Source organism: Spermophilus citellus (assembly GCF_964194105.1).
Source record: "Spermophilus citellus genome assembly, chromosome: 6".
Classification (NCBI taxonomy): domain Eukaryota; kingdom Metazoa; phylum Chordata; class Mammalia; order Rodentia; family Sciuridae; genus Spermophilus; species Spermophilus citellus.
The window spans coordinates 133,297,137-133,408,111 of NC_138187.1; the positions used below are offsets into that span (position 1 = coordinate 133,297,137).

At 48.9% G+C, this 110,975-nt stretch overlaps 4 protein-coding genes and 1 long non-coding RNA gene across 11 annotated transcripts; 4 read left to right on the plus strand and 1 right to left on the minus strand.

The window, feature by feature from the left end:
* The first annotated feature begins 7,813 nt into the window (after nt 1–7,813).
* CHI3L1 (chitinase 3 like 1) lies at nt 7,814–15,390 on the plus strand. Its single transcript, XM_081299824.1, has 10 exons — nt 7,814–7,864; nt 8,126–8,155; nt 9,054–9,255; nt 9,950–10,006; nt 10,638–10,788; nt 11,546–11,667; nt 12,760–12,883; nt 13,397–13,576; nt 14,351–14,467; nt 14,677–15,390. Exons 1-10 carry the CDS (start codon nt 7,840–7,842, stop codon nt 14,815–14,817), a joined length of 1,149 nt encoding a protein of 382 aa, XP_081155950.1. The 5' UTR covers nt 7,814–7,839; the 3' UTR covers nt 14,818–15,390.
* A 3,285-nt stretch (nt 15,391–18,675) lies between these two features.
* Nucleotides 18,676–26,474, plus strand: MYBPH (myosin binding protein H). Of its 2 annotated transcripts, none has more exons than XM_081298457.1 (11): nt 18,676–18,985; nt 19,081–19,215; nt 19,854–20,021; nt 22,355–22,443; nt 22,818–23,013; nt 23,188–23,327; nt 23,873–24,032; nt 24,968–25,104; nt 25,232–25,418; nt 25,669–25,718; nt 26,279–26,474. In XM_081298457.1, exons 1-10 carry the CDS (start codon nt 18,766–18,768, stop codon nt 25,683–25,685), a joined length of 1,449 nt encoding a protein of 482 aa, XP_081154583.1. In that variant the 5' UTR covers nt 18,676–18,765; the 3' UTR covers nt 25,686–25,718; nt 26,279–26,474. The 2 variants fall into 2 exon arrangements, with proteins under 2 accessions (XP_081154583.1, XP_081154582.1); XM_081298456.1 differs by having other exon boundaries at nt 18,677–18,985; nt 26,201–26,474.
* Nucleotides 26,475–26,780: 306 nt separating this feature from the next.
* ADORA1 (adenosine A1 receptor) lies at nt 26,781–105,592 on the minus strand. 6 transcript variants are annotated; one of them, XM_081298461.1, is made up of 5 exons: nt 105,192–105,590; nt 60,983–61,126; nt 58,323–58,565; nt 57,595–57,992; nt 26,784–28,848 (listed from the first exon to the last, which is right to left on the minus strand). In XM_081298461.1, exons 4-5 carry the CDS (start codon nt 57,933–57,935, stop codon nt 28,209–28,211), a joined length of 981 nt encoding a protein of 326 aa, XP_081154587.1. In that variant the 5' UTR covers nt 57,936–57,992; nt 58,323–58,565; nt 60,983–61,126; nt 105,192–105,590; the 3' UTR covers nt 26,784–28,208. The 6 variants fall into 6 exon arrangements, with proteins under 6 accessions (XP_081154588.1, XP_081154589.1, XP_081154587.1 ...); XM_081298459.1 differs by having other exon boundaries at nt 58,323–60,132; XM_081298462.1 differs by lacking the exon at nt 58,323–58,565 and having other exon boundaries at nt 26,781–28,848; nt 105,192–105,592.
* Nucleotides 35,220–39,558, plus strand: LOC308651433. Its single transcript, XR_014022552.1, has 3 exons — nt 35,220–35,788; nt 35,948–36,033; nt 37,997–39,558. It is a non-coding gene; the product is annotated as an uncharacterized lncRNA (long non-coding RNA).
* MYOG (myogenin) lies at nt 103,730–106,521 on the plus strand. Its single transcript, XM_081298464.1, has 3 exons — nt 103,730–104,300; nt 105,047–105,128; nt 105,632–106,521. Exons 1-3 carry the CDS (start codon nt 103,755–103,757, stop codon nt 105,751–105,753), a joined length of 750 nt encoding a protein of 249 aa, XP_081154590.1. The 5' UTR covers nt 103,730–103,754; the 3' UTR covers nt 105,754–106,521.
* Nucleotides 106,522–110,975: the final 4,454 nt, after the last annotated feature.

The following is a 110,975-nucleotide window of genomic DNA, read 5'->3' on the forward strand; positions in this document are numbered from 1 at the left end:
ATATATAAAAGAAGAAATTATAATTTTTGCTGACATATTAAGTCCATGTGATCTTTAGTATTATTAAAAATGTGTCTCTTATATAAGATATTGATTATGATAATTAATTTAGCTATATAGTTTATTTTGAAATTTAAAAATGTCTAATAAATTAGTGTTAGGTTATCTGATCAGCAAAAATAGTAAGTGAAATTTAGGCAATTCAAAATAATTGAGCTTTTCATGACAAAATAAAGAGTTGTATAAACTAGAACTTGGTGCTGACATCGGCAGGAGATAAAATCAAGAAGGCATAAATAGACTTGTTTTTAAACCAAAATTATTAAATCAGTTTAATTTTTCCAAACAGTCATCTCAGTTACAAATATATAAATATTTCTTCTTATACAATTACACATTAATTGAGATGTTTGCTTCTTTGTTTTTAAATACTGGGGTTTGAACGCAGGGAGTCCTTGACCACTAAGCTACATCCCCAGCCCTTTTAAACACTTTTTTGTTTACCTTTATTTTATTTTTATGTGGTGCTGATGATCGAACCCAGTGCCTCACACATGTGAGGCAAGCAGTCCACCACTGAGCTACAGCCCCAGCCCCACATTTTTTATTTTGAGACAGGGTCTGCTTAAGATGCTGAGACTGGACTTGCGATCCTCCTGCCTCAGCCTCCCAAGTCATCAAGAGTCACTTCCACACCTGGCCCAAAACTCTGAAATTGTTTAGCAATCCTGTTTTGCTCTTATCATGTAACCTAGTCACCAAGTTCATTAATTAAATCTGCAGTCAAAAGCCTTATCCTTTCCCAACTCCAAATTATAGTTTTAGCAAGAAAAATAATTTTTATGTTTAAATCAAAAGATTTAAAGGATGAAAATGGAAAAAAAAGTTTTAGAAATTTAATTTTTTTTTTTACATTTGTGTAAGTACTTAAACGATAATACCACATTTGGAAAAAAAGCCATTTGGAACAATAGGAGTATATTCTATTATATTTTTTAAAATTTTGTAATATGATTCATTACTGCATTCTGTCTGGCATATTTTTATATTTTAACAAAAATTATTTTTTAGAAAAAGTTAATCTTTTATTAATTATTGCTGTTTATTGCTATATGTTTCAAAAATATTATTTATAAATATTTCTTTTTTCTTACCTTTTAATATTTATGTATATGCATATCTTATATCATCTTACATCTCAAGTTTTACCTTGCCCAAACTCAGGCCCCATATTCAGAATAGTAGGACTTTAAAGATGCTTTTTTGCAGCAATCGACAGATGTTTTATTTTATTTTATGTTGTAGTGCTGGGGGTCAGGGCCTCATGCATGCTGGGTAAGCCTCTACCACTGAGCCATACCCCCAGCTGCAACAGATTGTTTAGATGGCCATGGGTAACACGGAGATTTATTCTTTTACCTTATAAAAGGAGAGAGATTTAAAAATAACCAGCTATATTTGACATTCTTCAAATGATTGATTAGCTCAACACAATTATAAATGCCATCATATTTATGAAGAAACATTCAGCTTTACCAAGTATTTATAAGCAAAATGTATTAACTTAAATATCTCAATGATTCTATTGAAAAATAGTCATACTCACATTTCACTTTGAAAAGAAACGTTTTACGTTCATGTGCAAAGACTGACACAATAATTTTCAAGATGTTCATTCATTTAAATTTTGTCTCTAGGCTTAAAAAACAGTTGGTTGGATTCTGACTGGGAGACAATGAAGGCCCTGGAGATTTATTAGTGTCCTCTTTCCCTCACACAAATTGACTGCAAATTATACCTTAGTAAAAGACTCCACTCTCCTCCATTCTTGTTGATTAACTAGAACCATTTAATCTCATTATACACAGATGACATTTCTTTTTGCCTTGCATCGACTCCAAGCTAAAGATCAGGAATGCAGTCTTCTGGAAGAAATAACAACAGAACATCAACAAAGAGCTGAATCTGGTGTCTTAACTATAGTATACCAAGATATGAACCCCGGGTCCGGGTTGCCCTGTGAGCTGACCGTGGACCTTAGATTGAACCTTACGCAAGAATACCTTACGCAAGACCAAGTGACTGAGTCAGAATCTCTAGAGTGGTTTAGTCTGGACTCTGAGAACAAAATTCAGCAAACTGTGGCTCTTAGGACAAATCCAATTGGCTGTCAGGTTTTTTGAAATGAAAATTAATTGGAACGAAATCATGTTCTTTGGGTCATTATTATCTACGACTGCTTTCCTGCTACAAGGACAGAGTTGAACAGGAGACTGATTAAAAAGCATACAACTTTGTAGGAGTGGAATACCTTACGCAAGACCAACAAAATAAAAATTAACATCTTAGGACTAAATGTATGAAATAAATGGATTTCATTGTGATTCACATCTTATTTCAATTAACATATCTATTCAAACTGGAATAAAATTTTCAAAAAATTTTAACAATATCTTATTTAACCCAATTTATCTACAAGATTAATATTTCAATTAAATATATTAGTCAGATATTTTACCTCTTTTATTTTATTTCTTTAAATCCAGTGTTTATTTATTAAAATTTTTTTGTAGTTGTGTATGACAGCATGGCTTTATTTATTTGGTTATTTTAAATGTGGTGCTAAGGATCAAACCCAGTGCCTCACACATGCTAGGCCAGCACTCTGCCACTGAGCTACAGCCCCAGCCCTCTAGTGTTTATTTTTATACTTATAGCACATTGAAATGCCCTTTAAATGTCATTTTGTCCCAAGGGAACTTTCAAATTTCAGAATTAAAAAGAAAATCCATGAGATCTTAATATAACTTATAAGTTAATATATCATCAGGATAAGAACATTAAAAACAATTGTGCCCATTATAATAACTCACATGGATGGGTCTTATTTACAAACCGATGACAACCAAGCATAAAAGGAAAGTACCTTCACAAGTTTCTTTATTTTTTATGCCCAAATACATGGTTCTATAAATTCTAAAGGGAAAATGTAACTATATAAGCTGGTGTAATTTATCCACCTCTAGATGGAACCAATGACTGTGATCACATAAGTTATTTATATAGAAACTGTCATTTTTACTACCAGAATATAATTAGATATTGACTGTGCCAAAAATTCCACATAATTAAATATGTGTTAAAGAAAAAAAAAATATCCAGTGACACTTACTAAAGCACAAGTAGGCAGACATTATTCAGGACCATGACAATGGGTATGGGGACCACAGCAGCAGGGTCTTGCAGTGGGGGCGGGGGAGTGGGCTCTGCTCTGAATAGAGCATGATCAAGAGGGGATTTATAGCCAAGGATCAGGTCTGTGGAGGAAAATGACTTCAGGAAATGGCAGGAGAAAGGGGGATTCTGACTTGTCAGGGTGATCAGATGTTACCTGGGGGTTAGTGGAGAAGGAGAACCCTGGTTAGGTGTTGAAGATGGGGTGGAGGGTTCTTGCTAACTGACTTGGCAGGGCTTTTTGCTAAAACTGGATTTTACAAGGAAATACAGAAGGGAGGAGGTTCAGAAGCCTAACTACAGTTTGGTTAAGCAAAGAATCTTCTGTCATAGGATAAGCTCAAGGTTAAAAAAGAAAGGCCACACTTTACATGTCAAAAGAACACCTATGAAATTTGAGAAGACACTGGTGTAGCTGTATGACTTATGAAATTCCAGTCTTATGGGTTACAGACAATTTCACTTCTTGTCAGTCCAGGAATATTAATGAACATGGAGATCTTAGAGAAAATAGTGCTGATAAGGACTTCCCATGATTATTTCACACATAAAATTCCCAACTAGGCCCAGAGATGCATACCTGTAATCCCAGCTACCCTGGAGGCTGAGGTAGGAGGCCTCCAATAAGTTGGAGGCCAGCCTGGGCATGTTAGCAAGACCCTCTCTCAAAATTTAAAAAATATTGAGAGATATTAAGAAAAATATTTAAATAATATTAAGAAATATTGAGAAATGGTTGGGGGATATAGCTTAATGGTAGAGTGCCACTGGGTTCAATAGCCAGTACTACAAAATAATAATTATTATTATAATTCCCAATCATAAGGGCTTTCCAGACAGAAGTTCACTGTAATGCTTTTTTAAAGTCTTTTTTTAAACTATATATTTTTTAAATTGTTGATGGACCTTTATTTTATTCATTTATTTTTATGTGGTGCTGAGAATCGAACCCAGTGCCTCACACATGTGAGGCAAGCATTCTACCACTGAGCCACAGCCACAGCCCCATTGTAAAGCTTTAACTAGCATTTGACTCTGGTTTTGCTAACCATATTAAAAGAAAATATTTACATATGAATGGACAATACATTTATGCCAATTGAAATAAATCTTGGCCAAACAAACGAAAATATCAATTGGATAGAACTGAGTCAGAAAATTGTTAGGCAACTTACATGGTCAAATCCATGAATCAAAGACAAGAATTTGCCCACAGGGAAGAGGGATTAGTAAAAGCAAAACCTGGCACTTTGGTCTCTTTCACTCATGACTAAGAACCACTGCAGGGAGGAGGTGGGACAACCCGAAACTGGAGAAAACCCAAAAATAACAGGTTAGGCTGTTAGGTGGAGTATGGACTCCAAAATCACAAGCCTTGACTATTTCTTATAAGTATGGAGTCATTGACAAAAACAGTTTTATCCTGATTTTTGCCACGCTGGCTGACTATAAGGAATACATAAGAAGGCTACAGATTTCCGCCACGAGTAAGGTAACCTTGGTCATCATTTTTTTCCTTTAAGTATTTGCTGTTCTGTTTTTGATGAGCCTGTCTTCAGGAAATGTCACTCCCCTTCACCCTTCCTAAATCATTGTTTTCTCATCCAAATATTTCTGCCTCTGAGTCTGTGACAGCATCTACTCTGGGCCAACACCAAGATGGAGCTGAGGATTTAGAAATGAATTTCAATTCCTACTTGGCAGCTACTCCCCACTTGGAAGGAGAGAACTCTATGCAGAAAAGAGACCTCCCTGCTCAGGTATTTGGGGGAGCATTAACTCTACCTGTTTGCAATGACACCCCTTGCAAGAGGAAGAGAGCCTCAAAATGATTATGCCTGGGAAGCCATGTCAGGGGTCCCGGGAACATGTCCTGTGAGGGGTGGTAATGTTCACCTACAAGTTCCTTCCTGATCCTGCATCAAGCACCGTGCCCCATGCTTGGCGTCTCAACCTCTCTTGAATTCTTCCATGACAGTCTCTTCCTGCCCAAGATTTTTTCTATTCCTCCTGCCACACACACACACACACAAAAAAAATGGGGTGGGGGTATGATTAGAGCTGGGCTGGGCTGGGTATTAGTGAGCGAGGCAGGAAGCATCTGACAACCCCAGGGGAGACCACCCACTCCGGAGGAGTGGCCAAGCTTCAGTCTGAAGGATGAGGAGGATAAACTGGCTGAAGAAGGACAGGTCCTGGGGGCATCTCCAGGGCTGCCCGCATTAGTGCAGGTGTCCCCCACAGGGCACTGTCTGCGGTGCAAGATCTTCTCAATGATATCTGCAGAGCAAACAGCCTTGGAGATGGAAACAGTATCTCCCTCTGGAGTTATTTCCTGTCTACAATAATAAAGATAATATCTCTTTCCAAAGTCAAGGTGAGGCAGGCTTCCTGCTCGCTGTAGATCAAAGTTCCTTAAACTATGGGTTCCTCTGCTGTCACAGAACCGCTGCAAGCACAGCATCCTCCCAGCTGCTCCAGTGTCACGCTCGTGGGACTTGGGGGCCAAGGGCAAGTAGCCCAAACATGAAGTTCATCTGCTTGCTCTGCCAAAGGATTAAAAAGTCCTTTGTCCCTGGAGTAGAATCTGTCAGCATTCATAAAACTGTGGCTGCCTATTTCATTAATTTGCAAGAAGCATAAAATCTCAGGCCCTTCATAGTTATGCACAGGCAAGTTGATGGTATACACAAAGGCCCTGTGGTGGGAGAAAGAAGAAAAAGCACACGGCTAGAGAAGGAGCCATGCTTGGAGGAGTACAGGGGTGAGGGGAGCATGGCTTGAGATGAGGTAGCAGGTGATATACTATGGGACCCTTGGCCTGTCCTGCTGAGGCAGGCCAAGGAGTGTCTGGACCCTTGGTTGTGACAATGCTATTTCCATGGAGAATTGTGAAATTAACAAACTGAGCCCGAAGGCTCACAGGACAACAGGCGTGAAATGAAACATATGAGATGATTTTTAACAAAAGCAGAGAGTAATGGTAGGAGATGCTCTTTTCACATCCTATCCTCTGTGGGGGAAATGTCTGCCTGCCCAGTCTGCTGTATACTATCTCCATCAGAGATGCAAGGAAGTCCCCCCGTCCGTGCTTCCAAAAGAACAGGGAAAACTTCTCATGGTCTGTCATTGCTGTCAATCATCAGTACAAAAGAAGCCAGTCACCTTAAAGGAAGAGGTGGTGACTTTTTAGTACTCACCAAGTACCATGCAGAACATCCACTGCTAATGGACTCGTCTTACAGCAAATGGGAGGGGCTGTTGGAGTTGCCAAGGAAGAGAAACCAGAGGCAGGGATGGGGAGAGGCCTCTCCCTGGGAGGCTGCGGGGCCAAGTGGATGGCATTTGACAATTACCTAAAGGTATGGTAAAAATAGAGGGACTTGGTTGGGAAGCTCTTGGACCCATTCTGTTCTGAACTTTTCTCCACTGGCTGCCTATTAACTAAGTGCTAGCCTGCAAAGAGTGCAGTTGTCTTGCATCTTTGACCAAAAAAACAGGGGCTGAACCATGCAGAGCCTCACTAAGCAGTGAGTGTTGTGGTTGTGTTCTGTTTTGTTCTGGGTAGCTCGGGTGTGGAAATCAGGCCCTGGGGCATGCTAACACAGCATCTGACTACCCAGCTACACTTGTTCTTTTGCTGAAAGTGATGGGAAGTCACTGAAGGATTTAGAGAGGAGCCGCCTCACTGGGCTGGAATTTCAAAAGCATCACTGAGAGAGGAGCAGAGATTATTGATTCTCTGAGAGTCTCTGAGCCGCTGCTCCTGGGGGACATCACGAGTGGCCCACAGTTACTCCCGTGCTTACCCCATAGTACTTCCCGCAGGCTTACAAAGGCCCTTGGCAGACATCACTGTTGGCATTTCAGAAAGGGGAAAAAAAAAACTAGTGTCAGGGCTCAGAGCATTCTCAGAAATGTCTCTCTTCTCTCCTGGCTCCCCCATTCAACAAACAGCATATAAATTGCTTAAAAGGAAGAGGTGGGGGACCCCCTCCCCACCTACTCTCAAGACTTTCTGGCCTTGGCCTAGACTTGGGTCAGCTGTGGGTACAGCCAGGAGACAGAAAGTTTGAGGGGGGAGGTCAGGCAAGATGATAATACAACCTTGTTCTGCTGCCGAGGCTCACACAATGCAGTTGTGCCCTGTTTCAACCTGGCCAAGGGCCTGGTCAGAGGTAGAAGCTGCCAGAAGAGCCCGGAAACTGTTGGAAAGAAGCGAGTTGTGGCAGGATAACAGGAAGAAGGCTTTGGAAAGGCAGCTGAGTCACACCCTGGGAACCCCCAGTCATCTCCAGGGTGGCTCTTCTGTTGGCAGATGCATCTTGAAGAACTGGTGCAAAGTTTTCAAAAGTCCGCAGTTTCTCAATCTTCCTCTAGTGGCCAGCAGGCTCCCCCACCCCCACTCAGGAGTCTGATGCTTCCGTCATTGATACAAGCTTAGTTCCTGTAAAGGGGATGGTTTGGGGGTGTGGGGAGTAGAGTGGGACCAGTATAAATAGGAAGTGTGAATCCTGGGGAAGAGGCTCTGTCTGGGCAGCTGGGCACCAGGAGCTGCTGAGCACTGGGAAGCGGCCACCCCTGTCCTACTCTGCTGCAGCCAGGATGGGTCTGAGGGTGGTTCAGACAGGTCTCTGGTCCAGCCAAGGGGGATTGGATCAAGTGGGGATTGTGGGTTTTCGGGTGGGAGGGCCCAGACACCCCACAGAGCCATTGCACAGGGTCCCAGCCTCCTGTCTGGGGTAGGGGAGACCAGCAGGGACAAAGCAGAGCAGGCTGGGGGCGGGGATTGAGGGTGGAGGCTCATGGTAGGGCCTTGGTTGTCTGGGGAGGGGGCAGGAGGAAGGTTCAGATGCACTTGCAGGGAGTCTGACCCTGAATTTCCCTTCAGGCTTTGCGGTCCTGGTGCTGCTGCAGTGCTGTAAGTACCCCGCCCCCACCCCACCCCTACCTTGTGTCCTAGCATTTGGTGAAAGTGTAGCACCCATGAGAAGGAGGTCTTGGGCCAGAGAACATTCTTGCAGTTTCTTCAGTGACCCTAAAGGCTTAGAACTATTTGCATTTGTTAAACCAAGGGGCTGGGGTTATGGATATGTACTATTTACTCTTCAATAGATTTGAACTTTTTCAAAACAACAAACTTTAAAAAGCTCACATTCAGTGACTAGGAGACAGAGGGACCCACCACTGTCAGGGGCCCAGGGACCACGTGGACAAGCGATGCCCACTGTCTTCCATAACCAAAATGCCAGAAAGGACATCATTTGCTGTAGGGGGAATTAGAATGAGAGGATATTGTGATATAGTACACCAGTTTGGGGACCGCCCTTCTGGGTGGGTTACAATTAGGGCCACTTCCATCTGGACAGAGAGAAGAGACAGTCAGAGCCCCTTTGGGATTAAAGACCTCATGGAGGGTCCTGGCAGGAAGGCCAGGGTGTCTTCTGACACTGGCTGTCTTGAGCCGGGTCCCTGCCCTCCCTCAAAGCCACTGCTTCCAGAAAGCCTGGACCTGCACTGCACAGGAGGCCCATTTCACTTTGACCTCCACGTGGCCTGTTTCTGCCTGCAGTGTGGTCTTATGCTGCACTTGACCTGTTCCAAGTGCCTTCAGAACGGGCCTCATTTTTATCACATAGGGAACCCCCCAGAGGCAGGGGCGTGCACCAGCTCTTTTATGTCAGAATTTTCATTCTGCTCAGGATTCTGGCCCATTCCCCCCACCCATTCCCACGCCCCACTGGTGCACAACTCTGAGCTCAACGGGAGTGACTCTGGCTAAATCCCAGCCCAGGTCCCACCCTAGATTTCTCCTTCAGGCTTTGCATACAAACTGGTCTGCTACTACACGAACTGGTCCCAGTACCGGGAAGGTGACGGGAGCTGCTTCCCAGATGCCATTGGCCCCTCCCTCTGCACCCACATCATCTACAGCTTTGCCAACATAAGCAACAATGAGATTGACATCTTTGAATGGAACGACGAGACACTCTATGGCATGTTGAACGCACTCAAAATCAGGTTGGCCAGGACGGGAGGAAGATGGGGGAGTAGCTGGGCTGGCTCCAGGGTAGGGCTACTTGCTCAAGAGAATGGTGAAGGCCCCCAGGACCACCTCCGGATGGAGAGCCGAGGTCCTCAGCTTCAGTGGGTGGAGGTGTGAAGGTGGGGTTGGGCAGTGTTTGGGTGATGACAGGCAGACTGTAGCTCCCCTGGGAAAGGGGCCTTCTCTCTCCCCTAGGTGCCTATCCAGGGAGCTTGGAAAGTGCTTGTGACCCTACTTGGCCATTCTCTGGCTTCTCCACCAGGGGCAACGAGAAGGGACAGCATTATCTCAGAGTAATGGCCACCAAGTCTATGACCTCTAGCCTATAATCCCAGCATCTTGGGAGGCAGAGGCAGGAGGATCACAAGTTCAAAGCCGGCCTCAGCAATTTAGCAAGGCCCTAAGCAACTCAGTGAGACCCTGTCTCTAAACAATGTTTTTAAATAGGACTGGGGATGTGGATCAGTGATTAAATGCCCCTGGGCTCAATCCCTGGTACCAAAAAACAAAACATAAAAGAATGTTGAGTCTCAGAGGCAGGAGGTCATCAGGGGCCCAGTGCAGCCCCTCATTCAAAGATAGAGCTCCACTACAGCCACCGAGACACAGAGGTCCTCAGTGTCACCAAGATTTCATTCCACCCCATCATCCCTCCTCTTTGCCCGACAGGAACCCCAAACTGAAGACCCTTCTGTCTGTTGGAGGATGGAACTTTGGCTCTCAAAGGTAGGACCTACTACTGGAGCATGAGGAAGGGATGGGAGTGGCTCTCTCCACCCACTATGGGTGGGGGATACAGTGGCCCCAGGCTGGTAAGGCAGAGAGGCCTAAATCGTTGTCAGGGACCTGCCTCATGTACAGCCAAGAAACCAGACCCCAGAGAGGGAGAGGGACTTACCAGAAGTCACACAGCAAGTTCACAGCATACCTCCTGGGTTCCCTACCCATCCTCTTTTTATTACCTTTCTGACCTGAAAGCTAAGAACTTCTGGGGGCTATTGCCACGAGGGCTGGAAGGAACCTAATGCTCACAGGGTCAGGTACCCTTTTCCACCACTGACACATGTGACCCTCATGACAGCACCAGGAGGTATTATACTGATCCCATTTTATAGATGGGGAAACTGAGACTTGGGCTGTGCCCTGTCTGAAATGGCTGGTGAGCAAGTGGCTTGGAAACCAGGGGCGCCTGGCTCTTTCTAATGCTGGAGGTGCACACTGTCCCTGCCAGGCCCTCCTAGGGCTGCGTCAGTCCAGGCTCCCTGCTCCCCGGACCCCAGGATCGCCAGTAGAAACCGGGAGCACTTGACCTATTCATGCTGAGAACACGCGGTGGGGGGGGTGAATTTCGTCCTAGATTTTCGGAAATAGCCTCTAACGTGCAGAAGCGCCACACTTTCATCAAGTCAGTGCCGCCATTTCTGCGGGAGCATGGCTTTGATGGGCTGGACATAGCCTGGCTGTCCCCCGGACGAAGAAACAAGCAGCTTCACACCACCCTAATCAAGGTCCTGGTCAGGTTGGACGGGGGTGGGGGGGTGGGGGGGCAGGTGTCAGGGGTGGAGCGGGTTAGAAGCCGTCTGCCACAGAGGACCTCCTGAGGACAGGCAGGGGGACTTCAGCCTCCTGGCTAGGATCCAAGGCCCCTGAGCCCTGGAACTCTTAGAGAACAAGGAAGACACTTTGTAACCCCAGTTGGGAGGTGGGCATGGGGTCCTAAGAGGCAGAAGGCCATGACTGAGCAGGGTCCCCACCCCCTCACTCCACTGTCAGTGAACATGGAGCATCCATTGTCCACGGTTCAGTCCCAAACGGATGCCCCCCGCTACCCAGCATTCACTGCAGCCAGGGGCACTCAGCTCCACCTGGGGCAGCCCAAGCATCTCCAGTTCCCAGGGGCAGAGCGATGGTCCACACCACCTGATCCTAGGATCTCACAGACCCGGTAAAACAAAGCACAGGCTGAAAGGCAAACACGTCTGCCAACCACATCACCCACTGTTCTGATGGTCCCCCCAGGACAGGCAGTGATGGAGTGTTGTTGGGTGGGCATGGGGTTTGAGGATGAGATTGGTCCAGTTTTTTAGAAAAAAGATGCGTGGCCCTGAGAATGGGACCCTGACGGGCCTCTGAGCCCTGAGCAGAGAGGTGGTCCCAGCAGATAGGGAAGGTCCATGAGGTGCCGAGAGAGCCTGGCCTCCCTCCACAAGTCTCCCCCTCCTGCCGCCTGGGTCTCTTTCACTCACCCACCCATCTCCCATCCAGGAGTTGAAGGCCGAATTTGCAAAGGAAGCCCAGTCCGGAGCACAAGAGCTCCTGCTCAGCGCAGCTGTGTCCCCAGGGAAGATTGACATTGACAGCGGCTATGACATCGCCCAGATATCCCAGTGAGTCCCCTGCCCAGACAGCCCCCAGAGGCCTCTGCCCACACCACTCCTTCCTCTACCCTAGAATTCAATGAAGACCCAGGAGACCAGGCTTCTAGACCCAGTTCCTCCCAAATCTGGATATGTGCACTTGAGCCTTCCCACCCTGTGCTTCAGTGTCCCCATCTGTCAAATGGAGCATGAGTTCTGACCTTCTTTTTTTCACTTGGCATGTTGCTGACCAGTTGAGAGCATTTCTCTAGGTGTATTTGGGAAAGGCAATAGGAAAAAATATACAAAGCCACCAACCATTACAGAGTATTTTCCCGTGGCCAGCAGAGCAGGATGCTGGGCCTGGGGGAGGAGGCCCTGCAGCAGTAATACCCTGTGTTTCTAGAATGCTGGGAGTCTCCAGGTACCCCCGTGCCTGCGCACACAGGCGGCCCCCTTTCCTGTTGCCGCCCCTCCATCCTGTCCGAATAGGAAGCCACGCGTGATCTCTCCCCAGAGCCCAGGTAGGATAGTGGCCAACCCAGCAGGAAAGAAAAGTGACTCTCCAGTCACTTTTAGAATCTCCCTTAGAATCTTACAAGTGTAGAGTCGGTGTCTCAAGTGATCACTTGGTGGGAAAGAGGTGGCTTTCAACAATTTGTCCCAAATTTCTGAAGCTCATATTCTTGTCATCCACTTACAGTTCCCTCACCAGCGTGCCTGCAGGGGACTTCCTCCTCCCTCCAGGGCTCCTTGGGTGGGGCCATCCTTTGTCCCCACTCTTTCTTTCCCCACTGGGCTCTTTCCCTGCTTCACCCAGATGAGCCTGGCAGGAGAGCAGAGGCTGGGGTGAGATAGAGGCCAGCCACGTGCTGGGGGCGGTGGGTAACAGAGAGGACTGTTCTGGCCCTGAGTATACTCCTGGGACCCTGAGCTCACACCTTGGCATGGCCCAGGGGAGATGGGCCAGCAGCCAGGACAGCGGTCACCAGGAACTCCTGGGCTTTGGGTTAATGGTCTGTCAACTGCCTGCTTCCCCTGATCACATCCTGCTGGGGCTTTGGAGGTGAGGCCAAGAGCTTTTCTAATTTCCCACCTCACCCTCCATCCCCTTCCTTCTAGACACCTGGATTTCATTAGCACCCTGACCTACGATTTCCATGGAGCCTGGCGCGGGTCCACAGGACATCACAGCCCCCTGTTTCGAGGCGAGAAGGATACCCATTCTTACAGATACAGCAACACTGTGGGTACCCAGAAGGAGGGAGGGAGGGGGGGTCACAAAGTCCTGCCACCTGCCAGGGCTCACCTCTCCAATCTTCAGTAGAATCCCACAAGGCAGGGGTTGTAAGACCCATTTTATAGATGAGAACACTGAGGCCCAAATCCTTCATCCTCATGGCTGTGGGGTGGACTGAGTGAAGGCAGGGGCAGAATAAGAGAGGCTAGAGGCTAGGAAGTGGGTGTCTGTCTTCAAGTTGCCATTTGCTAGCTGTGCAGTCTGAGCCAGGCACCTGATTTCTGCATCTGTCAAATAATAATGATCCCTTCCTATGTGTAAAGGGAGCTTTTCAAGAATGCAACTTTAAAATTCGTTTTAAACTGACATGATCAGTTCCCAGGGGAATGGGGAATCCCAGACACACCGTGCCACGGCAACCTTGCCTGTCGCAGTGCAGTGTTCATTGTAACCCTTTCAGATCCCGGCGCCACCAGCCCAGCTAACTGCTCCTCCTGTCCCCGCTCTATCCCCACCCAGGACTATTCTGTGGGGTACATGCTGAGGAAGGCCCCAGCCGATAAGCTGGTGATGAGCATTCCCATATTCGGGAGGAGTTTCACTCTGTCCTCTTCCGAGACGGGCGTTGGAGCCCCCATCTCAGGGCCGGGAATACCAGGCCGATTCACCAAGGAAGAAGGGTTCCTCGCCTACTATGAGGTAATAGAATTGGGGGAGAAGCTAAGATTGTCCCAGCGCTATCTACAGCCATGGGGGAGGGGGTCCTTCCACCCCACCCCCACTTTTTCTCTCGTTTGGGAATAAAATCAGATCCAGCTGACCTCACATCCCTGAGGAGGAGGAAGAGAGAAGTCAGGCCCATTGCTACCAAAAGTCTCCAGCAGGCGTGGGTCTGCACCACCAACCCCTGGAACATTCCTTTGGCTACAGAGCTGGGGTCTTCCTTCCAGCCCAGCAAAGTGCAATGGCTAAGAGGCAGGGTCTCCAGTCTAGCCTCTGATGTTCTTGTGGCCAGGGGCCAGCACTCGGTGTCCACCCACGCCTTCTCCATCCCTGTTTCAGATGGAGAAGGCAAGCGGTGGCACATGCCTATAATACCAGCTACTTGAGAGGCTGAGGCAGGAGGATGGCAAGTTCAAGGCCAGCCTGAGCAATGGGCACAAACTTGTCTCAAAATAAAATAAAAAGAGATGGGGATGTGGCCCAGTGCTAGGGCACCCTTGGGTTCAATCTCCAAAAAATAAAAAGATGGAGGAGCCAATCAGAATCTCTTAAAGCCCTCAGGCTATGGCAGCTGAACTGGGGGTATATTTGCATCTGTTTTACATAAATTTGCATGAAGCCTACAGCTTGCAAAGCCCCTGAGAATGAGGCTGCAAGATGAAATGAGGGGCTGACAGAGACTTGGGGAGTGACTTCTTCTGGTGTCCTGCAAAGTCTCCCTGTTCTACCCATGTCCTATTCTCTGCTCAGATCTGTGAATTCCTCCACGGAGCCACGGTCCATAGAATTCCCAGCCAGCTGGTTCCCTACGCCACCAAGGGCAACCAGTGGGTGGGATACGATGACCAGGAGAGCGTCAGAAGCAAGGTAAGTTCACCAGGCCACCCCCCCAGGACAAAGAGGGAGGGGGGGAACCTGCTCCAAGCAGCCAGAGTCAGCCTCCTGCCCTGAGGTCTGGACTGCTGGTGGGGGTCAGCCTCAGGTACCTGGGTCCCCTCCTCTGGAAATAGCATTTCCCCCATAGGCACTCTGCCCTGGAGAACCCAACCCTTCCCCCTCTGGACCTCCCTCCCCAGGTGCAGTACCTGAAACAGAAGCAACTGGCAGGTGCCGTGGTGTGGGCCCTGGATTTGGATGACTTCCGGGGCTCCTTCTGTGGCCAGAATCTACCCTTCCCTCTCATCAATGCCATCAAGGATGCACTCTCAGCCACTTAGCCCTGTCTTTCTGTATACTGTGGGGTCCAAGGACGCCCCACACCCTCTGACTCCAGCTGGCCGGGAGCCTGAGCACCTGCACTGCTGATCTCCCATCTGAGCCTCCGTCTTCTTCCCCACAGCCTGCGCCAAGGGCAACACCAGAGATGGGGCTGTGGGGTCAGTGAGGGTCTAGGGACCAGCACAGTGTAAGACCCAGTATCAGTTCATACCTGCTGATGAATAAAACTGCTCATAGACCCCAAGCCTGGCACAGGGGAATTCTTCAACTTGTTTACCCCCGACCCTCCTAATGAAAGGACACCATTTTGGCAAGCTCTAGCACCAAGTAGCCAAACATCCTAAGAGTCAGTTACTATACTAATTATATCCTCTGCAAAGCCCAATTTGAAACCTTCATTTAGGAACATAATCCATAATCGTATCTCCTATGCCATTTCCCTTTCCTAATTCCACAGCTGCTCAGTAAAGTACAAGAGCTTAGCGGTGCATCGCACTTGCTTGGTCTGTCTTGATGGCACCCTGGACCATCGCGCTCATCTCCCCCTATCTTTTCTGGATTCCTCTCCCTGAGGCTTGGGAGCCCTGAGTTCGCAGAGATGAAGCTACCACGTCCTCACCACCAGGATGCAGGAAACCCCAGCGGAAGGTAGCTTCCTTAGATTCTCCTGCCTTGGACTTCACCCAAGTGTGGCTGATGGCTTTTCAGATACGAAAGCCATTGCCATCCAGACTTCCAAATTAAGTTTCTGTTGAAAGAAACCATTTCTATTTCCTGAAGACTAGCAGACACCAGGAAGGAATGCTTTTAATCCCAGCTTTTCATCTCTCCTGGCTCCCAGAAAGGTGGTAGGAGCCCATCATAGGATGGGGTTGGAGAGCCCTGAACCCTAGACCCTCAGCGCCAGAAGGAAACACACGTGTCCTCTCATGTACCTTCCCTGCCTTCCAGGGCAGGAGCCTCTCTCTGCAGGGCTTTGAAGGATGGCCTTTAGCCTCTGACATTCTCAGTGATCTGCATGTCAGTAACCCAGGGGCACTGCTGTGCTGAAAGCCATGTCTGTCCAAAGGATGACCTTGTCTGTAGCCCAGGGTCCTTGCAGTCCCTCCTCTTACACTCATTCCTTGACCTCTGCCTAGCTGGTCTGGGGCCGTGGTGCCAGGGCGGGCTGAGGGAATCAGATACCCAGAAGAGCAGCCAGTTTCCCATGCTTTACGAGGGGGAGATGCCCTCACCAGCCTTCTGTGAATTTCCAGGGCCCTGGAATGACTTTATCCAAAGAGAGTCCAGATACATCCTCCAAAACTAAAGAGAATTTATTCATGGATTTCCTCATGTTCGGATTATCTGTGACTTGGGATAATCACGAGTTGGTCTGATGGTTTGTGACTCTGATTTCAGGTGTAGGGAAGAAAATACTTATCTGTGGCCCTGAAATCCGAACCAAGCAGAGCAGGGCAGATGCAGCTGATTCCAAGGTCACAGCTCTGCTAAAGGCAAAGAACTTGGCCAGAGCCTTAGGGGGTACCTAGCATTTCAGGGCTGGCCAGTGGCCAAGCATTCCCTCAAACCTGCCACTGCTTGCCCTGTCACACAAGGGTATTTGAAACCCCAGGGCTGAGGGGCTCTCTGGGCAGCCACACAGCAGCCCCAAGGGCAACCCTCCCCCCAGCTTGGGACGGCTCGGCAGGGCTGACTCAGGGTCCTGTAGGGTTAGTCACATTCGCTTATAGCTGCACAGTCAGAGGCCAAGGATGGAGATCGGGTCTCCAGGGCCTGCTCCCTGCCCAGAAGGACACTGAATCAACTGGCAGAGGACATGAGCACCCAGACAGGGCTGCATCCAAGGCACCCTGGGTTCTCCACTGCCACTCCCCACAAGGACAGCCAGGGCTGAGAGGGGGCCACACTCTAATGACCCCCTGTTCTGAGGAAGGGGTACAGTCTGCATGTTGATGAGGGCCCTCAATAAATAACATGCTTGCTTATTTTTAAATTGTGGCATACATCATACATAGTAAACAGTGTATAAATGTATTTGTTTAATTTAGAGTCACTATGCATGAAAACTATGAAAACTCCCGTAACCACTACCAAGGGCAGGAAATGAAACCTTGATGGCACCCCAGGACCTTTCCAATCACATGCAACCCTGACCCACTACCTGGACTTCCATGCTAACTGTGTTCTGCTTTCCTGCACGCTTTACCACCTATGGATGCACCTTGAAGAAGTAGCTTGGTGTGGCCTGTGTTTGGATTTAGTGCATGTGAGATGGCCCCATTTCTGTGTGCCTGGCTCCCTTCCTCACCATTAGGTCTGTGAGAGCAGCCATGGTGTTGTATGAGACTGAAGTTTGTTCATTTTATTCTGGATTTTGCTTTTGAATTGTATAAATGCTCTCCAGTGGTTTATCTGTCCCACTGCTGAAGGACAGCTGCCCCCCCCCACACCCCAGATTTGGGCTAGTACAAGTAATACTGCTGTGAACATTCTCATCCGGGCCTCCCGGGTGAGCGTTTCCAGGAGTGGAACATCAGGGTCACTAAGCAGGTGCTTTGTCCATATCTCCAGGTTCTGTGTCACTCTTCCCAAAGTTGCTCCCAACTATCCCACCAGCAGCAATGGAAGTCACTATTTCCCGCTCCTGCACAGGGCATTTAAATTATTACCAACATTTTATTCAGTGAGTGACTAGGAATTGGGCCATACCTTCATCATTTCCCACACTGAGCAGGTCCATTCTCACGTCCTGTTCTGAGAGGCTGGAAGTTTCGGAGATGCCCTCCAGCAGGGTCCCTTTGAGTCTGCCCACAACTTCATCCCACACCCAACTTGGTCATGGAAAACGGAAGCTCCAGGCAGGGAGGGAAAGCGGATCGGTATCAACCTCCCAGCAGAGACAGGAACTAAAGGGCTTAGTCTCTGCTACAGTTTGAATGCCTCCTCCAAACTCACATTGAGGTTCAACCGCCATTGTCACAGTATAAGTGGAGGGGTCTTTATGAGAGGTGGGGAGATCAGGCCACCAGGGCACTGCCCTCACCCATGGATTAATGTCATTATTGTGGGAGCAGGTTAGTTATCTCAAAATGAGTCCCTGATAAAAAGGATGGGTTCAGCCAAGTTCCTCTCGCTGTCTCGCTTGCCCACCTGCCCCGTGATAACAGCACAAAGCCCCTCACCGATGAGGGTGCCATGCTCTTGGACTTCCCAGCCTACAGAACTGTGAGCAGATAAACATCTATCCATAATTTACCCCTCTGTGATATTCTGTTAGAGCACAAGAAAACACACAGGGACAGTCCTTCTTCCTGGAGTCCCAATGCTGGAGGACCTTCTCCGGCCAGCTCCGTCTTGGGCATCTCAACTCCCTGCCTAGGTAGGGCCCTGACCTCACATAGCACAAGGGAGAGTTCCCAGGGCAGAGAGGACCCCAGGGGCAAAGTCAGGAGTGAGTGCTCACCAGGGAAGCTGGAGCAGGCTGTCTGGGCCCCAGACCCCGGTCTGAAAAGACCTGCGTCCAAGTGGCCTCGCGGAAGCCAGACTCCCAGAGCTGACCGGGCTTCCTTCTCTAAACGGCAGCTGTCTCCCGTTGCCCCAAACCTGGGCACTGGTCCTAATGGTGTCCCAGCTCACCTATCTGTGCCTGCTCCTAGCCAAGCACTAGCACCCTGACTGTGAGGTCCAAACAGGGTGACGGCAAGGTAGTGCACTCCTCAAGGGGCCCCGTGGTTCCTCCCCCAGAGCTATTCCTGGCCTGGGCACCTCCCCACCCCACCCCCACCCCCTGCCTGACCTGACCCCACAGCTGGGAATCGTTGGCTGGGGGTGGGGCAGTCCCTGTCTATATAAGCCTGGTCCTAGGTGTCCCAGACATCCTGGAGGCTCAGACCCTCCCATTGCTGACCCCTGCACGCCCCAGCCTCACCCTCTACAGCCCAACAATGACAGGAGAGGCCACCTCCGAGGCCACTGCCTCTGGTCCAGAGGAGACGGCATCTGAGTCTGTCAGTGTGCCCATCACAGAGCCTTCTGGAGAAGTGGCAGCATCGGAGTCCAAAGGAGAAGAACAGGCTGAGGAGCCCCAGGAGCCCCAGGACCCTGCTTCTCAGGCACAGGCCCCCACAGCTTCCACGGTCACTAAGCCTGCACCCCCAAGCGAAGGTGATCCAAGGCCGGGCAGGTGGAGGAGGGCAGCAGGCGTGCCAGGGGGGCCTTATGGTCATGAACCTCTTCATCTCATCCTGGCTTCTCTTCAGATGTCCCCAGTGCACCGCTGCTGCTGACCGTGGAGGATGTGAGCAGCAGCTCCGTGACTGTGAGCTGGGAGCCCCCGGAGAAGCTGGGGAGGCTGGGGCTCCAGGGCTACGTGGTGGAGATCTGCAGAGAGGGAAGTAAGTGCTCAGCCCAGCGGACGCCCCACGTGAGTGGCCAGGAGGGCAGCAGGGACACCTCTAGTCCCAGTCTGGGGGCATGGGAGGGAGGAGGACAGGTAGTAGTTTCCTTAACCCCGCCCCCACTTCTAGCTGCACCGGGGCCCTCTGAAGGCAGGGGGATGGCAGGGACCTCAGGAGCCTCACCTTTCAGCTCCAAAGAGCCTCTGAATAACAGAACAGAGCACTACTCTGGGGAGGAGAGAGGTGCCGTGCAGAGAGGGAGGTGGTGAGGAGAAACAGAGAATGGGGAGCGTTGGGCTCCATTCCTGCTGCCTCCGTTCCCCTCTACATCAGTCACCCTCATCTGGGCCTCTACTTCTGCCCCCACCTTGCTGTGTGACTTTGCAAAGGTGTCTACCCCTCACTGGGCTTCAGCAACCCCATCTCTGGTCACCATTCCAGTGGTCTAACCCTCCCCCCCCTCCGTGTTTTTGATGCCACACTGGACATGAAAAATTCAGGAAAGTGGAGCAACTGGAAAATGAGCCCAGAGAGGGAGGTCGACGTCCCCAGACCACCATTGAGAAGGGACGCCCTATTGAAAAGGGTGGCCCTGACCATGTCCCAAGACCTCACATGTTCTCGGTTCCTCGCAGCCTCAGAGTGGGTCCCTGTGAATGCCCGGCCCATGATGGTGACCCAGCAGATCTTGCGGAACCTGGCTCTAGGGGACAAGTTCTTCCTGCGTGTGGCCGCAGTGAGCTCCGCGGGGGCTGGTCCACCTGCAGTGCTGGACCAGCCTGTCCACATCCAGGAGATCATAGGTAAACCTCACCTCTTGCTCCCCAGCCTGATCTAATGGAGGAAATGAAGCCACGGGCAGTGAGATCCACGAAGCCCTCTCCCCACCCCACACTCACATGCACAAGCCACGTGCTCCTGCCATCTTGACTTGAGAAAATGCCGGGCTTCTTAGCTTCCAGGGGTCTCTGGGGGTGTCAAAGAAGTCACTTCCCTGAGTAGTCCAGCCCCAAAGCTTTGGGGAGAAGTTTCCTGATGTCCAGAAAGGAAAGCTCAGGTCCCTGGGTCACCTGTCTCAGAGTCCCAGTGCTAAGATCCATCTGATTTCCTGCTAGCCAATCTTAATCCCTCCAGTGGCCATGGAGGCTCAATTTCTGCCCATTACCTAAGCCTGGGTTCCAGATCTCCCCCAAAGGTTCTGGAACAGAGAGAAAGCCTGCTGCCCCTGTTCTCCCAGAGCCCTAGTGGGAAGGGGAAGGGGGTCCGCAAAAGGCCTGTGAGGGCTTCTCCATCCCCAAGGGGCAGTGCCTCACTAGGGACCTGAAGGCCAGCTGCTGTCCCCATTGCTAATATTTCTATTTGCAGGGTGCATTAGCCCAATCCTACCCTCACTACCCTCCCAGAGCCGATCAGGTTTCAGTCTGTTAATGGCAATGAGTCATTTGGTCTGATCTTGGGTCCCTGGGGACAGAGCAGGGCCCCAGGGTGGAGAAACAGGCAGGCAAACAGGTGGCCTGAGGCCTTCTCCGTCTTCCTTCTAGTTCTTCCAATGGTTCCTGGTGGAGGCTGGGAGCAGAACTCCACCCTTCTAGACCAGGCATTCAGAAGGAAAGGGTATCAAGGCCACAGGAGGGGTCAAGTTTGGATTCAAAGAAATAGAACCAGACTGTCATGGTTCACATATCCAAGCCAAGCAGATCCCAAGGGACCTAGGGACAATCTAGAGGTCACCCAACTGTTCAATGGTGCTCCCAGATACTGATGGCCACAGGAGGCCATTCATGCCTCACCAAGCTACAGGGGACATTCCCAGCCTTTGAGTCTGGATGAGATGGGCAGCTGCATGATAGCTGTGTTGACTCTAGCCCCAAGGTGTCAGGAAGTCCTCCTGTCTGGGGGAGTCCCGACCTTCCCCCTGGGCCCCAAGGAGGTCAGACTCAGAGGCCTCTGAGGCCTGGTGTCTCAGGAGCCAGCCAGACTCAGCCAGACTCAGACCTGCTTCTCCATTAAAATTCCACTGGCGGGAGAGGAGGGAATTTCCTGGAGAGAAAAGGAGGAGAAGAAGGCCACAAACAAGTAGGGGACAGCCAGGCTTCTTATGGGAGAGCATGCTGGGGTGGGGACCCTGTCCAGGATCCTCAGCTGCTCAGCTGTCCTTCCTTGGCCACCTGGAGCTGCCAAGCATTCCTGACCTCCTGCAGCTGCCCCTAGAGCATTCCTCGCCTGCTGCTCCCAAGCCAAATGCCCGCTCAGCTAATCCTTGGAGACACAGTGTTCCTTCTGGCTGTCTCCTCCTTCTCTGCCACCCTTCATGCCACCGACCAACTGCTGCCACCTGTTTGCTGCTGAGGAGCCTCCGTCCCAGGCCCAGCACATGCACCCCCACCCCCACCCCAGGGACAAGGTTGTGGCAACTTCCCCTGGAATGCCCAGTGATTCCCTTGGTTGCACCTGATTAGAGGAAGGTTGGGAAGGTAGTTACAAGCCATAGCGGGGCAGAGGCAGGACTTCAGGAAGGACTTTCCAACCATGAGGTTTGAAGACTGGGAGGGGCCACAGAGAGAGAAGGGGTTTACTTGCTCTGGCCTAATTTGAGCAGAGAAAGACCCTAGTCCCCCGGGTTGGGTTGAGAGGCCGAGGACTGAGCAAGGAAAGTTTCATAAGGGCTTCTCTGAAAGTCCTAGGGTGTTGGGGGTGCGGGGTGCGGGTGTGCAGGAAGAAGTACTGCCTTCTGTCCTGGGAGTACAGTCTGACAGGTGCAGCGCCTGCTTCCCTCTAGGGGGAGCCAGAGAGCCAGCAGGGCCCATCTGGAGATTTCAAATGCTTGGGCTGCAGGGCAAATCCCAGCCTGGCAGGGTCAAGGTGCCAAGAGAGTGCCTGGGATGCCTACCACTTCACACCATGGAGGCCCTGACCTCTCTGGAACCTCCCGGCTTTCAGCTCCCCAAGGGCCTTATAGGATTTGAGCCCCACGATCTCACGAGTAAGAGCTTTGCCTCTCCCACAAGGAAGCAGCCAGAACATACCCAGGAGCACTGCTGCCTGTCCAGAACCAGCTGTCCCCTACCCCTGTGTCAGAAGCCCCCATTCAGCTATCCCTCTGCTGTGCTAAGTCTAGACTCTTGCTTTCATGTAGAGCCCCCCAAGATCCGTGTCCCCCGCCACCTTCGGCAGACTTACATCCGCCAGGTGGGAGAGTCGATCAACCTTCAAATCCCTTTCCAGGTGGGTATGCCTCTACCTAGAGGGAGAGTCTGGGTGGAAACCAGAGTCCCAGCCAGGTCCACAGCAGAAGCCCAGGAAAAATCAGGATTCCCCCAAGGGCTCTGCCTGGGATTCACCAAGAAGGCCTCGTCCTTCCTTGATCACATCATGACTCAGTTGTGACCCCCAGCCTGGGGACTGGCAGGTGGGTCCCCAGTGCAGCTGGACACCTGGAGGACAAGGCTGGGGCAGCACCTATGGCTCCAGCCCCTGCTGCCCCTCCTGGGAAGGACCATGGGGCAGGCTTCCAAGGACACAGCTCCAGACACCCCAGAGCTGGAGGGAGTGGGGGGCCAGCCTGACCTGCACTCACCCTGCGGGCTCCTTCTCATCAGGGGAAGCCCAAGCCTCAGGCCTCATGGACACACAACGGCCAAGCCTTGGACAGCAAGCGGGTAAACATGCGCAGCGGGGACCAGGATTCCATCCTCTTCATCCGCTCCGCCCAGCGCTCTGACTCAGGCCGCTATGAACTCACTGTGAGGCTGGAAGGTCTGGAGGCCAAGGCAGTCATCGACATCCTGGTGATTGGTAAGGGGCCAGGGGAGACAGGACTGGTCCTCAGGGACGTAGAAACATCCCCCTGTGGAGCTGATGGCTGATGGGGAGCAGGCTGAGGAAGCATGGAAGGAACCAAATCTCGGGTGTGGGGTCTCTGTGGCAGGCTCAGCCTCATGCTCACTCCCCTCCTCTGTGGTCCTGCAGAGAAGCCTGGGCCCCCCAGCAGCATCAAGCTACTGGACGTGTGGGGTTGCAATGCTGCCCTTGAGTGGACACCACCCCAGGACACGGGCAACACAGAGCTCCTGGGCTACACGGTGCAGAAGGCAGACAAAAAGACGGGGGTGAGGCCTGCTGGGACAGAGTGGGGCGGGGAGGAAGTGCCTAAGGTGGCTGCAAAGACCCATCCCACCAAGAGTCTCAGGATCAGTTTCAGTGCAGTGACTGTTGACTCCCTATGTGACCCTTGGCAAGACTCTTCCCCATTAAGACTGCAAGGAGGGCTGGCCCGGGCTGTCGGAGGCCTTTCAAACTCTGGAGCTGTGTTTCTGGAATCTTCATGGGCATATTAGTTACCTAGGAATCTTGCTAAGATGCAGATTCCGATTCAGTAGATCCTGGCTGGGACTGAATCCTGAAGTCCCCAGGTGATAATGAGGTTGCAATCACATCCAGAATAGAAAGGCTCTAGAATTCTCTGAGGTCCCAGAGAGCTCACTTGAGTGACCCAGGTGCCCCTTCTCCCACTTCAAAGTCCTTTGGGGCCCAAAGCTGGATGGTTTCACCTCCCAGGGTTGGAGACATAGAATGAACCCTTCTGGGAAGGCAGCCACCGGGAGGGAGAGGACTAAGGTGAGGGGTGAGTGTGACGGGGCCGGAGTCCCCACAGCAATGGTTCACAGTGTTGGAGCGCTACCACCCAACCACCTGCACCATCTCCCACCTCATCGTTGGCAACTCGTACTACTTCCGGGTCTTCTCAGAAAACCTGTGTGGCCTCAGCGACTCAGCCACCTCCACCAAGGAGCTCGCCCACATCCGGAAGGCAGGTAGGTTTGGCTCAGGCCTGAAACCAAGCCAGGGCCAGCAGCTCCTGCCCTGGACTCTTTCCCTGTCTCTCTCTACCTCTACCTCCGCGTCCCTGCATCCCTCCCTCTGGACTTCTCCTGGGTGCCTGTTTCCTGGAACATTCTCTGTCCTCCTTTGACTCCACCGCTGTGTGTGAGTGTGTGCATGAGTGTGTGAGCACACACAGAGTGGCTATAAAGTAAGGGATGTGGCTGATGGGCTTTAACAAACACATCAGAGCAAACCCATGCAAATGAGCAGTGCCCCTTGGGAGGCTGTGTACTTACTCTAAAGATGTGTGTGGCTGCGAATGTCACAGCAGCCATTAGGTCTCATGCACAGAGTCCCAAGGGACCTACCCTGAAGGGCAATATGTACGTGATTTGTAGACTCCAGCGAGTTCGTAAAAGCAGCAAACTCACCGCCCAACGAGAACGTCACACAGATGGACGAGATCACTACAGCATCTCCACAGGGCGCCTGGCCCTCTTGGGTCAAATGCTAAATCCCAGGCTCTTCTCCCTGTCACCCTCTATGTCCAAGGCCTTTTCCCCACCCAGGGTGTGTGTGGGCTCCAGAAGGCACAGTCTTTTTGACACCAGCCTGACCTGCCCAAAATTAGGAGAAAGTTTCTGTTTTAAAAAGGAAAACTAATGAGGTCTCCAAAGACAGGAATGAAACACGGTAACTCCATGTCACTGGTCTCCGCCTTCCGCTGAGATCTACTCTGTGTTGCTGCCCACTCTTCTCTCTGCTTACCACCCCAACCCACCCGACTCCCTCTTGGCTTTCCTTGGCTTCTTTGACTTTTCCTCTCTAAGCTCCCACAAAAAAGCAAGACTTCTCAAAAATTCTGGATAAAGTCAACCTTATGTATTCTCAAATTCTGTAACCTCAAATTTTCCCTTGAACCCAGATATTGCTACCAAACCTAAAGGGTTCATTGAGCGAGACTTCTCGGAAGCCCCCTCATTCACTCAGCCCCTGGCTGACCACACCTCCACCCCCGGCTACAGCACTCAGCTCTTCTGCAGCGTCAGAGCATCGCCCAAGGTGAGGGGCCCGGGGCTGGTGGGACAGGGGCCAGTGTAGGGTTGGGAGATCCCAGCATCTCCCCAGGGGCCTGAGAATGGCCCTTTGAGAGCATCCTTCCCAGCTCTCCTCTGATTATGCCACCCAGCCCAAGATCATCTGGATGAAAAACCAAATGAACATCCAGGGGGACCCCAAATACCGTGCCCTCTCTGAGCAAGGCGTCTGCACCCTGGAGATCCGGAAACCCAGCCCCTTTGATTCCGGGGTCTACACCTGCAAGGCCATCAACGTGCTGGGGGAGGCATCCGTGGATTGCCGGCTGGAAGTCAAAGGTAAGGGTTTGCTCTCTGGGGACCACACCATGGATGGGACAATAGGAGACATTCCCTCTTTGAAGTTGGATTGGATGCTACTGAGAGCTGAAGATTAAAGCAGGAGAGAAGGGGGTAGTGAGGATCAGATCAGGCCTTCTGAATGACCTTCCAAGGGGGAAGATGGCCCAGTGGGGGAGAGCACGTGACCTTGAACCTCGATGTTCCCTCCTCTCCTCCCCTAAGCTCTAACCTGCAGGATCTCTTCCAGCCTCAGCCACACACTGAAGAGCAATGGAGGAGGCTGGTGTGAGGAGACAGGTAAAGGACTGGACCCACTCCCTCTGCTACCTCTGGGGACAGGGGGTGGGGACAAGAGGGAAGGCAGAAGTCAGCTCTGGGAACAAATCTGCAGTCCCAGGAAGCTCTGGTGCCTGCCCAGAGATGTTCATCAGTGGTGCAGGGCCCTGTGATGCTGTGAGGCCCGCAAGGGGGTGATGCCGGTGGTGTGCTAGACAGGGGTCTAACCCTGGCTCCAAGCGACAAGCAGGGGCAGTCTCTTAGGGCTTGTCTCCTCAACATGAAAGTGGGAACAACAGCCCCCGCACTCTTTCCCCTGGTGTGTCTAAGGCTCTGGATAAGTAAGGAAATATCTAGAACTGTGATGGGCAGAGTTCAGCCCTGGGGCAGGAGGTGGAGGAAGCCTAGGAAGGGACAAGGGGCTGCTTCCCCACCACCCTCTGTAGCTCTGCAGCCCAGCTCTGCCTCCTGCCACCAGGGCTCAGAAGCATGTTCTCTGCCAGGTCCTGCAGGCCTGAGGGGTCCGTCCCCCAGGTCCAAAATCTAGCTCAGCAGATACCAAATGACCTGCATTTCCATAGCAACAACTGATGGAACCGCCCCTACCTGATGACCTCCTGTCCCCGGAGGCTGGAGTTCAGAACTCAGGAGAGGGCCTGGCAGGCCCCAGGTCAGACATTCCCTGGGCACCAGGGAGCCCGGAAGGAACAGAGATTGGAACACCCTGCAGAGTTGTACCCTGAGCAAGAAGCACTCAAATAAAGGCGTGTGATGTTACAGTTTGTGGCCTCTGTGGCAGTGAGCGTCACCACGAAGGGGAGGCACTGTGTCCCCATGTGTGGGTGGATCCACCACCCTGAGGAAGGAGCCAGCAGGAAGGGTCTCAAAATGTCCCAGGGCATTTTCTGGACATGGGAATGGTCGGATCTTGTTTTGTGACTCAGGGCTTGCTATCCCAAGTATGTAACTATAGAAACAGACACACCTTCTCTGGAACCCTGCTTGCTCCGATACCTGCACAGCCCCCACATCCCCTCTCCCAGCTTCTCCTCCATCCCCCACCGCTGTGTCTTTATTGGGAAGTCTGTCTTGTTTCCCCCAGGACAGTGGTGGGTGGTGCCAGCAGTGTGTTCTCCATGAGGGTTCACAGTTTTTTATTAGTCACATCAGCCTCGCTTGGGAGCCAGGGACACCCTACCTTCGACAGAGGAAGGGTCTGGAGTCTATATTCACACTTAGAACCTGTCCACTTGACAACCACCTCTCCTCCCCGACCCACCCTCCACCCAGGGGCTCCAGGCTCGGCAGGGGGTGAATCAGTCCTCCTTCCCCAGACCCCTAAAGGCCTGGACTCTATCTGCAACCCAGCTTCCAAAGTCCCTGAAAAACTGAGTTGAACACCAGGGATATTTCAATGCCAGCAAGGCCCTCCCTGGAGGCCTCTCAGGACAGTGGTCCTCTCTGGCCTGTTCCAGCCTGCCACACCCCACCCCAGGAGTGCCCACAGTCAGCCCTGGGTCCCCCCAGATGCTTCTCACATCCTCCCTAGGCAGGCATAACGCTCCTAAGAGCGGTGTCTCTGGGGTTATTCTCTTTATTGGGCCCAGAAGCAGCAGAGATGGTGTCACCTAGGAGGATCCAGACCTATCATTAAGGACTGTTGGAGTTTGGCCACCAATGATGGGAAGTTACAATATCCAGGCTCCTTGGAAGCTTGGGGCAAGACAGAGGGCTCGGTGCTGCCACCTGGTGGCTGCCCACGGCTGCCACTTACCACACCACCCTCAGGGGCTCAGAGGCCCCATTGAGGGGCCAAAAGGACGGCCAGTGGGGAGTAAACAAATGTGGGAAATGACTTCTGGACCCCTCCTCTGCCTCTTCCAAGTATAATCCTGGGTTTCCCAGGACAAAGAGAACAGGCACCCCGGTGCCCAGCATGTCAGGCACAGAATCCTAGGAGGCAGAGATTAAGGCTCCTGGATTCCTGCTCCTGGCCACCCTCTCCTACAGTACAGGACAGAAAGCAGGGCAGGACCCCCCCCCCCCTTCTCTGCTTGTCTCCATCCCAGAGGGGATTCTCTCCTATCCTCAAGCTTGGTCCCAGGACATGCCACCAACCCTCTACACCAGTAGACTCCTCTGCTTCACTGAAGGAGCCAGAGCTTCCTCTCCCAGCCCCCAATGGCTCCTCCACAGTTGGCCCCTAGGACCTGCTCAGCTAGACGCCTCATGGGCTATCAGGCAGGGGGCGCTCAAGACACTTTTCTCTGGCCTCAGGGCACAGGATCCTTCCCCTGGGCTGCCCTCCCAAATCTCCACCAGGACCCCGAGGTGCAGGGCGGCTAACTCCCTGTGGAGGGGCCCCCTGCTCCATGGGCATCTCTTCAGACCCTCCCCACTGCCACAGCCCACAGCCCAGCTGGGGAAGCTCAGGAAGACCAGTGGGACAGCAGGGAGGTGAGGGCTGGTGGGACCCCACTGGGTATGGGTTGGTGGGAGCAGAAGGCAGAGCTAGGCATCGGCCTTGTCTTCAGGGAGGTCCTCGTCAGTGGGGGGCTCCGACTGGCAGCGGAAATGGTCGTTCCAGATCTTCAGGAAGGTGACCCGGAACTTCTGGATGCGGAAGGCATAGACGATGGGGTTCATGGCTGAGTTGCCGTGAGTAAGGAAGATGGCGACGTAGATGAGGATGCTGGGCTTGTGGCAGCTGGGGCAGAAGAGGGTGATGCAGTTCAGGATGTGCAGGGGCAGCCAGCTGAGGGCAAAGAGAAAGAGGATGAGGGCCAGCGACTTGGCGATCTTCAGCTCCTTCCCATAGTACTTCTGAGGGTCGCCGGAGGAGGCTGACACTTTCTTGCTGAGTTGCTTGCGGATCAGGTAGAAGACCTCCAGGTAGATGAGGACCATGAGGAGCAGCGGAGGCAGCACCCAGACGAAGAAGTTGAAGTAGACCATGTACTCCATGCTAATGACCTTCTCAAACTCGCACTTGATCACGGGCTCCCCCACACTGCCGTTGGCCACCCAGGCCCGCTCCACCTCCTGCAGGTTGTTCCAGCCGAACAAGGGTGTCAGGCCAACCACCAGGGAGAGAAGCCAGCAGCCAGCAATGGCCACTGCTGCCCTCCGTGGGGTCACCACCGTCTTGTACCTGTGAGAAAAGAGGGAAGGGTATGAGGAACTGCTTCCTAGTGGCCATGAAGATCCCTCTGAGACTCACCCAGCCCCTGGGGGGGGGGGGATCCTACAGAAGGGTCCAGAGAAAGTGGAAAGGGATGGATCTTTTGCCCAAGGGCGGAGTCTTCGGTATCTAAAATTCAGGGCAAAGTTGGCAACGCACTGGCTTGTTTCTCCTGCAGAAGGAGGGAATTCTGGTTAATGATCAAAAAAATAACTCTCTTTTAGGAGTTCTAAGGGAATGACCCAATAAACAGGACCACTACAGATCATGATAGGAGCCTTAAAGGATACGAACAGGGTGATGACAAGGGATAGTGCTTTCCAACCTTTCTCACCTCATGACACACAGAGCATGAAAACATCAGGATGATATGTGGAGACATGGTCCAGAGGTGATGGCCTGTCCCCAACCCAATACTGAGGATAGGGTTTGAATATCTTGGGGGCTCCCCACTTGCCTCTAAACCATCCCAACCAGCAGCCAGTCATCGTATCATCTGCCCACAAACTGGCCTTGGAACAAGTGCCAAGGGCTGGGGCCCGCCCAGCTCTGTGCCGAGGCTGCCCGAGCAGCAGCAGCTTGCCCAGTTGTTATTTTCCAGTGCAGCATCTGAGAGGGATGGAGTGCCCTCCTAAGCACGTAAACAGCTCCTGAAATCTGGGGCAGGAGGGGGACCTCTGATTGTTTCTTTCCTGACCTGTGCCTATGGAATCTGCAGCTCTTGCCTTCTCAGGACGATTGCCCCCTCACCCTGGGCAACGATTCTTCTAGACCTCTTACTATGTGCTAAAGCCCACCTGCTCTGTGCAGGCTATGGAAATGGGAAGGGGGACCATTAGGAGAGCAGGAGAAGCCAGATGCCTCCTCCCTGTCCCATCTAGAAAACAAACACTAAAAGGGACTATTGGGACCTCATCTGATCTCTGCAGCAATCCAGTGGAGAAACTGAGGACCCTAGATGACTCCAACAGCTTTACAGCACTGCCCCTTCCCTACTCTGTGATCCTAGGATCCTTGTGTCCCCAAACCATTCAGGGGTCTTGGCTGATCAGTTCAATTGTGCCTAACTCTCTTGCAGTAAGGGAATCCCATTCCCTCCTCCTTGAACCCTCAGCAGAATGGCAAGGCCTATGGCAGATGCTGGATCAGAAGTCTCAAATGTGTGGGCTTCTAGTCCACCCAAGTCTGCAGTGTGCTACCTCAATTCCTCCTTTGTACAATAAGTCCTACTTCAGAGGGAGGGGATGGAATGAGATACTCTATGTGCAAATGTCTGTAAACATCTTGCCAATATCCTTAGCCTGAGTTCTTACCCCTCCAAGCTCCTAGGCAAACACGCACATGAAAAACTCCAGTGTCTCTAGATGCTCAGCAAGCCCAGCCTGAGGACTGCAAAACATCCTACTCAGGCCTGGCTCCCGATGATCTCACTGTCCCCTGCATGTCCTCTCAGGGGCAGTGAAAGAAGTTCTAAGCATGAGTCTCTGAGCAAAGATCAAAGGAACAGGGATCATTCTGTGGGAAAAATTGTCTTGTCTGTCCCCCCGGGTAGATGTAGGGCCACATCCCCAGGGTGAGCCTTTGCAAGAGTGAGGCCAGAGGTGCTGTCCCGTTTACATCTATGGTTTACATCACGTTTATTGTTTATGCAGCCCTTTAACAATCACGGCTCAGGTGAGCCCAGGAACCAGCCTGCCACGAGCCCAGCAGATAATGGATCCCGTGGAACAGATTAAAAGCTCCACTCACCCGAGGCTCCTGACTCTAAGCCCAGTTCTCCTCCGGGGTCCAGGCTGATTGTGGGTCATTTTGATCCATAAGATGGACAGATTCAGAATATTCCTTGCCTAAGAGGTTTAAAATGAGAACCACTGGACCCTGTTGAAGGTAGATACCACCGAGAGACAGAGGGTGGGCCCAGTGACCTCAATGATGATCTACTGAAAGAGGGGAGGAGTACATGGACAGTGTCCCAGATTAGGGGAGGGAAGTGACCACTTCTGGCTGGAGAGGTGCACCCCCATCCCCCACCCTCCCCGACTGCTCAGAGCCCCTGGGGTTAAAGCTTTCCTGGGGCTCCTCCAGAACCAGGTCCCAGCCGACCCTGTGCACAGGGTATCAGTTCTCATCTGTTTTTCTTGCTATTTTCTCCTTGGTGGGAAAGGCTGAGCCCAGGACCTTGGCTTCAGTGGGGCAGGTTCTCACGGGGGCTGCCTCCCAGGATCGGGGGAGACACTCACCTCTCCTTACATGTGGGAAAGGGAAGCAGAAGCATCCATGAGATGGGGGTATGTGGAAGTGACTCCAATTCTTGGGGATATCCCTTCCCAGTGAGGCCCAAGTCTTCCCCATCCCAGGTACTGTGCTAGGAACCAACCAGAGAGAGGGCCACCCCAGGAGGGCTCAATCTCAGACCATAGAGACAGGAAAACACCAAGTGGGCCAATCCTCAGGCCAGCAGGGCAGACAGCTCCTTAAAGCTATGACAGAAAGATACAGGCGTCTTCCTCAAGATGCAGAGTCCCACCATTACAAAATGTCCCTTTAGGGTAAGGACTTGCCTTCTCCAGGCATATTTTTAAAAAGCAAGATGACACCATAGGAAATTAGTGAGTATCTTCTTATTGATGAGGGTAACATGAAAAGTTGGGTCCCTGGAACAATAGGGTTGCAAAGACCCCAATAGGAAAAGGATCACTGAGGAAGGAAGTGGAAGGAAGCTTAGAGTTGAAACTCTCCATGATGAGATCTGTAGATCTGTGTTTTAATGGGACAGGGCAGAAGTCACTGCTTCTTCCCTGGGCTCTGGCCAGGCTGCCATGAGAGGAGGGAGATTCTGAGGCTAAGTGATGGGAATGGGGGGTGCTGAAAGGCAATAGTTAGCTGATAGGTATCAATAACATGCCGATGACAGAGAACGTTCCTTGCTGCCTTCCATATGCTGGGCGGGGACCATGTAGACACGATTTCACAGATTCTTCAGCACAGCCCAGAACAGCAGCTGAGACTCAGAGGGATGGGGAAGTGTGTCCAAGGCTGCTCCGTCGGGAAGAAGCAGAGATGGGATTTCTAAGACTGAGGCGTGTCCATGTCCAAAACCCATACTGAGCCAGCTTTGCCTCTCTGGAAGATGGAAGATGAGGGAGGTGTGCACTGTGGAGGGAGCCATGGTGAGGGTGGGAAGGCTAACCTGGCCTGCTCCAGGGAACCTCCCGGACCAAGTAGTTCTGAGGATGCCACCATACCCTGCTCTGGAGCCTCCTCCTCCCCAAAGCCATCAGGCACACTTCCTGCCCAGGTGTTCAGCCACCTGTTCTATTCCCACTGGGGCAACCAGGCAGTTTGGGCTCTCTCTCCCCTTCAATCATTAAACCGATACTCCTTAAACACCTTTCAGGCCCAGGAACTCGGCGCTAGGGTTTGGGAATACAGAAGAGAACAGGTTCTCATAAAAGTACCATTCTGAAGGCAGAGAGACAGACAATAGACATGCAAACAGACGCACCAGAACATTCCAGAATGAAAAGATCTATCAAGTGGCTCCGCAAGGCACTGAGAGAGGGAGTGACAGGCAGAGTGTGCTGCCAACTTGGGCTGGGTGAGCCAGCCCTCCTCGCTGAGGAGAAGACAAGAGCCGAGAGCTAAAGGATCACCAGTGAGCAGCCGGGCAGAGCCTTCCAGACGTTCCCGCCAGGTAAAGGTGCTGAGGAAGGAGGAGAGGGCTGGTGGGGACAAGGCCCAGGGGTAGGGGCAAGAGAGAGGCTGTCTCAGCCAGAGACCTGGGCAGGGATGGTCACTGAGGGCCACAGAAAAGGTTCTGAGTGGAGGAGAAAGCTGTTTTCAGCAAAGGAGGGATATAATCTAATTTCTGCTTTAAAAACATAACTCAAGGTGCCACATGGAGAATGTGTGTAGCAGGGAATGAGAGGAAGCAAGAAAGCCAACGCAGGCCATTTTAGCCTCCCAGGCAGGAGACGAGGGCCAGGAGCCCCAGCGGGCACAACGGACAGCAGGGAGAAGGGTGTGGCTTCAGAACATATTTGGGATCGGAGAAATAAGACTTGCTTTGAGTGTGAACGCCTAGGAGAGGAAAGAACCAAGTCGTCTGGGATTTTTATCCTGACCACTAAGCAAGTCTCCCTACCCTCGTCCCCTTGTGTGGAACCCCATTCCTCTCCCGGGGGGACACACACTGTCCACACAGACACTCCTGCGTGTGCCTATAGGGGACACTCTCCCCGCTCAGGACCTTGGCACCTCCTGCTCATCTCCTAGGGTGTCTGGGAGGCTAGTTCTCCCCTCATTCAGGTCTCAGCACAGATGCCACCTCCTCAGAGTTCCCAAACCACCCTGTAAAACTGGTCCCCATCACCCCGTGGCTTTATGCCATGTTTAATTTTCCTGATAGAGATGATCTCACTTTCTGGCTCGCTATATGTGTATTGATGCATTTGTATCTGTTTCTCTCCAATAGAGTGTAAAAGCTCAATTAGGATAGAGCTTTTATTTTGCATAATCAACTCAGCATCCCAGTAGCTATTTGTTGAATGAATAAATACTTGTAAAAATGGATTAATGAATGCAAACATCCCTTTATTCAGAAATGATTGACTGAGGTGCTGCCACGTGATACAGCTCAGAGAGTCAGAGATAAGGACTAAATGATAGCTGCTCAATTGGAGATGGTCAGCTAGACGGGCATGGTCTTGACCCTGGAGGCAATTACAGTGTGCTGGATGAGGACGCTAGTTCCCCACTGAGTTGGGAGCTGCAGGGGATCTCATGCTGAACCAAATAACTCCTGGTCCCCTGCTTAGGTCCTGTGACCTACGGCTGCAATGATGAGGACCTCTGATGAGAGATGTATACAAGTGCCACCAGTCTAGCAGCCAGCCACCAACATGTTACAGCAGCTGTGAGCCCCAGCATATTGAGAGACCAGCAGAGGGGCTCCCCAGTCTTCCAGGCTGCAGCCCAGAAAAGCCACATCTCTGTGTCCTGCTAGATCCCAGCAGCAATGAGACCGCCCCAGCTCCTCATTGGTCCTTTGCCTCATGAATAGTCCCCTTTCATGAATGAGATTACTTCTATTTGGAGGCCCAACTGTGCACAGAGGGATGGCCTCTCCCTGTCTGTAGCCTCAGAGGAGGGCTCTTCCTGGACACCACTGGGGACTGATTTTTAGGCTGACTCTGAGAACATGAGCAATAAGCTTCCTTAGAACAGGAAAAGCTCACAGGACATCAGATGAAGAATGTACCACAGGACCCAGGCTGGTGAAGAGGTATTTGACTGGGAAACGAGGAGGGTGCCGTGGAAAAGGGTGGGCTTGGAGGCCTTAATGAGTGGAGCCACTGTGTCGCTACTTGAACAAAACTGGAACACGCTGGTCCTGAAGCTGTCTGCCCTCGGCTTTCCTTCCTAGCTCTGCCCTGCACTATATCACGGAAGGGCTGACCCCTGCAGGTGCACTTCCCAAGCCCCTGAGTCAGCTGAGTCCGTGGGAAACACTGAAGCACTAGAGGAACAGGGAGGGACCTCTCATTGACTTGATCTCCCACCAGAAGGGCCCACCATGGGTCCAGGCTCCAGGAACAACACGCCTCCTTTTGTCCTTCAGCCCAGGGGCAGATTCCTGTTGGGGTCAGGCTCTGCATTACCTCCCTGCCCAAACAGGTGTCTCAGCTGCTCCATCCCCTGCAACCAGTTCCTGGCATCAAAGTTGTGAACACCTAAAATGATTTCTGTGTTCCTTGTTTGACCCTGGAAGTTCAGGAGTGAAGTCCCAGCAGGAAGAATTGAGCCCAGGTGTCCCAAAGACCTCCCTGCCAGACCTGTGGGTGAGCTGTGAGCAAGGTGACCAGCCCCTTCTTTGCAGAGGAGAAAAATGGTACAGTGGGTGTGTGAAGGAGACAGTAGGTTAACGTGCCCCATCGGCTGCTGAGACCAGGGCTGGGGTGATAGCCCCTGTTTGCTACCATCTGCTCCTCACCCAGGTCCTGGGCATGGCAGAGGGTCTTGATCTTCCTGCAGTCCTGCAGTCGGGATAGTCAGAGGCCAGAGCCTCCATCTTCCCTTCCCTCGCCCTTGGCTGAGAGGAAGCGGTTTTGGTCCCCCTCCTTCCTGCCTCTCTTCTTATCAAGGATCTAGCCACTTGAAACTGGAAACTTGGATCTCAAGGCCAGGGAAGTAAGGCTTTCAGACTATTAAACTACTTCCTGCAGAGAAATTTTTCCTCCCAAAGGAGAACAGGAAACCAGATACAATCAAAGGCGCTCGGCACACTCCAGGGGCCAAATGTTTAATAGTAACGTTGCCCAGGGGAGTCTGGCTCAGGGGCCCAGGGCCGGGGGCAGGATGTCTGGGGCCTAAGAACCCTGCTCACTCCTGACCCTGTGACGTCACCCGTCATCTTGAACATCGGTGTCCACTGATCCCCCAAAGAGGGGTCAGGCCAACATGGCCAGGGCAAGCCCACAGGGCCACAAAGAGGAGGGGTGCATTCTGAGCCACTTGAAAGAGCTGAATAAACTGATTAGGTCATTAGTGTAATGGGCCTTGGAAAGAGCTCCTGGTCACTTGCTGAGGGCACACAACCCCACAGCCTGGTGGGAAATAGAATTAAGTTTATGTACATGATGCCAAAATGGCCTGTTTTCTGAGGAACCTCCTGTGTCCTCCCTCCTTCCCATTCAGAGCCCCTCTCTGGGTGCTGAGAGTACAAAGAAGAAACACAGCCCCGGCCCTAAAGGAACTCCGGGTCTGTGGGGGAGGCCCAGCCTGACATGCGAGTGACATATGAGGTGACACATGTTTCCAGCAGCCACCAGTAAACCCCAGACGCCAAGCTCACACAGCAAGTCCTGAGTTCTGCCGCAAAACCTTGGGGTGAAGCACCTCTCCTCTCCAGGTGTGCCCTGCCACTCCACAAAAACAGGTTTGGGCTTGCTGAGTGGTTCTGATTCAGAGGAGGCCACCAGGGACAGGGTGTAGGGAAAGGGACCTCAAAGGGGAAGGCACATTTTCCAGGTATAATAGCCTATGACCCCCTTCCTTTCCCCTGGTCTAGAACATACCAGAATGTTCCAGGACGACACCGTCAAGAGAGAAGCCTAGGTGATGCTGAGATGCAACCACCTCCTTCCCCAAGGCCAGGTACAGTCCCCACATCCTGGTGGGGGTGGTCCTTGAAGAGGAGGGTGTCTGACCTGCACAGTAAATTCAAGAATTGGACCCAGACTTCAGCACTGCAGGCCTCCAGCTCTCAGGATGTGGCTGGGAAGGAGAAAGAATCAAGGCCAAATGGCTTCACCTGCCACGGGGACCTGTTTCTGACTCATCTAGTGGGCAAAAAAAAAAAAAAAAAAAAAAAAAAAACATCTCACCTGCACACGGACTTAGTGACCTGTGAGCAGCTGGTGCTGCGAGGTCTCTCTAGGATGACCATGCTGGTGAGAAGGGCAAAATTCCTTTTCCAGCACAGTGGAAAGGCCTGTCACCGTGGGGGAGGGAGTGGGCCGGGTCATTTGGCTTCCCGGAGGCCTCTCTGGCTTTGGCTGAGTACAGTCTCTTCCAAGAGGCAGCAAAGAATCCTGGAGCCCAGTTGGCACATGGGGAGACCAGGGCAGGAAGGAACTAAAGAGGCAGAATTCTCCCAGCTCACAGAGCAGAGGGGGCCCATTGCTGCCAAAGTTAGGACACCCAAATGAGGGCAATCCTACCGTGGGATACCTCAATGTGGCAGGAGTCAGGAGTCAGGATACTTTCTTTTTTCTTTCTTTTTTTTTTTTTTTTGGTACTGGGGACTGAATCCAGGGCCACTTAACCACTGAGCCACATCCCCAGCCCTTTTTTTTTTTAATGTTTTATTTTGAGACAGGGTCTCACTAAGTTGCTTGGGGCATTGCTAAAGCGCTGAGGCTGGCTTTGAACTTGCCATCTCCCTGCCTCAGCCTCCCAAGCTGCTGGGATTACAGATGTGCACCATCGAGCCCAGCTGGGAGACACTTTCTGATCCACACGCTGCCTTGGGCGAGACCCTTCCCATCTGGGGGCATCTGCCTGGGCTTTGTCCATCTGCAGGATGAGGGATCGGATAGAACACGTTCCTGGTTCTGGCAGGTCACGTTTCCCTATTCTGGGATGTGTGGGCCCTCCTCCAGGCAGGGCTGAGCTCAGCACAGGCAGAGGGAGGATCACAGAGAAACTCCCCTCACCTCTGTGCAGCTTGGGGCTGCTCCCCAGGAGGCAGGTGCTCCTCCAGGGATCCCATGCTCTCTGGAATGCGTGCCCCACATGAGGAAGATGGGGAGCAAGATGGAAAGAAAAAAGAACTGGACATCTGTTGAGTGAACAAAGGAAAAGACGAACGAATGAATGAAGTGTGCTGTGGAGGAAGCTTCAAGTCCACACCAAGGCTCCCCCCATGAACAGCTGTGGCCTTGGTCCTGGAATGAGTCTCCCTGCCTGGGCTTTGTCCAGGGCACACTGGGAAAAGAAGAGGGGGAGGGGCATTGTTAGTTTATCCAGGGGCTCGGCAAATAGCGCCAGGGACCCAGGTTATTACAACAGAAAGGCGCCTCCGATTCTCTGAAACACTGTCAGCTCTTAAAGAGACACCAAACGGGTTACAGGACATAGATAAACAAAAATGACTTGTGCTGCACTTTGGAAAGCCAGTTTCAGGGCTTTTGTTTCTGTTTTGCAGCCGGGTCTCCCACTCAGCTGGCTATGACTTCAGTCAGTGCCCTGATCTGTCTTACTAAAGTCCAGGGTGGCAGTGGGTGGAGGTTTGAGAACTTACTCAGCACAGCACTGGGACCCCCGGCCCCCACCATGGGCTCCCAAAGAAGCTGCACCTTCTGGGAATCTCTCTTGTGCAGTGGCCAGCATGGAGGATGGAGGTGGGGGGCAGACTCAGGGGAAGCCAGGTCCTTCCCCCACCTCCACACTGAGCATCTGGAGGCCCTTTCCCACCACTGGACTGTAACTCACCCACTCCCACCAGTCAGTCCAGCCGGGGTGGAGGCCCTGGGAGGAAGGGCTGCTCTACTGTGAGGAGGCAACTTCTCTTACAGGACTTGTTTCTTTCTCTGTTCTCACTGCCCTGGGCTGTCAGGCTCCCTAAAGCTCACAGCATCTAGCCCTCTGTTCTGGAAAAAAATTGACAGATGGCAGGATGTGGGAGGAGGACAGAAAGGACAGAGAGAGCTCTCCACCTTGGAAATCATTCCAAAGAAAGAATCCACACCCATCCTCGGATCTCCAATCCAGACCTTGTACTTCTACATTGGAAAGTCCTTCGCAGAGTCTAAATCCAGTCCCTTCTGCTGCATCTGAACCCAAGGAGAGACCAGTCCTGGGACATGGAAAAAGTGCAGTCTTATTCTCCCAGCCTCTGGACGTTCTCCCCAACTTGCCGCCAGGTCAGTGGGGTTCAAAACTCAAATAATAGCAGTTGGGGGCTGGGGGCATAGTCCATATGAGAACCCTTGCCTAGCATGGGCAAAGCCCTGGGTTCCACCCCTAACACTGCAAACAAACCAACAGCCCCTGAACCCTGGTCCCCAGCAATTTCTGATTGTTTTGTCCTTGTGAAGTCCTCCCGATACTTTCTCTACCTTGTGTCCCAGCACATGCATACTTGCCCAGCCCCACAAGGAACAGGCATTTACAGGAAGCCCAGGCTAGGCCCAATCCAGAAACCGGCCCTTCCCAGCCAGCAGCCACCCAGGGCGAGCACACGGAAGCATGCAGTAGTGGCCTTGGGCCCCACCAGCCCACTGCATCTTCTCAAGCCCCGCCCCCAGCTCCAGGGGTGGAGGGGCCCAGATGCACAGATGTAGCAACAGGTGGGGGGAGACGCCCAGGCTCACCCAGGTGGATGCAGGCAAGGCTCAGGACCCCCTTCCCAGGGCAGCCGGCAGCAGGAGATGGCACAGTAGAGCCCTGGACTGTGGTGGGGACCGACTCCTTCCTCCTCCCTACATCGGACAATCAGAAAAAAAAATGCTGTTTCCCTCCCTGAGGGCACAACTGCCAATACCTCAGGACAAGGACAAAGCCCAGTTCAGTGTCATCTTCTTAGCACTCCCACGGAGCCTGGCACACAGTAAGCACCCGAAACAACCATATAAAATGTTCAATCAGGATCAAAGAGGCAGAAAAAGGGGAGGAGAAAAAAAAAGAAAAAGCACCATGAATCAAAATCAGTTACAAACATGGCAGACAAGCCAACTATATCAACAATCCCTTTCCATGTGCATAAGGTAGGAGGGAGGGCAAGGGGAAGCCGGTCTGAGGCTTCTCCTTCATCTGAACAATATCCCTCTCATCAGGTAGAGGAGCCCCAGCCCAGCCCTCACAGATGAGGGACCTGCTATAGAATTCTAGAGAGTTCCATTTGAGATCCTGCCCTTTTGTCCAGCCCCAGTATCTCAAGCCATTTTTATCTGACAGTTCTAGCAAGAATCTAACCACACTTCTTCCTGCTGCAGGACCAACCCCACTCCTCATTGCCAGGCTGGGTGGTTCCACAGGGAGCAGCCTACCTCTTTCTTCTCCTCCTCGTCCTTCTCCTCCTCCTTTCCTTTCTCAGAGGTGCCCTGTCATTTGAACTGAGAGAATGGAGCCGCGTGGTAGCTGCTGGCGGCATCCCAGAGCAGGGGCCTGGCAGGGCAATTTCTCTAAGGGCTGATCAATAAATTCATTTTCAGGCACTTCTTCCACTTCTGCAAGGCCCCATAAATCACACCCACCTGCCTCGACCCTGGATGGGGGAATCTCACATTATGATGTGCGTGGGGGAGGAGGAAGCTTATTAAATCAGAGCTTTTTTTTTTCCATCCACCATTCACGAAAACTTCAAAGTGTCGTGCTCAGAGCTGGAAAAAGAAAACGCGGACAGCCAGCAGTAATGGGCCTTGGGGGACTCAAGCAGGACACGCGCCACAGCCACGGGAGGAGGGCGGACACGTGAACAGTGGCAGCAGGGGACACAGGCCGAGGCTACCCTCCCCAGCGGATGCAAACTCCACAATCTGGGCCATTTGGAAGGCCCCAGCTTTCAAGTCGCACAAAGACCTGACCTTCCACGCTTCTCCCACTCTCCCCGTCCGTCCTATGTGGCTGGCACCCACGGTCTCCAACATGGCACACTGGTGGGCCAGGGAGGCATGGCTCAAGGCAACAAAATACTGCCACCGGCTTTTGACTGGCAGAGATGGTCTGGGAGTGACTCACACTGACGTGTCTGCAAATCACATCGCCTCTAAGAATCTCAGTTTCCTCAGCTGTAGGGCTGCTCTGGGCCCCACCCACCTCCCAGTGATTCCACGGGTACCACTGGCCGTGGCTCTTACACAATCTCCCCTCCACTCTTCACCACCATCCTCAGACAAAGGTTTCCATCTCCTCTGCACAGAGGTACCTGGGGCCTTGCCCAAGGGCAGGCACCTAGGGGCTGGAGTTGAAGCCCAGCAACTGCAGCCCAGGCCAACCTCCTGTTATGTTTTTAGCTTGTTTGTCTCATGACCTTTATTTTTAGTTTTATTGACAATGATTGTATATGGCTATGGGGTATTAAGTGATTTTTTTTTTAAAGAACCAGGGATTGAACTCAGGGGCGCTCGACCACTGAGCCACATCCCCAGCCCTATTTTGTATTTTATTTAGAGACAGAGCCTCTCAGAGTTGCTTAGCGCCTCACTTTTGCTGAGGCTGGCTTTGAACTTGGGATCCTCCTGCCTCAGCCTCCCAAGCTGCTGGGATTATGCCACAGCATCCATCGAGTGATCTTTGATATATGAATGCATTCTGCAACAAGCAAGTCTCTACATTTGAAGCTGTTCAAGTGAATCCTAAAGCAGGGGCTTTGTGTTCATGCATTGATGTTCCCAAGGGGCTGTGAGGAAGCTGAGGGTCCACTCCCCAGTGTCCTTTACGGCCTGAGTTTCCCAAACTCTAGTGTCTATATGAATCACCTTGGGTCCTTTAAAAATTCAGATTATGAGTCAACAAGCCTAGGAAGGGGTGGGACTGGGATTCTGCAATTCCAACAAGCTCCCAGGAAATGCCAAGGCTGCTCGTCCTTGACCACACACACAGAGTAGCCAGATCCAGTGGCACACAGCCCAATATCTGCACAAAAGTAGCTCTCTCCACCCTTGTTTGGGGAGGAGGGTGAAGGAGGAAGCCCAGAAAAACAAAGGCATTGTCCCGGATTGTGCAGGAAACAGGAACACAACAGAGTCCCGTAACGTCCATCACACATCCATCCATGTGATCTACTGCCCCTAATGGAGAAACACCTCCCTGGAGCCCCCGTCCAGCGCTGGCTACTGAACCAGGGTCACTCAGGTGAATTTGGGGTCACACAAAATGACCATGCAGACACGGGATACCTTTTTCTGGGCATCAGGATGGCTTTCCTGGCTCCCGGCCTCAAGCTCCCACAAAGGTGAGGGTGGGTAGGAGAAAAACGAGAGGCCGGCGAGAGAGAGGGGGCACCTTCTGAGGCTCGGCTTTTATTTCCGGGGGGAGCTAATCCATGGAACATTCTATCCAAAAAAGGGCAAAAGGGTAGGATTACAAGAAACAGGTGGGTGTAATTCAACGCCATCTGGTGACACCCACTCCCAGGGCTGCACCTTTCCTATCCGAGCGGAGGTCAAGTCCACTTGCGTGGCAATGGGTGCAATACCAGTCCAGGACCTCCTTTCTCAGGACTTAAAGGTGTGTGCATAGCTCCTGTTCAGGGCAACCCCCTGACACCTCCCCGTATGGGGAGAGAGAGTCTGGGAGCTGGGCAGCAGAAGAGAGAGGGCCAAGAGGCTGCCCCGCAGCTCTACAGTGCATATCTCAGTACCACTGGCAAAGCACTACCAAACCATGCTCCTGCTGGAGGCCCCATCACCTGGCAAGGTGAGGAGGGCAGGTTGTGTTCTCCCCATTTCACAGGCGGGAGAATTGAGGCCCAAGGCTGTGGCTTGTCTGGTTGTGTTTGAGCTAAGACTGAGCCCAGTCTCCTTCCTGTAGACATGGTCTCCCTGAGACCCACGCTGCACCATCCCAAGACCCTGCTGGGCTGCCCCTTCAGCCCACCCCCACCACTCAGCTCCGTGGGCCTCGTGGGATTATTTCTGCTGTGTGAGGCTAGCAACACCTCCTGATTTAGCTTCTCCTACACCTGTGACTGAGGCAGCTGTGTAAATGAGCACACGCAGGCTCTAGGGCTAGAAAGAAAGTAGGCAGGGCCTAAAAGAAACCAGGCAGCAGGCCAGGCCAGACTTCTCAGAAATCTCAGCCTTCTTTAGGTGCACCAATTTCTCTTACTATCTGCAAGATTTTGTATTATCTTCCTTTTGGCCTAGAAGATCCCTAAGGACAGGGGCTATGGTTCTCCACAATCTGGAAAGCCCTGCGGACAGTGGCCTAGCACAAATAGCATCCACCTGGTTATGTGGCAGGGACACATTCAAATCTCAGTTTGGCTACTTACTAGTTGGGTAATGACTTTGAAATTACCTTATATCCCTGGTTCTCTATGGTTATATTTGTAATGGGGTGTTGACACCACCAGGCTTGCAGGACTAAGTAAAATTAGATATGCTACCAAAGAGGTCACCCAACGCTGCAGCTGACATCAAGGAGCTATTCAACACACTAGTACTCCCTCTTCCGCAAGACCATAAGGCTTCCTTCCTCGAGACCCGCTGGTGCCAGCCTCAGGGCCCCCAGAGTTGCTGGAAGCAGCAACCTGCTTGAAGGGAGCAGTTACTGGAAGGGAGGTGTCCACCTGATATTTCGGAGGCAGGTGCCCCAGGCACTGTACCCAGAACAGTGGCAGAGCACACTGTTATCTATTCCTAGGGCTTTCTGCACCTCCTGGCCCTACCAAAGTCACTTCCCCAAGGCCAGCCTACCAATGGCAGGCTTGGCGTACTGGATCAGGAACTCTCAAAGCCACACTGTCCACCCCAACCACAAGAGAGACAGACACACACTTGCACGCCACCACCCAGCCATCCCCCTCCCTCCCACTGAACAGCAGGAAGAGGAAGGAACAAGCTCCGTGGTACTGGAGGGAGATGATGGGTTACACATCTGTTCTCACACACGTTTCTCTCCATGATCCCATGAAGCAGATGTCTTCAGTTCCATTGGGCAGATGTGGAAACTGAGGATCCAAAAGAATGATTGAGTGATGGCAGAGCCAGGATCAGGGGACGAGCTCAGCCAGCCCGAATCCACAGCCTATGTGTTGCCCCCGCCCCCAGATGCACTGTGCCTCCCTCCCTCTGTCAGACCCTGTGTGTCCCCATCATTGGATTCTTGCCAGCATCCACCCAGAGAAGTCAGCCTGTTTACTGATGAGGATGCAGGTCCAGAGAAGGTGAGGCGGCCAGTCCCAGGACCAGATTCAGGCCTCCTGGTTCCCAGCTGCAAGTCTCCCTGTATCAAGGAGAGAAGTGACCCTCCCCAGTTTGGGTGGGGGCTCCCTGTCTGTGATTCTCCTCACAGGGGTTTCTCTTGATCATTTTTCTTGGGGTCTTGACTGTGGGCTGAGAGCAGACCCAGCCACACGGCGACAGGACGTTCAGGGCCTAGGGAAGTTCCCCTCCCTGCAGGGTGGACTTCTTCCTCACACCCAGCCCCTACACGGAGGTCCCGGGGCTGCAGGGTCCTTGACAGCATAGTGCCAGCCTGCTCTGGCCACCACGGTGGCGCCCTCCCCACCCCAGCAGTCTCCTGCTCCTGTGTGCAGGTTGCCGGGGCAGGACTGCCCTTCTGTAGGTCCCATGCTCACTGGTCATGATGGCTCCTCTCCCTGCAGCTGGGAGCCGTCCACAGCTGCCGCAGGTGGTAAGCAGCGTGGCACGCGAAGGAAGAGCTTTCTCCTCAAACACCGGCTCCCCTGCCAAGCAGGCAGCGCCATCTGCTTCCGGACCCTCCCCTCCTATCTTCCCAGAACAGCTCCTCTTTCTTTCAGGTCTCTCCTCCACTCACATGTCCCCAGTCCTGTGGCCCACATCAGCTCCTGCTGTCCCCTCAGTGCCAGGCCATCAGGCCAGCCCATGGGCAGTGCCTGGGCTGCAGACCGGATTCATACCCCCCACCCCACCCCCAAACACACACACCCCCAGAGCCAGTGCTGAACAGGGAGGCCATTCACCCTTCCTTCCTGTTCCCAGACAACTCTTAGTGGCAGGGATTGGAATTATGCCTATTGTATAAACACAGATCCAAGACCCAAGGAGGTAAGTGATTTACCCAAGGTCGCCCAGCAGGTGTTGAAGTCAAGGCTCAAATACAGGTCCTTTCATTCAGTCACGCAGTTATTCATTCACCAATTCTGGTCACACTTAGCAGCGTTACCGTTAGCGAGTTGTTAAACCTCCCTGGGCCTCAGATTTATGTGTGGAAACGGGGATATGTTATACTATTCATATAAAATACTTCTAGTGCCTCTTCATAAAATTGTGCAAGGACTGAAACAAGACCATTCATGCAAGTGTTCTGCATGGGCCCAGCAAGTCCTGGGTGCTGAAAGCCACCCTATATCACTCAGGGATTCACTGAATACCAAACGCACTAAGCAACGGACTGGATTCGGAGATGAATAGCTCACATGGCTCACAGGTCAGCTCAGTTTGAGAGAGGCATGTTTTTTTGTTCGTTTTGTTTTGTTTCTGGTACTGGAGATGGAACCCAGGTGTGCTCTAACCCTGAGCTATATCCCCAGCCCTTTTATTTTACGCTGGGACAGGATCTTGCTAAATCGCCCAGGCTGAGTTTAAACTTGCGATCCTCCTGCCTCAGCCTCTCGAGAGTAGCTGGGATTACAGGCGTGCACCACTGTCCCTGGCAGGAAGAGCTGTGTTAAAGAGGAGCACAGGGACGAGTGGGAACTTCAAGACAAACAAGGAGGGCTTCCTAGAGGAGGTGCTGTCCAAGCTGAGGGCCGCATGTTCAAGAAGGAGGAGGAATTAGACTTTTCTCATTCTTCTCAACTCCAAGGCCTGGATAGGCTAAGAAGTGGCTGGCCAGGGGACAGAGAAGTGAGCCTGGATCACAGGTAGAAGGACTGGCCTGTGTGCCTGCTGTGGCCTCCTGCTAGCACCTGTCAGTCTCCCCTGGGCCCTTGAGGACAGGACCGGAGTCATCAGAAGTACTCATGGACTTGGACACGTAAACTGTGTCTCTGTGTCAGGGAGGAGGGTGAGCGCTGGGTGGGACACAAGCAAATTGGCTTGGCAGAGACTCTTGTCGGGACCCTGGAAATGAGGGAGCAAGTTACTGGGTGGGCAGAGAAGTGGGTGAGCAGACTGAACAGGCGGCCTAGAAGCCTAGAGTTACTCTTTGACATAAAACCAACAGCAGTAGCCCCCTGCACATGCACGTGTGCACTCTCACATACGCTCACGTGAGCCTGTGTGAACACACACCTGGGAGTAGACAGAGGTGGGGGTGATGGTGGGGCTTCATACCTGCATACCCCTTGCTCCCAGACTGTGGTCAGCCCCGGGGGCCGACAGTGCCCTGCACCCTGTCTGCCTTGCTGTATCACAGTCCCTAATGTGGGGGTGGGGCACTGTTGTTCATAGGGGACCATTGGCAGGTGTGTCTGTGAAGCACAGCCAGTCCCCAAACACACTGAATGATTTCCTGCCCAAGACAAGTTAGAGCTGCCAGACCCAAGGGAGTCCTTGCTTCAGCAACCTCAAAGGCCCGCACCCATAGAAGCTGCCCAGGACGAGTTCCTGGGGGCACGAGGGCACCAGGGAGGGCAGAGGACCCTCACCACCCTTTGCCTCATACAAACAGTCATCATGGGATGACAGGGGACGGGGAAGCTGAGCTGGGGACCAGGAGGCCAGGATCCCCACCCTCTAGCTGGCTGGGTAAGCCTGGGGAGCCCTTTGCCTTCTGTGCTCCAACCTCTAACTCGTAAGGACGTGTTCACCGAGTGGCCCTTCGTCACCTGCCCTTGCCGTGTGTGGGCAAATGTGAAGACCCAACTGATTTTCCAACCTGGCCCCATTCTTCCCCTCTACTACCTCCCTCCTCCAGATGAGCCTCTTCTCCTTCCTGCATTAATTAAGACACTTACTAAGTGCCAGCCAGGCATGTGTTAACTGCTGGCCCTGGTGAGCAGGACAGTGGGACGGACCCCACCCAGCCTTCTAGTGCACGCAACCTTGTTTTGACACTGACCTGAACCCAGGGGGATCACAACAGTCACATAACGTTGAGTCACAGAACATCAAATGGTAAATAAAAAAGAAGCTTTGCATTATTTAACAATAGTAATGGCCCCTGTACTGAGCGCCTACTATGTACTAGCCCCTGGACATCATCATCGCTAAGCTTCACAGCAGGCCAAGGAAAGGAAGTATTAAGAAACCTATTTTACGGAAGAGGAAATGGAAGCACACAAGTGCTAAGTAACTTATCCGAGAGAGAACACAGCTCTAAGTGCCTGAAGTAGGATTTTGCTGCAGGTCTGTCTGTCTGGAGAGACTGCTCTTACTCCTCATGTCACTTAGACACCCTTGTAAGACACGGGGAGGGAGATGCTTTTTCTGGAAGGGAGATCATTAAAAATATCTGAGTACAGGAGTTTTCTTAAACAGACCTTCCTCTTTCCTGTCCCCAGGAGGATCTCTGGGGAGCTACTGGTCCTGCCTGCCAGAGCCCTGGGTTCCATGGGGACAGAGAAAGGGCTGGGAAGCCGCTCTTGGCCAGGGGCGGGGAGCTGAGAACTGGAAGCCAGGAGGCGGTGAGAGCAGGCGGTGCCCACGCCACTGCTGCCAACTGCACTGCAAAGCTCTCTGCTCCACAAGGCAAAGGAGGTGGTTTCTGTGTGAAAGGGCTGCTACAAGGAGGCCGGAGTGACAGGGACACAGTGTGTCCCCAGGCCAGGCTTGGGGTCCCCATGCTGCCTGCCATGCCATTGGGATGGATTAGGGCTGGTATTCCAGCTGCCTGCTTAGTGCCAGACCACCCTCTCTGCTGCACTAGCAGAAACTGGGCCACTCAGTGTCCCATGGCAGCTATGAGGGGACCTTGATTGCTGAGAGGGACAACCACTATACAGGGGTCAACACAACCCCCGATGCAGACCATCGGGTGGGCTCCAGGGACAGGAAGAAATGAGGCACACTGTCCAGGACTGGGCTACTGAGGATGAGTGGAGGCTTGGGGTAGGGAGTGGGCCCTTGCTGTCCCAGAAGCCACTGTCTCCCAGGCTGAATGGAGCCCCTCAGAGGGCAGGACCCCCAACTCTGCAGTCTCCTTTGTTTGGTGGAGCCCAGAGTCACACATCCTGACCTCTGCCACCCCAGTCTAAGGAAGCCAATGGCCTCCTGAGAAGTGAGGGGGAGGAGAGCAGATGGAATAGCTGGAGGTGCCCAGGAAGGTTGCTGGAGGTTTGAAGGACACTGTCCTTGAGACCATGTGAGGCAGGAGGGGTCCATCTGCCCGACCCCGCAGGAGAAGGGAGAAGACCACCAGTGACCCTGCTGTCACCTCACCTCCATTGTGAAACTCACAGGTTCCAAATCTCTCAATTTCTTCTTCCTTCCCCATCTCCAGAAGTGGCACCGTCCTCCACCAGGGGCCGTCCCACTAACCAGAGAGTCACCTGTGAGTCCTTCCCTGCTCCGCACAGCCAGTGCATTCATTCCCAGCTGGCTCTCACTCTACCACATATGAAACCTTGCCTGTCCTCTTGATCTCCACTGCCTGTGTCACTTGCCGCTCCCCCCCACCCCACCACCCGGCTGTCCCAGTCCCAACCCGCCTCCCTCTGGCCTCCGCTGTGGTCAGTCCTCACACATGGGCAGGCTGATCTTCTCATGCAAATGCGGTGAATTACCCTGATTGATTTTTTTCATATGTGAAGTCATTCTTGCATACGCAGAAAAGCCATTTTAGCGGTGATATATTATCCTTTTTATATCACTTGATTTGATTTGCTAATATTTTGTTAAGGAATTTTGGCCTTTTTAAAATGTAATTTGAATTATGACATTCCCTGCTTAAACCACTCAGAGGCTTCAGTACACTCAGAATAAAATCCAAACTCTTGACCATGAACCACATGGACTACAAGGCCCTACCTGAGCCCTGCGCCCTTGTGGGTCCCTCCGGATGTCAACACAGGGTTTTGGAGACACCAGCAAAGAACTGACACAGAGAATACCAAGATGGTTTTCTCCCTCAAATTCTTCCCAAATGATAATTGTGCCTACCTGCTTGTTGACAGGTCTATTTACTGTCTCTTAACTAGTCTCTAAATTCCATGAATGCAGGGACCGAAGTCAACTTCTAGACCATGATAAGATACCTAATGGCAGCAGGAATCTGGTACATCTGAACTGACAAAGGACGAGCCTCCTACCCTCTCCACGCCTGCATCTGCATAGTTGAACATGGCCAGTGATAAACACACAGCCACATGGCTGAGTCTCACTTCCAACTCACCGCTGTGAGCTTCAGGTGGGCCCTTCATGCTGTGCCCAATTAGAGTAGACTTCCCAAGACTAGTCACTCCCCACTTCCTACAGAATTATTTCACACTTGCTCCTCTCCCCAATACCTCCTTCGGCACCCTCCCTCTCAGCTGATGACCTTGCTTCCCTCTTCACTGAGGAAGCCAAAACAGAAGAGAACTTCACCTCCAGCATCTGCACCTCGACTTATGCACACAGAAGAGCCTCTGGGGTCCATCCAAGGCCAACCCCACCATGTACACCTTAGCTCCCCACCCTGCTAGGTTACACGTCGCTCTAGAAATTCTCTATCATTAGTGTTCCACTGTCCTCTGAATATTTCAGCCACCCCAAACATATGAAACACTCTTCTATCTTAAACACACACACACACACACACACACACACACACACACACACACAGCAAAATGCTTGCTCCCCACTGGTCCTGACTGCCACTGCCTGATACTTGGCTCTCTGCAACGAAGTTCCTTGAAAAAGTCACATCTAACCAGTGGCCTTCAATCTATTCCTCTTCCCTTCTGAACCTTCTCCAATCAGACTGTGTGGCCCTCACACTGCATTGACATTGACATTGCCCCTTATCTAGATCACCCATGGCCTGGCCTCCCTCGGTGGTACCTCTGAGTTCTCATCTCACTTCCCTGTTGGTGGCATTGGAAATAGCTGAGTTCTCACCCCATTTTGATGTGCTTTCTACACTTGTCTTCCGGGACCACACTTGGCTCTGGGGTTTGCTCCTACATCTGGGGTTCATCTTCAATGTGTTGGAGCATCTTCTTCCTGCCAACTTCTCAATGCCTGGTCCTTGGTCCTCTTCTTTATCTGTACTGTGTCTCTTTGCGGATCTCACCCAGCCTTGTGAATTTCAACCCCAGCTACATGCTAGTGGCTCTTACATTTATATCCCCCAGCCCAGGCCTCTCTCCTGAATTCTCTCTTCCTATATCCCACTGTCTGCTCAACACACCACTGAGGGATCTGTGAGACTCCAAGTGCAACATAGCTAAGTCTGAACTCCTTTGCTTGCTTCCCAAACCTGCACCATCTGCAGCCTTTCTCATCTTGGATGATGCCAACTCCATCCTCCCAGTTGCCTCGGATTGAAAGTGGTCACGTTGACTCTTCTTTCTCATATTCAGTCTATAGGTTCGTTCCCACATCCAAGCCAGAAGCAAAGTCTTTGGCTCTTTCTTCAAAATAGATCCAGCATTTAAACAAATCATAGTGCATGCATTCATATGCTGAATTCTAGCAGGAGTGGGGTGGGGAAGCCTGCTGTTTCACATAACAGGGATGAGTCTCAGCCCTAAATTTGGGCTTCAGGAGCCAGACACAGAAGGGTACCTGCTGCTCAATTCCATTTATAAATGTTCATAACAGGCAAAATCAATCTATGGGAATAAATGTCAGAATAGTGCCTACCCTTTGGAGAGCGCTGACTGAAAGGGGCACAAGGGACCCTTTCAGGTATAGAATATATTGTAAGTATTAATCCAGTGGTGGCTATATAAGTGTATCCATATAACAAAAAATTCATTGAGCTACACACTTAAGATGTATGTACATTTACATTACTGCATGAAAATCTCACTTCAATAAAAAGGTAAAATTTAAAAATGCACATCCAGAATTATCCACTTGCCACCACCTCCTCTGCCATGGTTCAGATTCAAGCCCCCATTGTCTGTAATGGCTGTAATGGCTCCTCGCTGGTCTCCTGCTTGCACCTCTGCCCTGAGCATGTTCTTGGGACAGCAGCAATCCTTTAAAACCTAGGGCAGACCCTGCCCCTTCTCTGCTCTAAGCCTTGCCATGGCTTCTATTTCCCTCCTAATAAAAGCCCACGTCCTTCCAGAGGCCTCCAGGTCATATGGGACCAACCAATGGCTCATTATCTTCAGCCACTCCCCTCTTTTATCACCCCATTCCAGAGGCACAGGACTCCATGCTGGTCACCAAACACTTCAAGTACATTCCTACCCTAGGGCCTTTGTTCTAGTTATCTCTCCCGCCAGGCACATTCTCCTGATCCGCATGGCCTATGCTCTCACCTTCCAGGTTTTGCTCAAATGGCACCTTCTCCATGGAACCTCCCTGACCACCCTATTTAAAGTGGCAACCCTCTCTCCCCCCTGGCCTTGCACTCCCAATCCCATTTTCCCTGCTCTTCTTGCCTGTTTCAATACCCCAACCTTCTAGCATTCTACATCATTTAAGCATTGTGTTTATTATCTGGCACCTGTCCCCCAGCCCGTGACAATGCAGGCTCCAAGAGGATCTGTTTTGTTAAGGAATGACTCCCAAGGATCCATACCAATGCCCAGCACATATGTGGCACTTGAAAAAATACTTTTCGAATGAATGAACAAATAGATCTGTCTACAATAGGTCTTGGGTGGGGATACGCAAAGATCAGTTGCCCTCTTTTCCCAAAAGGCAGAGAAATTCTGGAAGCAGGTAGCAGGAAGACAGTCCCAAGAGCCTCTCCCTTGTGACTTGGGCTTCAGAGAGTGAATATGGATTGGGGTTCAGCACTGCAACCTGCCAGGTACCAGTCTCCTACGTCCCCTACTCCTACCACAGGCGGGCCAGGAAGGTCTCCTTGGCCACCTTGGTCTGCAGACATCCATAATCTCTATAGTGGCTAAGAGCTCACAGAGGTTGTGACTGAACCAGGCTGTGAATCTCCCTTACCAGGCCATGCCAGGCACATGAAATAGATAAATGGGCGTCACTAGTCCCCAGCCCCATAACTCTTTTCCTACTATAGAAAAGTTGTCAGGGCATGGGGCAAGACAGAGAAGGTGCCTCACCTCTTCTCCTTCAGGGTTAGGGAAGACCATCTCCTTGCCCACCTTCAAATCAGTGTCTCTAAGAAGACATGAGCGCCAAGGCCCACCTTCCCGCCTCCTATTCCTCTCCCCTTCTCCACCCCAATTCTCCAACCTTTCAACTGGCAACCTCTCCTGGGCTTGAGTTAACAAGGCCAAGGTTGAAGGAGTGATTCATGCAGCCCAAGGAGAGGTGGTGTGTGCTTCAACCTCCTTTGTCTCTGCTCCATACATCTGTGCCCCTGCCAAATGGGCCAACCAAGAACTGGCCCTCCAGTCTGGAGGCTGCTCTCCTCAAGAAGAGGCCAAGGCCTCAGGGAACAGAGAGCAGGCAATAAGGGCCAGATCTTGGACCTGCTCTGCCCTGTCCTCCCCAGCCCCGAAGGGCAGCTGGGGTGAAGAACATCAAGTGCCCCTCAGGGATTTGCAGTGTGGAGGGTGTGGGCAAGGAATTGGGGTGATGGGGTGAAAGGAACTGGGAAATAGTCTCAGAAGAACATCCTCAGAGAGACTGTGCTGTGTACCAGGAGGCACAACCCACCATGCTTGACCTTGACTCTGACCCCACAAACAATGGAAATCATCAAAGTGTTTTTGGTAATAATAATAATAATAATAATAATAATAATAATAATCAACGATAACAATCTAAGTAGCCACCAATTTAAGAATGAATAAATACAATATTCAAATATTCATTTGTTCCAGAAATGTTTGTAGTTTCTGCACCAGGCATGGGGGATACATGGGTATGTAAGCAGACTTGGCCTTGGCTCTTTGGGCCTTATGAAGCCCAGAAACTCCCTGGGCCATGAGTAACATGGAAGGAGTAAACCATGGAAGGAATAAACCCAATCCCAGCATCTAACAGAAAATGAATCTGGTCAGAGAGAGGTGAGGGAAGGATTCCCTAGAGAGGAGCTATTTCAGACGAGATCTAAAAGATGAGTAATCATACAATCCAGTGTTTTATCATCATAAAGTCCTTAAAAATAATTTTAATTGACACAAGGAAATGGCAAGTGAATAAAAAGGGATATAAAACCATTTTTTAATGTTTTTATTTTTGAAACAGGGTCTCACTGAGTTGTTTAGGGCCTTGCTAAGTTGCTGAAGCTGGCTTTCAACTCATAGTCCTATTGCCTCAGCCTCCCAAGCTGCTGGGATTACAGGCATGTGCCACCACACCTGGCTTATAAAACCATTTTTAGATAGATTCTGTCAATACGTAAAAGTAATGTATCTATATCTACATTCATGTGTGTGGAAAATTTTCTGGAACATCAAAATGTTAACAGTAGTTCTCTGTAGGTGGCAGATTGCTGGTGATTTTATCATCCTTGTTCTTTCCTATATTTCTCATTATCCACACGGATTGCTTTCATGCTCAGAAACAAACATCAAATGTCAGGGTGCAGCCCTTATGGGTCCACATTATGACCCATGGGTAGAAGGGGGTTTCCAGGGCGTCTTGGCCATTCCTCTGCTTCCAAGCAGCTGACACCTGGCCAGGTTGCCCCTTAGGCTCTCAGAGACTTTCCATAAGCCATCTGATGCGTGGGAGAAGGGATCCAGATGATTCCATAGCACCTGTGCTCCTAGGCATAACCCACCTGAAGGATACCCCAATTCAAAGAAAGAAATGGCCTTTTAAATCACAAAGTGAACAGTTATAATGGTGGTGGCACAAGCCTATAACATAATCCCAGCTACTTGAGAGACTGAGGCAGGATGGTAAGTTCAATGCCAGCCTGAGCAACTTAGGGAGACCCTGTCTCAAAATTAAAAAATAAAAAGGACTGAGAGTGTAGCTCAGTAGTAAAACTCCCATGGGTTCAATCCCAAGTGCTGCCATCATCATCATCATCATCATCATCATCACCACCACAAAGTGACTTCCCTCCATCACATTCTCCTAAGGCTGATTTGCAGACCTCACTCATTTTTCTTTCTGTACCTCCAGCAGCTTGTGATTTCTCTTCCTGCTCTAGCCTCTTACATCACAGGTAGGAGGACAAGAGTCTGGATTGGGAAGAGGCAAGAGCTCCCACTCTCCCTGGGGAGCGGTTTCCTCGTCAGTCTGCAAGTGTGAGGGGTTGGGCTCCAGGGCTTTCTCCCCCGTTGTTTCATCTCAGACACTCTAGGCCTATGACTAATACATCCTTAGACAGAGGATCTAGAGACAGTCTATCTCTCCTGGAAGCAGATGGAGACCTCAGGGCAACTGTTCTGGGACCCAGAGGCCACAGATACCTGCTGGGGTGCAATGGCATATGAGGCACTTTAGTTGCCAAGAAATTCCGGGCTAAATTGGTGCCTAAGAGCAAACACTCCCTCATCTACCAGATCTCTTTCCTTGCCCAAGCTCAGCCCAGCAAGCCCAGCCTCCCTGTTGGGAAGGCTTCCAGCTGTGGACAGAAGCAGGGTTGCCAGGGGTTCAACTGCCCACTGGAGTGAAGGAGAAGGAGAGGAGGTGCTGAATGTGGGCTGAGCAGAGCGCAGAGACCTTGGGCAAAAGTCAGTGGGAAAAAATCACCCTACAGACAGCTTGGGGGAAGCTCATCCATAAATCCTTCAGCTTCTGGGGCTGATGCAAGATCATTGGGGCTGAAGGTTAAAGGCATCTGTAGATAGGCCTGGGTTCAAGCCTGCCTCTGCTCCTCTGCTGTTTGTCTGGGCAAACCGCTGAACCTCCAGAGCCTCAGACCTCAGTTCATCTACAGGATTGTCTGTTGAATGGGGATAACAATAAACTCCACTCCTGAGAGACAACAAACATCAAATGAGATAGAACATATAAAGACAGCATTATGCCTCATTAGGAGCTGCAAACACAATAAAAAGCCCTCCCAGGATCCCAAGCAGCACTGGCAAGAATCAGGATAAGGAAGAACCCACAAAGAGTCAAAAGGAGCTTAGTGACCTTGAATCCAATCCCTTCATTTAACATATGGCAGGAAAGAGGCTGAATAATTTGTCCAAGGTTGCACATCTAGCTGGTAACAGCAAGGTTCAAACTCAAGTCTGACTGAGTCCCAAACAGCCATCATCCCTTCACTTTACTCCAACCCATCTAGTCATGGGCAGCCTTTGCTAGGGTCTCTTTCTCACTGAGAGGGCTTTGGTCAGGGAGGTCCCTGGAGTAGGCACCACATTGCCACAGAACGCTACCAAGAAATCTCTAGGTGAGAAAATAATGAATGATGAAGATTCCCTAGAAGTAGGAGTGAGGGGAATAAAGTATCGATTACCAAACATGTGGAGGCACTATACAAATAACATGTAAAGCACATGCAAATGACCACAGGTTATTGATGATTCAACAACTCAAACTTTTTTTTTGTATTTGTAAATGGAGCTCACACTACATGATGTGAATCTCTCTTCTCCCCTGGCTTTCTGCCAAGTGGAAGAAAATAAGATTTGTGGCTGACTGACCAACCCATGCCCTGCTCTGGAAGAACCCACCGACTCCTGCACCCAGATGATCCAGACATGCCCACCTGTGCCTGGCAGGATTATTTCTTAGTGCCCAAGGCCACATCTACTTTTGACTGACATGTCAGGGCAGGGAGAGGATGCCTGGGGATCTCTGGTTGAGAGGGGTCTCACAGACCTGGCAGCTTACTGACTCCAGCTGCCCAGAGGGGAGCAGAGCACACTGTATGTCCTACACAACACCTGGGCAGTGTCAGGCAAAGACTCGAGTAGGCCAACACCACTGCCAGGAGCTCTGCTTGCTCTCCATGGGATAGGGCACTCCCAGGCGCTGCTGGTGAACAGCAGTGGAAGAGCCACGCTGAGCTGGGGAGGGGGGGCAGCTGTGGTCAGGCCCTGAGATAGAATGGGGGGCAGACCTAATCCACAGCAAGACAGCTACAGGTTAGATACCTGAGAGGCTTGCTTGAGGCTCACTGAATGTGTTCTGGAAACAGACAATTCAACCGGCATTTATGAAATGTCTGCCAGGGGCTAGACACTGAGCTGGGTGGACATTCTGGACAATTCATAGAAGCAGACGAGATGTGGTCACTGCCAGGGTCACTGCCCTAGAGACACCAGTGATTCACCAGGGGAGAAGAAAGAGGTATAGATATAAGGTAACAGCACTTTCACACCTCCTTGGAAGTGTGTGTGTGTGTGTGTGTGTGTGTGTGTGTGTGTGTGTGTTGCTTCATAAGAGTACGAGAATTTGGGGTGGGGAGACAGGGCTTTCCTATCCAGTCCCACTTTGAGCCACCTATTCATAATGATAATAAAACTACTAACATAAACCTTCCATTTACGGCTTGCATATAATATGTCAGGCATAGTACTAAGGGTTTGCTTGTTTGGTTTTGCTTTTGCTTTGCAGTGTTGTGATCAAACCCTGGGCCTTGAGCCTGCTGGACAAACATACTACCACTAAGCTACATCCCCAGTCCTGAGTGATTTATATGTATGAGTTCATATTATTCCCATAATGTAGCAGTAGGTACTATTATTAATGTCCCCTCTTGTAGATGAGGAAATTAAAGTTTAAAGAGGTTAAATTAGTGACTTTCTCAAGGTCACAGAGGCAGACATTTATATCAAGGATTCAAGCCCAGACCTGTGTTAGATTCTATGCATATCCATGCCTCAGCACTCAGAAGACAGCCCTGCAAGACCCCAAGCTCTAAAGCAATAGCAGCTATCCCCTAAAAGAACACAGCCATCCCCAGGCCCAGCCCCACAGGGCAAGCAGGGCACATTCTACAGTCCGTGACATCTGTCACATCAGGACAGGGCCTTTGATCTGCCTTGGCACCCACGCAGCAGACAGAATTGAGGAATGGCCTTTCTACATCTGCAAACATTTCCTAATGCACCACACTTAGTTATAACAGTCGGGCTGCAAGGGTCAGCCCATCTAACGTCCAGCGTCATCTGGACAGGCCCCTCAGAGACTGAACTCATGGGGCTTTGGGGCTGCATTCCTGTCTCCCCTGAGCAGCAGTCTTTACCCCACCTTCCTGGAAAAAACTGATGATGGTGAGGGAGGTAGAGAGGGCAGAGAGATTGGTATCATGGTGCTGGGCATGGAGGCAGGAGGGCAGGAGGGCAAGACAATTGGATCAAGTCCCCAGCCTGCTTCCCCTTTCCCAAGTCCTGCCCTACCTCCCTTATAGGACCATGGTGAGAACAGGGGGGCGGGGGGGAGGGTGGAAAGTGGCACAAAAAGAGGCTTGGAAAAGTTAAACATGTACAATGTGACCAGAGGGAGCACGGTGAGTGCCCAAGCCTGCCCAGGCAAGTTGCCAAGTGAGACCAGAGGCCCCATGTCCCAGATATGAGCGTCTAGGAAGCTATGCTGGGGACAGCAGGTGCCGGAGATGGCCAGAGTTTCCCATTAGAAAAGGAATCTATTGGTAACAAGAATGTAAAGAGGGGGCAAGCACACAAGGGTGCCCCAGCAAGGCCAGTTTCTGGCAGTGTACCCAGGCACTTGCTGGCACTTGGTGGCCCAGGCACTGCCTGGTGACGAGATTATGGTCTGGCAGGCCTGGGTAGGGAGACCCAATGTAGATTGGACACCCACACTGAGGACTGCTACCATCAGGTTCCCCACTCTGCAGCCTGGAAGCAGCACAAGGGCCTCTGCTGTAACCAACAGAGAGAGAGAGAGAGAGAGAGAGAGAGAGAGAGAGAGAGAGAGAGTTTTGCAGCAGAACAGGAGGAACATTAGAAGCAAGCGCTGGCATTTTCCCCTCCTCCTGCCAGCAATAGAGATCCCATTAGTGGGAGTTGGACAGAGGTAATCAGACTGCTGGGTTCAGCAGGACAGCCCCAGAGGGTGGAGCCGGCTGGCACACAGACACCTGGAGAATGTGAAAGCTGAAGAATGCCTTCAGGGAGACAGCCTGGGTCTGGTTGGAGAAGCGGCAACACAGGTGGCCCTAGAGTGCCCCCCTCACACATCCTCACCCCACCTTAGCTTTGGGCTTTCCTCTTCCTTTTCTCCAGGACTGGTGTAATTCAACTAGTACCCCCAACCCCAGCACTCACTGCTGCCCTGTCTTGGTGTACCCTCCAAATCCTCCATCTCCATTTCAAGTCTGACAGGCAGCCTTGGGTTCCCTGGCTGCAGCATCTTCCATACTGGGGTCCTGGGCACTACCAGGTTAATAACTCTCCAGCCATCCAACCCCTTCCTGCTTCTCCAACCACAGCTCAGCCTAACACCACAGCACAGAACACGCAAAGGCAGAGTGAGGGCTGGGGTGCAATAACCCAGAGAATACCTGCCTTGCTTGGGATCTTATGTTCTACCTTTCATCCTCTCTAGATGGCCCTCAAGCCAGGCAGATGGGGTGCTGCTGCCAGTACCTTTCACGCTGTGAACTCACCGGAGAGGGATCTTGACACGGAGGTAACGGTCCACAGCAATTGCTAGCAGAGCCAGGATGGAACTCTGGGTGAGGATGAGGACAGGACAGGCCACCATGAGGCAGGTGTGGAAGTAAGTCTGTGGCCCAATGTTGATGAGGATGGCCAGTGGGATAACCAAGGCACCCACTGCCACATCAGCCACCGCCAGCGACACGATGAAGCAGAAGGTGGCATCCCGCAACGCCTGGTTCACCTTCACTGCCCAGATCACCAGCACATTCCCAGGCACAGAGACAAGGGCGATGAGCACCTCGATTCCGATGTAGGCGGCCTGGAAGGCCGAGATGGAGTGCGACATGGCTGGCACAGGCTGGGCACATCAGCAGACAGGCACCACGGGGCACGAGGCAGGCACCTGTAATTAGGAAGCCTGGGGTGGGGAGGCCCGCCTAGAGGAGGGGAGCCAGGCAGCCCCGCAACTCCCACTGGCCCGCAGAGATGCGCCCTACTTGGCACATCCAGTGCCTGTCCGGGCTGGCCAATGTACCCAGGCCCTTTTATGCCTAGCCTTTGTCCCCTCCCTTTATCATCCCCAGAGGTTCTATTCAGCAACTTAAAATAGCAGCGCTCTCTCAGCCACTGGCTTTTGTATCAGGTGTGAGAGCTCCTAGCACACGCACTCCGCCCGGGTCCCCCTGCCCGCTCTGCCCACCCCTGTCCACAGAACAGGATGCGGGGAGCTCACCATCCTGCCTGCTGGCCGGCAGGGGGTCCCAGAGGCGGTGCCCAAAGTTCCCGGCACGCCGTGCCGCCTAGAGTTCCGGGGCCGCGCCAGGCAGGGCTGGGCTCTGGGCACCGCGCGGCAGCTCATCGTCCTCCGGCTCCCGCCGCAGCACTCCCAGCCCGGCCTTTCAAGCAATCACATGGTGCGGCAGAGGCTGGCCCCAGGCGCTTTTAAAGAGGTAGTGCCCCTGTTTCGCACCTGGGACTGGGGTGGCAGGCGTGGGGCTGAGGGACTGAGGCCAGGACCGTGCCCGAGCGCAGGCTCCCCACTTCCTAGCGCGCACGCACATCTGCCTGCGGCCACCCACCTGAGATATTGCCAGTGCCCTTCTTAGCAGTCTCCTGGTCCTGCTCCAGCTCTGCCGGGAACCCGTGCCCACCGCCTGCCCCAAGGGGGCATTCCAGGCGCTTCATTCAACCCTCTCCTGAACGCTCACTTGGAAGCCTCAGGGACGAACTGAAGCACAGACTTACCCAAGGTCACACCAGAGCTGACAGAGCTCCCGCCCACCTGAACTCTGCTGTCCAAGTGTCCCCACACCTCGACGCCTTCAGCAGCCACTCGCTCCAGGAATACCCGGAGAATCCAGGGCTGGCCTGTTAGGTCCAGGGGGATGGGAGCGAGGGGGGACTCGATTGGGGCGCCGGCGCCTCCTTCGCCCCCGGCGCGGGAGCTGAGTGACAATCGGGCTCCGCACACCGGAGGGGGCGGGGGCGGCGGCGGCACCCGCGGGCCCCTCCCTCCGTCTCCTCCCCCACCCCCTCCTCTAAACAAAGGATGTGATTCTATGTGAGAAAAGCTGGGAAAACCTGAGTTTTTCGAAGGGTCTGATATGGGAACGCAGTCTCGGGACCGGACCGAAAGACCACTCGCTTCTTTCTCAATGCGACCCGCTGGGAGCCCTAGTCCGGTCTCCAGAGACCCCTCCATCCCTCCCAACACAACATCTCACCTGCAGGGCTCCAGAATGCCCCTCCACCCCACCCCCCACCCGGCCATGGGTTGGCAGCCCGGGCACCCTCCCCTAATCCTCAAACTGCTCTCCCAGTTAGACCAGTCTCTGCTTATTCTTAGGAACTCACATCCTCCTGCACACATTACTCCGCAGACTCTGTACTGAGTCACTAAATTCCTTTCTCATCCATCTTTCAGAGCCTATTAGCAATTACCATTTTGCAGATGAGGATGCTGAGGCTCAGGAAAGTGACCTGGCTTTCCAAGAGCATCCCTGCCCGGGTCACCCCTCCCCCCAACCATGCTGCATTTCTTTCCTCCTCTTCCCTCTTCAGAGCACAACACCTAAACCATAAGATATCTAGTGCAGTCCCCTCTTATTTACAGATAAAGAAGCAGGCTCAGGAATGGAGGGGACTTCCAAAAGGTCACAAGCAAATCCTAAGATGACCAGTTTAAAAAAAAAAAAAAAACAGGCTCCTGGTTCCCCACTCTGTGCTTTCCCCAGTCCCTGCCACCTCCTGCCAGCCCCAGTTTAGGTAGCCCATTGGTGCTGACTAATACCTACCCAGGCAAACCCTCGCTCATCATGGGGCCTTGCAAAGATTCAAACCTCCAAAATCCTTGTTTGTGCACATTAATAAGGGACCCTAAGAGGGTGGGAGTACAGCTAGAGGTCCCCAGTGCCACACTGCCCCAATGTGGGACCTCAGGATGCCAAGAGAGGCAATCTGACCAGATGAGGGTGAGCCAACTGTTTCTGCTGGTGGTTGTGGTGGATCGCAGTGAGGACCTGGGTGGGCTGAGACCTGAGGGTCTGGGAGGAGGGAGCAAACATAATTGAATCTTCCTTGGAGGCAGAAGAAGCCCAATGTGGAAAAGACAACTTTCACTTCAGCCTTCAGGGGGAGCAAGGAATCTGTGCCTTAGATAACAAAACTGCAGTATTCCCCAGAGTCTGGCTGGAGAAGGCTCCCCTCCAGATTCCCTCACACTGCTAACCCAGCCAGCCCACCCCTACCACTACCCAGAAGCACAGGCTTCTGCACCTTCCCTTGACTCAAGTCCTCTGTGACTCAAGGCTTGCTCCTAAATTTTCATTTAGTTTCTGAACGGTCACTCATCTTGCCTTCGGAAAAACCTAGGAGGGCCCAGCTTAGAGCAGGGGTGGGTGATAGGGGTCACTCTTCTTAACTCGCAGCAGCATCTTCAGCTCTGAAGGGGACCCAAGCCCTGTGGACACACATACACACACCCACCCCCAGTTCTCACCCTGGATTGTCAATGTGTAGTAGAAGCATTTGCGTCATACCTGTAGGTGACTCCTCTGTTCCCTACTTCTGGGAAAATAAGCCCCAAACTGCCTCTCTTCCCTCCCTGCCTCCTCCCCCGCAGTGTTCCCAGGCCAGGCCTTCTGCAGGGTCAGACTAGCCTGTGTGAGAACAGAGCTGACAAGACAGGGACCCTCTCAGAGGGCAGCTATGGGAAGAGCACGTAGCTGGAAGTGGGTGGGTCAGAGCTGAACACAGCTTTCTCCATTTAGTGTAGTGGAAAGAGCACTCACTTGACTGCGAGTCACAGGGCTGAAAGCTGGCTTCTAGGCCCTGCTTTGCCACTCACTGTGTGGCCTCTTGGGTCATTTTCCCTCTCCCGGTCTGTTTACTCACCATTCCAGCAACGTCTCTCATCCTCTCCTGCCCCAATGGCTGGAAAATCCATTCCAAGCTGGGAGGGCCAGGCTAAGATGGAGACTGGGTCTTTCCCCCTGGAAACCTCCCAAGTCCTGGTTCTTTATGGGGCAGACATCAGGGCTGCAGAGGAAGTTTGTGGGGAAAGAAAAGGAGGGGAAGAGAGGAGGTCAGAGTCTGCCAGGGGCAGAGGACACTGTGGGAAGGGAGAGGTGGGACGGTGGAGCCAAAGTGACTGGCACTGATGCTGAGCCCCAAACTCTCTGTCCCAGGACCCTCCAACTAGATAACCATCCCCACACCGGGGTCCACCTGTGCCCACAGCCGTGTGACCCTCCATGCTTTACCCTGCCTCCTGCAGCCGAGCCTTGGTTTCCTCCTCTGTACAATCAGTGCAGGAATACCACCTCACAGGAGGGCTGTGAGACTTAACCCATGGACTTGGCGGGGAGGGTATGTAGCACAGACATTTAATCTAAAAGGCAGGTAGACACCAGGACTCCCGGAGGGGGCAGGGGGGAAAGGGAAAGCCAGTGAAAAATTCAAAATTATGAAATCTGCTCGGTACAGTCAGTGGCACTAAAGTTGAGGGCGCATCTCAAAGGTGCCAGGTTTAAGTGCCCTGAAGGACTCCTAATGAAAGGCTTTTATTATGCATATGACTCTGGAGGCAGGAGAAGGCCACAGTAAGCATAGCCCACCCCCTTTACCTCTGGGTCCTATTTCTTTCCTTCCAAAGGCCCATCCTGGCTTTCTCAGGCTCCTCACACCAACAGCCTCACCACTGTGCACCTGGTGCGTGGGGAAGACACTTGGGGGGGGGGCAACCCTGCTGAGCAGCCCTGTATTGCCTGCTTCCTCCCCACATGGAACTAGACAGCCCGAGTCAGGAAGGACCTCTCCTGGAGGCTGAAGTCATCCCTGCACACCCCAGGACTCCAGCAAGGGGGCTTAGCTGAGCTCTTGAGGGGACTACCAGCAAATGGAAGAGATTTGAAGAATTTCCTGTGGGGCTGGGGATGTGACTCCCTGGGAGAGCACTTGCCTAGCGCGCATGTTGCCTTGGGCTCCATCCCCAGCACCCAAAGAAAAAGAAATTCTCCATCTCTTTCCAGAAGCAGGCAGGAAATATTTTAGACTCCATCTCCCTTCTCAGCCTTGTTCTGGGCAGTGCAGGAGGAGAACTATTAGGCAAGAGCAGGCATTTAGGACAAAAAGATTCTGGAGGACGATGGCGCGGTGGCCCATGCCACCTGTAATCCCAGCAGGGGGCTGAGGCAGGAGGATCTCCAGTTCAAAGCCAGCCTGGGCAAAAGCAAGGCGCTAAGCAACTCAGTGAGACCCTGTCTGTAAATAAAATACAAAGTAGGGCTGGGGATGTGGTTGAGTGCCCCTGAGTTCAATTCCCTATAACCTCCTCCAAAAAAAACTTCTGGATGGCAAGGAAGCCTGGGGCCCTTCCTCCCAAGGGCTGTCACCTGTCTGTCCCTGCCTTGACTTCCTAAGCTCCCCCACCACCCTTGGCACTCTTTTCCCACTATCCTCTGCCTCCCCCAGACTTGCTGTGTAGGTTTCTGGGCCTCATCCCCTTTCTTCCCTCCCTCCAGTTGCCTTCTCCCAGGTCGGGGCTCTTACAGGGACATCCTGAGTCTGTGGGAAGGAGCAGAATGCAGAATGTCAACACAGGTTAAGTGTTCCTATATTTGTTTAAGTGTTTGTGGGGGGTGGGGCAGGAGGAGGACATGGGATATGGGGGCCATTTAGTCCAGGTCCCTCCAGACAGCACAACTCTTCCTAAATCCTCAAACAAGGGTGTTCCTTTCATTTCTTTTTCATCATAATTGGCCCCAGAACCATTTATTCGTGCATTGATTAATTCATTCTATTCAGCAATAAATATTGCTGACTTGGTTATTAAGCCACTTTTGTATACCACAGTGGGCTGAGCACTGGACATATAGAGAAAACAAAGCCACACTATATTTCACTACATAATCATTGCAGGTTTTATGTCGGGTTTTTTTGTTTGTTTGTTTTTGTTTGCAAAAAAAGGTAGGATGTAACCATTATCTGAAGCTTTTTTCAAAGCAAAATGGTGCCTGTATTACTTAAAAATCATTTATTACTAAACTGTCTTTGGCATAAAACTAAGATGCACAGAATACTCATGGAAAGACATCAAAACTGAATAGTCCTTATCAATGCACGTTATTTTTTCATGACAGCTTAGCAAACATTTCTCTGGGTTGAAAAAAAATAACACATTAGTTGTCATCCATTTCTGCATTATAGTCAAAATATTACACTTGACAAAATTCACTACAGTGTTGAGAAATATGGACTTAGAAAATATAATCTTCCCAGCCCAAAGATTCTGCACCGGTTTAATTATCTGATGTGCTGTCCTCAATGCCACTCACTTAAGGTGTGTTTACCCTTGGGACTGCAGTACCCTAAACAGACTACCCAAGGTGGCTTTGGGAAGAACACCGACAATGCTCTGAGAATTCTTGGCTATCAGTGTCAGAGGAGGCAAATGGACCTCCCAATGCCACTGGTGAATACATTGTTGCTCTCCTTATCTTTTAAGGTAGAATTGAACCATGTGACCATTATGTCACCAAAGGTTATAAATCAATTTTTTGGATAGAAAAAACAGGGTGCAACTATTACGAGGTGGTAACAGTTATGCTATGAATTACAGTAGCCTCCCCTCTTGACCTCCAGAAAGAGTTCACGATCAAGAATGAGACCTAGGCATCAAGGACCCCAAGGGCTCAGGGAGCCACCCCTGCTTGGGGCAGAGCAGCTCTGCTCTATTTCACAAATGGATTTCTGATGTAAGACTTTGTATGAACATGGATTTTATTAGCTCTGGGATTGAGAAGACTTGAGGGCTGGGATGTGGCTCAGTGGTAGGTAGATTATTTGCTTAGCATGTATGAGGCCCTGGGGGTGGGGGAAGAAAAAAAAACCTTGAAAATCTGAGCTTTATCCCAACTCCTCCATGTACTTCTGAGATCCAGACAGGGAATAAACTTGTCCAAACTCATCTGTGAATCAGGCAGAGCCAAGGTCTGGGGAGGGGTCAGGAGGTGAGGTGGGCTATGCTCTGGGCCCTGGTCCTGCCTTGGGAATTCCTCAGGGAATTGATCAAGCAGCAGTTCTTTAAATTCAGAGCTGGGTTAAGCTAGGGTCCTTGGCTTCCATAAGTCTAACAGGGGAGGGGGGCCAGAATGCAAACACCCCAGGGAGCCACCGCAGGTGGGCACACACTTACCTAAAAATAAAGTCCCCTCCCAGGTGCACAGGAGTTTGGTGTTTATAAAGAAACCCTCCAGACAGCATCCCAGAATGCTCCCCCCACACACTGGGAAGTGATGAAGCCCGTGTTAAATATCCATAATCATACATGAGGAAGCCGAGGCTGAGAGAGGTTCAAGGGGAGGCGTGTGGCAAAGCTAAAACTGGAACCCAGGACACTGGAGGCCTGCCCCATATGTGAAGGTGTGTGTCAGGCTCAGTAAGTAGTTGGGATAGCTGAGCCAATTGGTCCGAAAGGGCTTCTGGGAGGAAGAGAATCTCAAGCAGAGCACCCATTCATTCATTCAGCTGGTATTGACTGAGGATCTACTACCAAGATGGGAGTTTCCTGAGGTGCTCCCCAAGAACTCAAAGTCAGTGGTTGGAGGGCAGGGTTGATGTCCAGTCTTGCTCAGTCAGCCAGAGCTTGGTGTTCTGTGTGTGTTCTAGGCTCCTCAAGCAAGGGAGAGAGCACGCTGAGCTGGCCCAGGCTGGAAGAAAACAGCACCTAGCCTGGGCCCGAGGAAGGGTAGGATGCTGGTTTTGTGGAGGAAGGATGGGAGGCATAGAGAGGGCTTTGTGGGCAGACAGAAAGAACACCTAGCGTAAGCGAGGGAGGTAGGAAACTGCCTGCTATATTTTGGGCAAGACCAGGGGACTGGCTGGGACACCAGCCTGAGTCTGGGCAGCATAGTGACAGCGAGGGGCCACATTGATGGAGGCCCTAAGGGGAGGCTGAGAGGACTACAACGGGCAATGAACCCAATTAAAGCTCCAAAGACAACTCACCCCACTCCGGGAGCCTCAGTTCTCTTATCCATGAAAGAGAAATGACAATCACCTGTTTGACTTGTCTGAAAGTGCATTTTAGAATATGAATCACTAGACAAACATCATGGTCTACTCTGTGGGTATTCCGAAGCCTTTGAGGGTTTTCAGCAGTGACTGAAGGATCTGAAAGATGCCAGTTTAGAAAGAGCATCCCAGGACCCTGCAGAGGGAACCAGCGGAGGGGAGGATGGAGGCAGCCTTGGTCAAAGGTGGTAAAAAGCTGAGGAGGGGGAAAGGGTGTGTTTGTGGGGAAAGGGTGATATGAAGGGGTAACAGTTGCATTTGGTGACAAGAAGGGAACAGAGAACTCAAAGAACCTTCAGGGGAGGGACAGGCATCTGAGTGCCTCTGAACGCTGTAATGGGTGGGAAAGGTTGGGTTTAGAGGAGATCTGAGCATGCTCACAGCCCAGGAGGGAAGGAAGCGGCAGCAACAAGAGATGAATCAGAGGGAAGAGGCTGGGAGCAGACACCCCCAGCCAGCGTCAGGGACAGAAGCAGTTACTGACAGCTGGCTGGACAAGAGGCTCTGGAAGTGCCTGGCTTTCCCCATCCCCAGACCTCCCCTCACCCCCACTGAGTCTTGAGGGGAGGCCCCCAGGCCTTGTGCCCAAGCCCCGTCTCTACCCAACACACAGCCAGCAGCAATTTGCCAGTCTCTCTGCATGTCCATTCAGGACAGCCTTCTGTCCACCAGCTCTTCTGAAGGCCATGGCCAGGCCCCTGTCCTGACCCCGTCCACAAGGCACCAGCCATGGAGTGTAGCTTCTGAGCCCCATCTCTAGCCAGTGTGTTGCTTCTGTTCAATCCACCTGCCACCCGCCAGCACCTGGGCAACCACAGGGCTCCACCATGTGATGAACACATCGGAGTTCACAACACCCTGCACAGCCCTCCTCAGCCGGGCTAGCACGGACACCCCACTTCCTGGACTCCTCAGACACCAGCCTCTGAGAGCACAAGGGCAAGTGAGCCTCCACCTCCCCTTCCCTCACTGGGCAGAAGGGAAACAGAGGCAGGGGAATGATTTCTGTTGGAGGTCAGGCAGACTGGCATGCAGACTCCCGGCACCTCCCTCCTTCCTGTGCACCCATCAAGAGGTGCCTTTGCCCCTCACGAAAGAGAAATGTCCCCACCACTTTCTGCATGTTCCAGGAGAGAAGGCCCTCGGGGCTGGGTGGAAAAAGGAAGAAAAGCAGGACAGAAGTTCATAGCAGCATTATTTATAATAGCCTAAAAGTAGAAGCAACCCAAATGCTCATCAACTACAGTTACCAGAATAAATTCAGGACACCCAGTTAAAATTTTTTAACAGCTTTATTGAGATATCATTTACATATCATAAAGTTCACCCATTTAAAGCTTATAGTCCAATGGTTTTGAGTACTCTGTTTACAGAGTTACGCAACCAGCACCATAATTTTAGAACATTTCATCACCTCCCTCCCCCACCAAAAAAAAAAAAAAACTTGTACCCATTAGCAGTCACTTCCCAACCCTCCCCACACCCAGCCCTAGGCAAGCACTAATCTACTTTCTGTCTCCACGGATTTGCCAGATCAGGACACTTCACATCAATGGAGTCATCCAATATATAGTCCTTCATGACTGGCTTCTGCTTAGCGCAATGTGGAAACTTGGTCTGAGTTGGTCCATGTGTCAGCACTTCATTTCCTTTTTATGGCTAAATAATATTCCCCCCCCCATGGACATACCACATTTTGTTTATCCATTCTTTAGTTGATGGACATTTGGGTTGTTTCCACTTTGGGGCTATTATATGTAATGCTGCTATGAACAATTCCAAATGAATTTTTGTGCAAACATATTTTCATTTTGGGGGTAGATGTAGACAGAAGGGGTAGATATAGACAGAAGGAAAGGGAGAATGGGGGTCTGGCCCCTTCTCCCCTCTCACCTTTATTCTCCTGTACTTTTACAGTGCCTCGTTGAAAGCTATTTTGATATCCTTTAATCGATTAAAAGAGAGGCTCAGAGGGAGGCCCCAGACCACTGGATACTAAAACTGAGACAGGAGCTCAGGGCTCTCAATTCCCAGTTCAGTGTTCTTTTGCTGCACCAGGAGCCCTCTTTAGAGAGTCTGCAGTCCACTCAATGGAAGGTATCCAAAGGGAACCTGATCAAGTGAACAGTTACCTCACTCCTCTAACCCTAATTAGGTGCTTGTGTCCCAGGATGTGAGGGCTGAGATGGAAGGGCCGGAGAGTGATAGAGGGAGAGGGAGAGAGAGGAGAGGGAGAGAGAGAGAGAGAGAGAGAGAGAGAGAGGGAGAGGGAGAATTTTTTTTAATATTTATTTTTTTTTAGTTTTCGGCAGACACAACATCTTTGTTGGTATGTGGTGCTGAGGATCGAACCCGGGCCGCACGCATGCCAGGCGAGCGCGCTACCGCTTGAGCCACATCCCCAGCCCAAAGGAACAGTTTTTTACTTGCTGGGTAGAAGGCCACTGGCATGGGGCAGCCGCTCTCCTCAGTCAGCAGCTGGGGACCCAGGGAGCCTGTCAGCCTCTCTCTCACACATTTCTACAGCAAATCCTCCCCCTAAGGCCGGAGCAGCAAAGATGGAAGCCAGGTGTGTGGAAACACTAGGCATTCGACCATAACATTGAGTCCAAACGGGTCACACGGCCTTGACCACGAGTCTGGTGCAGCTCATTCCCTCAACTCCAGTCTTCTCTGACCCCATGTTCCTGATCTAAAGCGGGACTCTAAATGCGAGTCCAGAGCTGTTCCCTTCAGATCTGCCTGGACCCCTCTGCCCTGCAGCCAGGCCCTGTTACCAGAGAGCACTGGACCTTTGCAAGAAATGTGCACCAAGCCTTTTTCCTGAGGTCAAGGTGAAGAGGTGGCGCGTGGACTGGCTCTCAGTGCCCTCTGTGGGCCCACCCCAGGGTCCCCAAGGTGAAGGCCAGGAGAGCAAACAGCTGCTTGCCAAAAAGCCGCTTACTCCATCTGGCCGGTCAGGGGCCCTGGGAGACACGGACTTCAGTGCTTTTCCATTTCTACCACCATGGCTGGCCAGAAAGTTGGACGATTGGATCCAGGACTTAAAATAGTTCCTTGATACACCGTAGAGTTCCAGAACACGGACGGGAATGGAGTAGGCAGAGTGATCTCCTCCCAGGGCCCAAGACCCAATCCAACAACACTTAACTGAGCTCATTTGCCTTCACGGTCTCGTTGGTGGAGTGAGTGCAACTGTTTTCCCATTTCCCAGAGGAGGACGCTGAGGCGGAGGGAGGGAAGGAGAGAGGGAGCTTGAGGACCTGCTGAGCGCAGAGCCAGGGGCCGCCCACAGCCGCGCAGCCCGGCGCCGCTGCCTGGGTCGCGGGGTCCCCCTGCTGGCCGGCCGGCAGCAGCACCGCTCGGAGGCCGCTCCCAGGCGAGGAGAGGAGCGAGTTTCACCTGGCAGCTGGGGCTGGGCAGAAGGGCTGCCCGGGGGCCCGTCCTCCCAGGCTCTCCCAACTCCCCCCAGAGCTGGAAGACCTGCCGGGCGGGCGCCGAGGACCCCCCAGCGAGCCTCCCCGCCCCAGTGGACACTGTGTCCTGGCGCCCAGCCCGGGGCCCGGGGTTCAGAGCGCGGGCTGGGCCAGGCAAACCTCCTCAACCTGCCCAAAGGGACCGGAGCCCTCCATCCGGAGAAGGCGCCAGGGAAAAGGACGCTGTGCTTCCTCGGCTTCCCACCCGGCCCCTCGTGCTGCGCTTAGCTCTGGAGCCCAGAGAGGGTGGTGGAGTCGCCCAGCTCCCTGCGGCTCCTCGGTCCGGTCAGACAGGAGCTTGGTCCCCAGAGCCAAGCGAATGTGGCAGGAAATCTCATTTCTTTCCCTTTTAGTGCGCAAGTTTGAGGACTGCTCAACAAAGTCTCGGTTTTCTCATCGGTAGAAGGCAACTATTTCCCCGGTGGGCCATCAGGGGGACTGGGGATACATTATAAGATCAGTCGCACTGCGTGCTTGGTAGCCAGCACTCGTTCCGAGGTCACTACTGGTTTCATACTCCTTTGACCTTTCTTATGCTAATGATTTTCAGCAGGCAGGTGGGAGTTCTGGGTAGAAAAGTGTGGGGTGTGGCCTGCCGGTGATTGTGAGTTCCCAACCTGGTCACCTCCTGGTTCTCCAACTCCCCGTCTGCAAGGGGAGGGGTGGCAGCTGCTTGCTTCCCCTGCTCATGCCCTGACCCAGCCAAAGGCCTGGCACAGCTGCTGGAGTGGCCCAAATGCCTTGGGTTTAGGGCTAGGTAGAGGACAGCTGGGGATGGGGGAGGAGGGTGAAGGGGTAGAAAAGGGGCACCCTTCTCTCTCATAATGTCCACTTACTCCACAGCTCCTAAGCCTTTCAGAGCAGGCTGGGACCTCTGACCACAGCTGTGGGGAGGGAGGAGTTGCCACTCTATCCGGGCCTTGTCCTCTGCCCTCTAAGGCTGCTGCCCCCAGGGCTGGACCCACCATCCCCCACCCCTTCCTCCTGCCCCCTCCTCCGCCCACATGCTGCCCAGCTGTCACTGCCCCTGAGCTGGGCACTCGGCCCGCCCACAGCACTCATGAATCGCCAGCATTCACACTCTGACCCCAGAGCCTTCACCTGTTCCCCTCGGTCTGAGCGTGGTCTGTGTGGCCCCATCTGTTGTCCTCCGTCCAGGACTCAGGGCGAGAGACTGCACTTCAAAACCCCCAACTTCCACCTGCCAGGAGTGGGCGGGGAGGTCTGGCTCAGAGGCAGGGTCTAATTTGGGGGGTCCTTATCTCCTTTCTCCTCATCCCGGCCCCACCAGCCTGTCCCAAACAGCCTACATTCCAGCATGAAAAAAGCAAAAACCCAGTTCTAAAAGGACCTTTGCATATTTATCAGCACTTCTGATTTCATGTCATTTATTCATGGCCAGCTCCTAGCCAGGGACTGCTGGGCATGCAGGAGCAAACAGAAACACAGCGGTGGGCACTTAAAAATTAATTCTTTGTTATACAAGTAATATGTGAATACACTTTCTTGATGAAGTAATAAAACCATTCATTGTAATTCAGGCTCCAAATCTCTAAGATCAGTCCCCCAAATCCAGACCCTTTCTCCTAAACACAGAGTTATCAGTTTGGTGTGTATTTTTTCAGGAGTTTTGTATGATACATAATATAAGCCTATATTTTATATGGCATTATTAGTGTTATATGGACTTGAGTTTTGAGGGTGTGTGTGTGTGTGTGTGTGTGTGTGTGTGTGTGAATTGTAAGCTACAAATATTCTGCAACCAAATGCATTATAAAAAGTCTTACTTATCCAAGTCAGGACATATAGCTCTGCAATCTCTCGTTAGGCTACCTCAAGCCATGCAGCTGTGGCACATGCCTATAATCCCAGGGACTCAGGAGGCTGAGGCAGGAGGATCACAAGTTCAAGGCCTACCTGAGAAACTTCAAAAAACCCTGTCTCAAGATAAAAAATAAAAAGGACTGGGGATATAGCTCAGTGATAAAGCACCCCTGGGTTCAATCCCCAATACAAAACAATAAAGAAAGAAAAAGAATATCAGATTCCTATGGTGAACACCTCATGGTTTATTTACCCATGTCCCTAATGATAGATAATCACATTGTTTCTCATTTTCTCCCATCAAAAACAATGTGTCCCTGTCACAAGTTTGTGTCTTTTCCAACCTAAGTCCTACCTGGTCCCACCTAGTCTTGTGTTCTTACCCCTTGTGAACAAAGAAATGTAGCATTTACATGTTTTGAGAGTATAAAAATAGCAAAAATGTCCTTAGGAGCATTTTATTATTTTTAGCAATGCTTAGCTGTTTTTTTAGCTAATTTTTAGGAATTAAGCTTTTTTTCCCCCAAAATCCTGGTGTCCAATAAGATGATTTCTGTCTCCACATAGGGGGAAATTACTGCTCTTGGCAAGAGAGCTACAGCCAAGAAGGTAGTGAAGTTCTCCTCTCTTAGGAGAAAGTGAACAGAAGGAGTGAGAAAGAGGTAAAAAAAAAAAAAAAAAAAAACGGCACAGCACTTTGCAACAGGGAAAGACTGGAACTTTTCAATGGAAAGGAAACAGTTAAGTGAAACTTGGCATATGTGTTCAGTGGAATATTATGCAGCCATTAAAACGATAATTAGGAAGACCATATAGGAGCATGGAAATGCTTCCAATATTAAGTTAAAAAGTAGACTACAAAATTAAAACCACATCATGATTACAACTACGCAAAATGACATGGGCATTCAAAGATGGGAAGGGAATCTAGATAAATGAAAATCTGATTTGTTGTAGTAGCAGAATTGTGGGTGCACCGTTATTACTGCTGATTCCCACTCATTGCTCTAATGTTGTTAGTGTAACATGGGATTCGTGTTAAAGTGACATAGCAATGAGAAGAAGGGAGGAGAGGAAAGTGAAGGAAAGAGGGGGAAAAGGAAAGGAAGAGAGCAGGAAGGAAGAAATGAGAGGACAGAAAGAGAAATAAGAAAGGAGGAGACAGCAAACGCCCATGTTTGGAGGGCGGGGCCATTTTAGCAGCTGTGTCTGCCAGTGTCAACTCAGGCCAGACCCTTTGGACCCAAGAGTTTTCGTTGCATACAGAGGCTGGCAGATCTCTGCATCTCTTCCTCCCTTCCCCCTAGTCCTTTTTAAAGCCCACCAAGAAGCCAGGGATACCAAGCCCAGGATTGTGCTCCTAAGGTGCTCAGAGTCTAGCAGGGTAGGTAGAGATGGAGGCATGGATAAGTGAGCCAACTATTACAGTAATAAACAAGGACTCAGGTGAGGGCTAATCCTCTGGAAGTGGAAGCTATAGGGTCCCAGAAGGCTTCACAGAGGAGAGATATTTGAGGATAGGCAGGAGATTGTCAACTAGAGAAAAGGGAGTAGCACCCTAGGTAAAAGGCACATGTGCAAAGGCCCTGGGTTCTAAACACAAATCAGCACGATTTACATTAACGTTGAATATGGCTAGACACAAAGTCCAGAAGGAACAGAAATAAGAGATGAGGCCTTGAATTGATCCACAGTGCAATGAGAAGAGTTGAAAAGTTTCATCAAAGCTAGGGCACACTGACTTGTCCTTTAGAGAGGGAACAACCCTTGAGGGAATGAGGAAAAGTGGGTGGGAATGGTGCCAAGTGGAGAGAAGGAGCAGCCATCAGGTGGTTGTTACGAAAGTTCTGGTGACAAGAGCTATGGCCTAAGCTGGGGCAGTCAACAGAGCGGGGTTCAAGGAATTCGCTCAAGAAATCCTAGTATAGAAAAGATAGAGCTTTCTCCACTCATTCTGCAACCATCTTTCGAGGGCCTGCTATGGCACCGAGCAGCCGAGATCAAAGATCAAAGACACTCGACATCCTAAGAGGGGAAGATGGACAGGGAGGTGGATAGTTATGGATGGAGTAAAAAGTGCTCCGATGGAGAGAAGCCAGTGTGGCCACCTGAGACAGGAATGGGGGAGCTGAGGGAAGGGAGGAGGGGTCTGTCCTGTCACCTGGGTTTCCCCTCACCTGGGAGCGGAGAGTGGAGCCGTCAACTGAGACAAGGAGCCCAGGATGAGGACATGTGTGGACACAGATGATTTTCACTCAGACCCCTCACTCTTCTTCTGCCCTTCCCCATTCAAAAGAAAGCCAAATGTGAGTTAGGAATCTGTTGTCTTCCCAGCCAAGGAGTCACGTGGAAGTTTCCAAGAACAGGGCCTGGTGTATAAATGCCCAGTTAACGCTAACTTAAACAAACAAACAAAAAGCAAAAAGTGTAGCCAGGCGCACGACTGTAATCCCAGCGCCCAGGGAGACCAAGACAGGAGGGTCGCGAGTTCAAAGCCAGCCTCAGCAACAGCGAGGTGCTAAGCAATTCAATGAGACCCTGTCTCTAAATAAAATACAAAATACGGATGGGGATGTGGCTTAGTGGTTGAGTGACCCTGAGTTCAATCCCTGGTACCAAAAAAAAAAAAAAAAAAAAAAGGAAAAAATGCAGAAAATTAAAGCAAGATCCAACTCATCAGGGTACCTCTCTCTCTCCTTCCATGACCAGAGGGGACACACAGCCCCTTGGCCTGAAAGGCAGTCCATCAGGAACCCTCCCACCTCCCCACTCCCCTCCCTTTACTCTGCTGATCTTCCTTTGGTTTATTTATTTATTCATTTCATTTTTATTTGGTGCTTTATAGATACACATAAAGGTGTAATTCACAAGGGGCTTTTGACAGAACTAGAACTCAACCTGTCAAGATGAGGTGGTTTAAAAAAAAAGAGTTTGGCCATAAATATGCAAAACCTGAGCTCCCTGCTGGTAGATGGGGCTAAGCAATGAGACACTCGGGCGCAGAGGGATCTCTGCAGTTCATTTCCCCGCAAAGGAGTTTGCATTGCACTATGGAGTTTGCACTCTGCACGCGGCAAATCACATTCATTGCACAATACCATGGAGAAAGCCAACAAAATTACAAGGCTTTAAAATTTTTTCCCCCATGCTTCAACTATCATATGCTAGCTGAATTTGGGGAGAAGATGAAGCCAAGTATGGAGACATTGTTTATGTGGATGCTCTTGGGTGGTGAAGTCATGGAAACTTGGGGGGAAGATTTGCTAAGTTGCTTCCCAGATGAAGAGCCATGGGGGATTAAAAGGCTTTGAGGGACCCAACTCATCAGGCTGCCGGCCTCACTGCAGTACAAGACTTGTAAACACTCGGAATTTGTTTGACACATTGCTGATGCCCATGTTGAACTTAGGCTGGACATTGGACTCAGGACTGACCACTGGAACTCCTCTCATTTCTTATTGCATGACTATTTCAAGCACAGTGAAATCATCACCGGTACAGAAACGTAGCGCCGTTGATGCATACAAAGTCACATGGTGGGGAAAAGGCTCGGATTTGGACAAGTATGGATTTGCTTTAGATTTCTGAACTTTTGAGCTTTTTTCCTTTAAATTTTGTTTTAGTTGTAAATGGACACAATATCTTTTTATGTATTTATCTTTTATGTGGTGCTGAGGATTGAACCCAGTGCCTCACGCATGCAAGGCAAGTGCTTTACCAATCAGCTACAGCTCCAGTCCTACTTTCGACCTTTTGGATGTTAACCTCTATGGAGTGTTTATGGCCCAGTCACAATTCCTGATACGTCACCTGCACTGGTTCATTGGAACCTCTCAACAAATCTATGTGGGTAATTTCTAGTATTATTTCAGTTTCATAAATGATAAAACTGAGACTCACAGAAGTTCAGAGGCAAAGACTCTGAATTGGAGCTGGGCACCATGGCCCATACCTGTAATCACAATGGCTCTGGAGGTTGAAGCAGGAGGTTCATGAGTTCAAAGCCAGCCTCAGCAACTTAGTGAGGCCCTCAGCAACTTAGCAAGACCCTGTTTCAAAATAAAATATAAAAAGGGCTAAGGATGTGGCTCAGTGGTTAAGCACCCCTGGGTTCAATCCATAGCGCCAAAAAAAAAAAAAAAAAAGTCCCTGTTACCACTTTGTGTACAAACTTGAGAATATGCCTACATTTCCAGGCATCAGCCCTCTTGGTAGGGTTTCATTTCCAGGGAACTTATTGAGGTTCACCAAGAAGACTCAGCTTTCCTAGAATTTTAGACAACTCTGAATAAGTACCAGACATGACCTATTGTGTGGCCTAACTCTGGACATCTAGGTCTATTTTTCTCTTTCATGAAAGGACAGAGACCCACACTAAGAATCAATAACCCAGGGATAGAACTCTGGAGCCTGTATTGAGATGTTCCCAGACTATGCACACAACATGGCTCCGTCTGTTATATACCTGTTATGGTTTAGATATTAGGTGTCCCCCAAAAGCTCATGTGTGAGACAATGCAAGAAAATTCAGAGGTGAAATGATTAAGTTATGAAAGCCTTAACCCAATCAGTGAATGAATCCCTGATACAGATTGAGTGGTAACTGAAGGTGAGTAGGGTATGGCTGGAGGAGGTGGATCTGGGGGCGTGGCTATAGGGTATATATTTTGTATCTGGAGAATGGAGTCTTCCTCTTCTTTCTGATCATCATATGAGCGGCTTCCTTCCGTCACACTCTTCTGCCATGACGTTCTGCCTCACCTCAAGCCCCAAGGAATGGAGCGGGCTGTCTATGGACTGAGACCTCTGAAATGGCAAGCCCCCAAATAAAATTTGTTCTTGTCAGGTCTTTTAGTCACAGCAGTAAAAAAGCTGGCTAAAACAATACCTGTTTTTGTGGGCTGCACTGATGGTTTCAAAATCGACCCACATCTAGCATAGGCCTCTAAGAGAGCATCTCTGCATACGTTTTCAATCCAACTGCTGGTAACAATCCAACTTTGTTCAGTTGGCTTACTACTGTTATTAATACTTAAAAGTTATAGACTTTGGTTCTTAGGTGTAGCAGAGTACACTGAATAATCCTCACAGTAAAGACAACAATAAATACTGAACCAAATATTTAAACACCTTTTTAAATGCATCAATAAACTGGAAAAGAATGAAAGGCAAACCTAGAAGCCTAAAATTATGTGAAAGAAGGCAGCCAGAGAGGAGAGCCTGACACAGATGTTGTTGACACTGAGCTTCAATTTTCACAAACTCAGAGGGTTTATCAGCATTGGGGAGTCTGATGGAAGACCACACCCCCAGCATAAACCCAATGCACCTGGAACACAAAAAGTGAATTCAAAATACATAGGTGCCCTGCCTGTCTGTCTTGAATTTGACACTCAGTAGAGGGGAGAAAACACCTCCCTTGGAATTAATTACTGCCAGCTACACTTGTTTGGGTTTGAAATCCCAATTCATACCATCTTGGTCATCCAAAAAATCGAAAGCCAAGAGTTTGCTTTCTTATAACTCTGGGCTGCAAGTGCCCTCAGTTGTCTGCAATAGCAAATAAAAAATGCTCCTGAAGAAAAGGAAAGCACCCTCAACCCAGGCATCAGAGAATTCCCACAGATATGTTTTTAGAAACCTGAGTGTGTAAGTCAGCTTTCCATTACTCTGACAAAATACCTGAGATGAATCACCTTGAAGGGATGAAAGGTTTATTCTGGCTCACAGTATCAGAGGTTTCAGTCCATGGCCACTTGGCCCTGTTGTTCTGGGTCTGTGGCAAAGCAGAATAGTATAGTGGGGAGTACATGGTTGAGCAAAGCTCCTCACCTCATGGTGGCCAGGTAGCAAAGAATGAAGAAGGGTATTTTGGTCAAGGGCAGGGCCCCAGTGACCTAACTTCCTTCCACTAGGAACCACTTCCTAAAGTTTCCACAACCTCCTAACAGCGCCATCACTGGGGACCAAGCCTTCAACACAGAGCCTTTGGAGAATATTTATGATCCAAACCATGACAATAAACTCACAGTAAAAAAAAATACATAAGTAAGTAAATCACAAAACACAAGGAAGTAAAACACCATGAGCAAGAGTCCACTGAGGAATAAAACTGAGAGCATGGTGGTTCACAGCCCAGAGCAATTTGCCCTCTAAGGGACATTTTTGATTGTCAAACTGGGCAAGTTAGGGAGATGGGTGCTACTGGCATCTGATGCATGAAATCCAGGGATATTGTTAAACATCTACAATGCACAGGACAGCCTGTTACACCGAAGATGTATCTGGCCCAGGACAACAATAGTGCCAAAGTTGAGAAACCCTGAGATACAAATTTATCTGCTTGTGCAAAATTTCTGTATTAGAAAAGCATTAACTTAAGGATATAAAAGAAGAAATTTAAAATGAATAAAGAGAAAGGAAATATATATCAAGCAGATTTGAAAAAGAACCAAATAAAATTTCTAAAAACAGATTAAAGTAAAAATAATTGGGATTAAAATAATCATTTTGGAGAATAGTTTGGAATTATCTAGATAATCTATGACCTAACATTCAATGTCTAGTATATAACTCAGAGAAACTCATGCACGTGTGTTCAAATATACAATGATGTTCATAGGAGCATTGTTGAAACCGCTTCCCCACAAAACATGGGAAAAATAAACTCGAATATCCACCAAAAATAGAATGAAAAATTATAATATACAACTGAACACTTCATGGCACTGAAAATAGAGGAATCACAGATGCAAATATGGATTAACCTTTAAACATAACGTTGAATAAAAGAAGCAGACCCAAAATATACACACAATAGTAGTAGTTTACAAAGAACAAGCAAACAAAATCAGACACTGCAGACAAACTGATTTTTAAAAAAGCAAAGAAATGATGACATAACAGATAGGGTGGTGGTTTTTGCTGAATAAGGAAGGGGTTGGGGTTCAGGAAATGATACACTGTGAGCTTCAGGGCCATTGTTAATGTTCCATTTCTACTTGGGTAATTGGGTAATTGATGATATATAGCCAAAAATATATATTCATATCTTTGCACCTTTCTGAATTGTGTTATTTTTTTTTGCAATTTAAGAAGTGTTTTTAAAATTAGATGGACAGGTTTAATAGCAGATTAGACAAAACTGAAGTGAGAATTATTGTACTAAAAGACAGATCTGAAGAAATTATCCAGAATGTAGCACCAAGAGCCAAAGAAATAGAAAGTATGAAAGATTTAATCAGAATTCTAGAGGACAAGAGAAAGAGAAAGGGTAGAGGCAGTATTTAAAGAGTGGCTAACTGGAAATTTCTCAGAATTGAAGAATAGATCACTGGTAGTGGTCTACTAAATTGGAAAGTCCAACTAATCACAAGTAGCATAAACAATGTATAATCCACACCTAGAACACATCACAGTATTCTAGAACTTCCAGAATGTTTAAATGTTTTTAAATTTTAAAAATAAGATATATTAAAAATAGAAAGAAAAGATGTACAGTCATACATCACTCAGATGGTGGTACATTCTGAGAACTGTGCCATGAGAACATTTTATCATTGTATGAACATCATAACATGCCCTTACACATACCAGATGGTATAGGCCAGACCCTTGATGTGGCCTCTTGATGCACTCAAGAGGCTTAATAAACATGAGGTGTTTGAGGCTGCTGCTGGTATTCATGTGGCATATCCTATATAGTAAACATTTTTTAAATAAGTAGAAGGAATAAATTTTGATAAAAATACAGCATAGTAAATGCATAAATAAGTAACTTTTTTTTTGTTATCCAGATCCTCATCACTATAACAAAATGTCTGAGATAATGAACTTATTGAGAAAAGGCTTCTTTTGGCTCAGAGTTTTATAGATTTCAGTCCACGATCAGTTGGTGCTGTTGCTCTTGGACCTATGGCAAGGCAGCATAACACGGTAGGAACATGTGTCAGAGCCAGATGGCTCACCTGATGGCCAGGGAGCAAAGAAAGAACAAAGAGGAGGCCAGAGTCCCACAATCCTCTGCAGGCACACTTTCACTGACTTAAAGACCTCCCACTAGGCTCCACCTCTTAAAGGTTCCATTACCTCCCACTAGCACCACACTGAGGATGAAGCCTTTAACACATGGGCCTTTGGGAGACACTCAAGATCCAAATAGTAGCAATAGTCATTTAACATCATTATCAAGTATTATGTATTATACTTTAATAATTATATGTTATGCTTTTGTATCACTGGCAGCACTACAGATTTGTTTACACAAGCATCACCACAAACTTGTGAGTGATGTGGTTGTGCCATTATGTTACAACAGCTATGTCTTCATTAGGTGATGGGAATTTTGCAACTCCATTATAATCTTAGGAGACCATCATTGCATATATTGACCAAAACATTGTTATGCAGTGAATGACTGTAGAAACAGTCAAGAATGACAATTATGCTGATTGTTTTTTCATCCATTATGAAATCCAAGGGACAATGGAATAATATCTTTAATATGATTTAATATATAAATCTCATCCTGGATATGTGTGTGGGAGTGTACTGGGATTGAACCCTGGCCTCATGCATGCTAGGCAAGTCTATAGAATTTTTATGCTGTGAAAATCAAAACAAAACAAACAAAAAACCTACTCAAACATTAAATAACTCAACGAATTAAAGAGTAAATCATAATGGAAATTCAAAATATTTATAAGACCTTAAAAACTACATGTCAATTTTGTGAAATACAATTAGTCATAGATACATTAAAAATAAAACAGACTTAAAATTAATGTGCTAAACATTCAATTTAAGAAATTCAAGGGGCTGGGGTTGCAGCTCAGTGGCAGAGCACTTGCCTAGCTTGTGTGAGGCACTGGGTTTGTTTCTCAGCACTGCATACAAATACATAAAATAAAGGTATTTTGTCCATCTACAACGAAGAAGAAGAAGAAGAAGAAGAAGAAGAAGAAGAAGAAGAAGAAGAAGAAGAAGAAGAAGAAGAAGAAGAAGAAGAAGAAGAAGAAGAAGAAGAAGAAGAAGAAGGAGGAGGAGGAGGAGAAGAGGAGGAAGAGGAGGAGGGGGAGGAGGGGGGAAGGGGAGGGAGAGGGGGAGAAATTAACAAAAAGGCCCAACAAATTAAACTCAAAGAAAGTAGAAGGGGAAAAGCAATTTAAAAACCAGATTAATAAAATAGAAAACAATAAAGAGGATCAATAGTGCCAAAAAATAGCTTTTGAAATATAATTTTTTTAAAAAATTGGCAAGAGTGATCAAGTAAAGAACAGAAGGCACAACTCAAAAAATATTTGAAATGAGAAGGGTGGATTAAACTAGATATAAAGATTTTAAAAGATGTAAGATCAGATTGAGAAAAACTTTTATGGAGAAACATGAAAAATTTAGATGAAATGGAAAAAATTCTTAGAAAAATATAATTTACCACAACTAACTCAAGAAGAAATAAACTTAAGTAGCCTTATGACTAAGAAAGGAATTAAGTTAGTATTTCTACCACAAATTCAAGAAACAATCTCAGTCTTACAAATACTTCTCCAGAAGTATAAAAGAAGAAACAATACCCAACTCATTTTACAAACCTAGCAGAACCTTGATAGCAAAATCTGATCAAGGCCATTTTATCAAGAATGTTGATGTAAAATCTAAATAAAATATTGCAAACCAAATTCAGCAACATTAAAAATGTATTACATCCTGACCAAAATGAATTTATTCAGGGAATGAAAGTTGCTCTATTGTTTTTTAAAGAAAGCAATTAATGTACTTCACTTCATTAATAGATTAAAGGAGAAAAATCATCTCATTTGCTGCTGAAAAATATGTATTTTACTAGATGTATATCCACTAAATCCACATCCTTGACAAAAACTCTTAGTGAACTCAAAGCAGAGGGAAATTTATTAAAATATACCTTTTAAAAACTTGCAGTAAACATTATATTTAATAGTGAATTCTCTAAAAAAATTTTTTTTGCAGTGCTGAGGATAGAACCCAGGGTCTCCTACATCCTAGGCAAATATTTTACCACCAAGCTATATCCCCCCAAAATTAAAATTCCAATTACTTGGAATTTTAAACAAGCTGCAGAAAGGGGGAAGGAAAAATAAAGGAGGGAGGGAGGAAAGGCATAAGAATTGAGAATCAAAATTGTCATTTTTCATGTATGATAAGATATCTATGTGGCAAATCCTAAATAATCCACAGATAAATGACTAGAATAAATTGAAGCACTTGACATATTTACTGGACACAAAATCAATATACAAAAATCCAATTCACCAAGTCAATTCTATTTCCATGAACAAAAATCAATTCATTTCCAGTAAAAAAAAAAAAAAGACAGAAAATGTAACTTATACTATAATAATTTAAAACTAGGTAACTAAAAATAAGTCTTTAAAAAGATATGCAAGATTTCTTATGAAGAAATATTTAAAGCTTTATTGAAAAACATTAAAGAATTATCACTTAGTGTAAGAAACACTTGTGGACTGGGGATATAGCTCAGTTGGTAGAGTGCTTGCCTCACATGCCCAAGGCCCCAGGTTCAATCCCCAGTACCACCAAAAATATAAAGAAAGAAGAAAAGAAAAGAAAGAAAGAAACACTTCTGTAGAACCTACTATATGTCAAGTGCTTTTAATGTTTTACAATTAGTAACCTAAAAAGTCCTCATAACCGAGGCTGGGGTTGTGGCTCAATAGTAGAGCACTTGCCTAGCAAGAGTGAGGCCCTGGGTTCGATTCTCAGCACTGCATATAAATAAGTAAAATAAAGATCCATTGACAACTAAAAAAATTTTTTTAAATCCTCATAACCACCCTAAGAGAAATGCACTATTATTGTCATCATCCCATTTATAGATGAGGAAACTAGAAATTATTTCAAAGTCACAAACATATATATTGGAACTTGAACCCAGGAATCTGGGTACAGGACACATGCTCTTAATTGTGTATTATGTTGCCTCTCATACTGAGTTAAATAAATGAAGACAGATATCCTATTTATGTTTTGTAATACATAAATTAGAAAGATCAGTTCTCATCAAAATTGATCTGTATCAAAACCCCAAGAGGTGCCATAGGTTCAGGAGCAGCATCTCCCAGGATTTTGAGATTCACTTGCTGTTCAGAGGGCAAATCAAATTATTGCTGGGACCCATGTTGAAGCCAAGAACTGGACTGTCCTATATTAAGCACCTACTATGCTGCTCCTACCTGTGAAAAAAAATAGTTGGTATCAAATTATTCTTCACACCAAGATTTTAAATGCTGGATATAACTTAAGGCACAAAGAGCAACAATTGCAGCCAGGACTTCAAGGGCTTGAAGAAAAGGGAAAATGCATTGAATTGAACCCAATAGTCTAGAGATATTTTCCCACCAAGGCATTTGCTTAATGGTATATACATGAAGCAATGCTGCAAGAAATCAGCAGAATTTTGGCAATGTTTATGGTTCATGGAAGACAAAACTGGAGCTCAGGATCCCAGGGCTTTCAATCTAGATACTAGAATATATTTTAGAAGTAAGGGTGTCATGGGAACGGAGAAGTCTCAATTGGATAAAGTTTTTCTAATAACAACCCGTCTACCTGATAGATGAAAATTAAATCCTTATCCAGAGGAAGTTAACATCATGTAGAGCTTCTGGAATTTATCAAACAATAACCAGAAATCAATCAAAATTGATAGCACATAAAAGATTAAAAGATAAGAGAGGGATAAGAAAACTGAGACCCATAGTTGGTTCTGATTTTTTAATTAACCAGATTCAGACTTTAAAATATCAATGAGTAATGTGTCCAGGAAAATGCATTAAAAGATAGCATATGTCAGTTGAGAATTAGAATCTTTCAAAAAGCATTGAATAGAAATCCTAGGACAAAAATACAATAACGAAAATTAAGAATCCATTCAATGTATTTGACAGCAGATTAGACACAGTGAAAGAGAGTATCCATAAACTGGAAGATGAAACAATAGAATATATTCAGATTAAAATAAAGACCTCTAATGTGAGAGACGTGTAGTTCATGGTTAAAAGCCCTACATATGTGCAACTGGAGTTCCAGAAGATAGGAAAAAAAGCTAATGTGATGCAGTATGTAAAGATGCTAGTCTAGAATATTTCAAAATGGAGCTACAGATTCCAGAATATCTACAACTTCCCCCACCAAAAGTACATCATTGTAAAACTGGAGAAAAGTATCATATCAACATTGAAGAAAAGTACATCATAGTGAAACTGGAGAAAACAAAGAGAATTGTTTACAAACAGAAAGAGTCCAGAGACATTGTTGCAAAGGAGTAACTATAATACTTTCAGCTGATTTTTCAACAAAAATATTGAAAGCCAAAAGGGATGGAATGACATGTTTAAGTTGCTAAAAACAAATAACCATAAATTTAAAATTCTATAAAAAAGCAAAAATAATCTTTAAAAGATGTAGGTTAAAGGTTCTCAAACTAAATAGTTTATCACCAGCCCACCAACACTAAAATACACATAAAAGTAAAATGATCCCAGAGGGAAGGATGATAATTCAGGCAGGAATGAAGAACAACATGAAGTAATGAAATTTGAGTAAATCTAGAAGGAAATTTATTACCAAAAAAAAAAATAATAATGTCTTACAGGGTTTTATATATGTGTAGAGTTAAATGGAAAAAATGAGGTACATAAAAGAAATTAAAGTGTTGTGAGATCCTTAGAATGTAAGAAATAGAAAAAAGGGCTGGGGATGTGGCTCAAGCGGTAGCGCACTTGCCTGGCATGCGTGCGGCCCAGGTTCGATCCTCAGCACCACATACAAAGATGTTGTGTCCGCCAAGAACTAAAAAATAAATATTAAAAAAAAAGAAATAGAAAAAATGGTAGTTGAAAGTATAGTAAGCCAAAGGCACATGCCATAATTAAAATAATAATAATAAAATAATACATCAATAATAATCCTAATGGAGAGTAAGAGAGTAATGGAATAGTAAATAAATTGATTAATTCCAAAGGAGGCAAGAATTTTTTAAAAAAGAAATGAATTGGGGAAAACAGACAACAAAGAGCAACATGATATATTTAAACCTCGTATCTGTAATTGTTTGAATAATAATGGACTGAATATCCCACATAAATACAGACTCAAGTTTTTAAATGCTGCTGAGAAAAGACATATTTTAAATATAAGTTCAGAAAAAGATTAAAAGTAAAAGGATGGAAAAATATACCATATTAGCACTAACCAAAGAAAGTTGGTATGACTACACTAATTTCAGACAAAGGAGAACTTAAGAACATAATTGTAGTGGCACCCCCTCCTCCACCAATGCATTTTAATTAAGCTTCTCCAGAGACCCTTACCATAATTGTTCTTGTTAACAGAATAACAGCAAAGACTTCTGCAAAAGAGCTCAGTGTGGTTAGAACTTTCTATTTCCTGTTGCTCTGTCTTGCAAAAGCTAAGTTTAATCGCAGACTGGATGATGTTATTCTGGCTTTTGTGTTAAAGTGTGTAAAAATCTTTGATTATTCTAAAAAAAGAGACAAAATTCACTTTCTGAGAACTCAAAGAAAAAAAGATACTTTAATGTAGACTCCTGCAAAAATGTAAACCTCCAAGTCCTCCCCTCAAAACTGGGTACAAAGTTCAAGAATTTCTAGACTCATTGTCCAGAGAGTTTTAGGCAATATCCCCTCTGGACCCTGCAGCCAATAAATCTGCTCCCTGTTAATTCTTCAGGTATCCAGCCTCATTTGTCCTACATCAATAATATATTACCAGAAATAAAGAGGTTAACAATGAAAGAATGAATTCAATAAAAGACAAAATAATTCTATATGTTTATGCATCTACTAGTTACAACCTTAAAATATATGAAGCAAGCAAAAATCAACAAAATGAACAGATAAATACACAATTCTAATTGGAAATTTTAATGGGAATTTTTACCACACCTCTATTAGTAATTGATAGATTAAAAAGTCAAAAACTCAGTAGTATAGAGAAATTTTGAGTGGCATGATTAACAAACCTGCCCCAAATATTAAACTTGCATAATATATGTGCTTTTCAAGTACACACAGGTCATTTACCATAAAGTATTACTACAAGCCTCTAAAAGCTAAAACCACAGAGTATGTGCTCTGACAACAGAGAAATCGTCTTAGTTTGTTTTCTGCTGCTGTAACAGAATACCACAGACTGGGTAAATTATAAACACTAATTTATTTGACTCACAGTTTAGAAGCTAAAAAGTCCAAGATGGAATGCTGCATTTGGAAAGGGCCTTCTTGCTGCAACATAATGTGGTGGAGGGCATGAGAGTGAGGAGGGAAGGGAGGTTCAAACTTATCCTTTCATCAGGAGGAGCCCATTCCAAGGTAGCAGCATCAGTCCATTCATGAAGGTTTTGCTCTTGTGACATAACTATCTCTTAAAGGCCTTGCCTCTTAATACTATCACAATGGCAATTAAATGTCAATGTAAATTTTGGAGCAGGTTTTGAAATCATACAAGTAACTAAGAAAAATAATAATGACAAAAAGATTAAGAGAATATCACCAAATGTTTAGAAATTAAACACACTTTTAAATCACCTACAAATGATACAATAATTCACAATGGAAATTAGAAAACATTGCGAACTGAATGATTATAGAAATCCAAAATATCAAAACAGGTGAGATGCAACTAAAGCAGTGTTCAGAAGGAAATTTATGTTCATATTTTAGAAATGAAGCTTTAATACATACATTACAAATAAAACCTGAAAAAAAATAATCCAAACATCCAAGAACCAGTCAAAGAAGAGAAAGTTAAACCCAAAGAAAGTCCAAGAAATAGTATAATAAGGATAAGAGCAAAAATCAATGATATAGACTTAAAAAAAAGGCAATATAACAGAAAGTCAACAAAGCCAGAAGTTAATTCTTTGTATGACTAATCAAGTTAATAAATACTTTGTGAAACTGATTACAAAGAAAACATATATTCCAATATCAATAATTTTAAATCAATCCTACAAATGCTAAAAATATAATAAGAAAATGTTGTAAACAGCTGCCAATACATTTGAAAATTGACATTAAAGGAAAAAGTTCTTGAAATGCACAAGTTACTAAAATTAACACTAAAAGAAATAGAAATTATTATTCTTCCTATTTCTAGTAAAGAACTTAAATCCATCATTTAAAAACTTCTTATCAAGAAAACTCTAGGACTGCATGGATTCCCAAGTGAACTCTTCTAAGTATTTAATGAAGAATTGAGCACAAATCTTTTACAAAATCTTCAAGATAATAGAAAGAGAAAAAATTTTCTCAATCTGTATTATGAGGGCAACATAATCATGGTACCAAAACCTTGTAGGAAAGAAAAATTGGAAAGTTACACATCAGTCTCCCACATGGACATGCTTGAGGACCCTAAACTTAATATTAGCTTAATTAGCTTATGAAATGCAATGCTATATTAATTATATACTATGACTCTTACAACTTGTAAGGAAATGATGATGTGTTACAGTTTGAATCCTAATTGTTCTCCAAAAGACTCAGGTGCTAAAAGCTTGATTGCCAAATTGTGGCACTATTAGAAGGCAATAGAACCTTTAAGAGGTGGGGCTTAGTGGGAGGAAGTTAGGTCATTGGGGGTGTGCCCTTGAAGGGGATATGGGAATCTGGCCTCTTTTCTTTGCTTCCCAGCCACCATGAGGTAAGAAGCTTTGCTTCACCATGTGCTCTGCACCAGGATATTCTGCATCACCACAGGCCCAAAAACATCAGATCCAAATGACCATAGATAGAAACCTCTGAAAACCAGAAGGCAACATAAAAATTTCCTCCTTTTAAGTTGATTATCTCATCCATGACAATGGAAGAGGCATAATCCAATAGAAATGGATAAGATACCTGAGTAGGAATTTCACCAAGAAGACTGAATGACCAATAAACATTTGAAGAAATGCTCAACTTGATTAGTCATCAGGAACATTCAAATTTTAAGCACAAGATACCATTTTATTCCCTCCACATATACAACAGCAACAAAAATTTAAGTTTGACAACATCACTAATCTAGAAGTGTTAATTGGTGCAATCATCTTGGAAAACAAATTTTACAGGATCCAGCAATGTTTAGGAGGCAAGGACTCTGTGACTTAGCAATTCCACTTCTCTGCACAGATCCCAGTTCTATATAGGAAATCAAGCAGCATGAAGTAGAATACTCCCTGAGGCATAGTGCTCCAAATCTGGGGGGAAAACTACTTTCCATAAGCAATGGAACTGAGAAATCACTAGTATGTTCACACAATCGAATTCTGCACTACCATGAAAAGGAAATGTATTGTAACATACACAATGCACAGCACATACAACACAGATGAAAGAAGTTGGCACAAAAGAAGGCACAGGCTCGATTCCATTAATACAAATTTAAAAAAACATGTAAAATCAAACAATATGTCATTTAGAAATAGAAATGTGCTAATTCAGTAAAGAAAAGAGAATTTTATATGCAAAAATAACCACAAGAGTTACCTCTGCTCCAGGAGGGAGGAAACTGTGTTTACAAATTGAACATGCTGCCATGTTCTCTTTCTCGAACTAGATGGCAGGGATATGAGTGTTGTTGAATTGTTATTCTGAACATATGATTTATAAATATGACTTTCTATTTTGAAGAACTTGGTACAGCAATTAATACTTTTCACACACATTGATTCCTGATCGTGTGGTTCAAGATGGGAAAAACATGGCTGCCTCTGCACCAGGATTCACTAATGGAGCAGACCACAGTCATCAGGAAGCCCCTGATGAGATGCTCTTCCTGAGGAGAGGGCATGTCCTGGCCATTCTGTTAATGTAGTACATTAGTCAGCTCAGGCTGCCCAAACAAAATATCACAAACCTGGATGCTTAAACAACTAAAATTTACTTTTTCATAGTTCTGGAGGCCTGGATCTGGGATCCATCTGCCTGTGTGCTTGGGTCATGGTGAAGGCTCTCTTCCTGGCTTTCAGTGGTCAGTCACGTGGCCATTCCTTGGTATGCAAATACAGAGAGAACGAGCTCTCTATTGCCTCCACTTACAAGGGTACTAATCCCACCACGAGGGCCCCACTCTTGTGATCTCATGTACCACTAATTATCTCTCAAAGGTCACATCTCAAAATAAAATCCCAATGGCTTCTGTGCACATTGGGAATTGGAGCTACAATATATGAATTGGTTGGGGCAGCGGGTGGCAAGCATTCAGTCCACAGCATGTAACCACCTAGAATTATCACTTTGTGAGCTGAGAGAGGCCAGAGCACTTGGGACTCATGAAGAGTACAGCGGGTGGGAATGAGAATGAAGATCTCAAATATTCTGCCTTGTTCCCCGGGCAGCAAGGGTGAGGACTGGCTTGGCCCTGAAGGCTCAGGAAGCCACTGTTCCTGAGCTCCATTGCTGAATGGTGCCTGCCTCACAGTCCCCTCATGTTTCCTGGGCACATTCCATCCGCTTTGCAGCTGCTGGCCCCGCCAGCCACGAGCTGAGGAGGGAGCACATGGCTTTTGTGCAATTTCTTTAAATGAGCTCTTCCTTCCAAGAGAACTGTTCCCCCGAGAGTTCCCCGACACGTGCAGTGATGGCGAATCTACACGCAGGCCTGGTGTTGGGGGAGGCAGTGCAAAAAGAGGAGCTTTAAATTCTAAAGCAGAGAAAATAAAAATCCTGCCAGAAGCAGAGGGAAATGGGGAAGGATGGAGGCAGGCATCTAGGAAGCTTCTGCTTTTGGTCTCACTATTGGGGTTTCATAGAACAGATGGACAGAGGTTATTTATAACTTGCAACATGCAGAGTTGAGATCCGTGAAATGTAGGAGGCTTGGCTGACAATGGTTTGGGCCAGGGAGGGCCTGAGACCTCCACCAAGACTCCTAGAATGCAGGGCTGGGGGAGGATGGGTGCCATCATGGAAAAGGTACATACAGCCCAAGCCCCGTCCTCCAGGCTGGGTGAGAATTCCTCCAGAGAACCACCACTTTCAGGAATAATCATAATCACACTAATAAAAGCAAATAATAGTCGACATTATCTATTAGCTTGCTGGGTGCCAGATACTAAGCTAAGTGCCTTATTACCCTGATTTTCAAAATGACAAAATTAAGGCTTGGCGAGGGTACCTAACCAACCTAAGGCCTCATAGCTCTAAGCATCAAGGTTCTCTGACTGCTTTGTGCAGGAAAGTCAAGAGGCCAGTTGTCTAGACAACTCACACCATGTCCTATTAGCTCCTTGTCACCTAACAGAAACAAGGTCTCAGGAGGCAGAAAGCTGGATAAGGAACTTGATGGTGGTGGGGATGGTGACAGGGATGTGGAGGGACCCGGGGTTTGGCAGGTCCAGGAGAAGTACAGAGGGAAGCTGAATATGTGTGTGTGTGTGTGTGTGTGTGTGTGTGTGTGTGTGTGTGTGCAGGCGCCACCCAAGTGATCACTGGCATAATGACCGTGTGATTGGATGTAGAAGACATTATTGTGTCTTCAATGAATATTCCTGGTTCTTGAGGCAAGGCAGGCCGACCGCTGAAGTCCAGTATGGCTCACTGCACTCTACCATCTGTCACCTTAGAAAAGTCTCTCCCTCCTCCCTCGTTCTCAGTTTCTCCTTGTTAAAATGAGACAGTTGGTCTAAGATGCTTCTCAGCTCTGATAATTTATGCATCTATAAATTCACTGCGGTTAACAAGTGTGGGAGAGGGGAGGTTGGCGGTGTCAAAGGCCAGAGGTCGGTTCCCAGCGTCCGAGGCCAAGAGCCAAGGCCTGGCAAGGACGGCCAGTCAAACGAAAGCGAGTCATCAGGCACCGTCTGCTCGCCAGCCCCTGCCTGGGATCAGCATGTGGCAGGGAGTGAGGCTCCATGAGCCGCTGATCGTGCCAACACCCACTCCCAGAGCTGCAGGCGCCGGTGCCAGGCACCCCCTCCAATGGTTAGGTGGAATGTTCAGAAATTCCTGACTCCAGGAGCAAGCCTGCCTGCCTCAGAACAAACAAAGCCCCGGGCGACTTGACGAAATTCACCTACTTTTCAGGCCACAACAACCCTTTTGAAGGTCAAGGCATTTGGACATGGACTCTGTTAGTTTACAATTCTGTGCCCTTTCAAATAGCAAACTTGTCTTTTCCCAGTGGATGCCCCAAGATCCACGGGGCCAGGAATTCACCCCAGGTCATGATTATGAGGTCTAACCAGGGAAGGAGAAATGGTCCTGAAACCTTACTCTGTGACGTAGAAGAGACTTGCTTTGGTGATGTGGGCTCCATCACTTAGCTTAGTTAATTGATAAGTATGTAGTGAACACTCACAGTGTACACCTGCAGAGTGCCTACTGTTTACACACTCTGATCACCAAGGTGATCCATGGTCTGAGTCTGAGACCTTAGATCTTAACAGACAAGACTGTCCACTGACTCTGGAGAGAGTCAGGCTGGGTTGCTCTCTTGCCTCCATCTTCCATTAGCACCTTTACCAAGTTCCTTAACCACGAGTCCCGGTCTGGAAATGCTGATAACACCCAGTTCATAGAATCATCATGGAGACTCAATAGTTAACGTGTCTAAAACATTTTTCCTGGTGCTTGATGAACAACAATGTCCTGAATGATGATGTAGCTCTAGATAACACGGTTAGGGTGATCACACTGCCCCGCCCCATGCAATCCTACACTGGCCCATGGTGCTTTCCCTGGTCCAGCTCCTACGGGTGACACTGGTCAGGTGGCTCTGGGTTCAAGTATCCAAGAAAACATTGTTCCTGGCCCTTGAACCAGGAAGTGTGAGCAACTTACTAGCCAGCTCAGTAACACCTGCTTTCAAATACCTGTTTACAGTCAAGAAAGATGAGGAACAGGCAGCCAGGACTTGAAAAGTCAGACCGGGTTGTGGAGGCAATGCTACTGGAATCGGGGCAGTTTCCTGAGTTCCTGTCCCAAGGCGGTCCCCTGGCACACATTCCAAGGCCTCAATGTCCCCATCCACAAATGCAGAAAAGCAAATCATAGGCTGAGGGGGTGCAGCTAGAAATCTGAAGTCAGGGCGACATCTCCACTAAGGGGAGCCAAGAGGGTACAGATCATGGCCACGGGTGAATGTCCAGCTATATGAACTCCTTTGGTGGTCTCGGGGTACCAGGAAAAGCCCCCAAGCCTGGGAAGCCAGTGCAGTTCCTCCACCCACACTCCCTGAAGGCCATCTGCTTCCTGAGGCAGAGTAGCCAGTGAGTCTTGCCTGGGGCTGGCTCAGGACCCCACAGGAAGGGGAGTGCGGACAGGCCCGAGGCTCAGGGAAAACACTCTAGGCACCAGGGTCCTGGGGGCGGAGTGTGGCGTTCCCGCAGCCAGCTATGCAGGGAACGCAGCAGATGGACTACCCTGACACCAGGGAAACATTTGGTTCCTTGTCTCACACAGACTCCCTGGAAAGGCTGGTGAGGAGGGCCTGAGAGAGACAAAGGAGAAGGTCAGGGAATGGCAGGGAAACTCAGCCAAGAAGCTGAGCAGAAATTTCCTGAGCTCCTTCCAGAGGCCTTGAGCAGGTGGCAGCAAAATACCAACACTAAAAGGCCCTTCTCGAACACTGAATCCAATTCCCTTATTTTACAGATCAGGAAACTGGCCTGCAGAGAAGTGTTAGCCCTGAGCTGTGGAAATGAACTGAGGAATCAGGGATCTGTGCACTCACCACTTAGTAGCTGTGTGATGTGGTGCAACTTTCTTAACCCCTCTGAGCCTCAGATTTCTCCTTTGTGAATGGGGAGCACATAGCACAGGCTCTATTAATATCAGTTTCCAATTCCCAAGGTCACATGGGAATTAATGGCAGAGCTAGAACTAGAATCCAGAGGATCTGACTCTTGACTCCCTGAGTTAGGCCACATTCCTCAATCTGGCTACAGAAAAGAGTCAAAGAAATGACATGCCTGGGATGTGCCATTGGGGGCAGGAAGGGAGGGGGCAATATGATGTTAGGAGGGACTTTCTCATGACCAAAGCTCAGGAATGCATTACCAAGGGTTCCATTTTGGGAGCTTATTTAAGTGTGTGCCTGGGATGGATTAAAGGCTGAGAATGAATTAAATGTCATCTCGATGACCTGTTCTGCCCACAGATGCTAGAATTCAATTTATCAGAGACAGGGCTGGATATACGGCGCCTAAACTGCCCCAAAGAAAGGAAATGAATATGCATTCCTTCATTCAACCAGCACTTACAGAGCACACGATATGCCCAGAGAAACAGGTTTTCCTGTTAACATTTTGACTATGAGGAAATGAAGGTTCCAAGATACTAAATGAAGAAAAGGTTACCCAGCTAGCAAGTGGCAGAGCCAGGATTCCATGCCAGCTCAGTTTTCCCTGTGCCCCTTGCCATTCTGCACCCCATGAGCAAGAGTAAGGTAGTCTCTCTCGGAACAGTGATGTGGGTAGACAGGGGGTGTTACTCCAGCCTGCCTCTTTAGGGAGGTAGAACCGTCCCCCGGAAGCTGCCTTGTGGCCTTGTTCCAGGAGCTGCTCAGCTCCCTCTGGGAGTCACTGCCTTAAGTAGGAATCCATCTGGAATCGCATGGCCCCTCACTAGGCTCAGACCTCTCCACAGAGCAAGCTTCCAGGGACGGCCCCAGAACATCCTATCCTCACCACGCTGCAGCTCTGCCAGGCCTCCTGTACCCACAGCCTGTGACAAGCGCCGAGAGGCGAGAGCCTGGGAGCAGGCAGTGCCTGCTGTGGGGAGCCTCCATTCTTCAGGGGTGATGAAGTCCTCCCCCCGGGGATGACAGAGTGATAGGAGAAATACTACTTCTGCTCTCAGGAAGCTCCCAGTCTGTTGCGGAGACATGGGCAGAAGAAGGTGGATTTAATAATAATAATAACAGAGCTCATGTTTACTGAGTGCCAGGCACTAAAACATGACCTCATTTAATCTGTACAGGAGCCTCATGAGACAGGTCTTATTTTTATCTTATTAAACAGAGAGGTGAAGTCACTTACATAAGATCACAAAGCTAGAAAATGATAATGCCAGGATTAAAACCCAGGAAATCTGGCTCAAGGGTCTCTCCTTTAAAAGAAAAAGAGAAAGGGAGCACTGGATAGTCTGGGGATGCTCTGACTACTGGTAGGCTCCAGGTGACCAGCGAGAGTGGGTTTGTGTTGAGGAGGGAGTCTGAGGAGCATAGTGTCTCGGGTCTTGCTTGCACAGAAAGCAGGCCTGCTGGGGTCAGGATGGGGGAGCCAGGAGTGAGGGTGGGGGTGGGACCCCTAGACGAGGAAGGCCAGGAGGGTTGGGGAGGAGTTTGGACGGAGCATCTAAGAAAGCCAGTGAGCTGCCACGGAGAAAGTTCACTGGGGACAGAGAGTCTCAAATGGGTTGGAAGGACACAAGGCTCCAGTCAGGGGCTCTGAGCACCAAGCCTGGAGTGGATTTATGGGCGGGGCCTGGGGAGGAGGCCAGCTCCCCAAGGTCAGAGGGTAAAAGCTCTAACTCATTGACCGTGGAATGACATCCAGACCCTGCGCTGGGCCCTGGCAAGAGAAAGACCTGAATCTCTGCTCCTGGCTTCCCAGCTGCCTACACCTCTGCATGCTGCAGATCCCAATAATGGTCATCACCTTATGGAGAGGATCAAATGAGTCACAGTTTCTGACTCATTCAGTGCAGGCCCTTGTTTTTACTTAGCTCAGTAATCAATGACCCATGAGTTGTACAGAATTATAATTTCCAAAGATTTCCAGATTTTTCCAGAAATTTATTAAATATTGGTTTCTAATTTTATTCCATTATGGTTAGAACACATGCTCTTTCTAGTGAATGTTTTTAAATTTATTGAGACTTGTTTCATGGCCCAGCATGTGACATTGATGAAGGTTTCTCATACACTTAGAAAAAATAAGTATAAAGTTATTGCCAGGTAGAAAATTCTACAAATATCAACAGTAAAATTGATAGAGTTGCTTAACTAATTTTGTCCCATTGACCCAGATGTGGAACACCTTTAAAAACATAAATTGAGTAACAAATATACCACTCATGGTACCTTTGAAATAACTATTATGTTTTAGAGGTCTTTTTTTTTTTTAAGAAAAATAACAGGTGCATGATTAGAGCACTAGAATGTATATATGTTTGTATGTATGTCCACATATATAATAAAAATACTAAGTATATATAAGCTCTAGGTTATTATTTCCAACCTATTTTAATGCACCCATGTCAATTTCATTGAAATGTTCACAGAATTGGAAACTTGAGAATTAATGTATTAAGTCTTCTATTTCCATGTTGATTCATCTACTTGTTCCGTGAATTAACAAGAGGCATATTGGAGTCTCTAACTATAATTTTGGATTTGACTATTTCTCCTTTCAGTTTCTTCAGTTTTTGTTTCACAGTAGATATAAAATTATATGCCTTATTCATTGATCCCTTATCATTATATAATCTACCTCTTTATCTGTGACAATACTCCTCATTCATAAATCTACTTTTATCCTGATATTAACTTAACCACTTCAGGCTTCTTAGGATTATGTTTGCATCCCATATATTTTTCTATCCTTTTACTCTCAACCTATCCTATGTGCCTAGTTAGATCCTCATAGACAGCCTTGTAGTTGAGTGTTCCTTTTTAAAATCTAGTCTATTTATATTTAATACAGTTATGTATGTTGTTACCATCTTCCAGTTTTGTTTTGTATTCTTTTTAAATTTTTATATATATTTTTTTCTCTCACTTATCTGTTTCCCTTGATTCTCTTTCTCTCTTTTCTTCTGCTAACAGCCAATCTCTATTGTTCTTTCACTCTTCCTTTAACTTTACTTCTATCTTCTCTCCTCTTAATCATCACTTCTGTTTTCTCTCTGTTCACCATTTGAAATTGTAAACCCTTTTGCAAATTTACTGTTTTTACTGTGGGCAATAACTGATCGCATCATTTTTCCTTACTGTGACAATTAACGCTGTAGATGTCATAGCAGGAACTATTTGATTTAATGTTGCATGTTGTTTGCATTGGTTGTTGTTATTATTTGTCTCCTGCTAAATGGTGAGGTACTGGAAACCTTCAGGGACACTGTAAGTCCACAGGTCAGAAACTCTACTGCTTCAGATCCATACTGTTAAATGGGTAGACACACAAATAAATTAACCATTTTTAAATATCCCAATTTATATCCAGTATGGGCTTGTTAATTGTACATCTATGCCTTATTTTTTAGTATTTGTCAACAATCTGCATCTTTGGGCTATCACGGTCCACCTTGGGTATTACACTACTTACATATGTGAGAAACTTACAACAGTACACTGCCATTACACTCCCATCTTTTGTTCTACTGTTGTCAAACATCTTTTTTTTTTTTTTAATTATTTTATTGTTGGTTGTTCATAACATTACATAGTTCTTAACATACCATATTTCACAGATTGATTCAAGTGGGTTATGAACTCCCATTTTTACCCCGTATACAGATTGCTGTGTCACATCAGTTACATTTCCATTGATTTACAAATTGCCTTTCTAGTGACTGATGTATTCTGCTGTCTATCCCATTCTCCACTGTCCCCTCACCCCTCCCCTCCCCTCCCCTCCCCTACTCTCTCTCCATCCCCTCTACTATAAATCGTTTCTTCCACTTATATAATTTTCCTCCTACTCCTCCTTGTCAAACATCTTTTTCTGTTTTATAAACCCAATAACACATTGTTATTATTTTTGCTTTAAATAGCCAACTACCTTTTAAGGAAAAATTGAAGAGGGAAACATTCTTTTTTATGTTTTATATTATAGCCATGCATTAATCATCTCTGCTGTTCTTCATTCTCTTAGGTACCTCTAAGTTTCCAACTGGTACCATTTTTCTTCTTCTTAAAAAAACTTCCTTTAACATTTCTTGTCATAAAGATCTGCTGGTGATGAATCCTGTCTCTCCTCTTTGTCTGAAAGAGTTTTAAGGTCACCTTCATTCTTGAAAGCTGTTTTCATTGGATATAGAGTTCTTGCTTGACAAGATGTCTTTTCATTCAGCACTTTAAAGATGTTGTATTGTCTCCTGGCATTCATCGTAGCAGATGAAAAATCAGTGGTAATTTTTTATCTTTATCCTCTCTATATAATATGCCTCTTTTTCTCTGGCTATATTTAAATTTTTTTCTGGCACTGGTTTTCAGCAATTTGATTATGCTATGCCTTAGTGTTATCCTTTTGGGAGTTTATTGAATGACTTAAATCCATGAATTACTGTTTTCATCAAATTTGGAAAATAGGTAGACATTGTTTCTTCTAATATTTTTCTGCAATTTTCTGGCACTTTAGTTACATGTATGTTAATTCAGTTGGTATAGTATTATCTCATAGGATACTGAAGTCCTCTTTGTTTTTAGTAATTTTTTTCCCTGTGTTTCATTTTGGATAGTTCTATTGCTTTATATTCATAGTCAGTAAACATTTTTCTGCAGTGTATAACCTGCTATTCTGTTATGAAGTATTTATTTCCTCTCAAAATTCATATGTTAAACCCCTAACCCAGTGAACTAGTGTTTGCAGATGGGAATTTGGGGAGGTAATTAAGTCATGAGGATGGAGCCCTAGTCTAATGGGACTAGTACCTTTAGAAAAAAGAAAAAATACCAGAGACCTTCTCTCTCCACCTCTATCTCTCCCTCTCCCTCCCTTTCTACCCACCCCCTCCATGTATAGTCCAAAGAGGAAATGTTATGTAAGCATGAAAGTAGGTACCTGCAAGCCAGGAGAAGGGTCCTCACCAGAATCTAACTATACTGGTACCCTTCTTTCAAACGTCCAGGCTCCAGAACTACCAGAAAACAAATGTTCGTTGTTTAAATCAGCCAGTCTATGGTATTTTGTTACGACAGCCCAAGCAAACTAACACATACTCCCAACCATAAAATTTTCACTTTTTCTGTCTTTCATTTATTTTCTTCTCTATGTTCATGTTTTTCATTAAATTCTTGAGTATATTTACAATAGCTATTTTAATAGTCCTAATTATTATTTCTATCTTCCCTATAATTTCTAGATCAATTAACTTAATTTTTTTTTCAATTAACTTAATTTTTTAAATTTTCTCCTCCCATGGGTCACATTTGTTCCCACTTCTTTGTTATCTACTCATTTATGATGGAATAACTGTCATTGTGAATTTTATACAACAGGGTGTTAGATTTTATTATAATCCTTTGAAGAGTATTGGACTTTGGGAGGACAGTTAAATTACTTGATGTTTTCGAGATTTGTTTTTAATGTTTGTGTGGAGGGGCGTATTTTGCTAGGGATCAAACCCAGGGCCTCACACATGCTAAGCAAGTGCTCTACCACTGAACTATTCCCCCTAGTCCTTTTAAACTTGCTGAAGGCAGATTTGGAATAATCTTTATTGCTAAGGTTGCAATATCTGTTAAATGTTCCATGTCTTTAATGAGGTCTCGCCCTCTGGCTAGTGGAAACTGAAACAATTTCTGACCTTAGGTGAGTCTAGGAATGGACTGACCGTGGAAACTTGAATGATTGGATGTGGATGATAAGAGACGTTGAAAAATTATTGGATGGGTGGTGGTATCAATTAGCAAGAAGAGAAATACTGGAATGGAGGGGAATGAATAGATTTCATATCAGATACCTTTAACTTTAGGAGCCTATAAGAGAGATAAGTAGAGATATCTACCAAAACCTTGGTTATATGATCTATAAGTCAGGGAAGAGATTGAGGCTAGAGTATAGAATTGGGAGTAATCGCTACATAACAGTTACGAGCAGCTAACATTCTCCAAACATTGTTACACATAGTAGTTAAAACCTTGATGAGAGATGAGATTGCCAAGGGAGTCTATAGGAAAGATGACTAAATCCTCTTACAGGTTGGGCAGAGGTGGAGTTCATGAAGAGAGAGTAGAAGAGAGGGGAGAGGAAAGAAAGAGGAGAAGAGGTGAGAAAAATCAGAGAACCAGGAGATGGAGGGGTCATGGAAGCTAAGAATGAAGAGAATGTCGAGGATGTGGCTAACATTGCCAGATGACACAGACCAACCAAGTCATATTAAAATTGGGAGGTTCCTTCTGGAATTAGCACCTACGGAGGGAGTCTAGTGATATGTGAAAGAACAGTTCTAGTGACCCAGGGAAGATGGAAGCCAATGAGTAGACAATTGACTGGAAGGTGGAAAGTATAAATCCTCTTTCTAGAAACTTGGTGAAGAAAGGAAGATCAGTGACCGAGCCATATTTGAGAGGGTTTCATGAAAAATGAATGGATATTTCAATGGGATGTTCATGGGCTCAGAGGAAAGGCCAGTAGGGAGAGGCGACGTAATGAAGTCCTCAGAGAAGACAAGAGTGTGGAATCAATAGCACTGGGAGAGGTCAAGTCTCTTCAGCTGATAGTTGGCAAAGGGACATACAGTTGGCAGGGAAGGAATTACTCATCACCCCCATTTTAAGGATAGAAAAGTAAAGCCCAGAGGAAATGCCTCAAACCACACAGCTTGAATCAGGCAGAAGAGGTCCCAGCCCCACCCCTGGCCACATGACTTTCTGTCCCAGAAGACCCCCTTTGCATAATTCTAGATCCCTGGCCAACCCTTCAGAGACCCAGGAAAAGCTGGATGTCTGAGTTCCAGAGGGAGAATGCAGGGAGGTCTCAGGGCACATTCTGGGAAGGGGGAGCTGTTGGGAGAGGGACTGGGGAAGAGGGGTCAGAGCCGGGAGGAAAGCAAAGGCATCTCCACCCAGGCAGCAGCTGCTCCCAAATATGTCACAACTTGTCAAAGAGGCAGAAATAGAAGCAGTTCAGGGAGTGGGAGGGGGTGGGGTGGCATGCTATGGCTTCTGAACCCACAGAGAGGGTTCAGGGGGCGACTAGCAGGGGAAGGGAGACAGGCAAAGGGGCTAAGTGCAGAGAGAGCGTGACGAGCACATGGCTCAGTTCTAGGTAGGCTGCAGTGGGTCCGAGAACCTTCTGGTAGCCTTTCCGTGAGTTTGAGCATGGGAAGAGAAGCGAAGACAGGACAAAACTCTTCAAGGAACACAGCCCTCTGATCCTGTCCGTCCATTCTTCAGGGCTAGGACTGGTTCAAACAGCCCTCAAAACAGTAGCTCAGGGAAGAGGGCTTGCCTAGTATGCACGCCAGAGGCCTGGTTCGATCCCTAGCACCACAAAACCAACAAACCAAAGAAGCCAGTCCTCCTACCCAGACCCCATTAGCACTTCCTCCACTGAGTTAGGGGGACACAGGGCACTTGGATCATTCAGTCCAGCATCTTGTTTTACAGATGAGTAAACGGAGACCCAGAGTAGGGACTTGACAGCAGCATGCTCTGAGTCTTTCTCCAGGGTTCCTTCCTCTTTCCATACTAGAAAGGGACATGGAATTCTCTTAAGAAATCCCCAAGCATATTTCCAAAGGCCCCCCCAGAGCCAGGTCCCCAGGTCCCCATTGCCACATGTTCTGCTGAGCCCTGTTCTGGTTATTTTTAAAACCAACTCTCTGCTCTGTCTCCACCTATCACCTCTCCTTGACCCCCATTCTCCCAGGACCCAACCTCTTCCGCCTCCAGGCCCACACCTTCCCCCACCCCAAAGCCAGAGATTCTTAAAGGATGATCCTGCCTCTGAGCACTGGATTCCAGGCAGGGACAGGATTTCCCAGTAGTTACCCGATGCTCAGTCCTCAACGGAAACAATGTGACCCAGAGGCCTGGGGCCCTCCCCTCCTCTCCACCTCTCAGCCCTGGTCCTATCCACTTGGGACCTCTTCTCCCATCTCCAGCCCTCAAGCCTCCCCCTGGCCTCTCCTCACACCTCCCTTCTCCCCTTCTCCATCAACTCACCTGAACTCACATGACATTGGAGCTCTCAGTCTCTCACTGTCTGTCTGCCTGTGCCCCCCACCCCTACACCCCTCCTTGCCTGCCAGTCTCCCAGGATTCAGCCCTAAGGCCTAAACTCAGGCCATCCAAGAGCAGACACCCTTCCTCCTTCCAACCCTAGTCCTCTGCACCCTCAGGCAAGTCACGTCCCTTCTCCAGTCTTGTTTCCAGTGTGTAAAGGGAAGGTGAGCTAGCTGATCCTGGAGCCCCTCGCACCTCTGACATCCCAGGGTGGCTGTGATCTCTTCTCACCCTCATGTAAAGTGACTGCCTTGCAAATAATCAATGCTCCCGAGCATGTCGTGTTTGTGCACCTGTTTCCTATGGGAATGCACATGTATTCCCAACACCAGGCCCCACTAGTCCTCATCAAAAACACTCAGAGAACCAGCTCTGGAAAACCAAAGTGGGACCTGTTTGAAGAATCCAGAAGCTGCTACCTCTCCAGACCTCTTTCTTTTTGTTTCCAAATACAAGAGACTACAGAATGGGAAATCTGCTTTGATTTTAGCCAGGCAACCTGGCAGCCTAAGTCAGCCTACCTGCAAGGTCTGCAGGGACTAGAACAGGCTGAGGCCAGACAGCTAAGATTAGGTGTGGAGCAGAAGGGGAAGGAAGAAGCAGAGGGCAGGTGAGGGGGAATTCTACCACGCAAATGAGATGGACCCAGCATGCAAATGCAGGGCAGAGTCAAGTTGAAATATTCAGGGTAGGGGACCAACAGCCTGGTCCCGAAGCCCCGCAGGGGATAAGGGCTGCCTCCAGCGAGAGCAGGACTGCTGGAAGAGGAGGCTGCAGTCAGGGCAGGGGGCCCTCTGTGCCCAGGCGACAGGGGTGGGGATTAGTGCCGGACGCCCTGCTGTCAGGTTAGAGCTGATGGATCACCGCCGGTGGCGGAGCACAAAGGCTGTTCTGTGCTTGGCATCAATGTGTCCCCGTCCATCAGAGGGCAGCTTGCAGGGGGGAGGGGCATAAGGGAGGAAGACCAAGTCCCTAGACGAGGCTTCTCCACAGCTTTACTGAGAGAACAAGGTGGGTAAAAGGCCAATGTGCCCACTGGGGATTTGAGAGGTCAGAGACTCCTGGACACCTTATCGTCTCAGTCTTTGCAAGATCTGTGCCCCCACAGGGAGCCCTGACAGGGTCCCCAGGGGCCAGCTTACTCAGACATGCACAAACATATCCACAGACAGGGATTCATAGAGACCCAGACACCCGAGGTCACCCTAACCTCCCAGTCCTGCCCTGGTGTTAGGTCAGAAGCAAACATCACAGGACACAAGGCCAAGCTCACACCCGGCAGAGCTTCCTGCAGACAGTGTCTCCACTGCTCTCTCCCACCAACACAGTGGGGACCCACACAGAGTAGGTCCTCAGACAATCTGTGTCGAGCAGAGAACGGAGCAGGTGAATTACTTCCTTCCCCGGATTATATTGGCACTTCTACCCTTCCCCTTATCACCTAACACTTTCACCTTGTATAGGTGACTTTGTGTTCTCCTCTCCCTCACTCAACTGTGAGCAGTGACACCAGAGACACCATGTCCTATTCACATCAGTGACCCTGGCACCTGGGAATGTTGTTCAGTACATGGGCTTGTTTTGTTTTTTGATTGGAAGAATGAACAAGTGAATATTCACACATGGAGAGGAAGACAGGTTTTCCCTCCTCTATTCCTGTTCCTGTGGTCCCTGGAGGCAATAAGGACAATACAGTGGAGGATCAAGGGGCTAAGAGTGAGGGGGGTGGTCAGGAGTGGAGAAGAGGACCTAGCGTTTCCAGGTACCAGGTGCCCTTTTATGCACTACAACAACCATGCCTCTCTCTCTCTCTCTCTCTCCCACACTCTCTCCCTCTCTCTCTTCCTCTCTCCAGACAGAAACATGCATCCTCCATGCATCCTCTCCTGGTCAAATCCACCCTCCTGCCCCTAGGTGGGTTCAGACCCTTATCGTCTCACTCCTGAATACTGTCATGGTGGCATGGGTGGTCTTCTTGCCTCAGTGTCCAAGTCCCTCCATGCCCATCTGGAACTCCTCCCTCTTCACAGACTTGTTTCCAACCACCCCCTGTACCTGAATCCTGAGCTCCATACATGCTAACCTAGCCAATGCCCCTACCTCCCCTCTTCTCATCCAAATCCCACCATTCTCTGAGACCCAGCCCTGTGCATCCCTCTTCCCCAGGTCCTCCGCAGAGGCCCCATCCTTGGATGGTTTTGCCATTCTACTAAACTCCTGGGACACCTCTTGATGGATCCACACATTTGCAAGTACTCAGAGCTCTCTCGAAGACTGTGGAATTAACAAAGCTCACCCTCACCTTGTATTTGAGTGTTGGGTATTCAGGGTCCATGCTGGCTCAGTAGACAGTCAGGTTTTAGGAGACATCACAAATCAAGCCCATTTTGCTTCCATTTTAGAGGAAAATGCATCATTTAAGGTTAAGTCAGAATGGATCCCAAATTGACAAAAGATGCCATTTCTAGGTTTCTATAACTTTTGATATCTCCCCAGAGTTCATGGGATTGGAGTGTGAACTGAAGCAAAGTTGTTTTAGTTTAGTTTTTTTTTTAATTTAAATTTAAATTTTCCTTTTTGGGTGGAGGTGTGTTGGAAATAGAGATTCTTCTTCAACCCAGCTGGTCAGGGTCCAAGCAAGGTTTAGAAGCCACACTAATATCACACTGTACCTTCCACCACTCTGGTGAAGCCAAGTACCAAATTAAGGCCTTGCTGCTCTCCCTCAACTTCCTTGGGTTCTTTTATTTTCCACCTCTGTCCCCTCCTCACCCTTCTTTCCCACCCCTGGGAAAGGAACACAGTTCTCCAAACTCCATGCAGATGACCCTCCACTGAGAAGGTCTCCAGGAGTCCCTGCATGATTCTACTTCCTGTCATTGTCCTTGCTGCTGGTTTTAACTTATCAGTTTCATCTGCCATTGGGATAGGGACAGCAGGATGGATCAAACTTTGTCTACAGGCTCCTGGAAAGCACTGTGACCCAAGAGTAAAAGATTATAGCTTAAAGCTCAGGATTCCTGAAGCTACGGATCAATGGAATGGGCTGTCCTGTGACACAGTATAAACTGAACAATGGCCACCCGGAAGGGGATTTGGGTATCAGAGATTGAGATAAAAGAAGTGACCAACATGGCCCACTAGATGGTAAGGTGGAAGGTAGGGATGTCACCTTAGTCATCCCTGGCCCTTTTAATCCCCAGCCCTAAGACTGAGCCTTGCTCACTGATGCTGAGACCTGCCCACTGCATTGGGAAGAATGAGTCCCCCCAGACCCCAGACCTCTACTAAGAAGTGACCATGGATTAAGACGCCTGAAGATTAAATAGTCCCTCCTCCACCTGACCTGTATAATGCATTTGAAACCTGCACATGGGTACAAACTGATGTCTCAGGCAGGAAAGGGCAGAAGAACCCACACAGGTGGTCCAGGTGAGGGAAGGTGTAAACTGAGCTTAAAGGGCTCTGTTTTCTCTCCTCTCCCGCTGCCATCAACCGGAAGGAGTCAGTGAGATTTGGGTGTCCAAATGGGGCAGGAAACATTTGAAGACCGAGAAAAGAGGCAGAAGGCTTAACACCTATGACCTGGCCATGTGTGGGATGTAAGTTCTAACCCCAACTCTGACCCTCCCTTATATATTACAAAGAAAACCTCCCCCATTCCTACTAAAAGAAAAAATAAAAAATCTCTTGACTCTATTTTCCCCCAATCACATGATCTCTAAGAGAAAGTGCAGGGTCAAGGCCAATTGGAAACCCAGAAATTGAATCCATTTGCCACTCTGTTTTTGTCCTCCTTTGGGGGACCCACAGATCCTTCAGATTCCAAGAAGCCCCATTCTTTGGAGAGGGTCTTTAAGAGTCTCATTGGAGGGCTAGAGTATGGTAAGGTGCTGTCAGGCAGCAGGGAGATGGACAGAATGACCCAAGTTCCTTTTCAGCCTAAACTGCCCCCTTCCTCGTTCCCTCCTCCCCCTACACCCACCCGCTGCTTCGGGACCAGCAAGGAGAGAGCAGGCAGGCCGCCCGGCTAGGAGTAATTGAAAGGAGCAGATGAGAGGGGGAATGTGTCCTCCCCCACCTTCCCTGTCCCACTGGGGCTGCGGAGAAATGAAAACTAATCAAATTACACCCAAGGCCTCCCGACCCGTGCACAGGAGCCGCCCTGGCCATGGGGCAGGCTGGCTGGGTGGGGTGGGGGCCACGGGAGAGGGAAGGGGAATCACATCTAATCCACTGTAAACGTCTTGATGTGCAGCAACAGCTTAGAGGGGGCTCAGGTTTCTGTGGCGTTGGCTATATTTATCTCTGGTTCCATGCCAGCGGGGAGGGTTTAAATGGCACCCAGCAGTTGGCGTGAGGGGCTGCAGGAGCTTGGGGGCCAGAGGCAGGAACAAGTCTTTTCCGACCCCATGGAGCTCTATGAGACATCCCCCTATTTCTACCAGGAGCCCCGCTTCTATGACGGGGAAAACTACCTGCCTGTCCACCTCCAGGGCTTCGAGCCACCGGGCTACGAGCGGACTGAGCTCAGCCTGAGCCCCGAGGCCCGGGGGCCCCTGGAAGACAAGGGGCTGGGGACCCCCGAGCACTGTCCAGGCCAGTGCCTGCCCTGGGCATGTAAGGTGTGTAAGAGGAAGTCGGTGTCGGTGGATCGGCGGCGGGCAGCCACGCTGAGGGAGAAGCGCAGGCTCAAGAAGGTGAACGAGGCCTTCGAGGCCCTGAAGAGGAGCACCCTGCTCAACCCCAACCAGCGGCTGCCCAAGGTGGAGATCCTGCGCAGCGCCATCCAGTACATCGAGCGCCTGCAGGCTCTGCTCAGCTCGCTCAACCAGGAGGAGCGCGACCTTCGCTACAGAGGCGGGGGCGGGCCGCAGCCCCCGGTAAGTGGCCACGCACCTGCTTCGAGGGTAGGGCCCAGAGGGAAGCGCCTGGATGGTCTCTGGATGCCATAGACGGGCTCAGTCACAGGGTTGGAGCAGGTGCCAGGCAGGGCCTTGAGAGGCCACAGGACCCCCTCTTTTGTCAGGGCTAGGCTGTGCAGCTGACCTCCTGTGTCCCCAGGCTCTTAAGACAAGATAAAGGCATTGAGCAGGAGATACAGATGGGGTGGGGGCCCACTGGCACAGGACTGTAGAGGGGTTTAGGAGCAGGTCCATAATGATCCTGAGTAAAGTGGAGAATGAATCCCCATCCCTGAGTCAAAGCCTAAAAAGCCAGGCCACTACAGCCAAAGCAGCCTACTTTGCTCCTTACCCCATCCCTGTCCCAGGTAGGGTTGAACAGATAAAATCCAGAGTCACTGGGACCCTAGCAAGCCTGCTGAGAAGTCACCCTAGTCAGGTCAGATACTCTGCCTGGTCATCCTTATCTCCAGGTACAGGGAAGCCAGAGACCCTTTTTGCTGGTGTTCTGTGAAGGCAGAACCATCATCTAGGACGGGAGCCAGGACAGGCCTGGAAGCAGGGTCTCTGTAGTGCAAACATTCTGGAGTGGGGTATCCCGGGCTGGAGGGTCCCAGCTTGTGGTCCACCCTCCAATCCCACCATGGTTCTGCCTATTCCTTGGAGACAGAGACACATCCAAGGATGGCTGTGCCCTGACCTTGGGCTTTGCCTCTGACTTGCAGGTGCCCAGTGAATGCAGCTCTCACAGCGCCTCCTGCAGTCCAGAATGGGGCAGTGCACTGGAGTTCGGCCCCAATACAGGTGGTAAGTGAAGCCTGACTCTGGTTCTGATCCCTCCACCCTTCCCTAGGGGTTCTCCCCTCTTACCTCAGTCCTTGCTCCAATCCTCTTCCTGTGGCTTCTCCAGGGACCTGCTGACCCCAGGGCCCCAAACAGTGGGCTGGAAGGCCCTGTGCCTCCTTGAAGCCTTGACCAGCTAAAGAGTAGCAGTTGCAACCTCCTGTAGCTCCCTAGCTGGTGCCTGGTGACTGACCTCAACCAGAGGAGACTGTCCCTGCCCCAGGGGTCCCTGGGAATTGCTGAGTCAGTGTTGCACAACTGGGCCCAGCAAAGGGCAATTCCAGTCTCCTGGGATACACTATCCTGGCTTCACCTTGGAATAGTTGCTTCCAAATCCTCTGCTAGGGAAATTCAGAGATCAGGCACACGCCTGAGGCGCATTCCTCTGTCCTAGTAAACCTGTATCACTCCGAAGGCCTCATCCCACTTCCTCACCTAGGTAACCCCTCCCCACCTTCTCCTTACAGATCATCTCCTTGCGGCTGACCCTACAGATGCTCACAACCTGCACTCCCTCACCTCCATCGTGGACAGCATCACAGTGGAGGATGTGTCTGTGGCCTTCCCAGATGAAACCATGCCCAACTGAGATTGTCTGCCAGGCTGGGTGTCCATGTGAGCCCCCAAGCTGGCCATAGGTGCCACCACTTCTGCAGCGGTGGCCTTCTAAGCCAGGTTGTCCTGATGCCAGGAAGACAGCCTTGGGCTGCCACAGGCCAGACTATCCCCTTCCTCATCCATATAAGGTTTATGCACCTCCCAGCAAGGGAACGGATGCCCTCAGTTAGCTGACTCCTTAAGAGCAGAGGGCATCCCCTTTCCAAGGAGATAAAGCAGGGGACCAGAGCGCCCCCTTGTGGATACCTCCCGCTTAGGGGGGCAAACTCAGGAGCTTCCTTTTTATCATAATGCAGCCTTTAATTCCACCCCTCAAATGAAATGGTTTGAGAGAAAAAGACAGTGTCCTGACCTGGACAAGTGTGCACATCTCCTGTCCTGGTCTCTTCCTGATGCCAGTGGCTGGGCTGGGCCTGCCCTGAGTTGAGAGAGAAGAAAGGGAGAGGAACAACCCTCTGTTCCCAAGTCCCTGGGGGGCCAAGCTTTTGCAGTGAATATTGGGAACCTTCCAGCAGTTTTATGTTTTGTTTTGTTTTGTGTGTTGTTTGTAAAGCTGCCATCTGACCAAGGTCTCCTGCGCTGAAGTTGCCAGGGACAGGCAGGAAAAGGGGGCGGGGACTCTTGGGGTGATTTCTTTTGTTAACTAAGCATCGTGTGGTTTTGCCATTGTTTTGTAATTTTTTTTTTTTTTGCTAACTTATTTGGATTTCCTTTTTTAAAAAAATGAATAAAGACTGGTTGCTAGAAGAGTGTCCGTCATGATGTAGAGAGAGGGGGGTGACTGACAGCCCCAACCCCTCCCACTCAGCCATCCCGACACCCTCCAGGGGCAGGGTTTCCAAGGATTCCAAAGACTGCAGTTCCAAAAGCCTGTGGGCACCCCCTTGAGAGGGTCACTAGGCACTGGGGAACCTGCTTTCTACCATTACAAGGGGAGCTGGGAGGGTGTGATTCATAGCCTGGATGAAGACCAAACTCCACAGAAATGCTTACAGGACACAGAGGAAGACCTTCTGAGTGTTCCACTGCTCTTTAACTTATAGATATTGCTCAAGTCTACTGCATTCTAATTTTTATTAGAATTTTTATTAGTAGCCTGGCCTTCAATTAATTAAGCATGCTTGTATGCTCACATGCCCGGAGCACCCACAGCCAGGGCAAGGGGCGTATCACTAGAATTTGTGGGGATTTCCTCTCTAATCCCTGTCTCTCCCTCCGTTCCACATTATCAGAATCCCTATAGAGAAGTGGGAGGTGACTAAATCAGAGCAAGGGGCAAATACTCTCACTTCCTTGTTGGCCAAATAGCACAACCCCTCATCTTCCCTTCCCTCCAGGCAGAGGGGGATTCCTGTCCCTACCTTCAGCTCAGAGATGAAGGAGATTCTGCTGGGGAAAGGGGGTCACAAAGAACCATCAAAGGAAGAGAAGCTGGGTTTCTCTTCATTTGGGATGCTGTTTTTCGAAGATTGGCTTCCTAAGGGGGGAAGGTGGGTGGGAAACTGAGAACAAAGATTTATGGATAGAGATTACATAAGGATTATCTGGGGAGTTAACAGAAATTTAGAATTGAAATGGACCAAGAACACCTACTAAAAACTTAATATATATTAAATCCAACTGCTTGGGGCTAAGTTTGTACGATTTATTGCAAATTATAGGTTTCAGAATCATTACAGAACAGGTATTCAGAGCGTGGTATGTTCCAGCCCCCATTCAATTCTCTGGGGCCCTTGACAACTGACTCGACCCAATTTAAACTATCAGGTGCTGATGACCATCTGTACTTGCTCTGGGCTTAGGTGGGCCATCTCCCCACACTTGCCCTCCTGACCTTGCACCTAGAGGGGGGCGGGGCTAATACCCTGACCCCAGTTTCTCTAAAAGCTCTGCCTGAGAATAGGAACAATGGAGCCTAAGAGAACTTGGGGTAGGATGTAGAAGGTAGGCTCTTGCTGAGGCCTGCCTGTCCCAAGTAACAAGTGAGGGCTGCTCCTACTGGGAATCACAAGTTGGCCTAATCTGCCCCAGTGGTAGGATTTTCTTTTTGAGTTTGGCACTGAGTTTAAAGTCTCTCTAGGTCATTTCCTTGACTCTTAGCCCTGACTCCCTGCCCTAGGGTGAGGAAGGCAACCAGCTGGCCACCATGCCTTGCCTCTAGAATCCACATTCACTCCCTCACTACCCACCAAAATACTCAACTATGAAGGGAAGGGGTTCTTCTCCCCTTGGGTTCATTTCCTCTGCCCTGGCACCTCCCAAGCTCCTAGGGAGGATACAACTCCACTGCATCATTCAATGGTGACCTTCCTATCCCTTGTCCTGCTTCTTCCTGGGATCTAGAGCTGGCCAAGAAGAAGGGTGCTCAACAACACTAAGGAGCTGATAGGCTCTGGGATTGCTGGAAGCTTTTTTTTTTTACAGTGCTGGGGATTGAACCCAGGGCTTGCACGTGCTAGGCTAGAGTTCTACCACTGAGCTACATCCTCAGCGCAGGATTCATTTTCAAAGTCCATTCCTCTCCAGTTATCAGGTCAGTTGGAAACTGAGGTTCATATTCACGGAGTCGGGCCTCAGCAATAGAGTCAACAGGTCCTGCCCTTGTCACCTACCTACTTCATCACAGTCTTTAAGTCCACGGGGAGAAACAATTTGCTGGAGCTGCACAGGTGTGAATGGCAAACAGTGACCCAAAGGAGGCCCGGCTCACTCAGCATTTTCACAGAATAAACAACTGTCATCAAAGGAGCTTTCTTAAATTAACAAATCCTTAACCTTCACTATAGAATTACAGATAAAACTCCAATTAATGAATAATGAGGTGGAGTTCTTTAGGGAAATTAGCTCAATCTCCTTCTTCAGTGGAAGCACCTACCATAAATCAAGCTAGGTTAATCAAATGTCACCTAATTATGGACATTAGGGAATACGCTAGAATGAAAAGATAAGAATTACTTGAAATTGGCATATCAGTTGTTAGTGTGGAAACAGGAACTTCTTAGATAATTATTGGGAATTGCAGAATGCTTTAAGTACTATTTGTACACTCTAATAAACATTCTTGGTATCCAACTTCTCCAGGTAATTTATTTGGCGGGCTGGAAAACCTTTTTAATGCTGGTGTAGTCGGTGGTTGGACCAACTGGAGAGGGAGATTAGGGGGCTACAATGGAGGGTGAGAAGGGAGGAGCCCCTTCAACTCAGATATCTGTTGATGGGTAAGACACCATCCCAACATGTCATGGTTCTTGGACTTCTTTAAATTCCTGGTATCCAGGCTCCAGGCTCGTGACTGGAACATTCCGGGCTGAGCCGGGGTCTTGGCTAAGGAAGCACAGCCTAGGCCTGGGTGGGAACCCACATCACCCCCCCTAGGCCACTCAGCTGTGCCTCCTCTCTGACTTCCAAAGACCCAGACTCCCTGCCTCTCAGTCTGCTTAGAACATTCCTAGAGGGGGAAAGGAAAGTATCACTGGAAAGAATCCTAGAGTCTTCTTTCTTTTCTACAAATGCTAAGAGAAACATGATGCTGGGGGTCTCATCTCAAGCTCAGCATGTCCCAAATCAAACCGTTTCCACATGAGCCTGTTCTTCTGCATCCCCACCCCAGTGGATGGCAACGGGAGGAAGGCATGGTTTTCCCAGCCCCTCAGAGCTCATTCCTGTAGACAGCTGGTCACCAAGGCTCACGAGTTCTGAAGGGAGGGGGAGAGGCCCATATGCGCTAGGCCAGCACCTTCCCTCACCTTCCCTCGCCTCTGTATGCCCTTCCTGGCTGTGTCATGTTGCTTTGTCTTGCTCCTCTCTAGTCACCTGTGCTATGGACTCTGCCTCCCTTGCTCCATCGGTGTTGGGGCACTGATGACCACGAAAGGAGACGAGGATATACCACGCATTATGCTGAATGTACAGGAGTTTGCCATTTAGATGAACAGAGCAAACGTGGCCCTGTGACAATTGATAAGCCATCTGAGTGGCACAGGCCATCTGGGAGGTGGGGAAAGAGCTGGGGAAGCTTGGGGAAAGCATGAGTTCACTTAAAAAAGAAGCACATAACATTGCCAAGCTCTCCTGGTCCTGGGTCAGGATTTTTAACATCTGGATTGTGGTCAAGGACCCCACAGTTTGGCAGACCAAGTTTGACAACTCTCTCTTCCCAGCTCTGTGATATTAGCCTTAAAATTTCTTGTTCCATATAAATACAGGTTTGTAAAGATTAAATAAATTAATCGACTTGGTATGTGCTATGGGTAAAGTTTGTTTCTCCAAAAATTCATAGTCCCCAATGCAACAGTATTAACAGGCCTGAGCCAAGACCAGTGGCACACACCTATAATCCCATAGACTTCAGGCTCAGGAGCTGAGACAGGAGGATGGCAAGTTTGAGGCCAGCCTCAGCAACTGAGAGAGACCCTGTTTCAAGACAACAAATAAAAAAGGGTTGGGGTTATGGCTCAGTGGCAGAGAGCAGCTGGATTCAATGCCCAGTTCTGCAAAACAAATAAAAACAGGCCTTTAGAAGGTGATTAGGTCACGAGGGTAGAACCCTCATGCATGGCATTTGTGTTCTTATAAAAGGTCTGGGAGCCCAGTTAGCCCTTCCGCCCCTTCCACCATGTGCAAATGTTTCAAGAAAGCGCCATCTCTGAGGACTGGGCCCTTGCCAGACACCCACTCTGCTGGCTTGATCTTGGACTTTCCAGACTCCAGAACTATAAGGAATAAATTTCTGCTATTTATAAATGACCCAGTCTAAGGTATTTTGTCATAGCACCGGAACAAACTAAGAAAGAATGGCTAGAACAGTGTCTGGCACACAATTCCCACTAATCTTCAGCTCTTACTAGTATTAATCCTTTAACAACCCTCTGAGATAAGGTTGGTTCATCATTTGAATAAGTACCTCTAGGAATGCAGAGAGCAATGAGACTGACCTACAGAAGTGTCCTCAGCCCAGTAGGGAGATAGGCCAGGAGACAACAATGACCCTCAGCATGACAATGTGCTATGAGCTGGGGGGCTAAGGACTGCTGGTCATCTATTATGCTTGGGAAGGGCAGGCATTATCTCCCGGGTGATGCTTGAAATGGCCTGAAGACTTGAAGCTGCAAAGGCAAGAAAAATAGTGGGGCTGCATTCTGGTGAGGGGCTGGGTGGACTCGAGACTGACAGAGAAGAGGGCCAAGGAACCCA

Coding starts and splice junctions, on each gene's coding strand:
- CHI3L1 (XM_081299824.1), top strand. CDS start 7,840: ATGGGTCTGAGGGTGGTTCAGACAG. Junction 7,865..8,125: donor TCTGAGGGTGGTTCAGACAG/GTCTCTGGTCCA, acceptor ATTTCCCTTCAG/GCTTTGCGGTCCTGGTGCTG. Junction 11,668..12,759: donor GACATCGCCCAGATATCCCA/GTGAGTCCCCTG, acceptor CCTTCCTTCTAG/ACACCTGGATTTCATTAGCA.
- MYBPH (XM_081298457.1), top strand. CDS start 18,766: ATGACAGGAGAGGCCACCTCCGAGGCCACTGCCTCTGGTCCAGAGGAG. Junction 19,216..19,853: donor GGAGATCTGCAGAGAGGGAA/GTAAGTGCTCAG, acceptor GGTTCCTCGCAG/CCTCAGAGTGGGTCCCTGTG. Junction 25,105..25,231: donor GCGTCAGAGCATCGCCCAAG/GTGAGGGGCCCG, acceptor TATGCCACCCAG/CCCAAGATCATCTGGATGAA.
- ADORA1 (XM_081298462.1), bottom strand. CDS start 57,935: ATGTCGCACTCCATCTCGGCCTTCCAGGCCGCCTACATCGGAATCGAG. Junction 28,849..57,594: donor CGTGTCAAGATCCCTCTCCG/GTGAGTTCACAG, acceptor CTTTTCTCACAG/GTACAAGACGGTGGTGACCC.
- MYOG (XM_081298464.1), top strand. CDS start 103,755: ATGGCACCCAGCAGTTGGCGTGAGGGGCTGCAGGAGCTTGGGGGCCAG. Junction 104,301..105,046: donor GGGGCGGGCCGCAGCCCCCG/GTAAGTGGCCAC, acceptor TCTGACTTGCAG/GTGCCCAGTGAATGCAGCTC. Junction 105,129..105,631: donor GTTCGGCCCCAATACAGGTG/GTAAGTGAAGCC, acceptor TTCTCCTTACAG/ATCATCTCCTTGCGGCTGAC.